At 41.2% G+C, this 144,179-nt stretch overlaps 1 protein-coding gene across 5 annotated transcripts; it reads left to right on the top strand.

Annotated features, from left to right (window-relative positions):
* Positions 1-70,889: 70,889 nt before the first annotated feature.
* On the top strand, positions 70,890-138,646 carry ELL2 (elongation factor for RNA polymerase II 2). 5 transcript variants are annotated; one of them, XM_075067082.1, is made up of 13 exons: positions 70,890-71,167; positions 84,222-84,269; positions 95,640-95,761; positions 98,555-98,718; positions 107,954-108,213; positions 114,029-114,153; positions 114,304-114,397; positions 116,994-117,564; positions 122,248-122,314; positions 129,511-129,682; positions 131,158-131,202; positions 131,357-131,435; positions 138,464-138,646. In XM_075067082.1, the coding sequence occupies exons 1-13, from the start codon at positions 71,036-71,038 to the stop codon at positions 138,586-138,588; spliced, it is 2,004 nt and encodes a 667-aa protein (XP_074923183.1). In that variant the 5' UTR covers positions 70,890-71,035; the 3' UTR covers positions 138,589-138,646. The 5 variants fall into 5 exon arrangements, with proteins under 5 accessions (XP_074923183.1, XP_032654567.1, XP_032654568.1 ...); XM_032798676.2 differs by lacking the exon at positions 138,464-138,646 and adding an exon at positions 133,703-134,932; XM_032798677.2 differs by lacking the exon at positions 138,464-138,646 and having other exon boundaries at positions 131,357-134,932.
* The last annotated feature ends 5,533 nt before the right edge of the window (positions 138,647-144,179 follow it).

Below are 144,179 nucleotides of genomic sequence, written 5' to 3'. Positions count from 1 at the left end.
TAAAGTGAAAGGCCTTAGTTTATAAGAGTAATGTGTGTACTGCAGGTCTGAGCATAGAATTTTAAAGAGAGATTTATGGAAACACAACACAGAGAGTTTATAAAACATCCCTTCAAGGGAGAGACACTGCTCCTCTCTGCCCTGCAGCCTTCTTATAGGGATCATCCTGGTCCTAATAGGCTGCTATCAAACCTCTATTTGACTGGTTCCCAGTAAGCCCTTCCATGATTGGCTGGGGCTCTGTGCAGCCTCTCTGGATTGCTCTAACTCCTTCCATGCCAGAGTAGGGCAGCTGCCCACTACATAGATATACCAGTTCGGATACAGCTGAGAGAGAGCCTTTGCACCCAGTCCTTAGACAACCACTGTGGCAGGTAGTAGCAGCATCACAGGCAGCTAAAGATCCCAGCACACAACCTTTCAAAACAAGTTCTCACAGTGACAGGCAAGTGACAGAGCTTGCAGGAAGCAAAACAGGCTGCCACTGAATTGGCTAGATCAGTTAAACAGCTGTTGTGGGTACTCAGTTTTTGTGGTTTAGCTGATTCATGTCTGGGTCAACATGTATGGCTTAAAGCTGTTCTGAGTTACATCTTCGTAAATCAGGAGTAACTGCAGTGAAATCCATAGAACTGGGGGAGTGGGGGTGAGAGGTGAGAAACAGGTGCATCAAACACACAGAAATATACAAACCTTTTAAGATACTTTACCACAATGGAGAATCCTAATCATATTTTTTTTATTTTGCAGCACTGTTTGATATTTTAAACCTAAATAAAAACATTTGGATACTAAAAATAAATGTAAATATAATAAATGGGCAACTTAACATGAACAGTTATTTTTAGTTATCCATGGATGTCACTCCATCCACCCATCTTTCTGAAATCTGATTCTATCATCTTTCATTATGGTCTCTTTCCTCTCACTGTGAGAGAGAGCAGTTCCTTTGAACTACATGGGAAAAGAAGGCTTAAAACTAAGAAATAGCTGAAATGATTGGAGTTCCCCTTCAGCCAATCAAAAGTCTGGAGTTAAACTTTTAAAAACAAATGTTTTGGGAAACTAAATGGGTAGCATTTGCAGGCACAGTCCCCACACTGTCATGAGCCTTCCTCATAATGGCCAATATTTGTATTAGAGCCTGAAAGTCCCCAGCTGAGTTCCAGACTGCATTGTGTTGTACACACACGTAGTAAGAGACAGTCCTTATCTCAAAGAGGACACTGAAAGGGAATATTATCCTTATTTTACAGATGGGCAATGGAGGCACAGAGAGATTAAACTACTTGCCAAAAATCACACAGGAAGTCTGTGGAAGATCTAGAACCTGCATACGGATCACCTGCATCCCAGAACAGTGCCTTAACTGTAAGAGCAGCTTTCCTCCCTTAGCCTGCAACAGAATCTCTTATGGGCTAGTGTGGCTCCCACTGAAGTCAATGGAAAGAGTCTTTCGGTTGACTAAAATTGGAGCTGGAGATGTCCCATAGGGTGGGCCCATGCACCTAAGCCAAGTTCAGGCTAGCTGATCCCACAGCAGGGTCATGGCCTTTAGAAGTACTGTTAACTCTAAATATTTGTTTTTAGTAAACATATAATTTAAATGGGGAAAAGCAACACACACACACAAAATACACCTTCTCTGCAGGCAGTCTTCCTTGTATTTGAAATAAGTATTCAGTTTCAGAAGTGGTCTATGAGCTCAATCCAACCTTCACTTTAAATCAATGGGTGTCTTTCCAGTGATTTCAGTTGAAGTTGGATAGAGCTCAAAGGGAGACAAAAAAGGAACATCTTGTATTCAAACAGCTTAAAAAGGAAGACAAAATAAGATAAAAGTGTTTCTTGGTTCATCTATATCATCTTTGAAATAGAACAGAACTGTGCAGTCTAACAGAGAAAGAATCAGTTAATGAAAGTTTTTAACTTTTATTCAAGTACGCTTGAGGCACCCATCTCAAAGTTCTCTCTGTCCCTGCCCTCAAGCCATATGCACAATCTGGTTCAACTGGGTTAAAATGGTCCTAGCACCAGTTCAGTTGAAGTGGTGGGAGGGCAGGTTATTCTATGATTGTCTACTACAAGATTTCTTGTAGTTTTTCTCTGAAGCAATTGCTACTGGACTTGACAGACCATTGTTCTGACCTAGTATGTCAACTCTTACATGCCTTTGTAAATGCTGAGCAGACATACTCAGCAAAATTCAATTTATGTACTTAATTATCAGATCTCAGTGTCTTGATTAAAACAGTTGCCCTGTAACTGAGACATAACTCTTACCAGTGCTGTGGGTATTTAGGTTACGTGCCCCCTGCCCCCAGCATGGTAGCTGATAAACTGCAAATTGGCTGTTATCTGTAAAACAGGTGCCTAGAATTGGACTTCTCCTTAGCATTCAGCATCAGCCTCACATTCACAACTTATTATGGAAAATAGACATGTGCAGAGGAGATAAGAGGAAGAATGGGCTGAAAAGAGCACATTACTCTTGGGGGGATTCTGTGCCAAAAAAATTAAAATTCTGCATACTTTATTTGTCAGAATAATGCCATATAATCACACCAGTTTCAATTGTTTTGGTAATTTATTTAAACTACAGTAGAGGAAAAAAGTCACTAACTATTCAGCATTTCCTACACACAGGAAAGTTAAGTTACAAACACTTGGTAACTAATACCCTGCATTTCAGTTATAACCCAGGATTTTCATTTAAATTATGTTATAGAACACCAAACAGCACACACACAAAAAAATAGAATGTCATTTTAAATTGCTCAGACTTTCAGACATGAAAGTCATATAGTTTTTCTTATCATTGTCCTGGACCTGGCTGGGTCTTTGGAAAGTGCTTGTTCCGACATTTTATTAACTGCTTGGTAAATGTTTTATTTGCCCCAAAGTCTTTTTTTAATGGGTGAGTAAAATAAATTGTGAACTGTAATCTACCCCATTGTGCCTCTTTGGCACGATGTGAGAAAGCACATAGATCTTCCTAGCTGAGGATTCCCTTGCTGTCATTTATAAGGCTCCTTTGCATGACTCTGACAATGTAGGAGCCTTAAAACGTTCTGTACTTATACAGGTCTTATGCTCCTGGGAGAATTGACTGAGAATGGGAACAGTTAACTAACGATAGGAACATTAACAATGTTACTGTGTAGGCAGGCTGCTACATTTCTGCTTCAGAGAATGAGATCAGTTAACTAATAGGCAGACTGCTACATTTCTGCCTCTAGCCTGCCTTGTGCATAATAAAAAGCCCTAGCCTTCCATGCCAGCGAGCTGCAATAGCAAGCAAGAGGGATGGAATGTCTCTCTCTCTCTCGCTTGTTGGGACGCACGAACACGTGCCCAGCCCTGTCCCTCACCGCCCCCCCCAATAGTGATCAGGCATGCACACCCAGTCCACCTCCCCCTGTCTCTGAGGCTGCTGCAGGCAGGCTTAACTGAGCTGGGGAAGAAGGAGGAGGAGAATGACATGGCCAGTAGCTCCTAGTTATGATAACCAGTTTCTGGACATCCACTGGACTCATTCATTAAGTAGAAGTGCAGTGCTAAATTAGAACCACCAGTCTATATCGCCAATCCCTACCTCTAACCAGCAGTTCCCAAACTATGGGTAGCGCGCTCCATCAGCATATGGGGACATGGCAATCCCAAGTGTTGGAGAAGAGGAAGCCATTTTAGAAAATCTCCCTGGGTGGAGGATGTCACTTTGCAGAGCAAAATGGCATCCTCCACGCAGCATAAACTTGCATGCATCATACATGCAAGGTCACGCTGTGTGGAGGATGCAGTTTTAAAATGTAATCCTCCATGCTGTCTGAAAATAGTCATGCAGGGAAAAAGGTTGAGAACCTCTGCTTTAAATTAGTTTAAGCTTCACCACACTGTCAGAGGTAAGCATGGCATATTGGGTGAGATGTCATCACTATATACATAGAATCATAGAATATCAGGTTGGAAGGGACCTCAGGAGATCATCTATTCCAACCCCCTGCTCAAAGCAGGACCAATCCCCAATTAAATCACCGCAGCCAGGACTTTGTCAAGTCAGGCCTTAAAAACCTCTAAGGAAGGAAATTCACCACCCTCCTCGTGAAAATGTTTTTCCTAATATCCAACCTAAACCACCCTCACTGCTACTTGAGACCATTACTTCTTGTTCTGGCATCTGTTACCACTGAGAACAGTCTAGAGCCATCTTCTTTGGAACTCCCTTTCAGATAGTTGAAAGCAGGTATTAAATCCCCCCTCATTCATCTCTTCTGCAGACTAAATAATCCCAGTTCCCTCAGCCTCTCCTCATAAATCACGTGCTCCAGCCCCCTGATCATTTTTGTTGCCCTGAGCTGGACTCTTTCCAGTTTTTCCACATCCTTCTTGTAGTGTGGGGCCTAAAACTGGACACAGTACTCCAGATGGGGCCTCACCAGTGCCAAATAGAGGGGAATGATCATGTCCTTCAATCTGCTGGCAATGCTCCCTACTTATACAGCCCAAAATGCAGTTAGCCTTCTTGGCAACAAGGGCACACTGTTGACTCATATCCAGCTTCTCGTCCACTATAACCCCTAGATCCTTTTCTGCAGAACTGCTGCCTAGCCACTCAGTCCCTAGTCTGTAGCAGTGCATTGGATTCTTCTGTCCTAAGTGCAGGACTGTGCACTTGTCCTTGTTGAACCATGTCAGATTTCTTTTGGCTCAGTCCTCTAATTTGTCTAGGTCCCTCTGTATCCTATCCCTACCCTCGGCATATCTACCACTCCTCCCAGTTTAGTGTCATCTGCAAGATACTATTCCCCAGGGGTGCTGGAACCAATTTGTATAGTAAGGGTGCTGAGAATCATTGAACCAAACTGTAAACTCTGTTTATAATGGAATCCACTTGAAACCAAGTGGCAACACCCCTAGTTCCAGCACCTGTGCTACTCCCTCCAAGTTTTTGTCAGGTTAACTCGGCTACAGTTCTTGTTCTTTTAATTAGCAGATTTGTGTAGAAGAAAAGGGGAATGATAGGACAATGGAATGTTCTTTAACCTTTAAAAAACTGACTTGTTCCAAGGGGATCAGCTAAATTTCCACGGTTTCCCTAGCCACAAGGAGGTACTGTGGTAAGAAGGAGGGAGGGTGTAGCCATTGGGAGGAGGAACTAGTTTGGGTATGGGGGGACCTCTTCAAACTACTGGAGTCTGGGCATGAGGTGGTTGGCTAGGGAGGTGAGAGACAATTCATCTAAAGAGGGGAGGGAAAAAGTGAAAGCAGCAATGGAAGGCAGGCCTTGGATATGGGAGTGAGCAGCCTCAAGGTATCTAGAATGTTGGTGTAAGTATTATTAATATACAGTTTATCTTAGATGAGTGTACTTGTCCTTAAGGTCCTACAAGTTATGGGTTGCTTTCTTAGATCGGCATATAGCTGCATATCATATGTAAATGACACCTGAGTTGATGCCTCAGAAGTCAAAGCATCAGGTTTGGAATCTGCTATCTCTTTCGAGCTAGAGCTTCAAATTACAACTAGATAAATAATGGGAAAAAATTTCCATAAAGATTTGCATGTTTGAATAAATTTGCTTTCCCTGTTTTCACATCCAATTTGTGTATGCTTTCTAAGAAAGTACATAGGTTTTTTTACTAGTATGTCTATTTGTGGAAAGTAAATTTTAAGCTCACACATTTGATTACTTGCACAAAGCAAGCCTGCATAGTAAACCTGATTATAAGAGTTACGTCCAGCCAATCAGGCTGTAAACAAATACTGTAAGTAATAAGTGATACAGCTGGAATTTTAAGTAGCAAACTATAGCATGAATGGCTTTTTTTAAAAGTGTGGTGTTTTGAGTACTACATAAATCCAAGAAAATTGCAATCTGTTTGTGGACATTCCACAGATAAAAAGAGGCAGAATTTATCAAGTATGTTAACCATAGATTGTTTGCTCAGCTCTACATCTAGTCCTGCCAGAACTGACCCCACCCTTCATCTTTCATTGGTAGATACCAGGTATCATGCAGTTTTTTTCTATTGAGGTCATTTGAAATAGATCTTAAAAATTAAGTTGGCACAGTTATTAAAGGTCCCATGGCACTTTTCGTAGGAATAGGAGTTTGATCTACAGTCCTTGCCCAGATTCTCTTCTTTGGCCCCAACAGTGTTAAATATATCAGTGCCACACTCTACCCCACCTGTAGCTGAATTTCAGTGATGTCAGATATAGTTGATAAAGTACTCCGGGGAAAATTCTCACCTGAGTAGAGCCCAGTACAAAGTCCATGCATAACATAAGTCCTGTTTTAAACACTCTGCAAGGGGAGAAATTCACTTTTGGTTTGAATGGTGCTATTTAAGACCTCAACCTTGCAATTCACTGTGCCCATGCACACCACTGCACCTACATGGAACCCCTCAGAAGTCAATAAGCTGACACAGAATGAATTGCTGGATCAGGGCATAAACTATTATGTTAGGTCAATATGACTGCCAGGCTTGATACAGGTCATTACTGCAGAAAGAAATCTGCGGGTCATGGTGGATCACAAGCTAACAGAGTCAACAGTTAAACACTATTGCAAAAAAAGCAAACATCGTTCTGGGATGTATTAGCAGGAGTGTTGTAAGCAAGACACAAGAAGTAATTCTTCCACTCTACTCCACACTGATTAGGCTCAACTGGAGTATTGTATCCAGTTCTGGGTGCCACATTTCAGGCCAGATGTGGACAAATTGGAGAAAGTCCAGAGAAGAGCAGGAGTGGCTCTAGCTTTTTTGCTGCCCCAAGCACGGCAGTCAGGCAGCCTTCGGTGGCTTGCCTGTGGGGGGTCCCCGGTCCCGTGGATTCGGCAACTTGCCTGCGGGAGGTCCGCTGGTCTTGCGGCTTCTGCGTACCCACCACCAAATTGTTGCCAAATCCATGGGACCAGCTGACCTCCTGCAGGTGCGCCGCCGAAGACTGCCTGACTGCTGCCCTCGCAGGGACCAGCAGGGCGCCCCCCCTCCCCCCACAGCTTGCTACCCCAGGCATGAGCTTGGAGCGCTGATGCCTGGAGCCGCCGGTGGAGAAGAGCAACGAAAATGATTAAAGGTCTAGAAAACATGACCTATGAGGGAAGATTGAAAAAATTGGGTTTGTTTAGCTTGGAGAAGAGAAGAGTGAGAGAAGGCATGATTACAGTTTTAAAGTACATAAAAGGTTATATACATAAAAGGAGGAGGAGAAAAATTCTTCTCAACCTCTGAGGACAGGACAAGAAGCCATGAGCTTAAAATGCAGCAGGGATGGTTTAGGTTAGATGTTAGGAAAAACTTTCTAACTGTCAGGGTGGTTAAGCACTGGAATAAATTGTCCAGGGAGGCTGTGAAATCTCCATCATTGGATTTTTTTTAAGATCAGGTTAGACAAACACCTGTCAGGGATGGTCTAGATAATACTTAGTCCTGCCATGAATGCAGGGACTGGACTAGATGACCTCTCTCAGGAATGGCAAACGGTGGCCACTGGGAGCTGCAAGCAGCCTTGCAAATGTAAACAAACTCTCTGGTGGTCCTCCAGCAGATTATCTTGACTGGCTGCATGCGGCCTGTGGGCCACAGGTTGCCCACCACTGCTTTAGAGTGGTGGGCAACCTAATAATAATCTAATAATAATCACCAAAGAAAAGTAACCCTTGTGTCAAAGGCTATATTAATTTTTGATCCAATGTGTTTTCAGCAAAGAACCCATTCATGAGGACACTGGAAATATTTTCAGTTAGTTATGGTTGGTTCTATGCACTTAAACTAAATCTTCCTTGTTTCCTGTTCTTTCTATATTATTGGTGTTTTGGAGCTCTCTGGTCATAATCCAAAACCCAGTCTTCATAGTTTTGAATCAGAAAGCACTGGAATTTCCTGCCTCACTCAAATGTGGTTGATCTTTAGCCAGTACAGTAGCATTTAGTAATAGCAATACATATTAGCTAATACAATAAAGAGGCTACTTATTTGGGCTACAGCTACCATGCAGGAGTAGGTGACAGTGGTGATATCCCTCTCTAAAGGGAATTGCTAGAGGTCTAAGTTGATAGCCCTTGTTACCCTTCTACTTAGGAAAAGGGGAAAGCACAAAACTTCAAGGCAGAGATGGGCCCAAGTGTGAATTTTAGATCCAGATCCAGATCCAGTTCTGGACCCTGAACACTCCAGAATTTGGGGAGGTTTAGATATGAGCTCTGGTTTGACTCATATAACAGCAAGGGCCCCGTCTGTGAAATTATTGTCACAGCTGTCCCCTTGCAAAGTTCAGGGGTGGTCATATCAGGAGATTTGAGTCCAGTCCAGCTCTTAAAAGAAAAAGAACAAATTAGAAACCACTTGTATCTCAGAAGAGCATGTATATTCAGAAACAACTAAGTGATAAGGAAAAATTGGGACAACAGCCAAGCCAGCCAGAGCTTCATGCAAGGCTGTGGGAGGGCCACAGCAACTAGCAACGACAAGGCAAGAGCTAAGAGTTAGTCTGCTGAAGCCCAGGAAAAGCCATTGTGTCCTAAAGCTGTAGCATAGGTGGATGTGAGCAGGTCAGTTTACACTGACCCTGCATCTTAATGCTTGCACCTCAGTTTTCCCTTTTGGTAGCATAAAGTAAACATACTGCATAATTAATATTTCCCCTTTTTTATGATGTTTGGAACATAACTTAAAGGTATTCAGTTCTACACCAGGCTCCCCAGTACTCCTCAGTCCTTACCGATTGCTTTATGTCAGGGTGTCACAATCCTTTTGGCCCTTGCACAGGGCTCCACGGCTACCCCTAATGGCAGGGCATTAGACACTGTCTCTTTCTCAGTTCCACTTGCAGGCTCAATCACCAATTCTCTCAGGCCAGTATACTTTCTGCTTAGAATGTCAAGCTCTTCTCATGGACCTCACTCCAGTTCCTTCTTGGGCTCCTGCTTCAGCTCCATCTGGACAAGGAGCTTTGCTGGTCCCGCTGCCAAACTTTGGTCTCCTTTGACTGAGCAACAGTTCCTTTTATAGGAAGCATTAACCCCATGCTGCTGTCATATGAACCAGGCATGGAGCACAACTTGGACCTTAGCTCCTTTAGAAGCCCAGTTCACTCTGAGACAGTGGGATATCTGAAGATCTTTGGGCCATGAGGGGAATTACTGTACCAGAACAGACAAATGCGTCACCCGCTCAATATTGTGTCTTTGACTGTGGCCAAAGCTGAATGCTCCGGAGCAAGAACTGAAGCTTCCTACTCATTAATATGAATGTGTGTCAATGTACCATGTGAGAAGCTTCTGCCTGACTCAAGATGTTGATTAGTTTATCTTCTAAAGCACAAAGATCCTGTTCCGTTATTTCTGCCACAACTTTCTAAATGATACATTAGCTAATAAAATCATGTGAATTCAGATGAGTCACCTATTTCATGGAAAAGACTAATATGATATAAACACTTTTCTCCAAGGAATTCTATTAATAAACAATGATTATACGTACAAAGCTTCCTCCTAACAAGGCCATAACCAAGGTGTGACAAGTGGGACAGCTTCTGTGCAAAGCCCCAGAGGTGGAAAACATGATGAGAAAGAAGCAGTAGGGGGCAAAAATATGCTTGCTTGTCCAGGCGCTAAAATGCCTAGTTACAGCTCTGCCTCCTGACACTGGACAATTTAAAAAGAAGAGAGGAAACATCAGATATTATGAAATAGTACATTCTATGGAGCCTTCTTCAAATGAAGAATGGCAGAATACCAAAATCTTTGGACCATGCACTTATATTTTTTCACAGAGACTACAGCCAAATACAGAACTCAGGTTATGCAGAATTGGGTTACTGTCATGGGGTTCATTCACTGTTGGGTGCCTCCTGGTGGCCACCTCTAGGGATTAGCTCCATTCAGGTCTGATGCTCCCTCTTTCCAATGGATTGTTCACACTGTGTCCCTCCTTATGCCATTTGCTCCCAGACCCTGTTGCTATTTCCCCCTTTTTTCTCTATCTTCTGGTCCCTTCCTCTGGGTTTACCTGCCCAAACTCCTTTCTCACAGGGAGTAACTGTAGATTACTCCTTTTTTTAGCTTTTTGCCAGACTCTGTAGCCCCCAAACACACATCCCTTTTCCCAGGGAGTGACTGTAGACTGCTTTCCTGCAGCCCTTCTTGGTTTCGTGGTGAAGCAAACTGACTTCCTGAGTGTCTGACCACCATGCACTGTACTTTGTGTTGTCCATTGTTGTCTGTGTATGTGTTCTCTCTGTGATAGCCTGTACAGAAAGGCTCAATTGAACTGCCCAAGAAGACCACAGATTTGGTTCAGTAGCGAAGGCGCTCGGCCAGGTTTAATGTTACGAAGCACAATCCTAGTTTCCTATATGTGCTACTGGCATATCCATTACAGGCATATCCATTATGATGGACTCAGATCAGGAGCATGACTCTTCGCTCCCCCATCACCCAGACAAAGACACCCCCTCTGTGACCCCTCTTTCTATACACTATTACAAACAAGTTACATATTGCCCCACTGACATGGTTAGTTACCTCCCTTTACTTTGTACCCATTCGTTCAATCAAAGCATCTCTATCCATCACTCTATTATTCTGATCTTTTCTTTAGGAAGGGTCAGTGTATCCCTGTATCATATTTGGGGAGTATGTTTATACCAAAACTTGGTATCAAGGTGTTCTGGTACCACACTTCTGGAATGTATTTTCATGAATATCTTAGTGCCAAGGAGTGTTTGTGTTTTTGCAATGTCACCCTTGTTCTTACCAAGTTCAGTGAACTTGTAAGTAGGCATGTTTTGTAACAGGGCCTGACTCTTATTTAATTCACAATGCCCTATTAGAATTCTAACTAGCACCACTTCAATCTTTCTTGCAGGGTCTCGGATTATGTTTACAACATCAACTGTTGGTAATATTTCTTGGAATTGTTTCTCCTTTGTTTTGTTTGCCCACAGTTCTTGCTATTCCTTTCTTAGCTCATTTTTGATTAGGTGTTAAAATCCCAGTTTGCTTAAGGAGAGTCCTATGTTAGCCTCTGCATGATTAATAGCACTTTTGCTTGTTTGCCAATTTGTTGCCTGCTACCCCTACGTGTGCCAGGATCCATGCTATTCCTATGGTTATATCCAATTGTATCAATTCAGTTGTTAGCAGTAATATTTCATTAGGAATATTGTTTCTGCTGTCAGACTTACCATTGTAAATTCCTTGCAGCCCTAATAAGGAGTCAAACAGAGTGGCCACGGCAACTGGCGGCACATCGAAAGCCCAATTTAGCACTAGCCTAATCCTTGTTAGCCCAGCCATAAATATAGATACAAAGTTAGTTAGCCTTATGGCTTTCCTGAGTCTGAGCAATATGTGGCAATTGTCTCCCCACTTCTCACAAATATAATGATTTATGATTTCTTGTAGATTTATCAGTCTTCTCCTTTTTTTCATAACTTCATGTCTATCTCAGGAGGATGGTTTCCAGTGATAGAGTATTTTCCTATAGCTATAGATTTTGGTCTCTTTCAATCCTTTCTTTTCATTAAGATCCTTTACTTCTATACCCTACTTACAGGTGGAATTCTGATTTTTTTTTTCTTGTCCTACCTGGCTTCCTCATAATTCCCAGCAATCATTATATATTAGCTTTGTGTTATCCTCTTTGCTATTTCCTAGTACTTCGTCCCAAAAGAACATAAGAAGATCCATACTAGGTCCGACCAAAGGTCCATCTAGCTCAATAACCTGTCTTCCAACGGTGGCCAATGTCAGGTGCCCCACGTAAGGGTAAGCCTAGGAGCTGTATTCTAAAAATGATTGGTCTTTCACTGACTGCTATCTGTAGTACACACAGAGACATACGAATGAAGGCACCACATGTGATACACAATGTCTGTGCTTGGATATAGTCTAATTTTCTCAGATTTGTGTTCACTGCTCAAAGGCCTGGCATCCATATTCAATAACTGGTTGAATTAATACTCTGTCTAGCATTGCCATCACTTTCTTATCCATTCCCCAGGATGTTCCAGGGATAGTTTTAAGTACAAAGATGGAATTAACATATTTATCTTTAATATTTTCTATATGGTTCCTCCAAGTAAGCTTAGAATCCGAAATGTTACAGAGGCATTGTCGAGGATTATCTGGCCTTCTGACTACTACCCCATGCTACTCATCCATGTGGGCACAAATGATACTGCGAGGTGTGACGCTGGGCAGATCAAGAGTGACTACAGGGCTCTGGGAGTATGGGTGAGGAAGTTTGGAGCACAAGTGGTATTCTCTTCGATTCTTCCTGTCAAAGGTAGGGGCCCGGGCAGAGACAGATGTATCATGGAGGTGAATACCTGGCTGCGAAGATGTGTTTGCCAGTAAGGGCTTTGGCTCATCACCCAGGGATGGTATTCGAGAGGACTGCTAGGCAGAAGATGGCGTTCACTCTTCGAGGAGGGAAAGACCTATTTGCACACATGAGTGCGAGCTAGAAACTGTAGCTGATGAGGGGGCTTTAAACAGGTTTGGACAGGGGACAGGTAGCATAAGCCCACAGGTAAGGTGGAACAGGGAAGACCTGGAGATGGAGTCAGAAACAAGAGGGCGTCGGCTTAATGGCAGAGAAGAAAGGAGGGTTGGCAAAACTAGGATCGACCAGATCAAATCAGTATCTTGATGCCTATGATAAAATACGCGAAAGTATGGGTTAATAAAGAGAAGAACATGGAATGGTAATAAATAAATACACATGATATTGTTGCATGCAACTGAAACGTTTGGTGGAATAATTACACATGATTGGAATGTTGGGTTGTGGATGGGTATAGTTTGCTCAGAAGAAAGAAACGGGAAAAAGGGAGGAGGGGTTGCCTTCTATTTAAAAATGTACAACTTGGACTGAGGTGGAGATGGACATAGGAGATGGGAGTGTGAAGTGCTCTGGGTTAGGATAAAAGGGGTAAAAAACCAAGGGGATATCGTGCTAGGAGTCTACACAGGCCAACCTACCAGTTGGACAGAGTGATATGAGGCTTTTTTATAAACAACAACAAAATCTCTCAGAGCAGGCAAAATTGGTGTGATGGCGGACCTTCAACGATACCCAATATAATGCTGGGGCAAACAACACCCGCGCCGGCACAGACTATCCAATAAGTTCCTGGGATGCATATGCAGACAACTTTTGTATTTCAGAAGTTGACAAAGCTACTCGGGGGGAGTTGTTGAGACTGGCTTTATCCACAAATAGGGAGGACCTCCATAGAATGAAAGTAGAAGAACTTGGGTGAAAGCTGACATGAATCATCAGAAGTTCACCATCTAAGCGAAGCGGTAGAAGGAGTACAGCAAAATGGAGACCATGGGATCGGAAGGCGGATTTTGTAAGCTCAGAGAGCCTGATAGTAAGGTCTCCCAGGGAATCAAGACTGGGGGAAAAAACAACTGATGAGAGTCGCAGGTTTCTTCAAGAACACATTTAAGCGACCAAAAAGCAAGGTATGCAGATGGGTAGAAAGCCATAGAAAATCGTGGCAAAAGACCAGCTTGGACTTAACCAACGAGACTTGCAATGACTACAACAACTAAACAAGGAGTCATATAAAATGAAACTAGCGTCAGATTACAAAGGATGAAAGTAAACAACACACAGGATGCAGGGGCAAGTTAGAAAGCAAAGCCACAAAAGAAACTCAAACTAGCTATGGGTAAAAGGAAGCGCAAAAGAATCTTTAGTCAATACATATATAGAAGAGAAAGGAAACAAGGACAGGGTTAGAGCCCACTGCACAGTGAGAGGGAGAAACATACAGGAAAACTTGAAATGGCAGAGATGCTCCAATGACTTCTTTGTTCGGTCTCACTGATAAGCTGAACGAATGCTACATAGTGAAATCTTATGGAAGGGGGTACGGTTAGAGATAAATAAAAAAGAGGCAGTTAAAACACACACTTAGAAGTAGATCCTGCAAGTCACCAGGGCGGGATGAAATGCAGATCCTAGAATATCCAGAAGAGTAATAAGAGAGCGTATCTGACTCTAGCTATTATCTGAAAGTTCATGGGAGACGGGAGAGATTCCAGTAAGACTGGAAAAAGGACAAATATAGTGCCATCTATAAAAAGAAATTAAAAAAACACCCAGGAAACACAGACCAGTTTTACTTCTGTGCCATAGGGAAGATAATGGAAGCAAGTTAAATTAAGGAATCATCTCGCAAACCTTGAAGGTGGTAGGTGATAGGGAATAGGCCAGGCTTGGATTTGTAAGAACAAATCGTGTCAAGACCCAATCTGTAGCTCTTTGATGTGGATAACAAGCTTGTGGAGTAAGGGAGAAGTGGTGGATGTGTATTACCTGACTTTGTAAGCATTTGATTACAGTCCGCATGATATTCTTATCGATAAACTAGGCAAATACAATTTAGGATGGGGCTATCTATAAGGTGGGTGCATAACTGCTGGATAACCGTACTCAGTGAGTAGTTATTAATGGTCCCAATCCAGCTGGACAAGATAACAAGTGGGCGTGTCCGCAGGGTCTGTTTTTGGGACGACTCTGATTCAATCTCTTCATCAACGACTTAGGATGCTGGGCATAGAAAGTACACTTATTAAGTTTGCAGACGATACAAACTGAAGGGATTGCGAACTGCTTTGGAGACAGGCGTCCAAATTCAAAATGCATCTGACCAAATTGGAGAAATGATCTGAGGTAACCGCTTGAAGTTCAATAAAGAACAAATGCAAGTGCCTCCACTTAGGAAGGAACCAATCACTTTTCACACATACACGAATGGAAGAGACTTGTCTAGGAAGGGAGTATGGCAGAAAAAAAGATCTGGTGCAGGGTCTGTGCCACAAGCTAAATATGAGCAACAGTTGTGATACTGTTGCAAAAAAGCAAACGTGTATCTGGGCGTGCATTAACAGGTGTGTTGTAAACAAGACACGAGAAGTCATTCTTTCTGCTCTACTCTGGCGCTGGTTAGGCTCAACTGGAGTATCCCTGTCCAGTTCTGGGCACCGCATTTCAAGAAGATGTGGAGAAATTGGAGTGGGTCAGAGAAGAGCAACAAGAATGATTAAAGGTCTTGAGAACATGACTTATGAAGGAAGCTGAAAGAATGGGTTATTTAGTTTGGAAAAGAAAGACTGAGAGGCGGACATGATAGCAGTTTTCGTATCGTAAAAGGGTTCATCAGAGGAGGGAGAAAACTTGTACTTAGCCCTAATGAATAGAACAAGAAGCAATGGGCTTAAACTGCAGCAAGGGAGATTTAGGTTGGACATTAGGAAAAAGTTCCTAACTGTCAGGGTAGTTAAACACTGGAATAAATTGCCTAGCGAGGTTGTGAAATCTCCATCTCTGGAGATATTTAAAAGTAGGTTAGATAAATGTGTATCAGGGCTGGTCTAGACAGTATTTGGTCCTGCCATGAAGGCAGGGGACTGGACTCGATGACCTCTCGAGGTCCCTTCCAGTCCTAGAGTCTATGAATCTATGTTATCAAATAGCACAAAAGAATTTGTGATTTATTTTCACTATATTTATCAGCCCTTTTCTGTTCTCCGTTTCCTGGCTTTATACAAATTTAGCCTGCCCCTGCCCAGCTGAACTTTATCATGAATTAGCCTTTCAGGCCCTGGCTCTCCCCCAGGTGCAGCCTAAAAATCTGATGTGCCTTATACGGGGTGAACACCCCATCACACCTACCATTTTCAGGAGCTGAGATTAACTGGCATGGGGGAAAAAGAGAAAATGCTGGTATCTGTTATTATGGTTACTGCATAGATGAATGGAATGCTGTCCCACCAGTGTAAGTAGTTTGCTCTGGAGGAAGATTTTCTTGTGATACAGCTAGGGATTAACTTGAGTGAGCATTACTATTGAAATCTAGCTCTGACTAGAAGCATTACTTCCATATAGTTGTTTGGAAGATAGTTGATTATCTGTGATCATTAAGAAGAGGTGAACCTTGGGAAGTGCTAATAACTTCTAAATGTCCATATTTATTTCCGTGGTGCAGCCAGGTGGGTCCCAAGATATTAGAGAGACAAGGTGAGTGAGGTATTAACTTGTATTGTACCAACTTCTGTTGGTGAGAGACAAGCTTTCGAGCTGCACAGAGCTCTTCTTCACAGCTGATAAAGGTGCTCAGAGAAGAAGAGCTCTGTGTGAGCTCAAAAGCTTGTCATCTTCACCAACAGAAGTTGGTTCAATAAAAGATATTACCTCACCCACCTTGTGTGTCTCATGTTTATTTCACTCAGTAGAAAGCAGCCCCAAGTCAAGTGTAGTTTTATCTTGCTGGAGAGGAGTTAAATCAAACTGCCAGTTTCAGCCTTGGCAAACGTGTGTGGGGAGTTGCAAAATTATCTGAAAATGCATTTGTGACACTTCTCAGGGGTAGCCAGGGTTGTGAGGCAACTCACTACTACTTGCCTTTACCGGGACGGATCCTGGTCTATATCTGCTAGGGGTCAGCTCCCTGATAACCCTGGCCACAGGCAGCACAAGTACTCCCCTCACAGCAGGGGTAGCTCTAGCTTTTTTGTCACCCCAAGCACAGCAGGCAGGATGCCTTCGGCGGCTTGCCTGCAAGAGGTCCACTGGTCCCGCGGCTTCAGCGTAAACGCTGCCGAGTTGCCGCTGAATCCGCAGGACTGGCGGACCACCCGCAGGCAAGCTGCTGAAGGCTGCCTGACTGCTGCCCTTGCAGGGACCAGCAGGGTGCCCCCCATGGCTTGCTGTCCCAGGCACACGCTTGGAGTGCTAGTGCCTGGAGCTGCCGCTGCCTCACAGGCCCTGAGGGCTCTGCTGTCCCTCTGCAGGCAAGTGATAGGCTCATACCAACTTCCAAGTGTACCTCTGGAGAGCCCAGGCCCCACTCCACTGAACACTTTCACAGAACTCTGATTCTCTACTCCTCAAGGAATAATACACACCAGCTTACCAGTTTTACATTAAGGTTACCACTCTGCTTAACACACAGCATTTAGATATAGTGAAAACAGGACTGTGTTTATTATCAAAGAGCAGAGATTCAAATGATAGTAAGAATATTGGAAATAAATGGTTACATGTAAAACAAAATCAGAACATGTTTGCTAGAGCCTAAACTTAACTCACAGGACACTCCTGCAGGGTATCTTACCCAAGTCCTTTTCCCAGCATTTTCAGCCATGTTGTCTGTGACCATCCCACTCCCCGCTTCTGTAAAATCAAAGCCACTGGCAACTTGTCCTCTCAGTTTGAAGGGGTTTGAACCTCAGGGTTCATCTGCACCCAAATATATGCCCAACCACACCTTTGATGTTCACCTGAAAATAGTGCTTCCCTACCTTTACTCCCACTGTTTACCTCTTCCTGTTAATTTCCTTCTGAAGTCTCTGCAAGTTCTTCATTAGCATTTAACTCAATACGCTAATAGACTTCTAGTGTAAGATACTTCTCTCCCTGGTGGATCATTGTATATCTTCCACCTCCTGTTTGGAGAAGTTTGTCGTTGGATACGCTGCCTTTGAGTGATCTAGCTTTAACTACAAAGGCTAGAGAACATAATTTTCAGCATATATACATAACTCCTTCCATATTTCCATACATACATCTCTCAGTGATTATGATGACCAGTGTGGCACAGGCTTTCAGTAGAGAACATACATGGCCCCTTTTGGTGAACCCAGAGGATCCCTGTACTCCTATGCTCTCTGACAGTTGGCCTCAAGAAGTCCTTTGTTACATTTTCCATACACAGAGACTTTCTGTTTGAATTACATCTTTATTGGGGAAATTATTTATTCATATTTTTACAGTCTTTGGATGGAAAATGGCTAACCGTGATCTAGAACAAACATGTGACTTTGGGACTCTCATAAAGGAAATGTATAGTATGTCATTAAAATTGCATTGAAATTAAGGATAATTCATTACACTTCGTGAACAAAATCTAAACTGATAGTTGCATTTCAGGGGGGAGAAAAAGAAACAAGCCATTACATTACTTTTATATTAATTTTCATTTTCAATTAACTTTAGATTTAGATGAAAGGAAATATAGATGATAAACTGCAATCCTTCAAATTGTGGCATTATCGAAGAATTCTGAAAATATCATGGATAGATGGCATATCTAACAAAAAAGTACTGGAGATTATTAGAACTCAGCAAATGCTAGGCAGAAATCTAATTAAAAGAGAGATTTGATTTGCAGAGCACATTTTAAAAGGTTCGGCGGGAGACGCAGGTTTACGGGCACTGGAAGGGAAAATTGATGGCAGAAGAACATTAGGCAGAAAAACAAGATCTTAGATGGATGATGTGGTATCCTGGTTGTTCAAAAGAACTGTTCATTCACAAAGAGATTACCAGAGGATTGTACAGAATGGGCTACCCTGGTTGCAAACCTCCAGTAACACTGATGAAGAAAAGGAAACAATGAGACAAAGAACAAAAGTAAAGTTTACATGAGTGCACAGTTATTGTCCCCTGTGATCATGCAGCAGCAGCGCTGTCTTACAATGGAAGTAGGCTTTGTCGACATAGCACTCTCCTCCCGCCACAGCTGCCAAAAGAATGGAGATGACTCTTGATTAACTTTCATCACAACAGCTGACAGGGAGAAGAGGGGAGAGAGCTAACGCCTCTCCAGCAGCCAAGAAAGAAGAGGTGTGGCTCACTGTAAGAGATGTGATTAGATGGGCATAGCTAGGACATGGGCTCCATCCTGTTTTTGACAGACTCAAAGGTGGCAGCCCTACTAGAACTAGACCAAGAAGCAGATGCTAATAGTAGGAATAGAAGAGAGTACTTGGCATATGGGGCCAAATTCATCGCTGCATTCTTCCAGTTTTAAGACAGAGTAACCCCATCAGTGTCAATAAACTGCTGCTCCAGGAGTATAAACAGTGGTGAATCAGGCCCATGCTATTTTATTTGGGTGGGGGGAGGTTTTAGATGACTTGAGAACATAATTGAAAATCTCACTGTGGAATATTCAACTTTACAAAGGAAGATATTGGGGATGTAAAAAAATGGCTTGAGCCAAGAGAAGCATGTTATCCCCAAGTAAATCATACTTCCTTCATCCTCGTGAGCTGAACTCCAGGAGAGACTGAAGCAATAAAAATAAAATGAATTAAACAGCAGCAGGATTGATCTCAACTGGTTTGACAGCTAACAAAATAATTGCATGGCCAATTTTTTTTGAAATGTGTACAGGAGATAAGATTCCGCAGACCAAAACAGAATGGACTAGATTATACCCATGGGACTGCATTACTTTCCTCCCTACCCACCTTGCTTTTCTTCAGCAAGTGTGTTTTAATTTCTTAGAGCACAAAGTCACTTATGCTCACGTTGGATGCTCTTTAATGAGCCAGAGGGAATGGATAAAGTTACCCACTTCTTTAACATGTCCCAAGAAGGAGTTCATTCTTCCTCTTTATTCTTGCTCTGTTCCCCCAGGCAAATGAAGCTGTTCCTTAAATGAGCATCCAAACACACCCTTCATTGATAGCATCCTGCTTCTTGCCTCACCTTAGCCCAGCCTACCATTCTGCCATCTCCAGTTCTCCTTGCTTATTCCTCCTGACATCTCAACCTGATCTACCTTTCCCTGCTAGTCCTGGACTAAGAGTGGAGATGGAAACCATGAGGATGGAGTTTGGGTAAGACACTTTCCCATAGTCCCAATTTTCCCCACTACCAGGCATTCAGAGCCCCTTCCTCTTCTCTAGCATAGGATCCCCCAGAACCTCTTCTCAAATCCTAACAACATAGTCAGTTCCGAAAGTGGAATTAGCCAGTATTAAGGGTTAATCTAGATTTTCCAGTACTCTAAAATCAACAGTATTCCCAGGTCAACATACTGTTCTTTTGTTAGTGTATAACACTAATGTTGTTCTTGTATATTTCATTATAAAACTGTCACTAAGTGTTACTTATAAAAGATATTTATTGTAAGCTCTTTGGACCATATTTTCATACGTGTTTGTACAATATCTACTACAACAGAGCTCCAATCTTGATTGGGGTCGCTGAATGCTGCTGTAACAGAAACATTAAATAATTCTGTGAGGAGACTCATTGCGACAGGAAAAGAACATTTCGCAACCCTGAGTGTGAAGTATGAATATTTCATTTCTCTTTGAACAGTGAATGGCAGTCCTGGAGTTGGTTCTGGAATCACTTGAATAAGATTTAATTTATTACAGCTGTGTATTTTCTTTTGGATCCTTATGTCTTGCTACATTTGCATGCCAGCTAACAGTCAGACAAAATCCCATTTGTAAATCTCTGCTAGGCATGTGTGATGCTAATAAGTTGCAGACTTTTTTTAATAGCAAAAGTTCGATGCATGTAAGTCACGTCTCACCCAGTTTGGTATTCCAAAATAAATAAATTTGAAAATTCACTGACAAAAACCTTTAAGTCACTGTTAAGATTGCCTGATGATATCTCATGCCTTGCCAGAACATTAACTTCAGCAGAAATCAAACTCCTGAAAACCAGAAAATACAGAGTTAAGATGTACACCTACACAACCTTAACTCTGCTCCCCCGGAAGTGGCAATAGCCACCTGGGATTTATCCACATGCGCTCTAGCTGCCTTCGACTGTATTAGGTATCACCATATTGAATGGTGGAAGGATTAGTTGGAGCAACTAGGCAGAGCTGTGAATGTGAGATGAGGATCCCCTCGCCCTGCTCCCCATGTGCGATAAAAGGAGAAGTGCATGTGTACCCTGAGGGATCCAGTATGCCCCATTTCAGTACTGAGTTATGTAGGTTGTCAGTAGCAGGGCATAGGGGTCTTCTTCCCATGAGTATTGTCAGCTGTGAGGTGGGTTAGGAGAGCAGTCTGTGGGCTTGATGGATTTGTGAAAGTATAGTGTTAAATGGTATCCTGTGAGAAAGGGTGAAGGGATTGTAAAAATGAGGTGAATGGGGTTGTAACATTTAGCAGATATGGCCTTGCTATGGAGTGGGCTGAGTGTCTGAGTGTACATCAGATGCAGATAGATCCTGTTCATTCAGTACAAAGGCAGAGTGTGATTGTTTTATGGGCATACTGAGGCATCACTCACAGAGAGCAGAGTTAAAATTTCATAGGCATATAGTTTTACTCTGTATTTCCTGTGTTTTCAGAAATTAGCAGTACCGTAACTCTTCATTTCCTCACTTTCAGAAATCTGAGTTCTGCTGAACTTCTTGTTCTGGAAGGGCACAAGATACCTTAAATCCCCCTTTAAAATAATTTCAGTGAATTTCCTTGATGTTTTCTAAAAAAGAAAGAAGGAGAAATGTTGTTGGTAGGAGTTAATAGTTGTTCAAGCAGTTGTGATTAGCATGTAAGTGTGCAATTGAAACACTACTATGGCTAGTAATTATAACAGTACCCATTTCTTAAACAGTGATTTTTCTCCATAGATCTCAAAGCTCTTTAGTAAGGAGGAAAACATCATTATCTCCAATGTACAGATGGAGAAACTGAGTCACACGGAAGTGAAGCAACTTTGCCAGGGCCATCCAGTAGGCCAGTGGAAATCTGGGAACAGAGCCCAAGATGTGAATCCCAGTCCACTGTTTTCTCTGCATACAAATCACATAGTAACCAAGTGCCCCTCCCATATTTTGTTCTCATTAAAAAGGGATAAGCGTTGTACTTTGAAATGTTTGCAGTGTGTGATGAGAGGCCCGGTGAGAGATCTCAGACTATGGGCTATGTCCCAAAAACTTGACAGTTTTATGAGATGCTGATTACAATAACTTCAAGCACTTGAGAGAAGAGTCGTGTGTATCTCTCCTTCTCCACTCCCCTGCAACCTATCGCCCTATCATCACCACTTCCAGCTCACCTTCCTTTTCCAGTGCCACTACGCCAGTAGCACTTTAGAAGCCAGGTCTGCACAAGAAAATGTTGGTAAAATTTGTGAACTTTAAGAAAAGATGGGGGGAGGCTTTATCCTGAGAACCTCTTGCTCAAATGACCTCAGGTTTGGATCACTAACCATACCCTTTGCCTCTATGAGGCATGCCAAATTTCAAGGCAATCTGAATAACTATACAGATTTTATAGCACTTAAAATAGTCATCCTTTAAACAGAAAGGCATTCTTAACCTTAACAATAGCAGGCTGGTGCCCTGCTGTAATATACTAATATGCAGGTCTGGCCAAGTAAGAAGTTCTGTTTTGAAATGCTATTTAGTGAATGCAATGGACAGTTTAAACACTTTTTTTTAAAAGAAAATATAATTGTGACAGGACTGTAATGCTAACACTAAATGCTAACTCGCATCACAGTCTTACTAGGCATGCTCTAGCCAGCTGGGCTCTGTCAAGGCTGATTCCCCCCTCTGGCACTTTGAGTGTAGAAGGTGGGGGCCTGCAAGGATTTTAAAAATTAATACTGGCCACTCCAGGCTGGCATTAAACTCCCGTCACAGCTTCTCTCAGACCTTGGATGGGTAGATGCTGCCACCACCCAAATGCGCAAAAAAAACCAAAATCTTTTGAGAACCTAGGAAGGAGCACTCGGGAATTCCTTCCTGTGGGGTACCCTCAAGCTCCTTCACCCCCACTCCAGGGAAGAGCTGAGAAAGAAAACAAAGCTAATTAAACAACATGTGCACAAACCTCATAGGACACCCAAACCCAATCCTGTTTTTTAAAAAAGGTAAATTTTATTAAAAACAAAAAGAAAGAAAATACTTCTGAAAACTTAGGCTATTGCTAGATTTAAAAAGAGCCAATATAATAATTAAGCATCAAGAATGGTTTTCTTGAGGTCCAGCATAATGGTTACAAGTAAAAGCAAAACACAAGCATTTGGGGGTTAGTACAGAGAAGTCCACAAGCCATAAAGAAATACAAGAGATAAACCCAATCGCATCTTCCTAGACATTTCCTGATCTAGTTACATATCTAGGATTTTAAACCATAGTTTCTAGGTATGTCTGATGATTTTTCATACCTGGCTTAAAGCTTCTGACAGCATTGCTGCTCTGTGTCTTCTCTCTGGGAGAACAACCATACACGGACAAAAGAGGAGTTTTGTTTCAATTTTAAAAAGTTCTAGCCTTCCCATTGGTTCTTTTGGCCAGGTGCCCACTCACTTTCTTTTACCTATGCATGCAGTCAGACTTTTTAATGCTTTACATGTAAAGCAAGGAGAGAACAGCTACCAAGAGGGATTTTGTAGCTGGCTCAGTATCCATAAAAGGGAGCTACCCCCCTCTTCCTTTATCTCAGGCTCCAATAGAGGAATAGGTAACAATAACTTTTGTGGCACTACGGAATAGTAACTGGTAGAGATGTATTGTGTTGGTGAATGGAATTTGCTTTCTAACGGATATTCAATATAAAAGAAAAAACTTACTCTGAACATTATTTTTTCGAAATGTCCAACTGGGGAACAGGAGTTTCTTTGTGGGGCAATGTCCTGAAATTTGATGCCAGTTGAGAGGCAAGGGCTCACATTGACACACTCTATGTGTGACAGCTGCCAAATTGGCCAGCACACCAGGGCCCAGAGCAAGAACTGCTATGGCTTGAGCCAAAGCTCTTGAGCTGGGCCTCTAATGGACTCATATATTCTGCAGATGAGGCACAGAGAGAACCTGTCATAAACGTTTGCCTGTCGGTTACATCTGCACAGAGCGAATCTGGGACTTGAGTGTTGAAACTGGATGAGGAACTTGCATATGAGACTTTTGAAGCCAGGAGTCTAAAAACTGACAATTCTTGCAGTTGCTGTAATGGTCTGTGACAGGGGTTGGCAACCTAAGGCACCCCTGCCAAACACGGCATGCAGGCCAATTTTGAGTGCACGCTGCTGCCTGCCGCGGTCCCAACCCCCAACCCCACTCAGCCCTCCCCGCCCACCACTCTCCTCTGTGGGGGCAGGAGGCAGAGACTTGGTCCTGTGGCAGCCAAGCTTCCCTCCTCCCCCACTTCTTCCCCTTGCGTGCTGCTTTCCTGCCCTTCCTCCTCTCCTTCTCTGCGCCGATCAGCTGATAGCCCTTGCGAAGGGGAAGGGGAAGAGTGGCAGCGTGCTCGCTACTCCATAGAGGAGGCAGAGAGGAGGTAGGAATGGGACCTTCGGGAAGGGGGTGGAACAGGGCATATCCCTTCCAGCTCCCTGCCCTGACCCCTGAACCTCCACACACACACCCAGCCTTCTGCCCTGCACCCCCTCACACACCCCAGCCCTCTGCCCTGACCCGTGAACCCCACACACACACCCAGCCTTCTCCCCTGCACCCCCACACACCCCCAGCCCTCTTCCCTGACCCTTGAACCGCCCCCACACACATCCAGCCTTCTGCCCTGCACCCCCCATGGCCCCAGTCTTCTGCCCTGACCCCTGAACCCCCCCACACCCAGCCTTCTCCCCTGCACCCCCACAGTCCTCATCCTCTGCCCTGACCCCTGAACCCCCCCATACACCCAGTCTTCTGCCCTGAAACCCCCACACACACCCCCAGCCCTCTGCCCTGACCCCTGAAATCCACCCCCCTCCAGGTCTTGGGTCTCGGCTGCCGGCCCCTTGCCAGCCGGTGTCCCAGCCGCAGGCCCCGCTCAGCCTGCTGCCAGCCTAGATGAACAGAACCCCAGGCTGGCAGTGAGCTGAGAAGGCTGGTGGCGTAAGATCAGCATTTTAATTTAATTTTAAATGAAGCTTCTTAAACATTTTGAAAACCTTGTTTACATACAACAATAGTTTAGTTATATATTATAGACTTATAGAAAGAGACCTTCTAAAAATGTTAAAATGTATTACTGGCATGCAAAACCTTAAATTAGAGTGAATAAATGAAGACTCGGCACACCACTTCTGAAAGGTTGCTGACCCCTGGTCTGGGAGATGGCCAGTTGGGGTTACTGATATTTATTGTTTATCTTATTATAAAAAAAGACTCAAAACCATCTAGATATACACATACTGTTTTAGCTTCTCGTTGTGCCTTGTCTTCAATTAGGCCACAATCCTGCAATTGGCTCTTTGTGGAGGTCTATCCAGGTACAATGAGTTGCAGGATTAAGGCTATAGATTTTAAGCTCTTCAAGGGGAAAAAATCTTTCTTTATTTTTGCACAGAATTTAGCGCAACCATTCCTGATTAGGACTTCTGGGTACTACTGCAATAATGACTGGTGGATTTAAATACTTTTCTCATGCTTTTTTTTTTTGCTCACATAGAAGGATGTTTTTGTATATCCTGTTTCTTGTTGCTGTTCTTGAACAAAGGATTATCACTTTCTTGTTTCCCAAGGCCATTTGTTTATTGATTAGAAACAAATAAGCATAAAGAGCTCTTAGCATTTCATAATAACCTCGTCTTTCTTCACTTCAGATATGCACCTTTTTTGGGGGAAACACCTCCTTTTTAAACTGCATGGTTTAGATGTAGTGGGAAAACACACACTGTAGTTTTATTCTTTTAATGGTTAACAACATCGTGTTTCCAATCTGTCTGTATGCCACTTGTTGGTATCATATCTGAGTACATTCTTGGCTCCCTAATTCCTACATAAATGCAAAGGACCTAATTCTCTGCAGCTTTGTACCTTCTGTGGTCATTTACACCTCTGCAGAATGAGTTTAAAACACCCCCATTTTGACTTAGTAGCATTTGCTCTCCCTTTTGCGTAGTGTAAATGATGTCAGAGGTGCAATGCAGTAGAGCATCAGGCTCGTAACTAATTATTTTTGAATAAGGAAAGAATAAGGCAGGAACCCTTGGGATCTGGGGGTCTATAATGTTTCTGCACATGAAAGTTTTATTCCAAAGTAACAGGGGATGTGAATCTAAAGCAAAGTAGCTATTCAAGAATAAATCCACATGAGGAGAAAATTATTCCAGAATAAGAATACCTTCTTACAGTGCCAAAGTGGATTAAGCTAATTTGGGAACAGGCACCCTTATTACAGAACAAAAGTGTCTGGAATAACTCTCATACAGACAAGCCCGAAAACAGAGGAAGGATGTGAGATTCACTATGGGCCCATCATGGTGCCTCATCCCATTTGATCCCAATGGGACCTGAGGGAAGGTGGAGGACAGGCAGTAGCTGGAAGTCATGTAAGTGCTTCCCAGCTGTCCATGGATGAAGGATATATGTAGAGAAGGGAAAATGTGTGTGGATCCATTCCAATATAGTCTCAGTACACCATGTTTTCATAGCAAATTGAGCACAGACTGAATAGGGTACTGAAAAGTTAATTTTACCTCTGACATTTAAGGCAGACATAAACCAGAAAATAATATTTGGATACAGCAGTGGTTAGACAGGAATATCAAGCCTGCTTTCTCTTTCTGTGTCAAAGTCCAGAGCCCTTATTTCAATTTGACTTGAGCAAACACCTCTTCCTTTTAGCCTATTTAAAATTTATATAGTTTAACTTCTGTTCATCCAGAGCTGCTGATCCCACAGGGAAACAACACAGCGCTCAGAGCAAGTTGTGTTCATGGGAATTGTTTACATTCCTTCCCAACTAGAGACAAGAGGATCTGTTTGTAACATTGACCGCTCCCCTAGCCTGTTTAGCAGCAATTAGGCATCCAGAGATAATTGTTTAAATGGAAGCTTCCCAATGGTAGAATCTTAGACAAAAAGCTCTCTCTCACTGACAGAAGTTTGGTCCAGTGAATATATTACCTCACCCACCTTGTGTCTCTGATATCCTGGGACCCATGTGGCTACTACTACACTGCAGAGATAAAAAGCTGTCATTAAAAGAGAGCCTTTTTTTAGCATAGCTGATGATCCCAAATAAGACCATCATGTCCCAAGTCTCCACAGTTTCAGTTCAAAAATTGATGGGGGATGGAATTCCCTGAAATTATGTCATGATTACCTTGGGAATAGATTGTTAAACTTCTTAGCTTGTTGGGTCAAAGAATGGTTCTTTCTGCAGTCTTTTATGGTGACTACATTTTAAGAGATCCAAACAACACTGCATGGAAACAGAACAGCCAGAATTTGTTTTGACATATGTCAATATACTGTAGTGGGCTAAATTTTTCCCATAGGGGTCATCTTCACTTACAAAATTACAGGGCTGTGGAGTCATGTCAATTAATACATCATTGACCATGACTTTGCAAGTAATTTTCAACATAATTTCAGCTGGCCTTGGGTAAACCCTGCAGAAGAGAATTCGTTACCTGTTGATCCAATAAAGGCCTGTAATCTATTTTTATAGTTACCAGCAAAGACAGAGATAATCCAACCCCAAGAGTTGACTGCAGCTTTGTCTTTACTAGAAAGTTAACTTAGTGTGATCCATGAGTTTTTTGTTAACACGCTTCACATTCAGACATCAAGTCTCCATAATTATGCCATAGTAGTGCCACACCACAAGGCAGCCACCACATTGTGAAGTACAGGGAAAACCACAAGTTAGCTTCCTTCACTTTTTGCTCTCCTGAGATGTTTGCAGTGAAAACATGCAGCTACTCACAACAATCAATAGATGATGGTCTGCCAAGCCTTACCCACAAGCACTCATGGCATGCAAACCTGGGCCTATCTTGCCATTTGCCTGTGATCTGTCCCCTAACCAGATACCACCTGCTTTCAGTATGGCTCTGTTCAGTCCCACACTGCTTCCAGTGCTACAGAAGGGCAGTGAATGCCCATCAAAAAGACCAGATATCAATATGTATCCACCTTGCTGGAGGCTGATACCAAAGACTTGGTCAAACTTTGGACTGAAGTGAGCCTAACCCATAGCTCTGGGACCCAGAAGAGGAATGTCCAGCAGTATGACAGCATAACTTGGAAACTGCAGCCAGCCCAATCATGAGATTAGTTGGACTGGACAACAGTGAGGGGGGAAAATGAAGAGATTCAAGGCAAGGACAACAAGGACCAAGGACAACAGTTCCAAGTCTGATGCTGCCCCAGTGAGATGAGATGAATCATGTGCTAAGCAGAGCCCCTAGCACACATCCTCATTTCAACCTGGATTCAACTGTGGATCTGGGATGGGTGCAGATTTGGAGTTCGGATGTCTGCAAGGACACAGAACTTGCCACCTCAGCTGTGAGCAGTCAGCCCGGAGAAAACATCAGCCGCAAATTGCAGGATCTCTCCAGTGACCTGAGCCCCAGTGAGCACAGTGAAGTGGAAAAGTCCCTCATGGAAGAACTGGCAGAGAAGATGGGGTGTGACAGCACATGCACAGAACTCCACTGCTGTTCTGCAGTGTGGTCATGCTCTATCAAGTTAGGCTAATGGGAAATGCTTAACTCGTGATTCCCTAACTCAAGTTAGACTGCGCTGAAGAAAAAGCCTCCAAAATCAAGGCTTCAGGGACTCTTATTATTGAAATGTTAGCACTGCTACTGTGTGGTGTTAATACTCAGAGCATGCTAAGGTAAGAAACAATGAACTAGAGCTACTGACTGCTTTTTTTTTAAAAAAAAATGTGTTTGTCCTTACCCTCAACCAACTACTTTGTGACAAAATGTGTTAACCTGCATCTACACTTGGGAAGAAATAAGGGTTTGCTAATCTTGACTTAACCTCAACCTCTTTTCTTAATCTAGGTAAACTTTACAAGGGGACTCGAGGATCAGTCATGACCAGCTAACACATTTTTAAACATGATAATCTTAATTTATATCAGGGGCTAAATGGTGATAAAAATGTTTGTTTTATTTAACATGTTTTTTAATTATCTTTTACTTTCACAAAGTAAACAAATGCTTTGCTAACTAGCTTTTGCACAAGCTACTTCCCTGTTCTTATAAACGTCTCCAATCTTTGTGCTCATGTGATATATCATCTGAACATTTCCACTGTTACAGTTTCACACTTTGATCTGGCAAGTCAGACCATGAATTATCAGCACTGCCACATTTTCAATTTGTCCTCCCAGACAAACTCATTGCATCACAATATCATCCAATTTACATCATCATTGCATCCTGCCATCTTGCATCAAAGTGCCACAATGTACCATCCCTTGATGTTGTGAAGGCTCCATTAAAAAAAAAAAGTGGGGGGTGTGAGGGCTTCTGGTATTCTGCAGGCTTCTGCTGGAGCACTCAAGACTAATCAATTAGAATCAGGATAGTCCCAATTTGAGAGAGGATGGGTGGCAACTACTTGCAATCCAAATGACCACTCGTTAAGCAGCAACAGAGCAGGAAAGCCAAATAACAGCATAGCTTCAGGGCAAAGCATAAAAATGGTGGGAGTTTTTGGGTTGTTAGTGTTTTGGTTTTTGCCACAGCTCAGCTTTGATAGGAAGGGTCGGGGAGGAGTGAGACTGGATGGCTCAGAGCAGAGATTCTCAAACTGTGATCTGTAGATGATTAGTAATCCACAGAATTCTATGCTCACATATTTGATTTGATACACAAAAAAGGGTCAAGACAGTGAGCCTTTGACTTTGGAAACAATTTTTGTAAAAATAATGCTAGGTAGTCAAAGCAGTTAATTACAAAGATTAGCCCTTAGGAATAATCTTAGCTAGGAGTGTGCTTTTCATTTCCCTTCATTCACTACTGAGAATATTCTCTCAGCAGGTATGTTATTCTCACAGAATGCCTTCAGCACTTTAGCCAGAGATGCAAATTAGGGAAAGGACAGTCTCATTTACAGCCAGGACTTTCAAAAAAGCCATCCTATTTGGATGTCTAAGGGCTGATTTACACACTGTTTTTGTACTGAAATAACTGTTAGTTAATAGTGTGATTTCCCTCTCCCACCTGCCCTCTGAAATAATTATTGTGACAGATGTGGGAAGCTTCTGCAAGATCCTTGAAAGACTTTATAGTATTATATTTATGTATTACTGTGAGCCAGGATTGTATGTAACTTCTTTACAGGGGAGATGTGAAAAATTCTCCAATCCCATACAGTGTCTTTGGGATCCATTGTTTTAAACGCATAGTTTATATATCATTATATTCTACCCCATGTAGGAAGGCTACCACAGTTCCTCCAAAAACTAAAAATGGTGGATAGTGGTGAAGGAAAATCAACCAGGTTGTAGCCCAACCAAAGAAGTAACCATCTCCTGGGGAGGCTCACATATACTAGTTCAAACTAGATTCTCCAGAGACCAACAGAACAAGAAAGTACTTTTGGGTGAACAACCTGAGTTTCAACTGACTCAGGACTGCCTTTCTGGTCCAGCAGACAGACCAGACCTTCTGGTCCATCCTTGCAGAAGGGTTGGAAGGACTTGGCCTAATAGGACCCCATAAGACTGATGGGTGACCTCCGGTAATGTTAGCACACATATAGGAACTTCTATGGGTTTTAATGTTTCCTCTGTATTGCTTTCATCTTAAGATAAATGTGCTTGCATATAAAAAGCAAGTGTGGTAACTTTTAGCTGCTGGCAATTACAGTTGTCCATAGCCTTTGAAAAGAAATCAAAGCACAAGTGCTTTCCTGTGTAGGCAGTCTGGCTTGCTAGGGATATCACAGTGTAAGCTGGGAACTGTGCAGCCTGGAAAAAAAACCAGTAAAAAAGAGAGAGATGACAGTAGCCTAGAATGGATGCTAGTAGCCTAGAATGGATGCCTTTGGTGGACCATACAGGGGCAATACAGGTGCAGTTGCCCTGATCTGTGACAGTTATATGGTTACAACCCCTAGTATGGACACAGTAGTACTGGTTTAAAGGGGCCTTAAACATATACAGCTTATTCTCCTTCTCATACTATAAGCATATTTGTACTGGTATAATTGCATCCACACTAGGCAGGTTTACTACTTTAACTACACTGCTATAGTGAAGGATGTACAATTTTCTAGTGAAGACAAGGCCAAGAAGTCTCTTAAACTCCTTTGAAAACACTAGCCTAACTGAAGAGTTGAAAAGTTTTTATCCGTGTTTCCTGAATTATTGCCTTAATTTCCTGACAATCTGGTAATTTCTTATCACTGTTTTAAGCAATAAAGAGTATTTGTCAAACACATCAGTCTCCTTGCATTCATTTCTCAAGCACACCCCAGACTTTTCAACTGCACAGGGCAAAATTTTGCAGTATTATGAATGATTTTGTCTCACACATTAAGATATTACATGTATATGTTAAACATAAATTCACTGGTTTCTTCAATTTAGTTACCACAGAGTCATTATTCTGTTTAGTTTAATATCAGTGCACCAGGGCCACTGTTTATTCCATGTTTCACCAGTGTAACTGAGATCAGAATCTGGACCTTAAAACTGAACCACTATGTTATGATTTTATTTGCTTCACAATATTTTTGCAAGCTCAAACCACACAGTTACAGGAAATTAAACTTAAATGGCACAACAGAACACCAGCACTTTCTATGAGTCTGTCAAATTAGGAAGGCATCTTAAAATTGCATGAGCTAATTTCCTCCTTAGATTGACACACAGCATTATTGGCATCAAGCAACCATGTCAAGATGTCTTGCACAGCTTCTGAAACACCAATAGGAAAATTAGTATACGTAGCAAGAGCAGTACGTGGAAGATGATTTTATTTGCTTTGGCTGAACACCCTCTCTGCTCTCTGGGGACACTGACGTGCACTCATGCATTTGTTTTAGCTGTTTCGCATAATAAGGCTTTCTCTAACAATAGGAATGAGATATTTTGCATGAACAGCTGAACCACAAAGTATGTTGTTGGCTTTTTTTAATGTTGAGGGCCAGTAGACAAGCCCATTCTGGATAGTTAGCTGTTTATTGGTGACCTGAAAGGCGGGAAAATTAAATTTGAGCCCTTCCTTGCTTTTAAAGGGGATCTTTTCACAATAAAAGTTGGTTGGTTTTTTTCCAGATTTACCTTAGAAATATTGGTTCTTTTGATTAAAAAAATGATCACAGCTGCCGCTTCAGATAAGAGCAGAGAAATCTCTCATTCCATGGGTCCTCTAGCAGAGTAAGACTTTGGAGTAAACCAGCAAAGACAACCCAATTCCTGTTATTCCAACTGTTTCTCAGGTATCTGCATTAAAAAGACATTTTTAAAGAGAATTTTTTCAGAGCTGAGGGCTGGCCTCCCCTTACGCAGATGCAGTTTGCATCATCAAAAACTACACCCTCATTTGTATCTACAACCAGGTATTTAGAGGTGCAAGTATCCATATTTGTACCCATAACTGAATTAAAGGTGTTACAATGTGGTTACAAATTTTGCAGGTGCAAAAGAGAAGCTTCCTCATTCTTGAAAAGTTGGACAAAGGGTCAATAACAATCACTTCCCATCTCAAAGTCAGGTTCCATTCCTTGATATGTATAATATCATAAACCTATCAGTTCCCTGGTCATCTACACAGTCTTCCACGAAAAACAGGGCAGATAAGAGCTGGATTTTTGATATAAGAAATCAAGCAAGGAAAGTGCTAAAACTAACAAATACTTTCAGACCTTCTGTGAAGTGATGAGTCATCCCTGAACTAGAGCCTGATTAAGCCACATGCAGTGATGAGTCGTTCCTGTGCTAGGACCAACTCCTGGATTGTGGATTGACTGGTGACATTCAGAGCACGTATACAGCCTCATAGGAGAAACAGCAGCTCAGTCTGCCCATCATCACTTCATGGCTTGGAACTCTGCCCTGCCTGATAGTGGTGAAACTAAGGCTTTGTCTACACTTACAGTTTTGCAGCGCTGGCAGTTACAGCTGTGGTCGTACAGCTGTGTACGGCCAGCGCTGCAGTGTGTCCACACTGACAGCGACCAGCGCTGCAGTGTGTCGCACACTGTGCACCAGTTGCAGCGTGTTTGTGAGTGGTGCATTGTGGGCAGCTATCCCACAGAGACTCGTCCATTTTGTCGCTGTGGGAAGGGGAGGAATGGGTGCGGGTCTTTCCGCTTCCTTTCCACGACCGCTCCTCCCTGTCTGGAGCTTCCGACCGGAGCGCGGCAAGCCCCGCTCTCCGTTGCGAGCTCCGGCCTTTAAATAGCCCCCTGAGCCCTGGGCAGTGAGGGGGTATTTAAAAGTCCTGGGGCTCCAGCTGCCTCTGCACCCCGGTCTTCAAATAGCCTCCGAGCCCGCTCCCTCTTGCATTCCCCAGCGCTCCCGCGGCTATTTAAAAGGTCCCGGAGTAGAAGGGTTTGGGGCTACTTAAAGGGTGGGTTCCAGCTGCCTCTGCTGCGACCCCATGACCTGCCACACCAGTCCAGCCCCCCCTGCCTGCAGCCAGCTCTGCACCCCGTGCCCACAGCCATCTGCCAAACACCCTGTCCCTGTCTCCAGCCACCCCTGCACACACCCCTGCAGCCCTGCCAAAGCCAGCCAGCCCCCACAACTGCTGCCCGCACAGCTCTGCACACTCTGCCCAGCCGCACCCTGCCCTGTTTCAGTCAACCCTGCTGCACCCCACTGCCTGAAGCAGCCCGCCCACACCCTTTCTCCAACCAGCCCCAATCCTGCCCTGCCTGCAGCCAGACCCTACCTCCAGTCAGCCCTGCCTGCCTTCAGCCAGCCCATGTCCACTGCTGCCCTGCAGTTTCCAGGCATTAACCCTGCAGGAGCAGCTGGAACCAACACATGTGCACACCCCGGATGAGCGGGGACCCACACATGTGAAACAGCAGTCATTAATAACCAATAACAGCATATATGATGCAATGTATATAATTTTATTATTCATATAGTTATGGAAAGTAAAATATACATGAAAAATGAGAGGCTTTTTTTTCCACTTTTTTTAAGTCATCCCTGCCGATCTGTGCTTCTTTGGTAGTCAATCCTTCTCTTGGCAGTCCTTCTCCTTTATCTTGGCAGCCTGTTCCTTTTTCATGTTCCTATCCCTCCAGTTTGCACTTTTTATTTGTGGAATACAGATTCATAACTGCTTTCACCATCTCTTCTTAGTCTCCTTGGTTTTTTTCTTAAGCTTTGCAGTCTTTCAGAAGTCTGCACTGATGGAGCAGTATTCAAGGTCACTTTAAAAAAAACACAGAGAGATAAACTGTAATACAGAGCCTGCATTGTTTTAAGAGTTTTGTAGCATCATTTACACATTCTGAGCATAGCACAGAGAGGCCGCAGCTGCAGATAGAGATGGCGAGTTTCCCACACGCGGCTCACAGTGTGAAGGGGGGCTCCTCGTGCTCACCTGGGAAGGGTGGGGGTGGGGTTGCTTCACTGTGGAAGCCATGGGTTTCTGTGACTTGTGGAAAGCAAAGAGCAGCTACGGGAAGAATCACTAACCCTACACCCACATCTGCCACAGCAGCTACTCTCAGAGCCATCTTGCACAGCAGCTCACCTGGAAGGGGTGTGGGGGTGGGGTTGCTTCACTTGCGAAGCATGGGTTCTGTGGCTTGTGAAGCAAAGGCAGCTACTTATAATGGGATTCCACATCTAGGCATGCTTGCAGGCAGCCATAGCCCCCCTGCTCCCAAAACATTTGCATCCTTATAATAAAAGCTTCTTACCAGGAACAGGCTCCTCTGCTGGTTCCTCACTACCAAGTCCCAGCAGCTGCGACTGGCTAGCTTCTTCCTGGCTGGAAAATAGCTCCTGCCTGCATGACTCCTGGGAGTCTCCAAACACCTCAGTAGCCTCCCTCTCGGGTTCCTCTACAACTTCCCCCTCCTCTCCAGGCTCTGAGCCCAGGGCAGTGGAGTGCGAAGCGATGACCAGAGAGGCTGAAAAGGAATGCTGGGATAAGTCCTAATACCCTGGAGGCCAATAAAAACGCTGGTGAGTGTCCACACCTGATGACCAGCGCTGCATCACCAGCGCTGATCTGGCTACACCGGAAGCAGACCCAGGTGTACAGCCAGCGCTGCAAACAGGGAGTTGCAGCGCTGGCTGAGCTTTTAAGTGTAGACACCTGCTAAGTTGCAGCCCTGTAACCCCCTCGCCAGCGCTGCAACTTGCAAGTGTAGCCAAGCCCAAAGTTGTCTTAGCCTGCTCCAGTTCTCCAGCTCTAGCTGGCCCTGCCTCCAGCCCTGCCGCCAACCCTGCCCTCACGCCAACCTAGCTTCTTGCCCTATGCTTGTCTTGTTCCAGCCCAGCTCTTAACCCCTGATTCCTGTCTCAGTATCCAACAGTTTGGCCAGAGTCACTTGTCAGACTCAGTGGCCAAGATGGATCGCCTATGCCCGCAGGTGCCCCCTACAGTTGAAATGAAATCTATAAGCACTCCCCCAATTGAAATGGAAGACCTAGTTCAAGGTCTTCAGAACCAAGTGGCCTCATTACAATGGGAAAATGCCTTCCTGCACTTGCAGATCCCACCAGTACAGGGCCTCCCACACCATTAGCCATGATGGCACAAGATCTAGGCCCGAAGATCTCACTACCAGAAAGATTAGATGGGAACCATCAGAAGTTTTGGAAGTTTTTCAGTCAATGGTGCCTGCAATTTCTGTTGCACTGGGCAATGTACCTGAATGAACAAACCAAGGTAGGGATTATTAACAGTTTATTGATGGGCGAAGCATTGAATTGGGCTCTGCCACTCATGGTGTGGGCAGACCCAATTCTCCACAGCTCTGATTAATTAATTTATCTCTTTGTTCATGTATGATGACCCAAACTATGCCTGTTCTACCGAAGTTGCCCTGAAGTTACTCAATCAAGGCCCTGGACCTAGTCAGCCTACTCCACCCATGTCCAACACCTAGTTGCTGACACTGTTGAAACGATGTGGTGCAGATTTACCATTTTTTCCTAGGCCACAGTGAATAAAAATGAACTGGCCTAGGTTAATCCCCCACACATTGAATTTCACCCTTGCATAGAGTTGTGTATTCAGATTGACAGCTGACCATTTGAACATTGTCAGGAAAGTCTAACCCTGCCCTATTCCTGCTCTCCATCCCCAGCAATTGCTAGAGCTGAACCCATGCAGATAGACATAACACATGGGCACCTCAAATTGAGAGAAGGAATATCATCATCTGAATAGCTGTTGCCTGTACTGTGGGAAACAAGATGGCTTTGCCACCAGGTGCCCTCTCAAGTCCTGTTTTATGGCTAGTCTGGGAAGACAGGCAGGTTTATCCACATTAGGGGATGTGACCAGATAGCATAATCAGGTTCTCCAGGCAGACCCCCTCTGCTACCTATGTGTATCCTAACCACAGTGGCAAAGGCCAATTGCACCTTCATATCAATCTCTCGCATTGGGCCCTACGTACACCCAAAGCAAGCTGCACCCAGCCTGCAGTGATAGACTCCAGAGCCTCTAGTTATTTCATGAACACCGGATTTGCTCAAGCAACCACTTGCCAGGGCAAAGGAAGCTCACTCCCAAGCTGGTGGAGGCAATTGATGGGAGGTTGCTGTTCTCAGGCCCAGTTGTCTGCGACTGCACCCTGCCATGTTGTAATTCAAGACCACCAGGAAACCCTGCAATTTAACCTGATTGACTCACCCCACTTCCATGCTTGGTAACCCTGGCTCTCCTTCTAGGATCCAGGCAGTTCCTGGAGAGCATGAGAAGTGCAGTTCAAGTCTAATTCTTGTCAGCACCAGTGTCTATTCCAAGGTGGGCAAACAATTTGGCCTGAGTGCTACATTGGGTTTCTGAAATTGTATGGAGGGCCGGTTAAGGGAGGTTGTGCCTTTCCAAACAGCCAGGTGTGCCCCGTCCCTCCACTCCCATCTGACTCCCCCTGCTTCTCGCCCCATCCAGCCCCCCTGTCCCCTGATGGCCCTCCTGGGACTCCTACCCTATCCACCCCTCCCTGTTCCCTGACTGCCCCCTGCCGCCCCATCCAACCTCTCCTCTCCTTTCTGACTGCCCCCCCCCGGGACCCTGGCCTCCATTCAATCCCCCCCTCCGTTTCCCACTCTCTGACCACCCCGACCCCATCCACACCCCCGCCCCCTGACCACCACCCTGAACTCCCCTACCCTCTATCCAACACCCCCCCCGCTCCCTGCCCCTTACTGAGCTGCCTGGAGTACTGGTGGCTGGCGGCACTTCAGCTGCACTGCCCAAAGCACCAGGACAGGCATCCATGCTGCCCGCACAGCACAGAGCACCGGTTCAAGCTGTGGCTCTGCAGCTGTGCTGTTTGGTGAAAGCTCACAGCCCAGTCGCCCAGAGCATTGCGCTGGCGGCGCAGTGAGCTGAGGCTGTGGGGGAGGAGGAACAGCAACAGAGGGGCCGAGGGCTAGCCTTCCAGGCCAGGAGCTCAGCAGCCAGGCAGGAGGGTCTCGCAGGCTGGATATGGCCCGCAGGCTGTAGTTTGCCAACATCTGGTCTAGTCCAACCTGGTATCAAGGACACTAGATGGAATCTGGGCAAGACCACCATTTTCTGCACAGGGCAGGTTCTGTGTGAGCATAATTCACCAATTACCGTGAAATACAAGGACTTTGCAGATGTATTCAGTATAAGAAATACCAATGCCCTGCCTGCACACAGGACTTATGACTGCCTCATAGATCTCCAGTCAGGGACTAAAACCCATTCAGCCAAGCATACCCTTTGTCAGAACCTGAACTTGTGGCCCTACAGGAATACCTTTATGAAAATCTAGCAAAGAATTGTAAACATCCTTCTAGATCAATGTGGCACTTATATCCTGGTCTGCATCCAACAGGGCAGTCAATGAAACAAACAGCCTTTTTTACTCAGTATGGACATCTCATGTTTTATGGTATCTGTAATGCCTCCAGTACTTGTATCCCATTTTTGGACAGAATTATTCAAACTCCTTGAAGTACCTTCTATCCCAGTTATAGCTTCCACCCCCAATTCCAGCCATCCATATCACCAATCTCCCACGTCCCCACGGTCTTTAATTTGTTTCAACACATTTATCACATCCAAGAGGAATTAAAATCACCCTTAAACTTGGCCAAGGAGGACTACAAACAATATGCTGACCTCCATCAACAGAAGTCTTCTTCCATATCAGTCAGACACAAGATATGGCTCTCAACTGAGCCCTTAGATTCCTTTCCGCCCTTAAGGAAACTAGATCACCATTAGCTTGGTCCATTCTGGAACAGCCAACAGATCAATCTGGTAGCCTTCAAGCTCCAGTTACCCCATACCATGAAGATACATCCAGTATTCCATGTTTCCTTGTTAAAGAAATATGTGGATAATACACAAACATCCCCCCATCATGGTTCAGGGGCAGGAAGAATACCTGGCAATTTCCTGCAGTATCTTTGAAAACCTTATTGAACTAAGTTTAAATATATTTGGATTCCACTGCATTAAATGCAAAGGTTGTGAGTCTGGATGATCAAGGGACTATACTGAACAATTTGGCAGATAAGAATGGTCTTTTGTGACCATACATGTGAAGATTTCCTGGGAGAAGAATGCAAATTCTCTACTCCCAGTTATGCAAAAACCCAACCTTTTGAAGCTACACCTGAGGAGTGGGTCTTTGTCTGTTGATTACCTGTTCCAGGAGTCCCAAGATCACATGATCAAGCTGTATAAAGAAAAGACTACCCCATTCATAGGGGTGTGAGTTCTCAGGTAAGGCTGTTATGAACTTGTAAGCACAGAAACATTCTTCTGTGTGATTGGAAGGACTGACTCCTATTAGAACCCTTTTTGAAGGTGGGGGTGATCTCTGGTAACTTATTAGTGTGTGTAGGTTCTTTTATGGTTTTAATATGTTTTTTTTCCTGTAATGCTTTCACCTTAAGAATCAGTGTGCTTGCTTAGAAAGTACTTGTGTGGTAATTTATACCTATGGGCAATTACTTTGCTCATAGTCTTCAAAGAGAAAGCAAAGCACAGATGCTGGCTGGTTTAGGCAGTCTGGCTTGCTGGGGATCACACTGTAAGCAGGCTGGAAAAGCCCCACTCATGAGGGGGAGAGAGATGCATGTCCACCCAAGAGAGCTGATGGCTGAAAAGCCAGGAGCCTAGAGTGGGTGCCCTTGGTGGACCACAGTGGGAGAATACATGTGCAGTTGCTCTGAACTATGACACTATGGTCTCCCACGTTGATGAGGAGAAGCAACAAACAAAACTAGCATGAGGTTCAGCAGCAGCATATCTGAATTCAAATATTTCAGTTTTCAGGCATTCAGGTTTTTGATTAAAAATCAAAATTTTCCATGAAAAAAACAGTTTTGACTGAAAATTTTGACCAGTCCTAATCTGAAGGCACAATTTGTCCCAAGACATTTAGTTCTGGATGCAGATCCCTACTAAAGCCTAAGGTAAAAGGGACATGTTGCATCACTTCGGAATATACCCTTCAGATGGTGATTAGAGCAGCACCAAGAGTCCTTGATGGATCAATCTGTAGCCTTCCTCAGCCAATGGGAGGGTCACTGTGAAACTTCTGAAGGTTGTGAGGAGCAAGTAGAGAAAGATGCTGACCCCACGTGAGTAGTTAGTTCACGAATTACCATGGTTGTTTGTTTTTTTAAATGTCAGAGAAGAAGAAATAGTGCTCAGTGCAGGATTTCCCTCAAACTACTAGACAGTGGGGGTCTCAGCATGCTTTCGCTATTTTTATTTTAATGTTTCCTCTCTTTCCCGTTTAGCTCCATTTCAAATAACGGCAAGGTCTATGTTCAAGCCACTTGATAGCGTTCCCCCCCACCAAAAAAAAACAACCAAAAAGCGGTTGCAGATGGGTTTTTTGGATTTTTATAATGCGGCACTTGTAAAGAAGCCATCTAGACTGAGATTAGAACTAAGAGGAAGGTACATAAAGAATAGCAAACTTCCTTGCTTCTTGGGTACCTCTACACCCAGGGGCGGCTCTAGACATTTCGCCATCCCAAGCACTGCGGCATGCCGCGGGGGGTGCTCTGCTGGCTCCGCCGGACCCTCTGCGGCATGCCGCCAAAGGCGGCCTGCCTGCTGCCCTCCTGGTGACCAGCAGAGCACCCCCCACGGCATGCCGCCCCAAGCACACACTTGGTGTGCTGGGGCCTGGAGCCGCTCCTGTCTACACCTTCTGGAAGGGAGATTGGGGAGTGGACATGAGATGGGACTGGTGCTAAGCACTTCCAGTTTCAGAAACTGTAGCTTGGCTCAGTTCAAGTTCTAAAAATGGGCAAAGATTCATGAGGAGTCTTTTTTTTTCTTAACCAAACCAGTTTACCAGTTGCCTATTGATGACAACCCAATTAGGCCTGGCACGAAAAGTAAAAAAAAACAACAGAGAAAAGGGTGGTAAGAGTTTAGTTTTATTACAGAATAACCACTATGCAACACATGACAGTGTATATATGAAAGAGTGTATGGAAAAAATGTAGTATACCTTTAAGGAACAGGCTGCGCCTAGACCTGGGAATAATTAAGGAGACCCTGCAGCATGCTGGGAGCTGAGTCACATGAAGAGATAGCAGGCTAGCAGAGAGAGAGGGAATAGAAACTGTAGTGGGTGTGACAGTTGCTTTTTTAGGCACCAGGAACCAAGGCCAACCTGACCCAGACATTTGGGTGTGAACAGTAATTTGGGAGCCCTGAATGTGCAGCCTGATGACTGGGCTGTTTTGTTATAATGATGAGCTGTCCTGAACCCTTAGCATGTCCTCTTGTTAATATCTGGTTAATTATGTGTTGACTTCTCCTTGTCTTGGGTTGTTAAAGTTAATCTAGTGCTGCTCCACTTAAGGAAATGAATGTGGAGTACACCTGCAATACTACACCAGGCTGCAAAGGAGATATGCAAGGGCTACCTACACCTTTACAGGAAGCAATTAAACTGTACATGAAAGCTTGATTTTAATTCCAGTAGGATTACTACTGTTACTAGAATGCACTTGTTCCAGTAAACCTGTCTCAGCTGAGCACTTACTGAAGTATTGTTTTAAATCAATCCTGGCTGTAGAATAGTAAGAAGCAACTAATATTGTAAATGATAATTAAATGCCTAATCTTCCCAATGTGTGTATAATATATAATTTTACCCACAATAGCATTCAAATACCCATAAATGAACCATAATGTGATGATAAATGAACTGAAAGCTTATCCTAATTGCTTGCACAATGCTAGCTGTATAATCAAAGAACACAAAAACACCTACATGGACAATAATTACTTTTAACTACTGCAAGTCCAGTTAAAAAGATTTAAAATCCCATTAATCCCATCACAGGTCTTTCCACTTTCTGAATAACTCCGCTATTCACTGTAACTATCCCTCAGACTTAGCACAGCCTACTTGCACAGTGAGGGCCAACATTTTGCCTCTAAAATGTCCTGGACTGCACTAAATGCCAGTGCACCTATGGCAATACGGGTGGTGGCTTGAGCTACCTGCGTGAGTACTATGTAGGGCATTGGTGGACACTATGCTGGCAGCTAGCCCAAGCTGCTGCCTGTGCCACTGTGGCCACATTGCTATTTTTAGTCACTAGCTCAAGCAGAGCTAGTGCATGTATGTCCACCCATACTGGGAATTAGACCTCCCAGCTGCTGTGTAGACATATCCTAAAGCTTTAAGCTCCGTGCTAATTGGAGCCCTCCCTCCTGTCTTCAAAGTATTAGAATGTTGTCCTCATAATAGCACTCCAAGTCAATGGTGTCTTGAACCCTGATCCTGCAAAACGTTTAAGCACATATGTGTAGTCAATGACATAGTCACTGACGTCAACGAGATTGCTGCTCACCTGCTTTAAATGATGTATGTGTTTAAATACTTAGCTGGATTGGGGCGCTGGTGTGACTATTGCCTGACATCTTAAAAGTAAAGCCAGAGGAAATGCAGTGTTTTGATCACCCCTGAGTCTGAAGTGCAATCACAGACCAGTCAGTGGCATCCCCTCCAATCTGCTATCGTTATCATTTATTCATTTATTTAGATTTATAACTCAAAACCAAGAAAAGTTGCTTATTCTAGTGTAGGCTCTAAGTACCCTTGACAACTAGTTAAATAAACAAGCTAACAATAAAGCCAGCGGCATCCTCCAGCATATACAGCAGTAACAGGTTAGTCCTTGTAGAAGAGGAAAGTGAGGAAAATACTCCCTCCTCCCTAAATAACAAAATGGAACTTCAGGCCTTAAAAAAAAAGACTAGAAAAGCACCACACCATACTGGGCAATCCAGGCCTTGAAATGCTATAGAAATTATTAGAAACAGTTGATCACTTCTTTCATGTATTCTGCTATAATGGAAGAAATGGAACTACAGTGTCCAAATAACCTAAAAGCTTTATGACAGCTGCACTAAACTGTTTCCATCAAAGCATACAATCCTCTAAAGCCGTGGTTCCCAAACTCGTTTTGCCACTTGTGCAGTGAAAGCCCCTGGTGGACCGAGCTGGTTTGTTTACCTGCCACGTCCGCAGATTCGGCTGATCGCGGCTCCCAGTGGCTGCGCTTTGCTGCTCCAGGCCAATGGGAGCTGCTGGAAGCAGCAGCCAGTACATCCCTGGGCCCGTGCTGCTTCCAGCAGCTCCCAATGGCCTGGAGCAGCAAACCACAGCCACTGGGAGCCAAGATCGGCCAAACCTGCGGACGCAGCAGGTAAACAAACCAGCCCGGCCCACCAGGGACTTTCCCTGCACAAGCGGCAGAACAAGTTTGGGAACCACTGCTCTAAGGGAATCTTGGAATGCAGAAACTTAGGATCTGATTCTTGGTTACTTTTTTCTTGTTCCTGGAGCAGGAATGGGGGCAAAGGTGGCTTCAAGCCACATTTGTACTCGCCTGTATTCTGAGGCTGTGTACCCTTGATGGCCCAATGTCAGTTAGAGGAATCTCTAATTTACAACCTACGTCCATGGCTCTCTAAGGACTCTCTGAGGCAAATCTTTCCAGCCACATCCCCAACATGTCTCCAATCTCTCCCCTATGCTGGGGGCTCTCCACATATGGAGTATTCCCAGGGGGCTATTTCTGCCCACTGCTACACTGGCTACATAATACAAAAGGTCGTTAATATAGTTGAGAGTTAGGCTTCTTGTCTGGAAACTACTATTCTGTCTTCCCCCAGGAACAGCACTCTCTTAGAACTACATAGAACAGACTATTTTAAAGTAATATCTCCTTCAAGTCTGTCAATTAAAGTAGCTATTGGTAACATGTGACATAAAGGTCTTACCGGAGCACCTTCCTCCCCATTTTTGAAGTGTTCATTTAGTTGGAGCGATTATTTTAGGCCAACTGCACGCTCAAGCAGACATCAGTTAGCCCTTAGCTAGATGGGAAAGTTTTACTAGTTATAATAGTAAAATTATACCAGCATCTCTCTAGCTCTCTCTCTCACACATACATACCCCTACCCTGTGGGAACACTTATTCCATTATGAGGGCTTTGATCTTGTTTAGATTAAACTCCTCCCCAGGTAACATAAACTAAACTGAAAAAAGGTAATTTTACATCAGAATACAAATGTCTGCATGGAGAATTATCCCAGTATAACTGTAGCACTTAAACTGACACCTTAGGCTACACTGGAAAAGCATTCCCATGTTGACAAGGCCTTACACTCTGTTCTGATTTTCAAACTTTTCTTCACAACCATGATGTCTAGAAGTTTTTGTTTGCTTGTTTTTATGCCTTTTGTAGGTTTATTGTGTGAATCTACATAGTTGTGAAAACAGGAATAACACTGCACAATAGTCCATATAAACTGGGACTTTCACTTTTGAATCAATCCAACTCATATGTTAAATTACCATATGATGATGGAATAATACCTACGCGAATTATATTTGTCTACTGACTCAGCTCATACAATGATCTTTGCAGTAGCCAAATGAGTAGGTGCAGAGCCAGAGCCTAAACCCTGTAATATTCTCACATTATTTTTCCAAATTAATTTTAGAATTACAGAAAACACCGTACAATTGGGCATGTAATCTTTCATACCATATAAAGGTATTTTAATCCACTCACATTTCTGAGAGAGAGAATTTAGCACCTAGATATTTCAGCAATCGGCACTCTAAATACCATAGATACTGTAATAGATAGATAGATCTTAGTTGGATACCAAACTATTGGTCCTCTTTGTTGCAAATTCTTGGCCTAGTAATAAAGAGTGGCCAAGTAGCACCAGTATGTTGTGTTATTTCAGCTGGGAAAGCAGCAGTGTGAACTAATACTGGACACCTAACTCAAAACAAGTTAAATCACTTTATTCTATCAGCAGGGAGCCTGTTTTCTGCTCATTTAGGTGTGGTGTGCTGTTACACTGTATAGCAAGCATAACAGTGCAACATGTCCAAAAAAATGAAGACTTGCATTGAATAGTCTATTTTCAGATCAGAAAGCAGTTGTGAACTCATCTAGCAACTCTCTGCAGTTGAAGTAATGTGAGGAAATGATACAAAGTGGGCATGAAGTGAAAGCAAGCACTAGGTGGTTCCATCGCCATAGACTCTGAATCACTGCACACACAAAAAATTGGAATGCTTGATTGTTTATGCTCTTGAGCATACATAATTGTAATGCAGTTTTCATTCTGTAACTGTCTCACCTGAGCTGTTCCTGTATTCTGTCAAACAAGTGTTTGTAGGGATGGGGCAGGATGTGTTGCTCCCAAACAAAACAGAAGTTCCTAAATACCAAAAGCATCTTGAGACTGGAATAAGGAAACAACTAAGATCAAGTTTCTCTGCTGTAGCTGACATCTGCTCAGTACAGCAGGGAGGAATGGTCATAAGGGAGCCACTTACAACTGCCCAGTTCTTTGCACTGCTCTGCCCCACCTTGGCTGCACTAATATAGGGCCTACTCTAACTTAAGCAAGTTGGCAGTAGTTCCAAAGGACCATTCACCAGCTGGAGATAGCTAGAGGGCCAAGCACTTTAGTTACACGCATTTCTGCCTTCAGCACCCTCTGCAGAGAATGATACAAGAGGTGGCTATACCAATTGCTGGGGGACTTCCCCATAGTAGAAGAGATACAGGTGATTTCCCCAGTGTTAGTGCCACCTGACCACAGGCATTGTGCAAAGGGTGCTAGTGAGGAAAGCTCCCCCATGCACTCACAAAAAGGCCATGCACAGTCTAGTCCAAAGTTGGCATTTATACATTTAAAGGTCCCTGCCACAAAAATAAAAAAATTCACGGAGATAAAAATTTCCCTCAGACTTGCCAAATATTATTTTTAAAGATATAAAAATAGAAATAATTTACTTCAGGTTATATTCAGAGATGATTAGTTGCAATAAAATGTGCTATGGTCTAATCATTCATCAGCCTACAATACAGCCGCTATTTATCCCTTGTGTATACTCTGAGGTAAAGTGAAAGAGTACTTTTGAAGTGTTCATTTAGTTGTAGAAGCAGCTACATATACTGTGATCCAATACATCATAAACAGCTGGAATAAATCACAGTATGCTTCAAGAGTATGATATGCAAAAGCTGCTGAAAGCAATATTAGCCTTTAAAAAAGCCAATAAAAACATAGGCATAGCAAGGAAGCTGTGCAAATTACTATTTTATACACCTTTCTAAGGAACTTAAATCACACTTAGCATGAGAGATAAATAATCAAAATCTTCCAAGTGACTAGCACAATGGAAATATTTACAAAAGTCTTACATTAAGTGCTGACAATCCCAGAAGTCAGAAAATTCAAACCTGAATCTGAAATTCCATCTTTAGCCTTGCGTATAGTTACTGCAGCATGTGATATGTAAAATTACCCATTGCTTAGAGACCACTGCAATCTCTAGGCAAAATAAAATAAGTCAATCTTAACTTCTAATTTCCTGGCTTTTGCTGATTGAAATTAATCCAGTAATGTTATTTTAACACGCTTAGTTTATATAATTTTTCTTTTAATTTTTTCTTTAATTTTGAAGAGCCCTCATCAACAAAGCTTGCTAAAGAGTAAGTTCACTCTGCTATGCTGGAGTTAGCCCTGAAAAATGACTCTGATGCTGTACAACTAACTTTTGTATAACCCACTTAAAATTCCCCCTAAATCACTTTTAATCTTAAAAATCCTTATTATGCATTTTCTCCATACACTTTCCTAAATACAATAACGGGCTTTTTAGAAAGACATTTACTAATACAGGACCCAGTGATGCAAACTCTTGCTATAAATTCAGTGGAAAACTATTCTTTCAGAATATTTCACACAATTAAGGATTGTCAAGACTGGGTTTGTAGTTCAGATGGGACTAGTCCACATTTTACAGACTGATGGCCTACAAAGTCACTTATAAATTACAGGTGTGTAACTATAGCTGTAATGGTACAAGCCCTAATGTAGTTACAGCTATCCTGGTAGAAAGGTGACTATATTACGGACTTCTGTCATCATAGCTACATCAGTCTGAGGTATGAAAAGGTGTGATTTGTGACCAATATAGCAGTACTGGCAAAAGTCCATAGTGTAGACTTAGTTAAACAGGCAAAACTGGACTTTTACCAATATTGTTGTTTTGCTTGAGTGGGTGGTATAAGCTATACTGGCGAAAGCACACTTTTGCAGGTATAAGACGCATACACATTAGGAGCACTTTGTCAGTATATAATATGCTGATACAACAGACAGTATTCATGGACCTTGTCTTTACTGCAAAACCAAAAAGTGGGATAACTAAGTGGACTAGGGGAGTTTGAGGGAGTTTGACAGAGGGAGGCCTACGATCGTTAGGAAGACCCGTAACACCTGTGCCAGCACTGCTTCTGTCTCCTCCACCTGCTCCTGTAGCCAGACAGAGCACCTGAACATGGATGCTTCTACCCAGATCCTGGTGTGGTTTTGCAGGGACTGTAACTTGCAATTCCCACTTACTGATATCCAGGCTGAGGGGACCATCCAATGTGAAAGGTACCTGCTGGTGGAATCTCTCAGACAGCAGGTGGGAGAGCTACAGGAGGAGGTGGCTAGTTTGAGGAGCATCCGAATCCACGAGCAATTCCTGGACAGTGTCCATGTGGAGACAACTGAGATAGCTGTCCCAGTACACAGAGAGGATAGGAGAGAGAAAGAGGTTCAGGCAAAACTAGAGGCAAGATCAAATCAGTATCTTAGAGCTAATATATAAATGTGAAAGTGGGTAATAATCCAGGCAGGAAGAAACTGGATTGTAATAAAAGATAGCAACTCATGAACATTGTTGGCATTCACCAAAATTGGTGGGTAATGCCATGATTGGATGTTGTTGTGGATGGGTACAGCTTGCTAGAAGGATAGACCAGGGAAAAGGGAGGCGTGTGCCTTTATAATTAATAATGTACACACTGAATTGAGGGGGAGATGAAACATAGGAGACAGAAGTGTTGATGATCTCTGTTATACAAAAGGGTAAAAAACAAGGGTGATGTCATGCCGAGATCTACTACAAGCCACCTAACAGGTGATAGGTTTTTTAAACAACTAACAAAATCACCCAAGCCTAATATTTGGTGGTGGATGGGACTCAACTATCCAGATAGTATGGCGGGAAAATAACACAGCCAGGGTACAGAACTACAATAAAGTTCTTGACTGCATTGCAGACAACTTTTATTCCAAAGGTTGAAAAAAGCTACTGAGGGAAGCTTTCAAATTTCGATTAAACAAATGGGAGGAAACTCCTTGAGAATTGTGAAAGTGGAAGGCAGCTTGGGTGAAAGTGATCATAATGATAGAGTTCACAATTCATAGGAAGGGTAGAAGGGAGTACAGGATAATAGAGACAATGGATTTCAGGAACGTGATTTGGTAAGCTCGAGAGTTGATAGGTAAGGTCTCATGGAATCAAGACTGAGGGGACAACTAACTGGGAAGTTGGCAGTCTTTCAAAAGGACACTATTAGGTCCAAATGCAAAGCTATTTCCGCTGGGTAGGAAGAGTGAAAGTGGCAAAAGACCACTTGGCTTAATCATGAAGACTTGCCAGTGATTCTAAAAAATACAAAGGGACGTCATATAAAAATGGAAACAGGACAAATGACAAAGGAATAATAAGGCGATGAAACAAGCACAGGAGTGCAGGGGCCAGAGGATTAGAATGCTAAAGGCTCAAAATGAGCTCCAACTAGCACCAGGGGAGATAGAAGGAAGCCGCAAAGGGAAGATTGGTTGATTCAATATCGAGTTAGAAGCAAGAGGAAGGAGCCACAGGACAGGGTGAGCGCATCTGCCGCGAGTGAGGAGAAAAAGTAAACAGAAACTTGGAAAGGCAGAGATGCTCATACTTCTTTGGTTTGTTCTTTCACCGAGAAATCTGAAGAATGCCTACATAGTGAAGCTAATGGGAAAGGGTAGATTGGAAGATAAAATAAAAGAGAACAAGTTACAAATAACTTAGAAAAGTTAGATGCCTGCAAGTCACCAGGGCCTGATAAAATGCATCCTAGAATACTCAGAGTTAATAGAGGAGTATTAGCCCTAGCTATTATCTTTGGGAACACATGCATGAGACAGAGAGATCCAGAAGACTGCAACAACAAATATAAGCCATCTATAAAAAGGGAATATAAAACAACCCCAGGAAACTACCGACAGTTAGTTTAACTCTTTGTGCCAGGAAGATAATGGAGCAATAATTAAGGAATCATCCTCAAACACTTTGAAGTTGGTCTAAGTGATAGGAATAGTCAGCACGGATTTGTAAAGAACAATTAACGTCAAATACACAATCTGATAGCTTTATTGTGATAGGAAATGAGTCTGGATAAGGGAGAACGGTTGTTGTATACCTAAGTTTAGTCGAGCATTTGATACCGTCTCTACATGATATTCTTATCAATAAACTAGGCAAGATACAACTAGATGCTACTAATGGTTGGGTGCATAACAGGCTGGATAATCCGTACGTCAGTGAGTAGTTATTAATGGTCCAATCCTGCTGGAAGGTATAAACAAGTGGGGTTCTGGGGGTCTGTTTGGACTAGCTCTGTCATATCTTCATCAACGACTTAGAATATGACATTAGGAAAAAAAAAAAAAAAAAGTTTTAATGCTTATTTAAAAAAAAAATTTTTTTGGGCCCCAGAGAAAAATTCCAGAACTGGGAGGGATTGCAACTGCTTGGAGGATAGGTCAAATTAAAATGATCTGGAACAACTTGAGAAAGGTCTGAGTAAACAGGAATGAAGTTTAATAAAGAACAAATCAAAAAGGCTCCACTTAGGAGTAACAATCAGTGTTCGCACCTACTATAGACCATAGACTCATAGGTCAAAAGGGACCCAATATGATCATCTATCTGACTCCTGCACAAAGCAGGCACAAAACCCTACCCATTCACTCTATAACAAACCCTACCTATGTCCAAGTTATTGAAGTCTTCAATTGTTTGTTGAACCTCAGCTGCAGAGATCCACCAGCAAGTGACCTATGCCCCACGCTGCAGAGGAAGGTGAAAAAACTCCAGGGTCCCTGCCAATCTGCCCTGAGAAATTACCTTCCTGACCCAATATGGCGATAGCTAAACCCTGAGCATGTGGGCAAGACTCACAGCCAGCACTCAGGAAAGAGTTCTCTGCAGTAACTCAGATCCCATCCCATCCAACAGTCCCCCTTACCATTGGCAGACTTATCTGCTGATAATCAAAGATCAATTGCAAAATTAAACTATCCTATGGATAGAGAATGCAAACAGACGGTCTAGGAAGGAGTATGGCAAAAGGGATCTAGGGTTTATAGTGATCACAAGCAAGTATGAGTCAATAGTGTGATGCTGTTGCAAAAAAAGCAAACATGATTTTGAGATGCATTAACAAGTGTGTTTTGAGGAGACATGAGAATCATCTTCCACTCTACTCTGCGCTGGTTTAGCCTCAGCTGCGAATATTGTGTCCAGTTCTGGGCACCGCATTTCAAGAAAGATGTGGAGAAATTGGAGAGGGTCCAGAGAAGAGCAACAAGAATGAATAAAGGTCTAGAGAACATGATCTACGAAGGAAGGCTGAAAGAATTGGGTTTGTTTAGTTTGGAAAAGAGAAGACTGAGAGGGGACATGATAGTGGTTTTCAGGTATCTAACAGGGTGTCATCAGGAGGAAGGAGAAAACTTGTTCACCTTAGCCTCTAAGAATAGAACAAGAAGCAATGGGCTTAAACTGCAGCAAGGGAGGTTTAGGTTGGACATTAGGAAAAAGTTCCTAACTATCAGGGTGGTTAAATGCTGAAATAAACTGCCTAGGGAGGTTGTGGAATCTCCATCTCTGGAGATATTTAAGAGAAGGTTAGATAAATGTGTATCAGGGCTGGTCTAGACAGTATTTGGTCCTGCCATGAGGCCAGGGGACTGGATTCAATGACCTCTCAAAGTCCCTTCCAGCCCTAGAATCTATGAATCTATGAATGTGCATTAGCTACCGTGCTGTAAAATCCTAATGCAGACAAGACATTGTAGTTGTTACCATAAAGTGGGTAGGCAAGATCAACACTATATCCCTGACTGTGGTTGACCTTGCCTAGTTATCTCACAGTAAACCCCACTCCCCAACCACTCTGAGGCAGGATCAAATATACCTAGACCATCCCTCACAGATGTTTGTCTAACCTGTTCTTAAAAGTCTTCAATGATGAGGATTCTGTAACTTCCTTGGTATAACCTATTCCAGGACTTAATTATCCTTATAGTTAGAAAGATTTTCCTAATATCCAACCTAACTCTCCCTTTCTGCAAATTAAGCTCAATACTTCTTGTCCTACTTTCAGTAAACATGGAGGACAATTGATTATCTTCCTTTTTATAAAAGCCCTTAACATACTTGAAGATGATTATCAGGTCCATTCCCCTCACCAACTCCCAACCTTCTTTTCTCAAGACTAAACATACCCAATTTTCTTAACTTTTTCTCATTGGTCAGATTTTCTAAAATTTTAACATTTTTGTTGCTCTCCTCTGAATGCTCTCCAATTTGTCCACATCTTTCTTAAAGCATGACACCCAGACCTGGACACAGTACTCCAGCTGAGGTCCCACCATTGTCGAATAGAGGAAAAATCCTTCTGGTGCCTTACATACCACACTCCAATTGATAAACCCCGGAATGCCATTTGCCTTTTTCACAACTGCATCACACTGTTGACTCATATTCAATTTATGACCCCACATAACATCCAGATCCTTTTCTGCAGTACTGCTGTCTAGCCAGTTATTCCCCATTTTATATGAGTGTATTTGATTTTTTCTTTTCTAAATATAGTACTTAGCACTTGCCTTACTGAATTTTATCTTATTCATTTCAGACTAATTTGCTGGTATATCAAGATCATTTTGAACTCTAATCCTCTCCTCTGAAGTGATTGCAACCCCTCCCAGGTTGGTGTCATCCGCAAATTTTGTAAGTATATTCTCTACTCTATCATCCAAGTCACTAAAGAAAATATTATAGTACCAAACCCAGGTCAAACCCCAATGGGACTCCATTTAGATAAATCCAGCCAGTTTCACAGTGAATCTTACATAATTACTCAACTGTATGTTTTTTGACCAGTTGTGGACCCACCCTATAGTACTTTCATCTAGAACACATTTCCCTAGTTTGCTTATGGGAAAGTCATGTGGGACTGTCAAAAACCTTCCCCCTCCTAGCCCACCTCCACAAAGTCAGTAACGCTATCACACAAGGAAATCAGTTTTTTTTGGCATGATTTGTTCTTGACAAATCCATGTTGGCTATTATTTATGACCTTATTTCCCTTTAGATGCTTACAAATGATTTTTACAGCTGGCTAGCTAATGCACATTAGTTATTCTTGTAGCAAAAACAAACCTTTTTTGCACTGAAGACAAAACCACACTAAATTGTGCAGATCTGTTATCCTAAAATAGTTAACAATGTTGACATTAAAATGATCATCACTTGGCAGCTGCATTAACAGCTTATTGAGTTGAATGGGACAGTGCACAGTTCTCTGGATTATGGTTTCAGGCTCACTGCAGACTCTGGGTATATCTACACTTAAACCTATAGAGTGGCACAGCTGCAGCCCCACAGCTGCACCACTGTAGCACTTCAGTGTAGACACTGCCTACACAGATATGAGACATTCTTCCACTGGTGTTCATAATCCATCTCCCCAAAAGGAGGTAGCTAAGTCAATGGAAGAATTCTTCCATCAAACTAGCACTGTCTACACGGGGGGTAAGTATGGCATAGTATGTCTCTCAGAGATCTAGATTTTTCATACCCCTGAGGCCTGGTATACACTAGGAAATTAGGTCAGTATAATTGTGTCACTCAGGGGTGTGAAAAATGCACTACGCAATTAAACTGACATAACCCCCAGTGTAGACAGCTCTGTGTCGATGGGAAAATTCCTAGCTACCACGTCTCGGGAGGTGGATTACCTATGCCAATGAGAAAAGCCCTCCCATCAGTGTTGGTAGTGTCTTCACTGAAGCACTACTGTGACACTGCTGCAGCATTCTACAGCCATGTCTACACTATCACTTACATCAGTAAAACTTATGTCACTCAGGGATGTGAAAAAACACTCCTCAAACAACATAAGTTATGCTATGTTGGCAGGAGAGTTTCACATTGTGGACCCACCCTATAGTGGGTGCTGCTCATTGGAAGTGGTTTAATTATATTGGGAAAGCTCTCTCCAACCAGCATAAAGGGGTTACCTGAGAGATTTTACAGCGGTGCAGCTGCATTGGTACAGCTGTGCCACTGTAAGCTCTCTAGTATAGACATATCCTAAGCATAGACAAAGTCTGAGAGACATAGCTATGCCTGTGTAAGTTCCCAGTGTAGATCAGTCTTCACACAGATGTCTCTGCACGTGATTCACATTGTTGAAGTTTTCTTTGCAACCATAAGAGCTAGACACTTATTTCTTCTATAAAATGAAATCTGAGACTCTAGGGAACAAGATCATAGCTTCAAAGTTGTGCTGGTATGGCCTATGGGCACATACTGGTTGTTTCTTAGTCCTGGCCCTAACAGGCCCTAATACACTGTTAGATCTGAGCCTTCGTGTCCACATGCAAAAGTTTCTGCAATGGTGCATGGGACATCATACCAGTGTTCCATCTGCTATGACTATCTTCTCTTCCTTCGGTATTGACTTCTGCCACAGTGTCTACCAGAAATGAACCAATTATAATGACTTGGCTCAGGAGTAGTTGGGGAAAGTTTCTGCATATATAATTTTAAAACATATATTCATACATTTACTATGTCTAGCAAATGCACTTGCTTGCAGCTACTCTCATCACCGCTGCATGCTGCATTAGGTCATTGAACCATTGCAGTGTGGCTTTGCTATAGACTGAAAACACTGTCATTGCAGCTGCAACAATGCCCTTGGCCCTCCTAGCACTAACTCTATAAGTCCATCTGCTATCTTCTTCATCAAAACCAGTTTGGGTCTGCCTCATCCTTCACTTCACCTCCACACAAGTAGGGATTGTAAACAACATCCTCATTGACCATCCCACTCCTGCCCCGCCATCAGTCCTAATGATCCAATAATGACATTTTCAAAATGGCCTTGTCCTCCTCAGCCACTTCAAAAAAACTTTGGAAATCCAAATCTGATTGCACGAACTAAGCAAACTTTTCTGAGTTGTTCAAAAACACCAGTGCAAGATAATCATATAGAAATGACATAAAGCCTCAAAAGTTGAATACAAAATTATAAATTGGATATTTAAACATGGCTGTCCTGTCACAAACCTATTGTGGATTGTTGCATCTATCCCACATCTTCCACCACAGAATGTCTATGATTTGCAGTGTAGTTATAGCTGTGCTGGTCCCAGAATACTAGAGAGACAAGGTGTTTGAAGTAATATCTTTTATTGACCAATCTCTGTTGGTGAAAGAGGGACAAGCTTGCAAGCTTACTCAGAGACCTTCTTCAGGTTTTTATGTTATAAAAGTTACTAATAAAACTGTGTTATACGTTATCTTTGCTACTCTGCTCATTTGGAAGTAGGGCTTGCCCTAAATTGTAAGGTAAAAAGTAGGGGTGTGATAGGCAGGGCCTTTGTCAGGGCTCACACTCAGGCAGCTTCAGAAACTTCCACCCCCATCTTCTCCTCTGTCACTTACCCTTCTCTGAGGGGAGGGGCCACCTCCTCTCACTTTCTCACAGGGAGAGGCTATCTCCTCTCCACTGAAAAATTACAGTGCATTCACCCTGAACGTACCCTTCATCATATATACCCATACAGAGCTGAGTCCCTTTACCATATTTACATTCTGATTGTGTACTCACTAATTCAGCCATTTCAGATCTAATAGAACTGAAATAAATACCATTAAATTCTTGCTCTCTCAAGGTTCTCTCTAAAGCACTATTTTTAGGAGCTGTTAAATGATGTCTAGGAAGGAAACCTTTATTGCTGAGGAGATTATTCTGGGGCTGGAAGCAATAGGGGAGAGAGAGGAATGCTTCCAGAAAGAAAGACCTTTCTTTATGTAAAAAACAGCCATTCTGTATTGACTCTGAACATCCTACCTCCTCTTAAGAATGAGCTGGAGGAAGAAGCGGGATGTGTTACCTGTCTGCTTGAACTGACTGGATGGTTGACCAGCTTGTCCTAATTTATTAAAAGAATGGGAGGAGGGGAGAACCTGAGTTTTGATGGTCTGTCCCTCACAGGGCACTTTACATTGACAAATTAGGCCACAAGTGCCCAAAGGAGCTACAGCAAGCTAGAGGAGGAATCCGCTAAGAGTATGGCTTTGTTTGCAAGGATTCCTTTAGAACAGAGTCTAGCAGCATTTATGTCCCCTAAATGTCAGGTGTCCTTGAAAGGTGGAGATACCAATTTTATCTTGTCACTGAAATCTTTGGTCCAGGCAGAGCTAGGGGCCCTCCTGGTAACATCAAGGAGCTAATTAGATTTGCTTCCAACTTAATGAAATCCTGAGCAAAGTCATTAAGGGTTTAGATGGCAATAATTGACTTAGAAAGAAGCTAGTGAGATTCCATAGGGAACTACTTTATCTGACTATAGATGTGAGATTCATTCTATGGATGCTCTGGAAATGTAAAATTCATAAATGGTGGCTCCCAACTGAGAATCTGCAATCTTGACATTTCTGTACAAGACCTTTTCTGTATTATGGTCCTGCACATCCCTAAGGGATACACTGGAGTCTAATGGGCCCACAGAGGATTTGTGGGAGGGTGCTGAAGAAGAAGGAGCTAACAGACAGAACCCCTTGTTTGATTGCATTAACATTCTTAGCTAGTCACTTGGGCTACCCACCAATTAGCTACTTTTGTTGCCCTCTTGTTTGGTTATTGCAGTGACCATGACCAGTACTATAAGGCCTAGAGACGTATAAAGCAACTGTCCACCAATTAGCTGCTTTTCCTTAATGAAAACCAACATACACTTTTCTTTCTTGGAATTTTTTAAGAATAAAGGAAACATTTATAATAATTTTTTTAATTTGGCTAAATTTACAAAGAACTAGTGATATAATTAAGTAGATCAGCTCTTGCTGAGAGACTCTAGAGGGCTGTGCCTCTAAGGCTCAGAACCACTTCTCCATACCCTAATTTCAACCATAACAAGGCAATAGCCACTTTAAGCTGTGTGAAGCCTGAAGTGTCACATGAAAATCTAGGTCCACTCCTGAAGATCCATCCTCTTCCCGTGTAGTAAAGCTCACTCATGAGCCATGTTGCCATAAGCTCACTCTTCAAAGGCTGCATAGTCCCTCATGCTCACTCTCAGGTGGGAAAAGTTAAAGGAGAGGAGTTTTTACATCTAATAAACCCCAGTGTAGATTTCTAAGTTCACTGGATTTCTAGCAATGAGACTACTCCCATAAATAAGTAATACTCATGTAAGAAAAGGTTTGCAGGATCAGTTCGAAATTCAGTATTGTAATATAGTATAACATAAGTTCCAGACTGTTGTTCTCTTCAAGATTGTCTCAGTACTATAGCTCTTTACATGAACATTTTTCACAGATAAGTGAATTCCATAATAAATCATATGTTTGTACTTATACAGCTCCTTTCGTTACAGGATCTCAAAGCACCTTACAAAGGTGGGTAAGTAAGCCTCATTTCCATTTGTAGATGCAAAAATGAAGTGCAAAGAAGTTATGTCTCTTGCCCATGGTCAGTGGCAGAAGCATAAATAAGATACAGGTCTCTCTACTCAATCACATTATTAATTTATGTATTATTACTGTAGAGACTAGGAGCCCTAGTCATGGGCCAGGAATCCATTGTGCTAGGCACTGTGCAAACTCTGATTCCATAGTCTACATTTCTATACCCTCTCCCTCATTCACCACCGTACAGTAACCTCATCCCTGATCCCAATGTTTTCTGCATTGTTCTAAGGTAAAATCCTGGCCCCGTTAAAGTCAGTGACAAAATCCCATTGATTTCAGTGGAGTCAGAATTTCACCCTTAGTACATTATGATATTACTATTCCTCATAAGACATAATTTTCTTTATAAAGGAATGGGTGGGTTTTTATTTGTTTTCTTTTCCTTTTCTTTGATTGATAGTTGTTAGGTTATTTTTTAATTACACAGTAAAATATATTTATCTGTCTAATACAAAGGCTCTCGTTAGGTACCTGATTTTTCCACCAAAAGTTACAAGTCTTCGTTTCAAATGTATAGCACAGATCTAAAGCCTGAAAACTAATGTGGCACGTTCCTAGTCATACTAGACTGTTGTGGATGAATGAATGAGCCTCATAGAGCAAATGTAAACCAAAACCAAATGAACGTAAATAAGCTGTTTTCACCAGTTCCAGCCTAAATCTAAATTTAAATGTCCCTTCAACAAAATAAAAAGCTTATAACTGAAGAAAAGAGAGACATTTTATTATATAATATGGGTCAGCAAAATCAGATATCTTTAAAAATGCATGTGGAAAACAAGGAAGGGCCTTTTATAAGCTGGCAATTACTTTATTGCAGAGTGGGATGCACAGTTCTAACAGTCAGAAGTTATAACAACAGTGGTGGTATTCTGACAGAGCCTTAGGAGTGAGTGGTGACTACAACTATTTCTAGCAAATAGGATAAACAAACACTTTATAACAGCAAACAGGGCTATTTTGTAAAGAAAACACACTGGGGCTTGTTCCTATTTAAGGAACAGTATCTAAATCTGTGGGACAATAAGAATGGTTCAGGAAAAGAGAAGAAACCCAAATGTCTGCTACATGTTAAATTACATATAAATTATAGGCTGGAGACTCAAAGAAATTATAGTGAGGAACAATATATTCCTCTAATTGGTTAAATGATTCTCCAGTATAACATAGGTTTATAAAACATGTACTGCAAAAAGACTGAAATTCTATTTATGGGAAAATTATAATAAGAATGCAAAAAATCTGATTGTATTTTAACAAGGAACCGGTTTAACAAATAAACTCTACTACTGAGAAAGTATATCAAGGCTGACATGCTACTAATCATGCAAGAGTGAAGTGGAATACATTATTTTTTTAAATAACCTTTATAGTCATGATTTTTAAGTATTTATACAAATAATAAATTTAAAACAATGAAATTATATACCAAATAATATGAAACAAGGCCAAGATCAAGAAAAACATGTAACACAGCAAAGATGCCCTAAATACACAGAATACACAAAATTGCAGATAATCTTCTCTGACTCACTCAGTTTAAAAAAAAGAAAAAAGTCCTTCTATTTCTAGTTAGCGTCTTATACTGCATCCTCACTGTCATGTTTTCCCAGAACTGGGAAACACAACAAATATAACCACTTCCTTCCTCCTCATTCAGAACACCATGTAGAAAGTTAAGCAATAATCATCACTATTGTCTTCTAATATGATTCTACTTGTACAGTACTCTTTATGTAAAGTCAACAAGTTTAATTATATATATTTCAGTCATATATAGGATACTAAGAATAATTAAGAATGTATATTCTTATTTTAAAGGTGAACTGAAAAGTAAAAGTTTAGCTCTGTGCTCTTAGCTGCTCCTTTTTGATGTAGAAAGATCGCATCCAATTTTTGTATTTCTTTTTATTTGTGTTTATTTATTTTAAGTTTCTCTGCTTGTTTTTAATATAGAAAATATTGGGTCCTCATATGCCAGATCCAAAGACAACTAAAAAAGAAGATGCTCAATTTCTTCAGTTGATCTTAATCATACCAGTGAGAGTTTTCCAACATAGACAAAGCCTGAGAGGTTAGGATACGTTCAGTCTTAGGCCAGGTCTACACGACGAGATAAAATCGATTTTAGATACGCAATTTCAGCTACGAGAATAGCGTAGCTGAAATCGAATATCTAAAATCGATTTACTCACCCATCTTCACCGCGCGGGATCGATGTCCGCGGCTCGCCATGTCGAATCCAGAAATCCGTTCATCTTGGTGGAGTTCCGGAATCGATCTAAGCGCGTTCAGGGATCGATATATCCCGTCTAGATCAGACGCGATATATCGATCCCCGAGCAATTGATTGTAATGCGCCGATACGGCGCGTAGTCTAGACGTGGCCTTATGCTATCTATGAAATAGCACCTCTGCACTTTTATACACATTGGAGAGGGACAACTACAACTCAGATTGCAGCTTCTTGAGACATCACTGTTCATCACTGCCTCCAAAAATCTTCCTGAGATCCTCCAGCAGAGAGTAGGAAGTGAGAAACTAACATTTCTACTATTTAAAAAGGAAAAGCAGAAACTAAGTTTGACCAGTCTTTACACATCATACAGAAGTATGAAAGGACAAAAAAAATTTGCTTTGCAGTTCACTTTTAATAACAACATAGACTCATACACCAGAAATCCCCTAGTTAAAAGCTAAAATAACATATAAATTCAGAGCCTCACCTTTAAACCACTTCTGCAATTCCCAGTGCTGGGCCAGCTGTGTGCCAGACAACTCCTTCAATGTAAATTAAAAGTAGTGTGAAGGGCAATGTAATTTATGCTGACTGTAAATCCCCCCAGTGCGCCAATATAGCAACTGGGGATCAGCAAGATGTAGGGAAATCTTGGCCATATCTCTATTTCCCAGTCACAACCTCTGTATCAGCCATAGGTATGATGAAGGCACTCTCACACCATCTGTATACCATTAATGTATATCCCACACTTGAGTTATATTCCCATGAACAACTGTACCAGCTTTAAGGTCACTTTGCATTTGGCATGTGATGACCCAGGCCATCATCTTCAGCCATGAGGAAAATATACCTGAACCAAGCCATAAAGCAGACTTATTTTTAAACATTTCATCTCCCTTTCATTCATCTGCCTTGAAGACTGTTTTAACAAGTGAAAAAAATCATTTCATCATCACTGCCAAGGTACATAAAAGACACATTTTGATATATAGAGAGAAATGTTAATAGCTTGCCTGCTCATCTTTGTGGCTAGATTAATTAAATCTAATTCTGAAGACAAGAAGCAAATATTTATTAATGTTTATGTTTTAGAAACATATGCCTTAAGTTTGCCTTTGTTAAAATAGGGCCCCCAATCCTGCAGGCACTTATGCATGTACTTAACTTTTAGCACATAAGTAGTCCTAGTGTTTATAGAATCATGGCCTAAAATGTTAATAGGCAAAAACAAAAAGCTAAATACACTATAAAAAGATCTTTCTTTGAACTAGCCTTCGGTTGTGTTCAGCACTTTCAACCAAAGCTTTAAGTATAGTTATTTCAGTTTATCATTGACTTGATTATATTTTCATTCCTCCCTGTTAAAAAATTACCCTTTCTTTTAATCCACTCTCCCTAGTTTAAATCTTTAAAGCAATACCTTAGTCACAGTTTCCCAGCTAATTTAATCCACGAGCTACAAGAATGTATTCCTACTGACCAAAAAATATTGCTAATTATGATTAGACATCTTGGTTCCTAGAAGTCAAATTGTCATGTCATGATTACATTGTATTTACTTGACTCCAAAAGTTGTAATGATTATTTTGCAGATAAATTATTGATTGGTTTTTCCCACTTCTTAATTCCGAACCTTGGTTACCTTAGCAACTTTCCCATATCCACTGGGATTTAAAATGTTTCTGAGCTATAGGACATCTGCTGAAAAAAAGAAGACACAACATGCTGTGCAAGGTTGGACTTTTCACATATATCATGTCCATAGGTAATGTTGCTATTTTAAGACACGGCATTTAATAAATTGATTGCTATCTACAAAGGTCTAATTTCAATGACGACTGTTTTTTAAGCAACAAAAAGCAAAGGATTGTATTTAATGGTAGAGCAAATTGTATGAATAAAGAACAGTTTCATTTCATTTCATGTGCCATTTACCCTTTCTTCTACAATTTTGTTGAATCTCCTGAAAAAAAAACCCACCCAAGTGATGGCTATTTTACTTACATAATCACAAAATAATTTCCAGCTATTGTTCTTTTCATCAACCTTTTAAAAAATAGGATCCCTGTCTGTTTTGATATATACCTTCTGGGAATAAGCACTATACTCACATGCTAAACTACAAATTAAATTTTAGGGGACCAGCCTAACACTGCATAAGATTAAATAAAACAATTCTACATTCTAAATAGTGCACTGTTCTTTTAATATGCCTCCTACTAGACTACATGTTCTCAGAGTTCTTTGCACTATTGTTGTACACATCTGAGGCTGTTGGTCCCAGGACATGAGAGTGACAAGATGGGCTAGTGATATATTTTATTGGAGCAACTGCTGTTGGTGAAAAAGACAAGTGAAAGAGAGCTCTGTGGAGCTCAAAAGCTTGTCTCTTTCACTAACAGAAGTTGGTCCAATAAAAGATATTAGCACACCCACCATCTCTCTCTTGGAGTTCTTGGAATTTAACGATATTACCTCTAATTTCACAAAGTCAATGACCAGTAGAGACACTAAATTACAAAATCCCAAATATATGCAAGCCCAAATCCAGCACTCTAGAGGGTATGTTGAATTGGATAGATGAGTCCTACCTTGCATTATGCAGGTCTACAAGGAAACTCTGTGCAGATTGTATTGCTTGTTACAGCAGTGAACAACTGTACAGGCCTGTATGAATGGTGTTTGCAGAGCTGATTGCTTGTAAAACAAATACAGATTACACAGTATCTAATTCTGCATAGCTAGTATTCAAGCTGATATTTCAATAAATTCACAAAATCATAGAACTGGAAGGGACCTTGAGAAGTATCTAGTCCAGTCCCCAGCACTCATGGCAGGACTAAGTATCTAGACCATTCCTGACAGGTGTTTGTCTAACCTGCTCTTAAAAATCTCCAATGATGGAGATCCCACAACCTCCCTAGGCAATTTATTCCTTGCTTAACCACCCAGAAAGTTAGGAATTTTTTCCTAATGTCCAACCTAAACCTCCCTTGCTGCAATTTAAGCCCATTGCTTCTTGTCGTATCCTCAGAGGTTAAGAAAAACAATTTTTCTTCCTCCTCCTTGTAACAACCTTTTACATACTTGAAAGCTGTTATCATGTCCCCTCTCAGTCTTCTCTTTTCCAGACTAAACAAACCCAATTTTTTCAGTCTTCTCTCACAGGTCATGTTTTCTAGACCTTTAATCATTTTTGTTGCTCTTCTCTGGACTCTCTCCAATTTGTCCACATCTTTCCTGAAATGTTGTGCCCAGAACTGGACACAATACTCCAGTTGAGGCCTAATCAGCGTGGAGTAGAGCAGAAGAATTACTTCTCAGGTCTTGCTTACAACATTCCTGCTAATGCATCCCAGAATGATGTTGGGGTTTTTTGCAACAGCGTTACACTGTTGACTCATATTTAGCTTGTGGTCCACTATGACCCCCACTTCCCTTTCCGCAGTACTCCTTTCTAGGCAGTTATTTCCCATTTTGTATGTGTGCAACTGATTGTTCCTTCCTAAGTACAGTACTTTGCATTTGTCCTTATTGAATTTCATCCTATTTACTTCAGACCATTTCTCCGATTTGTCCAAATCATTTTGAATTTTAATCCTATACTCCAAAGCACTTGCAAACCCCCCTCCTCTGGACCTCTCCTCCAGCTTGGTATCGGCCACAAACTTTATAAGTGTATTCTGTATGCCATTATCTAAATCATTGATGAAGATATTGAACAGAACCGGATCCAGAACTGATCCCAATGGGACCTCACTCGTTTATGTCCTTCCAGCATAACTGTGAATCACTGATAACTACTGTCTGGGAATGGTTTTCCAACCGGTTTTGCACCCACCTTCTAGTAGCTCCATCTAGGTTGCATTTAACTAGTTTATTTATGAGAAGGTCATGCGAGACAGTATCAAAAGCTTTACTAAAGTCAAGATATACCATGTCTACTGCTTTCTCCCATCCACAAGGCTTGTTACCCTGTCAAAGAAAGCTATCAGGTTGGTTTTACATGATTTGTTTTTGACAAATCCATGCTGACTGCCACTTATCACCTTATTATCTTCTAGATGTTTGCAAATTGATTGCTTAATTATTTGCTCCATTATCTTTCCGGGTACAGAAACTAAGCTGACTGGTCTGTAATTCCCTGGGTTGCCCTTATTTCCCTTTTTATAGATGGGCACTATATTTGCCCTTTTCCAGTCTTTGGAATCTCTTCTATCTTCCATGACTTCTCAGAGATAATCGCTAGTGACTCAGTATCTCCTCAGTCAGCTCCTTGAGTATTCTAGGATGAATTTCATCAGGCCGTGGTGATTTGAAGAAATCTAATTTGTCCAAGTAATTTTTAACTTGTTCTTTCCCTATTTTAGCCAATTGTATTGATACCTTATGAATGCAATATAAAAAGTGTACAAAAAGTTCAATTAATATTATTACAGTAATCTGGAGAAATTCTAAGTAGACATTTCCAAAAGTAGATGCTGTGAATAACTTTTTTTTACAAACTACCTTACTACTGAAAGATTATTGATAAGATCAAATTTTTCATATGTACATTTAAAACAGTCAGTGATTCAGGCGCTCTTATTTCAGAGACCTGTACCTGTGGAGGCATGTTTTTAATGTTCAGATGAGAAAATGAATTATTAAGTTGACAGACCACAAAATGTGCCCACATCATTTGCCACTCCACCAGCATCATGAATTACACCTGAAGCATCTGTTTACACCTAATCTACAGGTTTTCACAGTGTACTAAATAGTGCACAAATGATAAAAGGGGGTGCTTTCTGGTAATACTCAGTTGTTCCTCCCACCCATACACGGACTATTTCATAGCTTTCTCCCAACACAGACTATCTTAAATTTAAAACAAACAAACAAACCCTTTACTGGTTAGACTAGGGGCAGCCATCTGGACCTCAGGGATTTTGTTCATCCAAGTGCATCTGAGATTTGGCATTCTATGGATTTTTAATTTAAAGTGATTGAATGACAATTACATTAAAAAATGAATGTAGACAAAATCCATGTGAGAAATGGATTGTGGCAAATCTTGCAGGGGACAAAAGGTAGTGCTTAAAATGATTGTGCCCCTATTCCCCCTATCCCAGGTGACTATGCCTATGATTATGCACAGTAGTAAGTACTTGCAAGATTGGGCCCTGTTTCTGATTACAGTGACAAATCTGTAGAACATTTTTTTTAAATGACAAGAGGTCCAGCTAACTAACCAGGGGCTGATCCTGCTAGAATTAAAGTCTGTGGGAGTTTTGCCATTGACCCCAAAGGGAGGGGGATTGGGCCAAAGGCTTTTCATTGTAAAAGCTCTTTTGTAGTTAATGTCTCCTATGTTGTGATCCCATCAATCTCTTGGGAGCCCCTGATGTTGCACTCTCTTGCACCAATGGAACGTTAGCAATGTTCTCCTGATAAGAACTCTCCCTCTCAGAACTAAAATACTTTAGGGGACCCCTTACCACAAACAAAAGGGGTTTCTAAAGCAGGAGTCTATCTCCTTTGTCCCATTCTGTACACTAAACAAAGTAATCCTGATTTGTAGCCATGTGGCAATGACACTGCAGCAACTATAGCCTATTTCTTACCGACAGTAAAGTAAATCAAATACTGTAGGATAGTGAAAACTAAAAGTGCCTTGTGATTGTTGTTACTGCATGTTCATTATCTTTTTTTTAAATGAACTAAAATGTTTAAAACTTTTTGCTCACATTAGTATTGAATAAAATAAAGGAAAGTTTGCAAGAGAAATTTCCTTTTTTTTTTTTAATTTGCAATATATATAATCATGCATCTCTGATCACATCTGTTTTTTCCACATTCCCTCCCTTGTCCCTTCTACATATGCACTATTTGTCATGCAGGCATAGGCACTAGAGGAATGCCTCAGTGACCAAACTGCTGACCCTTTTACTGAAAAGCTCCTTGCCCCACAGCATGCAGCTCTCCCTGGGCAAAACTGGCAACAGATGGGAGAAGGTACAGGAATGTCTCCTAACTCTTTCCCCTCCCTTCAACCATACTTCCCCTGCCCCACTCCAAAACAAAGCCTGAAATATCCAAAGAGATTTCCCTGTACTTATAAAAAACAGCCTTTAGAAAGAAAGTTAAATATAGCTTCTTTTTTTTTAACTGGAAGTGGATTTCTTAACTCTGCTGACTATATGATACCATCTCATGAAAAAAGTAATCAGTTACTAGAAAGGGAATGGAGACTGTACAAATTTTAGGGCTCATCTACCTATAGAAGTTGCACTTTATACTTCTATGTGTCCACGCCAATGCTGCGCCAATTTAACTAAATCAGTTTAAGATCACACCTGGTTTTCAACTGGTACAACTTTGCATCCATCTACGAAGCGGCTGAGAGGTGTAATTCTCAGCTGGGGTAGATGTATGCACACTAGCTCTGCTCAAGCTAGTGCCTCACAATAGTGTGGCTGCAGTTGCATAGGTGGCAATTTGGGTAGCTGCCTGAGTGTGTACCCAGGGGACTGGGTGGGATTGTACATGGGCAACTAGCCCAAACTGCCACCTGTGCTGTCGCAGTCACATTGCTATTTTAGGCACCACCTCAAGCAGAGTTAGTGTGTGTATATCTCCCCTGTTGGGAATTACACCTCCCAGAGACTGTACAGACATAACCTTTGTGTGCAGACTAGGCCTTTAAATTCTTTCTCTTAAAAAAAAATCTTACTCAAAATAAATACAACCTAGAAAGAAAAAAGAGAGTGGAAGGGTAGAGATCAAATACAACACATAAAAAACATAGCCCAGGCCATATGGCACTAATCTTGCAGCCTATAAACCATAAGCTCATCCTGCAATCAGATCCACAAACAAGAACCTTGACTCCCATGCAGCGTCCTATTAGCTCTGCCCACACTAGGGAATTTTTTGCAAAAATTCCCCATCATTGCTAATACCTGTTCAGTTAAAACAGTGATAGCATTAGCTATACTGAATGGAAAAGGCTGCCAATGACATTTTAAGCACTGTGTTTTAATGAAATGAATTGCTCTGAGCAGGGTTAGAGACAAATTTATTTGAGCATAAGCTTTCGTGGGCTGATGAGGTGGGTTTTAGTCCACGAAAGCTTATGCCCAAATAAATTTGTTAGTCTATAAGGTGCCACAAGTACTCCTCATTTTTGCTGATACAGACTAACACAGTTACCATCCTGAAACCTATTCTCCAATAGCTATTCTGGTCTATTTCCCTGTGCAAACAGCCCTAAGAAGACCTGGATCTATGGTAGAAAGTAGACAAGACCATTTACTTCAGTGGAACTTTGTGCAGGATACTCTGGTGTGGAGGATAGGGGAAGGGATAGCTCAGTGGTTTGAGCAATGGCCTACTAAACCCAGGGCTGTGAACCCCCTCCTTGAGGGGGTCATTTAGGGATCTAGGGCAAAAATCTGTCTGGGGATTGGTCCTGCTTTGAGCAGGGGGTTGGACTAGCTGACCTCCTGAGGTCCCTTCCAACCCTGATATTCTGTGATTGATCCATTTGCAGGACCAGGCCCTTAGGTCTCACTTTGTAAAACAAAAAACTTTGATACGGTCATCAGCTGTCCCCATCACCATGAGACACACTCTGTTTGTGAGCTCTCAGGACCTGATCCAAAGTCCACTGAAATCAATGAGAGCTCACTGACTTTAAATGGGGCCTGGATCAGGCCCCAAATGAACGAACAAATGATCTGAAACTTTACATTTTTGCTCAGGATTATTTAATTTCCTCAGATGGGGAAATTAACAAACAACCCAAAAACAGATTATATAGGGAACATGCTTTCCTTTTGCAATTGCTAAAAATGTTTGTTTTCATCAGAACAAAGATCACTGACTATCTAATCAAATCTCATTTTCTGCTCTATAGCACACACACAAGGCTTTTTTTTTTTTTGCTTTCCTTGGAGGAGGGGGTTGGACAGAACATGTCTGTCTTATTGCCAGGGCTCCTGCAGTGAGCTGTTTGAGAGAGTCCTAGAGGGAAAAGCAGCAGAAAAGTCTCAAAGTCATTAACTGAGTAAATAGTTCCAAAATGTTGAGAAAATGATTATGCAAGCCACAGAAAAATGGAAAGAGGAGGAGGGGGAAAATACACTCAGTGCAAGGCTAAGTAAAGTTTAGAGTAAAGGAACAGATGATTTAGAGGGGGGAATTCCCTGGCTTCTCCCAGGTAGGAAAAACCCCATTGGCAATGTGTTTTCCCTCTCTATCTCTTTATCTGTGGTCTCTATTATCATTACATAAATATATTATGACACAGTTCATGACTTCAAGACCTATATATGGAGTTGTTTATAGTAGTGGTTCTCAACCGGGGGTCCAGGGCCCTCTTGGGGGCCACAGGTAAATTTCAGTGGGCCTGCCAAGCATGGTCAGCATTAGACTCATTAGGGCCCTGGGCAGAAAGACAAAGTCCCACAACGCAGGACTGCAAGGAATACTGCAGGGCCCCGAGCCCTACCATCTGAGGCTGACGTTGAAGCCTCAGCAACTTAGCTTTGTGGTGCCCCCTGTGGCATGGGGACCCAGGCAATTACCCTGCTTGTGGCCCCCTAATGCCAGGCCTGGCTTCTATAAGCAGAAAAACCAGTTGTTGTGGCACAGGTGGTCCGTGGAGTTTTTATAGCATGTTGGGGGATGGGGACGGGGAGGCTCAGAAAGAAAAAGGCTGAGAACCCCTGGTTTATAAGACACCACTGGCTATGTCTACTACCTATATCCTATTTGTCCCTGCATTTTTACTAAGTGACACAGTCCTGCTAAGATTTACACTCTTTATAGGGAATCAGTCCTGCAAAGATATGTGTATCGACAGACTTGATTTCAATGGGGCATTGCACGGAGGCATACCAACAAAAAGGTCTTTGGAGGATTGAGAGGAAGCCTTACAAGATAAACACTTACACGCAGAGAATTACACATTATACATTCAAGAGGTTATTTATTTTCACATATGTATTGTGTTACTTCTATTTGTGTGTGTGTGTGTGTGTATAAGCGTGTGTTATTATTCTAAAGTTTATTTTTACTAATTTGACCCAGGAGTGAGGTCTATCATTGGCAAGAGAAGCCAAAAGAAGTATATACTGAGGAAGAATTTTGAGTAGGGAGATTATATGACATGGAGGATCAGAAAGGACGGTCCAGAAATAGGGAGCAGCTTAGAAGAAAGTGCAGCCACTTGTGGAAGAAGGGAACAAAGGGGGTGCAGAAGAAAGCAGAATTAGTAGTGTGCAGTGTCTGAGCAGGACAGTAGTAAAAGTTAAGTTATGCAGGGCTTTGATGAAGAGGACAAAGAGTTGAATTTGATGCGGAAGGAGATTCTGAGCTAACAAAAGGACACTAAGGGCCATCTACTCTAGGACGAAAGACATATTTTAAAACGTTAGCTAACACATTTTTACTAACACGTTTTTAAAACCATAGTGCAGACAGAGTAAGTTGTATTTTATCACCTAGGTTCCTTGTGATTGGCTCTTCCTTGATTTGGGTGACTTGGGTCACCTAATCAAGAAGTACAGATCTATAACTCTGTCTCCTTTTTTACAGGAGGAATTAAATAGATGACATTTAAATTATAAACACTGGGCATCTGTGTTAATGGTTTCCAGGCTCACTGCAAACTTAAGAGACATCTGTGCGTCAGGTCAAGCCTACATTAGAAAAGTTATATTGGCCATAACTATTTCAGTTAGAGGTGTGATTTTCTTACAAAAAAGTTATACCAGCGTAAACCCTAGTGTAGACATAGTTATCAGTTGCCTTCTATGGAAATAGTTTATTTTGCTTTCACTGTGGGGAGGATGACATTTCAACTAAAACAGTGTAAAGCAGCCTGAGTACTTACCCAGGGGATCAGGTGGGTTTCTGCTCGGGTGGCTAGCATAGTTAGCAGAGATAGCACTTATCTGTCTACCTGGGTAGGGAAGCACCCTGCCAGCTGCTGTGCAAACATAACCATAGCATAGACAAGCCTCAGTTGGCCTCAAAAAATGTGAACCAAGTGTTTCTCCAAAACCATAGGAGCTAGAGACTGACCTCTTTAAAAATACAAAAATTGACACCTGGCCAGTAATGCCACAATCCACTAGATACTACCCATGCTACTACCTGGTGAAGTAAAGAAACAGATTGAGAAAGCCAGAGAGGTACCTAGAAGTCACCTACTACAAGACAGGCCCAACAAAGAAAGTAACAACACCACTAGTTGTCACCTACAGCCCCCAACTAAAACCTCTCCAGCACATCATCAAGGATCTACACCCTATCCTGAAGGACAATCCCTGACTCTCACAGACCTTGGGAGACAGGCCAGTCCTCGCTTACAGACAGCCCCTCAATCTGAAGCAAATACACACCACACAACAAAAACACTAACCCAGGACCCAAACCCTGCAACAAACCCCGATGCTAACTATATTCACATATCTATTCAAGGGACACCATCGTAGGACCTAACCACATCAGCCACACCACCAGGAGCTTGTTCGCCTGCACATCTACCAATGTGATATATGCCATCATGTGCCAGCAATGCCCCTTTGCCATGTACTTTGGCCAAACCAGACAGTCTCTACGCCAAAGAATAAATGGACACAAATCTGACAGCAGGAATTACAACATTCAAAAACCAGTAGGAGAACACTACGATCTCCCTGATCACTCAATAACAAACTTAAAAGTGGCAGTTCTTAAACAAAAAACCTTCAAAAACAGACTTCAACAAGAAACTGCAGAATTGAAATGAATTTGTAAACTGTACACCATCAAATTAGGCCTGAATAGAGACAGGGAATGGACGGGTCACTACAGAAACTAAATCAGTTTGTTAGTCTCTAAGGTGCCACAAGTACTCCTCCTTGTTTTTACAAAAACTAATTTCCCCTTGCTAAATACTCACACTTTCTTGTCAACTGTTTCAAATGGGCCACCTTGTTTACATTGGCCTCATTAACTCTACAGAAGTGATTTCCACTCCTTTTTGTCAACTGTTGGGAATTGCCTACTTCCAACTTAAATTTAATTGGCTCATTAGCGCTGATCCCCCACTTGATAAGGCAACTTCCATCTTTTCATATTCTGTGTATTTGTACCTCCCTACTGTATGTTCCACTTCATGCATCTGATGAAGTGAGTTTTAGCCCACAAAAGCTTATGCCCAAATACATTTGTTAGTCTCTAAAGTACCACAAGGACTCCTCTTTGTTTTTTCATGTAAAGAAAGACAGCATCTGCCTCAAAGAACTCACAATCTAAGGTTACATCTACACGTAAAACACAACAGCAGCACAGCTGCACATTTGTGACACTGTAGCACTTCAGCATAGACACATAGACTCCCATCACTGTAATAAATCCACCTCCCCGAGAGGCAGTAGATAGGCTGATGGAAGAATTCTCCCATCAACCTAGTGAGGTCTACACTGGGGGTTAATAGGGTTTTAACTGTGTAGCTCAGGAGGTGTGGATTTTTCACACCTCTGAGCTACATAGTTGTACTAACCTAATTTCCTAATGTTGACAAGGGCTCAACATTTAGGTCAATGTAACTACATTAGTCAGGGGTGTGAAAAATCCACACTTCTGAATGAGATAGCTACCTCAATCTAAGCCCTAATGTAGATACTCAATTAACTCAAGTTAAATGACAGAAGTCTACAGAAACCTAAGAGGATGATAAAGTGATGGAGGCAGGAGAAGACAAATTAGGTGGTGAAGACCACAAAACCAATTATGTGGGTTGGGGTCTCGGGAGGAAGACATGGATTTTGTGATGTTGTAGAGGAAGCAGCAGCAAAGAGGTGCAGCAGCATGGATGTGTGAGGCCAAGGAGATTTACATTTCTCTATCACCATTTCAGCCACACATGAACAAACTACACCATCTTGGTTGGGTGGGAGAAGGTGGTGGGCTAATTGTATTCACAAATATGATTCAACACCGCAGCAGACAGCACAGGAGAGGGGAAGAAGGAGCATGAAAAGAGAGAGGGGCCAGAGAATCAGATCGCATGTCAGAGAGAGCCGGGGGCTTGCAAGAGTTTTGATGGGGAATCACAACATACACCGAGAGAGTTTGGGCAACGAAGAACGGCGCTGCTCCCCTATCTGCCTCCTGTTGCGGCAGCTCCGCAAACACTAGAGGAACAAGGGGTTTGTTTGGTCAGTCAGCAGTGGCGGCTGGAGCGCCCCCCTTTTCCCCGGCCTGAGCGCCGGGAGATTCCCGCTTGTCGGCGCAGCCAGACAGCCCCCCGCTGGGTCAAACGCGGGGAAAGTGACTCCAGACGAGCGCACTGATGGGGCAGGGCTGCTGTGGGATGCGTGCGGAACGTGCGACCGGATCCGTGACTAACACCCCTCACCCCGCACGGACACAGCCCCGGGGACAACGGGGGAGGCCCAGGTGTGCGCCTCTGTCCCCCGTGCTCCCTGCTCCGTGCCCCACCCCGGGGGCTCAGGGAAGGGGCGCAGAGCGCCCGCGGGGGGAGGACAGTAACAGGTCACGTGAGAGGCTCAATCTCGGTCGCTGGGAACGTCAATAATGACATCAAACATGATTAAATAAGTCGCCGCTGACGTCAGCACCTCGCACCTCCCCCGGCGCGGAGCTTGGCTCGTGCTGGCCCCCCGGGCCGCTGGCTCGGCCGGCCGGCCAGGGCGCCTCCGCTCGTGCAGTGGGCGTGTCCCGCTAGGGCTCCGTGCGGCGCGATAGGCGGAGTGGGCGGGCCGTTGGGCGTGTCCCCGCCGTAGCGGGCGGGGCATTGTGCTGAGTGGGCGGGGCGGGGCGGCGGCTGCGCGCTGGCGGGGGTGGCTGGTACGTCAGCAGCAGGATGGCTGTAGCTGCGGCGGCAGCGGCGGCAGGCTGCGCAGCCCCGGCGGTGGCAGCAGCGGGGCGGGGGGCAGTGTAAGATGGCGGCGCTGCGGGAGGGGGGCAGGTACGGCGTGTCCTGCGGCAGGGTCACCCAGGACAACATCACGGTGCTGCACGTCAAGCTGACCGAGACCGCCTTCCGGGCTCTGGAGAGCTACCAGGGCAACAAGGTGAGGGGCGCCCCGCGCTCCTAGTGCTTCCTTCCATCCCTGGCGGGGATCAACCGGGGGAGGGAGACAGCGAGGGCTCGTCCTGCCCTTTGTGCCCGGCGCTCGCCCTGTCCGCTCCCTCGAGAGGCGCTGCGTGAAGTGGCAACTGGTGAGGAGTAAACGTCTCTGAGGGGCTGCCAGGCAGCGAAGGGTTCCGGCTGGGCTCCCCTCCCTGCTCCCCTTGAAGCCTCCACCGATGGGGACTTGCTTCAGTGAGACCAGTCCCTCTTCCCCCGTCGCCTGCTGCCGAGCCAGTGCCCGTGGCGCGGGAACAACCCAGCCCTTTCCCTCCTGTTGGTGCCAGCTGGTGTCCCTGGAGTCAGCGGTGACCGGAGTCAGCAGCTCCCAGATGGGGCAGATTTCGCTGAGCTGTCATGTCTGTGTTTGGCTCTCCCAGTCTCCTCCTCCTCCCCCCTTCAGACCTGACTCCTAGGGAAAGCGGGAGGTGGCTGACTGTGGGTCTGAAGTGACAATGCCATCCGTGACAGTTTTATTACACATCTTTATAATACTGCTAAGAAAACTTTATTTTATGGCATCTCTCCCCCATCCCTCCTTCCCTGGGCCTCCCTGCAGCCAGGCGGCCTTGAGAGATTGATATGCCCCATGTCTTCAGTGACAATGGCTGCTGCTGCCTCCAGGGGCTGTTGTTCAACACAGGAGAGTTAAAGTTGCAATAGATCTGCTGCTAGTTGGGGTGACCTGTCTTTTGGGGAGTGAGGGTCTTGTCGTTTTGGTCTCCTTGTCCTTAAATCTCTTTCTAGAGGGGGAAATTGATTTTAGGTGTGTCTTGGTGTAGTTAAACCGATTAAAAATTCCAGATGGGAGGTTTTGTAAAGTTTTGGGCAGCATTTTACATCTTGTAGCTTTAAAAAAAACACCCCAAAACAAACAAACCCCTTCTTTAGAGACTTTGTGCAGTAGGGCAATGGTGCCCATAATCTTTTTTCCTGACTGTAGTTTTCCAGTTGAAACTTGAGACCTCAAGTTGCATTTAATGGAAGTTAAAAGTGGCTACGTGCTACAGTATGTCCCTGGGAGGAGGAGGAGGAGGATTAAGCTCTAATTAGAATGTGTCCTTTCATTGGATTTCAAGCTAAATATCTGTCTTTTCCCCTATCCCTTCACTTAATTAAGGTTAAAAGAGAATTGGTGGGGCTTCTGTGTAGTTTATTTTGTAGTGTGTGATGCAGGACCTGGGGAGGAGAAAGTACTGATTGAACCTTTCTTTTCTGAATATGCTTTCTTAAGTGCCAGCAGGCCTTCATCCAAAAAACCTATTTCACTCATTGAATCAGCTTCTAGAAACACTTCTTAAATATATATATATAAAGAGTAAAGTGGTCACACTAAAAGGAGAGATGAAGCTGGGTGGTGACTTGGCTGTAAGTAACAGGTTCTTGATTGACACCAGATGCTCTCCCAACCTGGCTACTCTTTTCCTTTACAGCCTTCTTCACAGTAAAGGCTGACTCAGACCTGGATTTCCCAGAACTGACCCCCAAATTGAGCCTTTCCCTATGACTAATAGCTGCTTCTCCTTTCTCCATAATAAACAGCTTACTCTAAAAGAGTGTTGGAGTGTGCCATGCTCTGTCTCCTCTGATGTGCTGGCATCTTATGTTTGTTTTAACATGTTTGGGAGCTTGCTTTCATCTTACACTCTTACCATTTAGCAATGTCTAGCCAGCTTGGGTTCCTGTGCTTCATAATTATACCACAGCTTGTCCTTTTTGCCTGTAATACTGGCTTACTGTTGCCAAATCCAGAGCAAGAATCAAACTTTGAATTGCCACTTGCCCTCTATGTGATTGGGGAATTGCGGATATTACTATGGCATGAATAGTTGGGGTTTCTTTTCGTCTGGTGGGGGACTTAATTCCTGCAACTCTATGTGTAAACATTGCTTCCTTGGGTTTTATGCATTATTCACAGCCCCAGAATGAATTCTGTCTGGGCAGGGTTAAAATGGTCACTCATGCTCTGTAAACTTTTAAAGGGACAGCTATCCTTGCAAACCAGTGTCTTAAGAATGCTTCCAGGTCTTAAATGAAGAACTTTAGAAATACTTATAATGCTCCATCTAGTGTCCCTTGGTTAAGTAAGTTGCAGCATTCTTCCTTCTAACTGCTGACTAAATTATTTGTTACCTGTATAAACTGTTTCTGAGTTTGGAAAGTCACAGCAGTATGTGGGAGGGCTGTAAAATCTATTGGCAATGTCATTAAAGGGTTTAAAGCAAACTTGCACAATGCACATGTGCACTTAAATGACTAAAGTTTTTGTTGATATTTGAAGTTGCAACCATATTCCAAGTTGTTAAAATCATAAAGACAATTAAAGTAATAATTCAAGGTGTGTTGCTTGTGGTAGTGAAAGAAGGAAACATTCTTACTGGTCCATATCTCAGGTGAAATGTGTACTTCTCAGATCAAGTTTGACTATAAGGAAAATATTTCAAATGTGGTTTTTAGATAATTGTATAACTTCTAAACAAGTTGCTTTTTAGAATTAAATTTGAATATAAAAGATTAATTTTCATGTGTGTAAACTATACATATGGTGTATAATGTTGTAATCTGAAATTAACACTTGCATGTTAGAACAGATGACATTTTGGACACTGCTGACTACTGTAAAACTACTTTTCTCACTGCAAGTAAATGCTTCTTGAATGAGGTTTAATTGTTTGGGACTTATAAAACAATTATGTTAAATCATAACCTTATTTTTAAGTGATAATCAGTTTCTCAATTCTTGTGGTCTCTCAAGAAATATACCTAGAAAAATATTTTTATCATTTTTCATTATTCTGCAGTTTAAAGGAAAATTGAAATATTAACAAAACAATGAAAAATTTGAAGAAAAATTAAATGTCTTCATAAGTACATGTTGCTGTTTTATTGTCTTCATAACTGAGTGAGATTCTCTCTATGGAAACTGACTCTCTAGCTACAGTTTAGTAGAGCAGGAATTGAAAATAAGAGAGGGTGGGATCTGTCACCATTTGAACAGATGGCAAGTTAAAGAACTATAAAGCTGTAACATAATAATTTGTTTGCGTAAACAAATTTCAGGTTGGTTTAGTCAATGAAATTTCTAGTTTAAAAAAACTGACCAGTTTAAAGGATTAAATCAATTTAAATAATTTTATAACAACCCTGACATTTTTCTACCCAAGCAGTCATCTACATCAGACTGTCAGTGACTGCTTACTGATTATTGAATTATATTTGAGATGCCCTTCAGTATTTTAGCAATTGATTAGAATATCTTTTTATATCACTACATTTTCTGGGTGGAGAAAAAAGGAGCCACTTTTCATAATCAACATCTAAATGGTCCCAATTATGTCTTACAATTCACACATCATTGAGATGGCTGGGGAATGAAGAGTTGTCACTCCTGCAGCTGCTATTTTTTTAGCTGGTAATACCTGTCTGTTAGCCTAGATAGGTATCAGAACACTAGCTTAGTTTAGGAATGCACTGTTTGCAATAGGAAACTTTTTTATTGAAAATTTAGAATTTGTATTGCATAGAATTGAGGAATGCTGTAAAATTCTATTCCCTTCACCTGTACTGTCATTTCTCTGCCCTCCCTAATGTTACCAATTCTTGTTTTGAAGGGTTTCTGTGTAATACACAAGCAACATTTCAGAGGAGACATTAGTCAAAATTGCAGAGTTGTGAGGAGAAGTCAGGGTCAAGTCCTAGTGAACCCGTCACTGTAGTGTCTAGATACCATGTTAGTATGCTGCAAAGCAGTATTGCACTTGTGTTTAATACTCAAATAGTTTACATAAAAAAGTGACTAAAAAGCACCCCACCTTGTCATAGCTATTAAACTAAAAATTTGCCTCGTTGCACATAAATTGAATTCTTAATATTTTGGTTTTAAAAAAAACAAAAGTAGTCATATCTGCAACAAAACTGTTAACTGAATCTCTTCAGCATGGTTCATGTTGCAGGAAATCTTGATTCTTTACCTGTATGAAAATGTAGGAGATGGGGCCAGCAGTAATCTATGCCGGAAAGGTCCTAGAGCAGTGTTTCCCAAACTTGGGATGCGGCTTGTTTAGAGAGAGCCCCTGCCGGGCCAGGCCGGTTTGTTTACCTGCTGCATCTGCAGATCCCGCTGATTGCGGCTCCCACTGGCTGCGGTTCGCTGCTCCAGGCCAATGGGAGCCACTAGAAGTGGCGCGGGCCAAGGGACATACTGGCCGCCACTTCCAGCGGCTCCCGTTGACCTGGAGCAGTGAACCGCGGCCAGTGGGAGCAGCAATCAGCCGAACCTGCGGACACGGCAGGTAGACAAACCGGCCCGGCCCACCAGGGGCTTTCCCTAAACAAGCGGCGTCCCAAGTTTGGGAAATGCTGTCCTAGAGCATATAGAGTGCCCTTTTTAACATTTTTATAAGGCCAAGTATATACACACTTTCTGGATAAAATCTTGCACTGTTGTACTACCGCATTTGGTAGCAATGGTGGGAGCACTAGAGTACACAGACTCAGGTAACTGCTAGCATTCTTACTGCTGTGTGTGGGGTTAGGCAACGTGATAGTGAAAATGGCTGAGCCCTGTTCACACTAGTATACCATTCAAAGGTAGAGCTGAATGGAATATGAGTTTGCTTTCCCATGCAAAAATAGAGTGAATGCTGCAGATTATTCTGGGTGCCTTTTTAATGGAAAATCCTTCCATTTTCAAAATCTGAAATGTAGTTATAGAATGGCAATGGCAATTGCTACGGGTCCTTACCAATGAGAGAATAGAGCTGAGAGCATGGATTCCAAAAATATACTACCTTTAGATTGGTTTTACTCAAAAACTAAGTAGTCATTCAAGTTTCTCAGTTGCAGAGGCAGTATAGCTAATAACATGAGTCCAGTATATAATCTTATATTATTTACACTTCGAGCTTACAGAACTCAAGCAGCTAATCATTTAAAAAAAAAATTCTAGGCAGTGTTTTTGCCCATGTGAGCTTTTGATTTCACTTGATTGGACAAATCACTTGAAAATGTACACTAAGGAGTAATCCTAGTTGTCAGGAACATAGACCAAAATTCCTATAGGTTGATTTGATTGATATGGTCCATGCTTCCTCAACTAGGTTCAACTGGCTTTCTGCTCTTTAGTCTTCTCCAGTTAGACCATTTTCTTTTTAAAGACCTGTCAACATACAGAAGGTTTCATTATGTATCAAAATCTCCAATGTGCTTTTGTTCTCTCTGTTGAGCCAACTTGGTAGAAAACTGGTGGTACATAATTAACCTTATTCAGGGAGTGGGAGATACCTGTGCATGGGGCATGTGAACAGACAAGGTCTCTGCCCAGAGGATCTCTTGAAAAACTAAACAGTAAACCTAGATGAGGACAAGTTTGGTAGTGGTTTTGTTTTCCTCACAAAACTAGACATTGGGTAATTGAGTGGAGCAGTTCCACTACAGTTGTTTTGTGACATTCTGCTACACAGGCTTGTATTCATTCTTTACCTCAAATGTATGTTTAGCTGGAAACTACTTTTTTCCCTGGGGTAAAATGTGACTGCAGCAATGTTTGAAAGACAGACAAAAGCTGCATTGTATTGCCATTTGATTTAACTTTTACATTAAGGTGGTGATGCTCTGAATAAAGTCCCTCATAGCAGTATAGGAATGAACAATCCTGCTAGAGGGGTTCTCCCTGTGGTCACAAGCAGTGAGTTATACTCAGACTGCACTTAATACCTCAGTATTTTATTTTCCTTGGTGATCTTTCTGTCTGTCTTGTTGCTATTGGTCACTTACGTTTAGTGCAAAGAATGTATTGCTTCTTTGTTTGACCACACAAACTACTGGATCATTTTACTTGGCAAGGGTGCTGCAAAGCAATAAAGCCTGAACCCTGCTTAGGCTTCCACTTAGCAGCTGCAAGTCCACTAATTTAAGATTTGAACTTTGGGTCCTTCATGATCGGAAAGTCCTGGTGTCATATCAGAATTTGAGATTAAGGCTGGGTAAATTACTGCAGTGCAGAACTCTTTTGATGGTTGGGATTGAGGAAAGTAAGCTTGCATTCTGAATGGTTCTATCCTTTTATTTAGATAACATGTTATGGTCTCGCTTATTTTGGATTGCTCTGCGATTAGAAACTTGAAGTTCTTATGTGGCATTTTCTCGTTTGAAATAGATAACCTAGTGTCTCAGCCAGCATTCCTTTGCTGTATTGAAAACTGACTTATATTTCAAAATCTGTGAGCTCGTCTAAGAGCATATGGCTATTGTGTTAGCCTGCATAGTCACTACGTTAGTATCTGACTCAATGTTTTGTAAGGAACCTTGATATATAACTTTTTACTTAGAATATTAAACTAAATTTTACTCCAGAAAATGAAACTATGAATTGTTTCCTCTAAATTTTCTTTGTACTGAGCAGGCTGTTAACTCCACTGAGCACTACATTTTTGTCCCTGGGCAAGTGTTAGCTTGTATTTGTCACCCCTCCCACACAGAAGGTAGGGGTGTGTGTGTGTATGTGTGTGGATGAGAGGTATGGTGTGGAGGGGGAGAAGATGGGGAGGGGGGTTGCCCCAGGGTGACTCCTCTCTGGTATAACACATTAGTTTCTGTCCCTGCCCATTTGCAGCCTTAGAAATTTGGCCAGGAGTCAGTTTAGGGGGTGATGTCAGACACGCACACCCTCCGGCCAGGTTCTCCACTGCCTCTCAGTGGCAGCAGCAACTGCCACAACGCTGGAAATCAACTGCTGGGCAAGGGGGTGGGGTGCAGGATTTGGCCCATTCAGACCAGAGCCACTGCTGACCTGGATTGGCAGCGGAGAGCCCAGGCAGCCCTCTCCCCTAAACTTCTGTGCATGGGGCATCGCAGACCTTCTGCCTTCTCCCATCTGTGCAAGCATATCTGTGAGACCTCTGTCCTCCTGAAGTGCTTTCACTCCTCTCCTCTGCAGCGAGGAGGTAGGGCCTCATGCACCCTGTGAAGGGGAGGGAGGGCGAGAAGCAGGTTCTTAAAGGGCCACACCACGTTCCTGCCAGGGCCACCCAGGCATAAGCAGCACTGGAAAAGATTGCCACATAGCCATGCAGTTTGCAGGGAACATTAGTACAGACCAACGTTAGGAACTCTTACTATGTAGGACAAGTTACATGTAAACTGTTCAGAGTACAGTGGATTGTTTGAATACTTGATATGGACCCATAAATATATGCTGACACAATATATTCATTCAAAAGTGCACCTGAAGAACACATTAAAATAGGCCATGTTTTGAGTTCTGCAGGCTTCAGTGAATGGGAAATTTCAACAAAATGCCACCAATTTGAGGTTGATCTTGACTAGCTACATGAATGTAAGAACTACCTGTATCTAGTTGTCATAGTATACTTTCCTCAATCTGAACCTTAGAGTCCAAAAATGAGGTACTAGCATGAAATCCTCTAAGCTTAATTACCAGCTTAGATCTGATACGCTGCCACCAATCAGGATTCTGAGTACCTGATAAATTCTGGTCTCCCCAAAACCTTCCCTGGGGACCCCCAAGATCCAGACCCCCTGGATCTTAATACAAGGAAAACAAACTCTTTCGCTCACCAGTATCTCTCCTAGGCTTTCCCTCCCTGGGTTACACCCTGGAAGATACTGTGATCCAAACTCCTTGAATCTTAAAACAGAGGCTTCCACCTTTACCCCTCGTCTCTCCCATCACCTAGAGGCAATACAGATTCAAGCTCCGTGAATCTAAAACCAAGAGGAAATTTATCTTTCCCTTCTCCCCACCAATTCCCTGGTGAGTACAGACTCAATTCCCTTGACTCAATTCCCTTGAGAGCCTCAACTGGGGAAAAAATCAAACAGGTCTTAAAAAGCAAAACTTTTAATAAAAAGAAAGAAAAAAAAGTAAAGTTATCTCTGTAATCTAGATGGTAAATATTACAGGGTCTTTCAGCTTATAGACAATAGAAAAAAAGCCTTTCTCCAGCAGAAATACAATTTAAAATACTTTCAGCCAAATACACATTAAACTCTACCAGCCAGATACATAGTTGCAAATACAGAAATAATCAAAAGACTATAACCGCCTTTTTACTCAATACTCACTATTTTGAATATATAAGACCGTAGCAGGGAGATTGGCAAGAAACCTGGTTGCACCTCTAGTCCCCTTCCAGGACTCAGAGAGAACAAAGCAAAGCCCGAAAACCACAAACAAAGGCTTCCCTCCATCAGGATTTGAAAGTGTCTTGTTTTCTGATTGGTCCTCTGGTCAGGTGTTGTTTGTTAACCCTTTCCAGGTGAAAGAGACATTAACCCTTAGCTATCTGTTTATGACACTAGTCTTTGAGGATTTTATAGCAAGATAGCTAATTTCAGTTAACTATCCTGTTGTAAAAGGACCTGTTCTTTTGCAGTGAAGCTATGGCCAAAGACAAAACAGTCTAATTGTAACATACACAAGTAGGTTGAGTTAATGACTAGACTTCCCCAGAGTCTTTAATTTGATCTGTAACTTATGTGAAAACTACAAATTGCTTATCTTCACTAGGATTTTAACTGGAATTAAGAATACACTTCTTCCTAGTAAAGACAAAGTCGCAGACATCTTTGCATCAATTACATTCTGGTCATGGTTTTTGAGGGTTGTTTAAATAAGGTGGCTTGGAGTATCTCAAGTGTTCACAAGACACCTAGCCCCATATCACTGGACAACGAACTTCCCAAGTTCCTTTGATACTGTTTAACTCGGTGTGGAGGCAAGATCCTTGACCTTGGAAACTTCACATAGTTCTGAATGAAATCTTAAAGTTAACTTTTATGTCAGCAAAACATTGCTTGGTGCATATGTTTAGCTACAAGGATGGAAATACGGCTAAGCAAAACTGGAACATGGTATAAGCAGAATTTCTATTAGCGTCATTCAAATTTTCTCTTGGTTTCATTCAGTTTTTTTTTCTTGTTGCTTGTTTCAAAGTGGTCAAAAAAGTTAGGTGAACCAACTGAATTGTCTTCTGTATTAGGAAACTGGTAAATTTTAATTGTTTACCCTTGGTAGCTCTTTTTTGGCTTCCACAGTGAAATGTCAGGCCTATCAGACTAAGAGTATGTCTTCATTGCACAGTTAATCCAGACTTTTACTTGGGTTTTAGCCTGGTCCCCTATACAATCCACACACAAAAACCTCTAGCAGGTTTGGAAGTGCATTAAGCTCAGGCTAGTTTGTGGCTGGGGTATAAATAGAACATGAGCTCTAGTCTAACTCAAGCTGGAATTTGCCGACTTTGAAGTTTGGATGCAGACTGTATCACTGCTGATATTCCTCCAATGCCCTTCCCATAATTCCTCCCAAAAGACAGACAAGTTTTCCAGCAATTAACTTGGAGAAAGAGCCCTATAGTGTCATCACAGAGAACCGTGGGATATGCCCCCAGAGTCACAGGTGAGTGCAGAAAAGTAAGGCCATGGTAAAACATATAGGGTTTAGCTTCGCCAAAGCAACCACATAGCAAACCTAGATGTTCAGATACCAGTGCCAATCACTAGGGTTAACTGTGTTGTGAAGACATACCCTTAATTTGATTACTTGACTAAATTTACTACTTTAAAAAGAAATACTGTGTCTGAGAAGTTAGTTTAAACTGCAAATGGTGGACTGTTTCATTTTGTTGGGGAACAAAGAACACACTGCTATTAGGAGCAGCATAAGTTCCATCAACATGAAGGATTTTTTGGACAATGCTTTGGCTGTAGCAGTGTTGCTAGCATTCACAAATTCAGAGTAATGTGAGAGTTCCTGCAGCAGGAACTCTCACAATAATATGAAGAGCTCCTGCTTTCCCACAGTCTTTAGCCCTGTGCTTGTGGAAGCTTTCATCTTCCCTCCTGCAGCCGCTACTATCCAGTCTTTTCCTCTGTTCCTATCCTATCACTCCAAACCCCACTCTGCCTCTATTCCTCTGTTTCTATTCTGCCCTTCCCTCCCACCAACTCCTGTCTGTCACCCCTCATTCTCTGCACTTCTCAGCCTCTTTCCCCTCTCCTTCCCCCCACAACTTGAGTCAGGAAGCATGGAGGGGAAAGTTGTGTCTCAGTTCTTATGGCTAGCAGCCACTGAGGCAACAAGAGGAGCAATTTCAGGAGAAGTTGTGCTCAGTCCCTTGCAGTCTGGGTTGGGGCACGTCTCAGTTGTTTTGTAGTGATGACAGATGAGTGGTCTGGCCAATATATTGGAGCTGTGTAGAGATGCGATATGATCTTTGTGGATGGAATCTTCAGAAAACTTAGTTACCAGCCTCTAACAAACTTCTACTGAGCATATGTGAACTGCAGTTTTCACAGACTTGACAATCTGTCCAAAATTTGGCCAAGTTACAATGATAGCAAAAGGTACATACCTGACACCATGGTGACCCCTCCTACCAAATTTCAAATTCCTGCTACAAGACATGGAGCCCTACAGGTTTCCAGTGAAATGGTTAAAAGGTGGTGTTGGGTTTTTTTTTAATATAATATAGGTAAAGAATCTTTTGTTACCCTATCCCTGTACTTGGAAACATCTGAAATATTTTGACTGAAATTTCCCAAATTCTGTCTGAAACATACCTGGCATGGAATATTTCAGCTGAATGACTAAAGTTTTTGGCAAATTTGTAAGCAACTAGAAACAAGGCCTTATAGAAAGTGTTGAATAGCCATAACTACAGGCAATGGTACCAGGTCTACCTATAAGTATTTACTGACTGTATTATATTATGTATTGTTTGGAAGAAATAAATAACTTTAGATGGAAAATGTATGCAATTTTCAATCTGATAATATCTCCTTGGAGGGGGAAGAAGGGGAAGGAAGTTGAATCAGACCAGGAAATATGATTTTTATTTTTAAAAAACTCATGATTTGCAGGGTTCTGATTCAAGCTTTTTAATTTTTTGGTGTTGGCATTATTATGTAGAATGTTGAGCATTAGTTGGCATGCCTTACTGCATTTTTTAGCACAAAAGCTACACTTTAACATCGTTGTCTAATTTAAAATTAAAACTTAAATTTCAGTTACTTTAAAAATTACATGGGACTTCTCAACACAGATTTGAGTATATTTTTTGCCACTCTGTGTGTGTGAGACTGGCTATCTTTGTAGTATTTCTATAGCGAAGAGCTTATTTACTCTAGTTTATTGTGTTTGAAGCAATCCCAGAGTCTCCATTCATGTAGTGTTACGATGCCTAAAGTGTTTTAGGTTCTCTGTTATAGCTTTTTCTGATTAAAATGAACCATTCTGTGTAGGCAGTTAAAACAGGGTGCCATTGAGCATCTTTTTAAAATATTGAAAATATTCTGAATCAGAGTTAATGATTACATGTATTACCATAACACACGCCTCTTTGTTCTTTAGCAGGCATCCAGAGCTATTATAAGACAAAATTATGTTGCCTTAGTTGTCTTTCTGTGAAATTTTGCTGCTGCTCAACTATATTCAAGCACCTCCTCTCAATTTTTTAAGTTTATATTCTGATCTAAGGAAACCAAGAAACTATAGACTTTTTATGATGCAATATGTAAATGTAAACTTATGGAACACTTGAATGGGCCTTAACACAGTTTTTAAAATGAGTTATTTTTGGCTGTTACTTTTAACTTTCACTTAATTATTGGAATTAAAAAGTCGTGGAGAGAAACTTCAAACAAGTGGGTATGGAGTGCTTACCTGGGCAACTCCCATTTGGTGCAAGGGGTGCAGGTGGGAATGTGGGTGTGTGTGTGCAGGAGCTCCCATTTGGTGCTCAGGGTGGGGATGTGGGGGGTGCAAGAGTCAGAGCAAGGGGTGTGGGAGGGCTGGGTATGTGTGGAGGGTGCAGGAATCAGGGATGGGGTTATGAGGGGGATGCGGGGGCTGGGGTGCAAGGGGGTGCAGCGGTCAGGGCAGAGGGCTGGGGGGGGGGTGGCTGGGATCAGGGGGGTGCCCCCTGCCCTGAGCGGCTCACAGCAAGGGGCTGGAGGGATACGCCCTGCTCCTACCTCCCTTCCCCGCGTCCTTACAGGTCTGAGTAGCGAAGACTCTGGGGCTGCTCTTCTCTCCCTCCCTGCCACTGATGGCCCTTGTGAGGGAGGGGAAGAGGTGGGGCTTGACACAGCATGTTGAGGGAAGAGACGGGGGAGGGGGAAGCTTGGCTGCCTGCAGAGCCTGCTGTACAGCAGCAGCCAGCAGGACCAAGCTTGCTTCTGCCCCCGCCAGAGAGAGCGGGGGGCGGAGAAGAGTGGACTGGGTTGGGCAGCCTTTTTAATGGCACGTTGCTGCCTGCCAGGGTCCGGCTCAGCCCGCTGCTGGCGTTTGGCAGCAGACTGAGCCGGACCCCGGCAGGCATCAGCGTGCCATTAAAAATCGGCTCGCATGCCGTCTTTGGCACGTGTGCCATAGGTTGCCGACCCCTGAACTATAAATTGTTTTTAAACCATGTAACCTCTGTCTGTGCAGTTCAATGAACAACTTAACATACAGAAGAATGTTAGGTTACATCTGACAAAGCAAATAGGTCTTAAGGGAAAGTTGGATCTATGCTGAAAATCTTGAAAAATGATTTAATGCATGTTAAACCTTTGCTTGGTTTCTAAATGGTATTATGGCATATATAACTATTTACAGATTATGGAAGCACTTTTTTACATCTTCATCAAACTTGTATAAATTTAGAAATACATTAGGTTTGGAGTACTAAACAAACTTGGTACAATATACAAGTATTTCTCTTACCTAAAGGTTCAGGTTTTCATTTTATTGATTACTCTTTTGTTTTCATTTAGGGATTGAAGTTCAAGGTCAAATGTATTTACATTTCTTCAGATTATAAAACATTTATAAAAATGTAGCTTTTAGCTTATCTTTGTCTCTTGTTACTAAAAGGTATACAGCTTTGCAAATGTCTGTTTATATTATTTTGTAATAGCAAACCCTGTTGGTTGGAATTGTGAAGTTGATTACAAGATTAATGAGTTTTTCACTTTCTTTAATTTTTTTATAGAATTGTATTCCTTCTCGACCCTCAATCCAATTTCAAGGACTCCAAGGGGTAAGTTGTTGTTTTAGTTTAATTTTAATTTTAACTTGGCAGATAATGCTGTAAATAAAGCTTAGTTCTTACTTGCACATCTGCCTTTTTTCTTCTAGAAGTGTTCATAATTAAGAAACAACTAATGCAATAAGTAACAACTAATGTGTGTATATCACAAATAGTTCAGAAAAGATTACCTCCTCAGTAAACTCCTTTTCCTTTAAATAGATTTAGATATTTGGCATGTGTTTTCCCTTAAACCCTAAACATGAAGGAGAGGAGTTATCTTTTATTATAAATCAGCAGTTTAAATAGAATAATAGTGGAATCAGAACAAATCACAAATATAGTCCACTTGAGAACAGTGTGGGCAGTTCTTAAACTATTGTTTCTGAGCTATCAGTGATATGAGCTCTTCTTGGAAGTCTGTAAAATGAAACGTTTTTGGAGCCAGCTAATGAAGGATTGAGCTGAGGATGGGAGTGGAAATGGGGTCTATGAAAGGATTCTTCTCTTATGAAGTGGTCCATTTAAATGAAACCAAGTGAGACTTAATTCAGGAGACAGACTTGAGTACAGGTTATGATTTCCAGAAATACTATCATGCAGTGAAAGCATTTTAGATGATTTTCTTAAGGTGGACAGTAACCAGCCTCTATGGAAATAGATTGTTTTATAAACAGACCGACACACACAATGGAAAACATTTCATAAATTTGTAGTTTACAACAGGCGCAGAGCTTTTTTTTGGACTTCATGCCAATATAGTTAACGACTTGTTAGTGCTTAAATTCTAAACTTAATTGCCTGTTCTCTCCCTCAGCCCCTCTTCCATTGTCTGTTTCCATTTGTGCAGAAGCTAATGTGACAGGTGTTTACTTGTTTTTATGCACTACTGAGATTGTTCTTAATTGCTGCAATTTGAAGCAGTAGGAAGGTTTATGAAGTTACTAAACTGGTGATACATTTAACGCTAACACCTAAAATCTGTATGGAGTGTTGTGGCCATGTTGGTCCCAGGATATTAGAGAGAGAAAGAGAGTATCCTTTATTGGACCAACTTCTGTTGGTGGAAGAGAAGCTTTTGAGCTTACACAAAGCTCTTCTTAAAATCTGGGTATTTATCACAGTATGTCAGATACTGAATTTTTTATATAGGTGAAGTTCTTAACATGTAATCTGTGACTGATTCTAAGACAATTTTCCTACTTTACTGCCTAAACAGTTTTAATGCCAGAAGACATTAATGTATATTTTAGTTTTTCATTAATCAAAGACAGTGTTTTGGAGGCCTCTTCCCTTTCCCCTTAAGAGACCTTTGCAGTACACTGGAGGAAAAATGTGTGTTCTGTGTACTGAATGCTAATAAAATTCCAGAGTCATGTTAAATACATGTAGTACTTATTAGTATAGCACCATTAATGCATTTTCTTCCACATGCAACAGAACAATAAAATACACTTAGAGAAAGGTAAAATGTTTACATAACTGTTCTAGTCCTTCAAGGTATCCTTATTTTTTTAAATGAACGTAATTTGTGCTAGTATTTTCTATTCATGAGGATACACTTACATTGTGAGGCATTACTAATAAAGCATCAATTTTGTTTTAAGGATATTCTGGTAGTTATTTCAAAATGTATTTTCAGCAAAGTGTTTTTGAAAACTTCCCAATCCTCTACACCTTTTTGTTTTTTTAGAAGGGAGTTAGCAGTGTTGTTCAGAATCTTTCAGCATTTGTTTTTGTCAAATTCCATTTTAAGTCAGCAAAAGCACTGATTGGTTTGCAGTTGCTAGACTTCTAAAGTTGAACTGACACTTAAGTAAATATAAAAAATATTAAATATCCAAAGATCACTAATCTGTAATGAAGATGTAAACATTCTTAACAAATATTAACACTGTAGTTCAAAATGAACTCATCTGTCACTTAATTGTTCTGTGACTGAATTCCATACTTGGGATTTTCTTTCCATTGGCTTGGTTGATGCCAGAGCTAACATCTAAAACAGAATAAAGAATGCAGCTGTTAAAATACCTCAGCTGTTTGTTCTGGGAGAAATTTGCACAAGATCCTGGGCTTCTGAAGAAAAAAGTACTTCAGGTGATCATTATAAATGTATTTGTAATAAGTTCTTATGTGTGTTTTGTTATTGACTTAGGATCTGAAAGTTTCCTATGTTTGCTCTAGCAAGCATTAAAAAGATGTTGCATGGAGATACCCTTATGAAAGGGGTGGTATTTTAGTTTAGTATTACTGTTCATACAATAACAGAATAGAAATTGTAAAAATGGTCTTAGTTGTAGGTATCTACCCCTCTCCCCCCAAAACTAAATGCTTTAGACCAGAGTGTGGCAAAACTGCAGCTTGTGAGCCACCTGCTTCTCTTCTACAGTTAAACTGCAGCTCGCAGAGTCTCTCATTCCCCACACCTATTCTCTGCCTACCAGACAGTTTGGGGCGGGGAGGAGCTCAGGGTTGTATCCCTGCAGGGATGGGGGTGCTGGGGCTCAGTGCTTTAGCACCTCTCAAGCTCTGATGCCTCCCCTTCCCTGCTTCCCCCCCCCCCCCCCTCCCTTCCCTGCATCCCTCCATCCCTGCCCTCTTCTTCCCGATCATTTATGCCCCCGAAACTCCTTCCCCCTCCATGGGACAGAAGCCCTGAGCTCTGGCGCACTCTTCCTGCAGGCCTAAAGCCCCTAGCCCTACTAGCCCATCAAGTAAATGGAGAATGGGGGAGATGTGGGGGGCTCCAGGAAATACTTAAAAAGAAGTTAAGCTCTGATGAATCCGATACTGTGAAAATGAGATATAAGGTACACGTGCAAGCTTTTCTTTCTATCAGGAAATTGCATCGTTCTGTATTCAGATGTTGTGCTGTATGGTCCTCGTGTGCTTGCGATCTCCTTTAATTCCACAGAATACATACTGCATTTACTGTTCATAAGTCACAGTTGAATAGTTTTAGATTGAAGTGTTAACCCTATGTTAATTTCATGGATGGCAATGAACTCTTCAAATTGTAAGACATGCAAGTATGAAGAAGAAAACTGAAGTTTTAAACTAGAATAGGAGAGATTTTTGCATTCAGTGTTAAAGGTGGCAAACCCTTGTCTTATCTGCAATGCATCACTCACTCACTACAAAGCGAACAATTTGAAATGTCACTATGAAATGTATCACAGTAACTTTTTTCATCTAAATGCCCTCCGAATCAGAATTAGGTGTAATTTTTATGCGGCTAGCTTGTTTTTCCTTAAACAGTCAACAGACTCTGTTGTTGGCATTCGGTAAGGAAGCTGACACAACGACCTGAGCTAGTTTTGTTATGTCGTTGGATATCACTCATGCAAAATGTCCATATTGTGATGAAGAATTTAAGAATATTGTAGAAGTGGTTGCAATTTTACATCCAAGTAACACAAAACTTCAATGACTAATAAAGCAAATTCCAATTTCATGCCACACTATAAAGAGGCATGTCTCCTAGATCAGTGCTGATATTGCAAGCAAGATGCAAAACAATCTAAAGAATTCTCTATCAGCCTAACTGTCGAACAATCCACAGATATACAAGATGAACCACAACTAGCGATATATGTACACTGTTTCCACAGATGTAATTGTGACAGGAAAAATGTTGGATTTGGTGTTGCTAAAAGAAACTGCTCACGGTGTTGACATAAAGAACGCTTTTGACAAAGCAGTGACAAATGTCGATGTACCACAGGATAAACTTGTCCATTTTGCAGTGGATGGAGCACCTTCAATGGCGGGGGGAAAAGTAGACCTTATCGGACTCTCGAAAAGTGATCCCAAATTTCCTGAGTTTATCCCTATTAATTGCATCATCCATTGTGAATATCTCAGACAGATATTTCAAGTATGAAAATGTTATGAAAATGGTCCTAACAGTTGTCAATTTCATCTGCTCAAATGGGGGGGAAAAAATTCATCAAAGAGCTGAGTCTTGAAGACCAACCTAACCATGTCTCTTTCTACTGTACTGTGAGGTGGTTATCAATCAGCAATGTGTTAAATAGGTTTGTGGAACTGTTGGAGGCTATCAGTTCTTTCCTTGAAGAAAAGGAATGGGGGAAGTCCTGCCCACCAATGGGGATGAGACATGGATGCAGGATCAAATTTAAGGGAGAGAGCCATTGTAACTGATTATTTTCCTCAGATTACTTCCAGTTTAATTATAAACTGACTTGTCCACATTCTGGCCAGTGAAGGGAACCTTTCAGCTTGCTAGAAAGCTTATATATTTCCTTGATTATAAAGTTCATACAGTCACCTAGATGCCATGGCAATGAGTGCCCTCTAAGTACTTGTAATAGTAATAAGTGGGATATTATAAGGATGGTCATTTAGAAAACAGTTTACTTTTGAGATAACATAACATGACTGCCATGCTAATATCTTACCATAATAGGCTGTACAACAACTAGCTAATTTTACATAAATGTAAAATACAGCATACTTTATAGACACATCACACAAATTTAGGAGCAGTCTGGAATATGATAAACGTTACATAACCTTTGTCTAGCTGATAGAGACAGCTAGAGACAGATCTAATGGCTGGAATATGAAGCTAGACAAATTTGGACTAGAAATAAGGTACGCATTTTTAACAGTGAGGGTAATTAACCATTGCAATAATTTACCAAGCTCTGTGATGTGTTCTTAATCACTGGCAATTTTTAAACCAAGATGAATGTTAGAAATGATATGCTCTCGTTCTCTAATGAATTCCTGTTCGAAGTCCTATGTATGAGGGTCACAATGGTCCCTTCTGTCCTTAATCTAGGAACCAAAAAGAATAAGACCCACTCATTATATCACCTGCTTTCTTTCCTAGTTTCAAAAGGGTGCCCTAACACTAGAATCTGAGGGGATATACTTCTCTTTTCTGTGCAGCCATAGTCCCCACCAAAATGTCAGCTCAACAGCAGAACTTGATTGCACTGAGGGAGTCTAGAGCCCACAGTAATTGGAGAAAGTACAGCAACTTCTAGTCACTCTCCTAATACAAAACAGCAATCCATTATATTAAAAGATGGCAAATTCAGAGCTGATAATGGAAAATACTTTTTCATACATAACACAAAATTAGTCTGTAAATCTGATTGCCATAAAATATCATTGATGCTGAGAGTTCAGGAAAATTTGAAAAAGCATTGATCAGTAAATGGATAAGAATTTCTAGAGCTGCTATAGTAAATGTTAACTTGTGTATATACAAGTGTTTTGTCACGGATATAAACATTCATACATCTGGGTATGACCGACTCCTTATTAGTAAAAATTAGGAGAGAACTTTCCTTGGAGGCAGGTTTTTTCCGAACTACTTAATGCATGGTTTCTTGCACCTTCCTCTGGAGCAGCTGGTACTGATCACTGTCAAACAGGATACTGGATTAGATGGACCACTGGTCTGATCTAGTACAGCAATTCTTATATACAGAGAAAGCAGCCACAATGCACAAATGAAACAAAAACTATGTGGAAAGAAGTTGAGAGTTACTGTCCCAAGTTACAAAGACTAGCTGTACGCATAACTTGAGGGTTCAGAGTAAAAATTTCTTAAGAAATATCAGTAATCCCTCATCTCTTATGCCATTGTTGATCTAGGCTTCTAAGAAGTTATACTGCTTTTGATCTCTTGTGATAGTGAGTACTGCTAACTATTGTCGTCATTCTCCTTGTTACGGTATTGTTCAGTAAGATGACTAAAAGGAGGGTCTGCTCATTATCCACTATACCCTCCCATTTTGTCTACATTTTAAAACACTCCTACCTTTCCAAGGTAAGTCTAACTCTCGCAGCCCTGCATTGTGCTAAGGGATCACACACTTTCTGTAGGATGATCTTATGGCATACACCAGGGGCTCCTTGCATTCCTCTGTTCCACCACACAAGCTCCTTGTGTGCCACCCTCCCATCCCTCTCTATTTCTAAAAGGACTTAAGTCATGCAGAAAAAATAGATTTGCTTCTTTAAACCAGGGAACTCACTCCTCCAATTCAACACTTCCTGTAGATGAGAGTAAATAGGGGATTCATTTAATTGGTGTGGTGAATCTCCATACAAATGCAGACTGAATCTTATCGTCCTATCTCCTCTGCCTTGCCTAAATTGCACGCTTTAGGAGTGGGTGGTGCTAGAAACAGTTTACTGTCACTGCTACCTAATTAAGTGTTGACTTCTCCATTTTTATGTTCACAGTTACATTTCACTTCCTATATAGATCCCATCACCTCCAGAAAAATACAAACGCTTTCATATCCGGTAAACTATAAAGATCCAAATTCAGCACTAATTAATGTGTAATACCCTGGAGCTGGCCACCTCTGCATATTCTTCTGTTAATCCAAGTAATACAAAATTTTTGGTCTAAAATAGTTGCTATTCTAGTAATCCCTGAATGTTTAGACACACCTTCTTTAATCAGCCCAAGATTCTTTTATCTTCCACAGTTACTCCACTGGTTAACTAGATGTTCGTTGAGGGATTTAGCTAAACAGAAAGACAAAGGGAAGGGAGACTCAGAGCAATGGGGAAAGAGCGGGTGAAAAAAGAGAAGGAAAGCAGGAGAGGTGTGGAATGAGGCTAGGGTAAAGAGGCTGGGGGCTTATCTACACTTAAAGCTGCTGTGGCATGTCAGTGAAGATACTACCTAGATAATCCACCTCCCTAAGAGACTCTGTCTGCACTGAGAGCTAGGTTAGTATAACTGCATCACTCAGGAGTGTAGATTTTCCACTTACCTGAGCAACATAGGTTATACCAGTATAAGTTACTAATGTGGACCAAGCCTGAGACAGGGTTCGAGGGAGTTGAAGCAAACAGCCAATCGGCACAGAGCAGAAAAAGTCCCATCAAAATTTTAGAAAATGTGTCCATTGGACCCAGCTGAAGGTGCCTCTGCAGCTGCTATGCTTCAGTCTCTGTTTGGCTCTTCCATGTAGTCTTTCCAAAACATCATATAGCTAAGGGGAGGGGATGCACTAAATGGGAGTAAAATGGGGGTGTCCCTTATATAGTTCAGTCCCAAAATAGGGTAGGCCCAATTTTACCTCTTCTCTCATACCCCAGTGCAGCAGTACCTGCTTAAGCTGCTTCTGTATTTACATGAATTGTCTAGGAAAATTTCCTGGCTTTCCAACATTTGGTGGTGTTGGGCACAGTTCAGCTGATAATGTAAGTTACAGGAGAGGAACTGAGAGAAACACTTAGACTGGGTCTTGTCAGTGGGCTTGGATTCAGCGTGGAAGAGAAGCGGAGTTACTTGTCTGAAGGGGGCGGCAGTGGCAGCAGTTGGAAACACAAAGGCTGAATTTCCTGCTCCAAGTGTTAGAAATTGTACAAGGAGAGCAAAGGGTCATTAGAGATCTCCTCTGGCACTTTGATGGAGGCACAATCTCTGTGAGGAGTAGCAGTTGCACATTACATTGTACACTGAACACTATGGTAACTGAAGGAATTTTCCATGCTTTGGAATACCTGTTTATTGAAAACAATAGGAAGGAAGATACATCCCACTTATAAATTTGTGAGGATGAGAGGAGATGATGCAGGAGGAAAAAATAAAGGCTCTGATCTCCCACACTAGTATTTATTTGCTGGGAAAGTGTCAGATTAAATAACTCTCCCTTGAAGAGACCCACCTATTTAAAGTATGAACTGGAGAAGTGGGACCAGTAGTGGAGAGGTAGACAGTTAATTTCACTGTGCCCATATCTACATTAGGGGGAAAAGGGTGTTTAAAAACATGTTAGCTAATTTGTATATAAATACTAATTTTCCTAGTCTAGACAAGACCTTGGTGATTGTGTGGAATATACATCCAGAGACTTTGCAGAGCTTTCTAATATTTTATTGCCCTTTAGGGGGACTGGGAACTAGTAAGGACAAAGTAGACCTAATGAAGTACTGAGACAAGGATTTCATTGTTTTCAGAAGGAGGTAAAGAGAATATATTTTGCTGGTTGTACCACCTTGGATCTATGCTTTCTGGCATATGGAGATACAGTACTTGCTGATTTGGAAATCTGTGGGAATGAGATGTAAGGGGAATATGACAACATTATTTTAAAATGCATTGCATACTAACTACATGGATGCATTTTATTGTAAAAAAGATTAATCAGAGATGGGTATATACAGTAGCCTTTCAATAGAATTTAAAACCAAAAAAACATATTGCTTCCTGATAGCCAGGAATAGAAAATGCAAGCTATTCCTGCTAACAGCAGTGTTGACTGAAGAATTCTTAAATTATGTCTCTCTGACCTTCTGCTAAGTGTACATCAAATAGGAAAAACAAACATTAAAAATGTCCAAAAGTTTATCTTGAGTTGAAACATTGCACTTTCATTCTGATTTCCCAGAAGTCCTTGACTTGTGCGTGGAAGTTCTCTGAGGATTATTTAATTTTAGTTTAAAGAAAGCACGACTAATAAAAAAGGTGTAGTAAAGTTTGTTTTATCTGAGAGTACAAAGGCAGCGAAGATTTTTGAAGTTATAAAAAGATAAATATAACATTTGGAGTACCAGATACTGGATAGGAGAGTCAGAAGGGAATTGGAAGTGAGGAAGGTGAGGTGGTACCCTCTAAAGAGCCTGGCGGTATGACAAAAAAGAGGCAGCTGGAAATGCTTCTTAGAGAGATGGAAGTCAACTGTATGTTTAAGGGCGGAATAGAAGGAGCCAGAGTGACGTTTCAGAGTCAAGTGACGCCTGAGCTCATCCAAAGGGTTGTCTTGGGCAACTGCTCTGCCTAATGGTGTCCCATTAGGCTTTATTCTCTCTCAGCTTTTTCAATGGCTACATGAAGCCATTGGGAGAGCTAGTGAGACAACATGGATTGAAGTGTGAGCACTACATGGATAACACCCAATTCTGTATAGGCTCTACATCTGAAAATACTACTTCCAAGCTTTTCTTGCTAAGATCATCATGTGGATGAAGAGAAGCTGGCTCACAGTTAATGTGGATGAGACTGAAGTAATGCTAGTGAGATGAAAGAAGCAACCTAATGAACAACTCCTGCATAACTGTCCTTTCTAGTAAATGCATCAATCTTCAAACTGTACTAGAAGAAATGGATACATATGTCATCTTGGTGTTGTCTTCTGTACTATCCACAGTAACTATTTTGGAATATTAAGTGTGTAAATGCTTTTACTATGTAATGTAATGCTTCCACCAGGCATTTTTTTAAGACTGTCAATTAAAATTAAGATGTATACACTTTCAAAGTAAACTTGAAGCATATGTGACTGCAGTCCTCTGCTTTGATCTATTTAATTGGTATTGGGGAAATCCTCTCGAAGTATAATTTTAAATGGAAGGAAGATACCCATCAATGGAATGTTTGGAGAAAGCCAAAACAGTCTGCAAAGTACCTGGAGGCTTACTCTTTAGTGGGTCAAAATCTCACAGAATTTCATACAGAATTATCAGTCATGCAAGGGACACATACATGAAAATTAGCTGCATTTTTAAATATTTTCAGGTACCATGCCTGCATCTGAACTCTGCCAATTCTTATGGGTTTACAATCAGTCTTTAAAATGTGAAAAAGATCATACAAATGTGAAATCATGAAACTGACTTGATACAATGCTGTCAGATACACACAGTAAACTTGGGGAAATTATTTTTATTTCAGTTATAGTAATTAGTGAACAATAGTAGGCTGAAAAAAATTCTGCATAGTAATATTTTTAGTGTTCTATAGTAACCTTGCAGACTCTTAAGATAAATCTGTGATACAGAATCAAAAATGGCCTCTACAATAGGTCTTTTTATGGCTGATGTTTTATTATTAATCTCCCAATTGGGAAGATTAACTGTTATAACAGGTTCAGACACATAATCCAAGATTTGTATTTGCTAATTAAACTACTTCACTTAAATCCTTTCTCTTTACTATATAGTGTTTTATTGAATGGGACAAGTACACGTTTTGAGTTTAAATAACTGAGTAGTGTGCAGGTTTAGTCTCTATCTTTCTTTCTGAAGGCCAGCAGTTGTCCCAAGCTGCCTGATGCGCTTTGTCCAACATTGATGATCAAACCATAAATGGCAGTGACTTTTTTCCTAGGCTTTCATTTCAAGGAAGAAAATCACACATTATACTAGTTGTTTAAGTTAACACCAATCATGTCTATTGGCCAATTTTATAAGCAAAATAAAAGGTATGTACCAGAGGAGGATTCCAAAAAGAGCATTGTGTATGTTGCTTTTAAATAAACATTTTCCTTCAAAAAAGGTTATTTAATGTGTTGAACCTTCAAAGAGATTCCACAAGAATCTCTTAAATGAGAACAGGCGTACTTGTGGCACCGTAGGGACTACCAAATTTATTTGAGCATAAGCTTTCGTGGGCTACAACCCACTTCTTCGAATACATAGACTTAAATAAGAGTTTGTCTAACTGCAAAATAAATTTAACTTAAAATATATAGGACTCAAAAACATCTGCTTTATTTTTGCTTTTGGAGAACAGCATGTTAGAGCATGCATTGCATGGTTTTGCTATTCTATTGAGCATGAGAAACTGATACTTTTTAAATCTACAGAATACAGAACATGTTGTGTACTATGCACAAAGCTTAGGATGAGTGTATTGAACCAGGAAAGTAAGTTTTATCATCTGACTTCCGATTTCTTGTACAAAAAGCTATGTGTATTTTGTATTTTTTACAAGCAACTTGATTTAAAATAGATAAAAGTATTTGTCTGAGAGGCATTTAGTCCAGGAGAGTTTAAACAAATCTATATAACCAAGCTATTTTTAACAGTCTTATTGTTGGTTAATATTCTTGTTTTGTCTCCTCTCATCCTTGGTTTGTGCCTTCATTTTTATTCTAGAAATCTAGTCCTGTCTAAATTCCACTAAGATTAACTGTAATTTAAAAGCCAGGAAACAAGGTACTGTAGGTTCTACTTATGTTGTTCTGTGTTTGCTTGGTTGGCCAAACAGTAAGGCTTTTGCTTATTCAGTAATGCACCTAATCAAAGCTTAACTTTCAGTACACTAATAGTTCTATTGGAGTCAGTTGGGCTCTACACATGACTAAAGTTAAACAAGTGCTTAAGTGCCATGCTGAGTTAGGGCTGTTTATTGTAGACCTGAGCAGGGTTCAACTTGTATAACTACAGGTATAGTCTTGTATCCTGATAAGATTATTTTTGAGAGGAAAGTGTGCCAGCATTAACTCCTTTATTATATGCTTCATAATTTGAGTGGCAGTCATATCACAAATATTAAGTACACTTTATCACTGCACTTGGATTTAAAGTAAAAAGAAAAAAATACTATACAAATCACATTGATGGGCCCATGTAAAACTTCAGTTTATATTTATCTTTTAGCTTGTCAAAATTCCCAAAGCTGATCTCCCAAATGAAGTGCATAACTTTAACTTCTACTTGTCAAATGTTGGCAAAGATAATCCTCAGGGAAGCTTTGATTGTGTCCAGCAAACTGTCTCAAGGTAAGCAATACTTAAATTTGTCCTGAAAGAAAATACTACGTTCATTGTGTGGTCTAGAACAGAAACAGTGAGAGGTTGTAAAACAACTTTTTTTTTTTTCAAACTGCAGTAAAATATAACATCTAGTTAAAATATAGTCTCTTAAACTATAAATACCTGCTTTTACATATCACTGTTTTTGTTTTGCTTTCCAAAAACTAACCTCTGAATACTTTCTCACTTCACTAGTGCTATATTTGAAAACTAGGCGGTACTGTCAATGCTTGGTTCAGATCTGTGCTACTACAGTTTAAATATGGCTATACCTGGCAGCGTTCTAGCATGGTTTCTCTGACCGTGATGGATAAGGATTTTAAGAACTACTACGCTAGTCAAAAATCTTATATACGATTGTATGACTACCCTGTTCCAGGATCTGGTTGCAACACAACAATTCCTTGACACTGTACAGTTGGGTTTGCAACAAGGCTTATATTGTTCACTTGCATTTATGCAGGCAAGACTGCTGTACCATGCTGGAGTAGAAACTTACAAGTGGGCCAAGGAAAACGGTGTTTCTGGTACTGTAGATGAATCCTGTCTTATAGACCAACTCCCTGGCTAATTTACAGTGTTAGAACATGTATCGCAGACAGACAGCTATGAATACCGATCAAGGAAATTGAGCTAAAACTGCAAATAAAAATCCATGCTTATACATGGGCATAGATGAATGACATAGTTCTACTCTCAGTCTAGCCAGTGCTAAGTCTGAAGTTTTTAAACCTGTGTGGAGAAACTACTAGAGTCAAAATACCAGTTCTTTTATGGTTTTAGAACAGTAGTGCAGAAACTTCTTGTTGGAATTTCACACAATGTTTAATTTGTTCAGTTTTGAGAAGATCCTGTGAATTATGATGGAAAATGCAACCGACACTTTTTAAAATAAAAATTTCCTGAAGTTTCATCACTGGAAATTGAGAAGCTTAAACTTAAAACTGCAGTGGTTTGGGGTTGCCAAATGGTCAACCCAGGCTGCAGAATTACCCAACAGGCCCTTTTCTTCTCTGGTCCCTTATCTCCTTTACTTCTCTCTCCCACTCCAGTAGGCCACCCAAAATTAATAACCATTAATGGCATTTTGTATGTGATTATGTCTTAAACAAAAATAAGTAGGGCACATTAACATTTTATTTATCAAGAGTCTCAAGAAATTCATTAACATGAACAGTTTGTTAAAATGCCAAAGGATAAACTGAATCTTACTTGAAAAAAAATGCTGTCTCCAGCCTTCAATTGGGCACAGTATTCAAGGAGTCAAGCATGGGGTGCAATTTGCCTTGGGTAATGGAATGGAAGGGACATTACCTTGGCTTTTCAGTATCCTAGTGCATTCTTTGTGATGTAACAAACTAAAGAACTTGGAAGTTACACAGTATTGTAAAATACAACTTAATTTTGTCCGTAGTAGAAATGGCACCCTGCTCCAGGGGGGCACTCTTATAGCTGTGAAATCTTAAATGTATTCTGGGATACAGCTGAGCTTGACCTAGCTGGCATGACTTCAGGGGAGTTAAAAATAAAATGGTAAGTGGAGGAGAAATGATGTGCTGAATGTTCCTTACCCATTCTGTTTGGAACATTAAACAGAGAATTGTAGAGTTGTTTTCAAAAATGCTGCAGGTCAGCTAGAGTCACTGTCCTTTGTGGGATCAGAGCTACTCAGATACCACTATAACTGGCGTGCTTTTAACTAGGCATTTATGCTGTACTTGTCACAAAGTGTTAAAAACATAGTCATTGGTTTGAATTTGAATAGTCTTCCCTGCCCAGTATAGAACAGGAACTTTTATATTAAAACTCTTTGAGGAACAACTGTCTCTATAAATACAGGTATAGTATTTATACTATAAGTACAGGTATAGCACAGTTTTAATCCAGGTATGTAGGCTTCATTGTTAGTGTGCACACACTAAACTTCACATCTAGTCAGTGTTTTTAATACACAGGTTACAAGGTACTACACCTGCCCTTGAGTTTTTGTGGTTTTTATTATCATACTTCACTGTTTTTCAAATGTTTGTCCCTTGTTACACGTAAGACTCACACAAACAAATTTGGGAACAATGAAAACAGACTCTCTGGTGTGCAGTCAGGTGCACAAAGTAAGCAAGTTAAGAAACAGAATTGTTTAACTGAAGGGTTAGAGAAATCTTAGGCTACAAGTAATGGTAAAATTGACACTTAGAATTAGGTTGATGGTTTTCCTTTAAAGGTTGGAGAGAGTTAATGAGAACTGCATGAATGATTAAGGCCCTGTTACGACAGACAAAAAATCTCACTTTTTCACTTATGTTAACTCAGTTAAGTGAGTTTAGCATAATTTGAAAAGTTGTCTGAATGTTTAAGACACCGGCTAAGGCATGCTTTATGTAGCGTTTTGATACCATATAACTCTTTTGGTTAGAGGGGTGACTTTTTTTATTGAAATAGTTATACTGTTTTACAACCTCTAATACGAGTACAAGGTTGTCTTAATCCAGCATCATTGTGTCCACTTAGGGGGTGGGGTGAGGGTGTTCTACCATTTAACTGTACTTGTATAGTTAGTGGTATAATGTCAATGCAGAGATGCCATAAAACACATTTGAAGCTGTGTTAGATGACAGCTAGCTGTGGGATTGAAAAATGCACCCTTTTTGTCCATTAGGATTTGCCATAAATGCCTCTAATTTTTATTCTGTATTAATACATTTTAAGTTCAGAATAAAGTACTTATTCTTTTGAAACTATTTTCTTTCAATACTTTCATAGTTCTGGAATCTCGCAGCTCAATTGTCTGGGATTTATACAGGATAAAATTACAGTATGTGCAACAAACGACTCGTATCAGATGACAAGAGAACGCATGACCCAGGCAGAAGAAGAATCTCGCAACCGCAGTACAAAGGTCATAAAACCTGGTGGGCCATTTGTAGGTATGGTTGTATCTAACTTTTTAATGTAATAGGCAGTTAGAAGGTAGTAATTCTGACCATCTTCAAGATCAGAACTTTAGTCTACTGACACTGCTTACATCTCAATTTTTTGGTAGTACAGCCTCACCTCATCTATTCACACAGCCCCATTCACCTCTTCTCCTTTTTCTCCTTGTTCCCTAGCACATGCTGCCTGGATTTCCATTCTTTCCCAGAACTCTGTACATCCATTTCCTCAGTTCACTGCTTCCTGTGCTCCTTGATTATTTTCTTCCCTTCTTAGACACTTAATATTCTCATTGTTTGTTTGTAACTGCTATTACAAGTTATTTAAATATTACATGTGTTCATGGATTGACCTACAGTGTTTCAATTTATAAAGCTATCAATATTGCCTTAACCTGCAGTCTGGAAAAGTGACACAGTGGAGTTTTGGTATACAAGATCATAAACCTAGGAGCTACAGAAAAGTGAATTCTGTATGCAGTGTGATCAATGTATCTTGATTTTAAAAATCCATATAGTCTGCTCTTATTTTATAGAGATCCATGACAATACAAACCATTCCATGCATGGTTATGAGGCAGAGTCTACAGCAGGTTTGAAATAGTACCAAGATCACAGAAACTAGAGATGGATAGCTGGAAGAGACCTCAAAAGGTCATCTTGTCTATCCCCTCCCCCTGTCCCCATGTTGAGGCAGGGTCAAATAAATCTTTCTTAAAAACCTCCAATGATGGGGATTCCACATCCTCTCTTGGTAACCTATTCCAGTACTTAGCTATACGTTATAGTTAGAGAACTTTTCCTAATATCTGACCTAAATCTCCTTTGCTGCAGACTAAGGTATTACTTCTCCCTTTTATCTTCATTGGATAAAAAGAATAATTGATCAGCATCCTCTTTTCAACAGCCCTTCGCTATCTGAAGACTGTTATCAGGTCCCTCCCTCAGTCTTTTCTGAAGGCTAAACATGTCCAGTTTTTTTAACCTTTTCTTATGGGTCAGTTTTTCTAAATCTTGAATCACGTTTGTTGCTCTTCTGAGTCTCTCCAGGTTGTCCACATCTTTCCTAAAGTGTGTCACACGAAACAGGACACACTACTCCTGGCTAGAGCAGGATAGTTACTTCCTGTGTCTTACATGTGACAATCTTGTTAATGCACCCCAGAATTCTAGCCTTTTTGTAACTGAATCACACTATTTGCTCTTATTCAGTCTGTGATCCACTGTAACCTCCAAATCCTTTTCTGCAGTACTAGGATCTAGCCAACTCTTACCCTTTTATATTTGTGCATTTTATTTTTCCTTTGTAAGTGAAGTACTTTGCACTTCTCTTTATTGAATTTCATCTTGTTGATTTCAGACCAATTCTCCAATTGTCAGGGTCCTTTTGAATTCTAGTCTTGTCCTCCAAGATGGGTTGCAACTCCTTCCAGCTTGGTGACATCAGCAAATTTTATAAGCATACTTTCCGTTCCATTATCAAATTCATTAATTAAAATGTTGAATAGTACTGGAGCTAGGACAGACACCTGCAGGATCCCACTAGAAGATTCATCACCCCAGTTTGACGTAAACCATTTATAATTATTCAAGTGTTTTTTCAATCAGTTGTATACCCATTTTATAGTAGTTTCATCTAGACTACATTTCCCTAATTTGCTTATGAAAATGTCATGTGAGACTGTTGAAAGTCTTACTAAAATCGGGATCATGTGTACTGCTTCCCCCCCCCATCCACTAGATCAGTAACGCTATCAAAGAAGGAAATTGCATTGTTTGGCATGACTTGCTCTTAACAAATCCATGTTGACCATTGCTTACGACTTTATTATCCTTTAGGTGCTTAAAATTATTGTTTAATAAGGTAAGCCTGAAGTCCCTGCTCCCTTATTCGTATTAGTGATCCAGTCAACTGTAGTGACCCTCTGTAATAACAATATCTGGATGTGAATTTTGCCATATGGGAATGTAGAATTCCCTTAACACGTATAGTGCAAATGACCTCAGTAGACGCACTCACCATGCTGTGCTCCAGCTTACACACACTTCTTCCTCCTCCTTCATCTAGCAGTGACCTCTGAAAATCTGGAGAGCAAGATATTTAAATCTTACAACAGTACTTCACTGCCTGCAATTAACATTCAAGTCCAGTTATACTGCAGTGCTGAGTTGGCCTACAGCAAGCCATCTTAAATAGGTACCTACCTGGCCTGTGGAAATGCAAAACTGCATATATGCTGTCTGTGAACTGTAGACTCCAGGAAGGCATATTTGCTCATACTGGAACTATATCTGCTGCTGCTCTCCGTACAAAATTCCTTCTTCCTGTAGATTGCCTCCAAAGAACAGCCTTTTTGTTGCTTTACCGACTGAGATGTCAGTGGTTTTTTACTATTGTATTCCGTTTTCAACATTCTGGTGGGATATTCGCCTATTTACTTAAAATTGTGTTCTCTTGAACACACCATTCACTTTGGCTACATAAGCCTTATAAATCATGTCGTCAAGCTTTTGGATGAGAATGTGCTTACCACAAAGAAATCAAAAAGTAGGTTCTGTAGTCCTATGTCAGTCTCTCAGGATGTATATCCCCACTCCACTGAATTTTCAACCTCACCTAGCTATTCACTTCTTGAAGAAGGTGAGACAGGGATGGTTCTAATTCTTTGTAAGACAGGCCAGAAGTTTAGTATGGGTATGGAAGTATCTTAATACACTACACATTTAAGACTGAGTTGCAGTGAGGAATTTAACTGACCACAATTGCATGAAACTAATCTCACATGACTCACTATTTAACACTGTTGTGCTAAAAATGCAAAGATTTATCTGTTCATGTAGTTATGGTTATTTTTGAAACCAGAAGTGCAAGATCTAAAGGATCAATGTGATTCTAGGCATAGTTAAAAATGGTTGTTAGTCTATACTGCAAAATGGACATTTTTTTTTTACTATTCCAGGAGATGACAGCCAACATAGCTGATTTCATACCATAAATGGAGTTGGTTTGTATGAAGTTGTTTTTGATGTCAAAGAAAGTATTTAAGAACCTGTTTTCTGGATTCCAGAGTGTCTAACCTGTGTTAAGGAAGAGGCCAGAGCCTCAGAAGTCCTTAACACTTTCAGGTTTCTATTTTCCTATGTAAGAACAGTCATACTAGGCCAGACCACTGGTCTCTCTAGCCCAGTATCCTGTCTTCTAACAGTGGCTGGTGCCTCATGTTTGAGAGGGAAGGAACAGAACAGGACAGTTATTGAGTGATCCATCCCATCATCCACTCACAGTTTGTCAGTCAAGGTTTGGGGATATCCAGAGCATGAAGTTGTGTCTCTGACCATATTGGCTGATATAGCCATTGATGTTCATAGCCATGAACATTTCTAATTCTTCTTTAATCTAGGGTGTGTGTTTTTTTGTTTGTTTGTTTTTGCTTCACAATGTCCCGTGGTAATGAGTTCCACAGGTTGACTGTGTGTGAAGAAATACTTCATTATGTTTGAATCTACTGCTTATTAATTGCATTGGGTGACCCCCTTCTTCATGTGTTGTCTGATAATTCTGTTCTTCACTATAGTTTCAACCAGATTTCTGGTACTGAAGTTGAGCTTACCGGCCTCTACTTGCCAGGATCACCTCTCTAGCCTTTTTTAAAAAATCAGCTTTACATTAGCCGTCCTCCAGTTATTTGGTATAGAGGCTTATTTAAGCGATAAGTTACAGAACCTAGTTAGTAGTGCTACAATTTCATACGAGTTCCTTCCGAACTCTTGAGTGAATACCATCAGATCCTGGTGACTTCTTATTGTAAAATTTATCAATTTACTCTATTGACACCTCACTCTTGGACAGTTCCTTAGATTTGTTTACCATAAAAATAATGGGTCTCTATCACATCCTCTGCAGTGAAGACTGATGCAGATAGTTCATTTAGGTTCTCAACAATGGTCTTGTCTTCCTTGAGTGCTCCAGTGGCCCCATTGATTGTTTGGCAGACTTCCTGCTTCTGAAGTACTTACAAAAACTAACAATACATTTTTATCATCTTTTGCTAGTTACTCTTCAAATTCTTTTTTGGCCTGCCTAATTATTGACTTGCCAGAGTTTGTGCCATTCTGCTTTTCTTGGTAGAATTTGACTTCCGATTTTCAAAAGATTTCCACCCCCCAACCATTTCCTTTACTTTGTTTAGCCATGGTGGCCTTTTTTGGTCCTCTTACTTTTGTTGTTTGTTTTTTGTTTTAATTTGGATATACATTTAGTTTGAGTCTCTGGTCTGATGTGTTTAAATAGCTTCCGTGCAGCTTGCAGGTATTTCACTTTTGTGACTGTTCCTTCTAATTTCTATTCAGCTAGCTTCCTCATTACTATTCCCCTTTTGGAAGATAAAAGCTGCTGTGGTGGTTTTCTTTGGTTTCTTCCTCCCTACAAGAATGTTAAATTTTAATTACATTATGGTTGATAATACTGATCAGTTCAGGTATGTTCGCCTCTTGGACCTAGTCCTGTGCTCTGCTTGGAACTAACTCAATAATTGCTTCTCCCCTCTTGGGTTCCAAGATTAGCTCCTCCAAGAAGCAGTCATTAATGGTGTCTAGAAATTTTATCTCTGCATCCCATCCTGAGGTGATGTACTCCCAAGTAATATGGGGATAGTTGAAATCCCCCATTATTATTGGGGTTTCTGGTTTTGTAGGCTGTCAAATTTCCCTGAGCATTGCACAGTTACAGTGAGTCACCATCCTGGTCAAATAGTTGATAGTACATTCCTGATATACGCTTATTAGTCAAGCATGGAATTTCTATCCATAGAGATTCTATGAACGTTTTGCTTCATTTAAGATTTTCTATATATTCGACTGTATGCTTTCTTTCATATATAGTGTCATTCCCAAACCGGTGCAACCTGCTCTCATTCCTGTATATTTGAACTCTGGTATTACTGTGTCCCATTGATGATCATCATTCCACCAAGTTTCTATGATGCCTATTGTTAGGATCAAGATCCTAATTTAATAACAGGCACTCAAGTTCACCCCCTTTGATATTTAGACTCACATTTTTATATAATCACTTATAATGTTTGTCAATATTTAGTTGTCTGCCTGTGTGTAATTGAATGGGACTTTTTTGTACATACCTTATCAACTTCTATCCTCTCCTCTTTCCTAGGATATATAGTACCCCTTTAATAAATCCTCCCCTAAGAGTTGTCCATCTGAATCACATGCACCTTATGCCTGTTGGCTTTCTGCCAGCCCTTAGTTTAGAAACTCCTCTACAATCTTTTAAATTTTACATGCCAGAAATCTGGTTCCATTTTGGTTCAGGTAGAGCACATCCTTCCTGAATAGGCTCCTCCTTTCCTAGAAGGTTCCCCAGTTCTTAATAAATTTAAAACCCTCCTTTCAATACCATATCTCATCCACACATTGAGACCCTGCAGTTGTGCATGTCTAACTGGCCCTGCGTGTGGAACTGAAACCATTTCAGAGAACGCTATCAAGGAGGTCCTGGACTTTACTCTCTCACACAGCAGCCTAAATTTGGCCTTCAGGACCTCTTTTACCTTTCCTTATGTCAGTGGCACCTATGTGTATCATGATCACTTGCTCCTCCCCAGCACTGCACAAACAGCTATCTAGATATGTCTGAAGGTTCACAACCCAGCAGGCAATTCACCACTCTGTTTTCACAATCATAAACCCAACTGTCTATATTTGTGATAATCGTATCCACCTTTACTATTACCTGTCTCATTCTAATAACTGGAGTCCCCTCCCCCAAAAGGCTATCTTCAGTGAGAGAAGATACCATAACATCTGGAAGGAGGGTTCCAACCACGAGAGAGTTTCCCTCAGCTCCAGCTCGATGTTCTTTTTCCCTGAGATTTTCATTTTCCTCAACAGCACAGAAGCTGTCAGACTGGTGGTGGGACCACTCTACAGTATCCCTGAAAGTCTCTATGTACTAAACTTATAAGGAATTGGGTTTGGAGGAATGCTCAGCTTTTAGCAAGTCTCAACTTTACTCCTTGATGGGAGCCAAAATAGTAAACCTGTTACAGTAAAGTTCTTCTTCGAGTGCTTGCTCATATCCATTCCAAGTAGGTGTGCGTGCGCCGCGTGCACGTTCGTCGGAAGAATTTTCCCCTAGCAACGCCCAGTGGGTTGGCAGGCGCCCCCTGGTGTGGCGTCGTTGCGGCACCGCATACATACCCCTGCCGACCCGCCTGCTCCTCAGTTCCTTTTTACCACCCGTGTCAGTCGTTGGAATGGTGGAGTGCGGCTTAGCTGACCTCCTCTTCCCTAGCTCTTCACCCTTTTTTTGTCAGGAGGCGATCAGGTTATGGGAATTCTGTATAGCCCACTCCATGGATCTGGTGGCTTCCTTCCTCCCAGGGGTCCAGAACACGTAAGCGGACCACCTCAGCAGGTCATTTCTAGCCCACGAGTGGTCACTTCGACCGGACGTAGCTCATTCTCTCTTCCAGAAGTGGGGCTTTCCCCACATCGACCTCTTCGCCTCCCGCAGCAACCGGAAGTGTCCCAAGTTCTGCTCCTTTCGCGGTCTCGCCCCGGGCTCGATCTCGGACGCCTTCCTCGTGTCTTGGTCGACCCACCTGCTGTATGCCTTCCCACCCTTCCCGTTAGTGCACAAGGTCCCGGTGAAGCTTCGCAGGGACAGGGCTCGAGTGATTTTGATCGCCCCAGCGTGGCCTCGTTAGCACCACGTTGCCGGACCTCTCGGTAGCCACCCCCGTTCCCCTGCCTCTCCATCAGGACCTGATATCCCAGGACCACAGCAGACTTCTCCATCCTGACCTGCAATCCCTCCACCTGACGGCGTGGTTCCTGAGTGGTTGAGTCACTCGGAGCTGCGCTGCTCCACCCCAGTGCAGCAAGTCCTCCTGGGTAGCAGGAAACCATCCACTAGAGCTACCTACATGGCCAAGTGGAAGAGGTTCTCCGGCTGGTGTCAGGCGCACCACGTGACACCTGCACAGGCTCCCATCCATGTAATATTAGAATACCTCTGGTCCCTCAAGCAGTAGGGCCTCACACTCTCATACTTGCGCGTACACCTGGCTGCCATTTCGACATTCCATCCCGGAGAAGGAGCTTCCTCTGTTTTCTCTCACCCGATGGTCTCCAGGTTCCTCAAAGGGCTGGAGCACCTTTTTCCCCCAGGTTCGCTGCCCTGCCCCATCCTGGGACCTCAATTTAGTTCTGTCGAGACTAATGGGACCTCCATTCGAACCCTTGGCAACCTGCTCTCTCCTGTACTTATCGTGGAAGGTGGCGTTCCTTGTAGCCATTACATCGGCTAGGAGAGTTTCGGAGCTTCGCGCTCTCATGGTGGACCCACCTTACACGATATTCCACAAGGACAAGGTGCAGCTGCGCCCGCATCCAGCCTTTCCTCCCAAGGTGGTTTCATCCTTTCACCTCAACCAAGACATATTCCTCCCGGTCTTTTTTCCTAAAACTCACGCATCCCGCAGAGAGCAGCAATTACACTCGCTGGACGTACGTAGAGCACTAGCATTCTACATTGACCGCACCAGACCTTTCCGTAAGACGCCGCAACTTTTTGTTGCCATGGCAGACAGGATGAAAGGTCAACCCGTCTTGTCTCAGAGAATATTGTCCTGGGTCACGGCGTGCATTCGAGCGTGCCATGATTTAGCTCACGCCTCTCCAGGCCGAGTGACTGCACATTCCACCAGGGCTCAGGCCTCATCGATTGCCTTTCTAGCTCATGTGCTGATCCGTGAGATATGCCGTGCAGCTATGTGGTCTTCGGTGCACACCTTCTCTGCCCATTACGCCTTGGTACAGCAATCCAGGGAAGACACAGCTCTGGGCTTGGCTGTTTTGCGTTCAGCAGTGCCCAACTCCGACCCCACCGCCTAGGTAAGGCTTGGGATTCACCTACTTGGAATGGATATGAGCAAACACTCGAAGAAGAAAAGATGGTTACTCACCTTTGTAACTGTTGTTCTTTGAGATGTGTTGCTCATATCCATTCCACACCTGCCCTCCTTCCCCACTGTCGGAGTAGCCGGCAAGAAGGAACTGAGGAGCGGGCGGGTCGGCAGGGGTATATATGCTGTGCCGCAACGGCGCCACGCCAGGGGGCACCTGCCGACCCATCGGGTGTTGCTAGGGGAAAATTCTTCCGACGAATGTGCATGCGGTGCGTGCACACCTACTTGGAATGGATATGAGCAACACATCTCGAAGAACAACAGTTACAAAGGTGAGTAACTGTCTTTTCTTAGCATCAATAAATCTGAGTCCTGACTACAGTGGTAAATATTTAAGTGCTAAAAAAAAGAATGCCTGGCCACTTTGTTTTGATTCTGGTGGCGAAGAGCTGTTACTACTAACCATTTATCTTTATGGAAAAATAGCTTTTTGATTCAATAAGCTGTCAAACATGTTTAATTCACTATCTTTGGAGGGTACCTTTACCAGCATGCAGTATCACTTGAATTTATTGGGGAACAACGTTTTCTAGACATGTAAAACTTTTCATTAGAAAGAGCATTCTTGAAACTTCTGTGGATTTGATCCTTGAAACAAAGGTGTTGCATTTGATGGGCTCTTTCTAGTGAGAAATGTCAAGTCAGTTACATAGATTGTTTGGGTAATGGAGGTAAAATAGTTTTTATTTTTGAAATTGTGTGGCACCAGTGATTAGCTCTGATACTCCATTAATCAATTCAGTACTTGGTGTTGAATGTAAGCTTTTTTGTTGTTTTATTTTTCCCCCCAATAAATTTCACAACCACATGGCTTGTATATTCACTTCCAAATTATGGTGCTGTTAATATGTAGGTTTGGGTTCCTTAGGCACCAATGGAGAACGTGTTACTCACAGGAAGTACTTACTTTCATCCGAGTTTTGTCCTAAGTTAAAACATAAAATATCCCATTAGTTTGATGTTGAACTTTTCTCAGCCTGTAAATTACTTAAGAAAATATTGAAGGCATGCATCTGTATAAACAAAGCAACATATCTTGCCCTCCTAGCAATATAATTTACATTTGGATAATTTCATATCGAACTTTTTGAGTTCTTAAAATGATGCATTTTATGATACCCTCTTTGGACTAAACAGTGCTTGTAAATATAATGCTCTGAGTTAAACTTTGGGAAAAATCAGATGTTCGTAAATCATACAAAAGCTATTAATTTTTCCCTCTTTTTAAATTCTGGACTTAGGTAAAAGAGTACAGATTCGGAAAGCACCACAAAGTATTCCAGATGCAGTGCCTGAGAGGAAAAGGTCAACACCCATCAATCCTGCAAATACAATACGAAAGACCCACGTAAACAACAGTGTTTCTCAGCGACCATATAGAGACAGGGTGATTCACTTACTGGCACTGAAGACCTACAAGAAACCAGAGCTACTTGCTCGCTTGCAGAGAGATGGCGTTAATCAAAAAGACAAGAACTCCCTTGCAGCTATCCTTCAGCAGGTGAGAACATCTGGACAGGATGTCTTTCCTGCTCTTTCTGCTCCTTTTCCTGGTTGTTTCTTAATACAGTTCAGGACGTTACTGCCATATTTCATCTAGAAAAGTGAGGGTTCACTTTGGTGAATGGCGGACACATTCAGTTGATACTGGCTCTTTGATAGACTTCTTGAAAAGCTGCCCTGTTTTGTAAGTACTTAAAAGAAACTGGAAGTTTAATGAGTTTATAGGGGAAGTTTGTACTATTGAAGACTTCTAAAGCTCTTCATGAGTGTTAAGGAACAATTGCTGGGTATATTTTTAGCTATCTTGTTCTTACTGCAGTTTTTTTCCCCAGGAGGCTTACTCTTGTTACTCCAAGCTGCTTAATTGGTGAACATAGTTTCTCTTAACTGTTTAGACTAATTCACTAAGGAACTTATGTTTCCATTGACAAATTTACTAGCCCTTTTTATAAAGAGGAAAGCTGTTTTGGGGGTGGTGATTATGCAGATTTTTTTTCTCATTTAAACAAGTGTAGTGACCTATAAGTTGGTGCCTAACCACATTGAGTTCTATTACAAAATATTTAACTAGCTATCCTGGAATTGAAACTCTTATTTAAATGTTGCAGTAAACGAAAATATTGGTGTTCTATCACAGAAAATTTAAATTGTTCTTTCTTCCCTAAAAAGATGAATGATATTTTAGAAAACTTCATATCTTTTTGCAAAAGAAAATATATCTGTAACATTACATGTACTGCACACTTTCATGTATGTATATGCATGCAAAGATGGCCGTGGAATTGAAGAAATGAAATCCCTTTTTACACTGCACTGTTCACACATTGCCTAAGCTGTGCACTGGTAGCTTTTGATGTCTGAGCCCTTTGAGTGAATTACAGTTCTGTCTGGAGCCATCCATTATTCCTTCACTTCTTTAGCCTCTATTAAGAACATGAAAATGGTCATACTGGGTCAGGTCAATGGCCAATCTAACCCGTATCCTGTCTTCTGACAGTGGCCAGTGCCAGATGTTTCAGAGGGAATGAACAGAACAGGGCAATTTATCAAGTGATCCATTCCCTGTTATCCACTCCGAACTTCTGTCAGTCAGAGGTTTAAGAACGCCCAGAGCATGGGGTTGCATCCCTGACCATCTTGGCTCATAGCTATTGATGGATATATCCTTCATCTTTTTTTTTTTTTTTTTAATCCAGTTATACTTTTGCCCTTCACAAGATCCCATGACAACAAATTTCACAGATTGTGCATTATGTGAAGGAGTACTTTCTCTTGTTTGTTTTTGAACCTACCGTCTATTAATTTCATTGGGTGACCCTGGTTCTTGTGGTGTTTACCTCTTCACATAACACCTACTTTCTTCACACCATTCATGTTTGTATAGACCTCTATCTTATTCCCTCTTAGTCATCTCTTTTTTTAAACTGAATAGTCCCTGGCTTTATAATATCTCCTCAGATGGAAGCTGTTCAATACCCCTAATGATTTTTGTTGCCCTTCTCTCTACCTGTTCCAATCCTAATAAATCTTTTTTGAACTGGGGCCAGCAGAACTGCATGCAGTATTCAAGGTGTGGGTAACCATGGTTTAATATAGTAGCTTTATGATATTTTCTTATTATCTATCCCTTTCCTAATGGTTCCTAACCTTCTGTTAGCTTTTTAGACCAGTGCGGCGCATTCAGCAGATATTGTCAGAGAATTATCTCTTACTCCAAGATCTATCTTGAGTGGTAACAGCTAATTTTAGACACCAGCTAATTTAGACCGCATCATTTTGTTCAGTTAGTTTGGATTATGTTTTCCAATGTGTATTCCTTTGTATTTATCAGCATTGAATTTTGTCTCCTGTTTTGCTGCATAATCACCCAATCTTGTGAGATCCCTTCGCAGTGAGCTTTGGACTTCACTGTGTTGAGTAATTCTGTATCATCGGCAAACTTTGCCACCTCACGGTTTACCTTTTTCCAGATCATTTGGAATTTTGTTGAACAGCATTCGTCCCAGTACAGATCCTTGAGGGGACCTGTTGTTTTTCTCTCTCCACTGTGAAAACTGACCATCTATTCCTTTGGTTCCTATCTTTCAACCGATGACTGATCCATGAGGACCTTCCCTCTTATCCCATGGCTGCTTACTTTGCTAAAGAGCCTTTGATGTGGGAACTTGTCAAAGGCTTTCTGAAAGTCCAGATACCACTATATCTGCTGGGTAATCCTTGTCCATATATTGGTTGATGCCCTTCAAGAATTCTAATCAATTGGAGAGGCATGTTGTATCTTCCCCAACGTATTGTGTTCATCTTTTGTTATCTCCATGAACGTAAGTTTTTTGTTTTTGTAGTGGAGTTTTAATTCTTTTGGAGAGGGTAATGGATTTTTATCCTTCACCAAAATTATCCTTAAGCTTGCGATCTGTAATTTTAGGCATTCTCTTGGACTCCTGGACTCAAAGGGGTGAGTTCTCATTTCATGTCCCATTATAAACAGTTGTGAAAAAAATCCTTGCCAGGATACCTTTTTAATACTCTGCTTTGCCTATCCCCACATTGGCTATCAGGAGGCTGTAAATTTACTCTCACTTCATTTTATTCTTAAAAATAAAAAAAATAAAAATTGGTATGGCTTAATCCACCACTTACAGAATTCTTTTCGTACATATTTACTGTAACTTCATCTCCATAATGGTTAATTCATTGACTTTTAAACCAGGAATAAGTGTCTTGTATCCATTTGTGAATTGAGCAATAATAAATATTCTTAAATCAATTTTTCAGACATAAGATTAAATTTATGTAAATTTTAAGTGTATGTAGACTGAAGTATTTTTATGCAACTGTTAAAGTGTGTTAGCAATTGTCATTTTCTGTAGCTTACTGTAATAGTTCTAAAAGATTAGGATGACAGATTTTGAAGCTTCAGCCATGGTGTAGCTGCGTAGCAAAGGAATTGGACCTGGATGAAACATGGACACCTTTCTAACCTGAATCAAAGAAAGGGATTGCTAATAAACTTTGTACATCTGCCAGAACAATAAATTAAAAGTTTGAATAGTGCTTTTGTTAAAATGTTCCAGGTCAGATGTCAGTTAATTGTATAGTTTAGTCATAAGCTGTACTTGTATCTTTTTTACTATGACACTGCAGTCCCCTTGTACAACCTACTGATGCTAGTATAAAATTCTAAAGGCCAGGCCTGTATAAGTGCACAGTGGGGGAAGGGTAGAAGGGTTCTATGATTTTTCTCCAATCCATATGCCTCCATGACTGCAGTATGGAATATCTGTCTCAATGCCTGCTACCTCCCCAGCGCATACACCTTTCAGAAAAGTGTGCCGTGCAAAGTGCTTGAATTACTACTTGGCCTTCAGAAACCAGCAGGGATGGTTGCTGGTTCAATATAATGCTAACTCATCTTATTTTTATACTACAGAGTTTTTATTTTTAGTTCAGTAATGTTGTAATTTCATCAGTGAAATTCTAATAGACCTTTTATTAGAAAGTGTTATACCATAACTCAGGGTGGGCAAACTACAGCCCACAAGCTGCACCCCATGGCTTGGCCCCGCTGCGGCCAGGGCGCAGGTTTGGGAGCCGCACTACGCGGCTCCTGGAAGCTGTGGCATGGCTCTGCTCTGGCTTCTACGTGTTCCAATGGGAGCTGCGGGGGGCAGTGCCTGCGAATGGGGCAGCGTGCAGAGCCGCCTGACTGCACCTCCACGTAGAAGCCAGAGGAGGGACATGCCACTGCTCCCGGGAGCCGCTTTAGATGGGAGCCGCTTTAGGTAAGTGCCGCTCAGAGCCTGCCCCAGCCCTGATCCACCTCCTGCTCTCCAAACCCCTTGATCCCAGCCCGGAGCACCCTCCTGCACCCAAACCTATCATCCCTGGTCCCACCCCAGAGCCTGCACCCCCAGACAGAATTTGCAGCCCTGCCTCAGCCCTGATCCCCCTCCGAAACCCTTGTCCCTGCCCAGAGCACTCTCCTAAAACCCCAAACTCCTCATCCCCAGGGCCCGCACCCCCTCCTGCACCTCAACCCCAATATTGTGAGCATTCATGGCCCACCATGCAATTTCTATTCACTTATGTAGCCCTTGGGCCAAAAAGTTTGCCCACCCCTGCCATAAATGGATTGAGTACGAAATGTACTCGCTTTTTGCTAGGGGCCGAAACAGAGCCTAAACCTAGTTACTGTTTGTACGTATAAGAAAGCATTCTTTACTGAAAGTACTACAGTTACCTTGCTGTTCCTAACAAATGGGTCTACTCTTTGGTTTTGGTAACTTTTAGTGATCCACCATATTGTCTGAAACAAAAGTCTTTACAGGCAAAATATAGGCATATATAAGTCCTAGTATTTGTTTTTTGAAATACAGTATCACAACCAGCTATGACAGAATACATAAAACACTTTAAATATGAGGCATGTAACAATACAAAACATACCTAATAAATGTACTTGATCCACTAGCACACATTCAGATACCCTCTTTCTTTGAGACTTAGTCCAAATTGTTTTTGGGGGGGGGGGGGGGAGGCAAATCTGTATAAATCACAATGATTATGTCCATATGTTTTCAATGTACAAGGCTCTTTAATATCTTGACTAGTAGTAACAGGCAAAAGGCCGGTTTCTGAACTTCAGAGGTCTGTTACAGATAGTACAGTTTGAAGGTCTAAAATGGGATTTGAAGGGGAAAAGTTGCCAAATTAATGCTTTGATGTGGCAGGCATCAGTGAGCATGGATGTTTACCAACATGACTTTTTTCAAATACACAAGGAAAGGAAGGGGGACCTATCAGATTCTGTGTCTCAAGCAAAGGACTAATAGGATGTATATGCTAATAAACAACAAGGCATTAACTAGTATGGAATTATGAGTACAACATTTTTTCTTGGCATTCATGGATATCTGTTTTGCATGTACGCTTGTGGCTTATCATAGATTTAGGTGTGGAACAGGGCATGTACATCCTTTCTCAGTTACATTTGTACAAAATTTTACTTGTACCCTTATTGTATGACTAAAATATATTGATGTACATGGCTGAAATTGTTTTATATCTTCATTAAACCAAAACTTTTTAGGTAGACTTTAATGAGGGACTTTTTTTTTTTTAAACTTACAACAGTTTTGTCCCTCTTTCATTAAAGGGAAAATTTTAATGCTGGGTTAAGTGTTGTAGTATCTTGACACTCTCTGATGGAATGCTACAACTTCATGTGGTTTCTAGGAAGTGTGTATGTACTATACTCCATGACCCAGTCTCCGGGAAACAAGAATGGCTACCTATTTTTGTCATAATCATTTGGCTAGATAAAACTGCTCTTACTGGCACTGCAGTGTGACTTACCACTATTCTTAGAGCAGTGCCAATTTTCTTCTTTTTTTTTTTTTTTGTGATCAGCAGCAGAACTGTTGGCTGCTATTCCATTATAAATACAGGAAAAATAGACACTGGAATTATAATGTTCAAACTTGAATGCCTAAAGTTAGAGTTCTGCATTTGTATTTAGTCATATAAATATGAATAGGTCTGACTAATGCACATTGACCTTCAGATCTTTTGAAAAATCAGGCCATTCTTTTAGAAGTACCTAAATTCACACAGCCAAGATTGAACATTTTTGTGTGCCAAAATTTTCACTGTGTGAAAGGTCTGTTCTTTATTGCCTTTAAAGCCGAAGGCTAGTAAATACAGAATAAATTTTTCAAAGTTATATTTTCAACCTATGTTTAAACTGTCCAATCTACTCTAGTATTATAACTTGTAGATAGCTTTAATATTTGTATTTTTAAATATATTTGTAGGTAGCCAACTTGAATCCCAAGGACAACTCTTACACTCTGAAGGATTATGTATTTAAAGAGATCCAAAAAGATTGGCCTGGATACAATGAGATAGACAAACAGTCACTGGAGTTAGTACTTTCTAGGTAAGTTTAATCTTTTTCTTTAACGGTAGCAATAAAAAACTACATTGAGAAGTAACAGATTTTCTTTCTTCCCAAATAATGTAAGATCTATTAGAGCATCTTTTTTTCTTGATTTTTCCTTGTAACCTGGAATATGGGTGATCTTTACAGAAAACTAAATTCATCTCAGAATGCCACCAGCACCAGTCATTTGGAATCTCCTCTAAGTTCTTTTAAAGATGCTGCATCTGCTTCTCCTTCCCAGGTATTTAATTTGTGATTTTCTTTACATTGTAATATAATGCAGTCAGACTTAATACATACGAGTTTTTATTGGTGTGAAAGCTTTAATAATGTAATGAGAAGGCACCAGTACCCCTTCTAATGTATGAAGAAGGTGAAGCAACTATTTCTATATAATTGGATGGTGGCATAGAATATAACTTAAAAAAGTAGTTGCACCATAGAAGACTGTGAAATTGATGTGTGGGTTTTTTTAAAAATTCTTGTCATATAGTTCCTAAGAACCTCTAAACTTAATAACCCTGTACAGTTAACATTGTGGTTTGTTCCTGAAAAATGCTAAATTAAGCAAAATGTTAAGCGAATCCAATTTCCCCATAAGAATTAATGTAAATGGGGGGGGGGTTAGGTTCCAGGGAAATTTATTTTCACCAGACAAAAACTATAGATCTAATCTAGTTTTAATCAATTTAATACTGTACACAGTAATGATTGTGAAGGTTGGTTGAGGTGGTGGAGGATGGAAGAGGATGGGATATTTCCCAGGGAATGCCTTTCTGCTAAATGATGAACTAGCAGTCGGCTGAGCCCTCAAGGGTTAACACATTGTTGTTAATGTAGCCTCACACTCTACAAAGCAGCACAAATGGAGGGAGGGGAGACAGCATGGCAGACAGAGACACATACCCTGTGTGTGTGAAAGAGAGAGATGTGCATTGCTCCTTTAAGCTGAACTGCCAGCTGTTGCACAGGGAACTTAGGGGAGCTGATGGGGGGGCTGCTGGTCCACCTTGGTTCCAAGCCTCCACCAGCTAGCTCCAACAGGCTGCTCTTCCGGCAAGGCTGCCAAACAACATTATAAGGGAGTATTGTGAAACTTTAAACTAGCATGTTCCCTAATTGATCAGCAACGAAACAGTGGTAACTGGGATGACTTTAAGTGAGGAGTTACTGTATTTAGAGATCAGATAGCATTGTAATAAACCAGACTTCTATGTAGATGGCTCATAAAATGTTTTGTGAACATAGATTCTCAAACTGCCTATTGCTATGGTATCTGAACTCGTAAGTGACCATACAAAATGTAACTATAACATGCTGGCAAAAGTTGTGTCCTTACTCATGGTTGAACTTGTCTTCAGAGGCTTAACTTTTTAGGTGTCAGTCACTTTCTGGTTGTTAAATACTTAAACAAACAATATACCTCATATATTGCCAAACAGTTTATCTTGGTGTGTCTTGGTACTTCAGATGAAGGCAAGGTATTTGTATTACTTGACTCTCGTACCCCATTGCATGCTGTGGGTGTTCGGTCCTTCTGTACTGTCATATTTTGATATTTCTGGCATGCAGGCATTTTTATGCTGCAGCCTTTTAACCTTAGTTTAAATGCAGTATCTACCCTGGAGAGGATAGAACTAAGGTGTTTTAGGGCTGCAATATTCTGTTTCTGGAAAATATATATTTTATTTCTGCTGTGGGTGTTATTGAGATATCAGTTATGATTAAGTGTAGTCCACTGGTTAAAGGATGGAATGGAGTTAGACGATCTGGGTTCTAGATTCAGCCTGGGTGCAGGTGTCAGACACCTTGGATAAATCACTGATTTCTCTGTGCTTCCCTTGTTCAGCTATAAAACTGAGATAATACCCACTTTAATAACGCACTGGGAGGCTTTCAATGAAAAGCACTATTTAAGATAAAGTTTCAGTGATTGCAGTGAAAATATAAAATAGCACTATAGCAAAGGCAGTAGAAGAGCATTCTAAAAATGATTGGGAGGTGCTTTCATTTGCTGTTTCAGGACAGGTGAAACTAAGTACTGAACATCCTGTACTGAGGCCATTAACATATTTGGGACAGGAAATAAAAATACGTACCCGTTTCTTGCCAACTTTGGCTACTGTTTCTCATGGTAACAGTGAAATAGTATAAATTGTGTGGTTCTGTCTTCTCATCTGCTCCAACACACACATATTGAATCTGGAAGTAATTCAGCTGCTGTGGTACAGAGCTGTGCCTGGCACTTCTGGTCAGAGGCTCTGCTTTGTACTGAAACATAAGCAATATATGCTTGTTAAGCAGTCTGACACGAGTCAGATAGTAGTATTTCAAAAGATCTCCAGTATTCTCTGATGATAATTTAGACCCCAGGCTCCCTATAGCAGAAACTGGATTTTTCCTTGCCACTTCTAGAGCTTTAGGATTTCTGATAAGCACACTGTTCAACATTGGTTGGAACTGCTTGAATAAAACAGATGCTATATGGAGACAGCAACTGTTTACTTACTGAATGTATCTGCACTGCACAAATATCTAGAGTACTGACTAACCTGCCATGTTCCAGCGTGGACTGTGATACTTCCCCAGACAATGTCTTATGTGGTTCCAAAGGCTTGGTCACAGATCTGAAGGGGATCTTCTCAGGATGACCATTTTTTTTTTTTTTAGGCTATCTAGATTTATTTAAGCATGCTACAGAGCACATGTAGCTGTAATGATCATCATCTTATCTGAAGATAAACTAACAAGCATAAGAGACTAGGTTTTAATCAGTTTATTTTAGATGTACTTTAGAATTGGACTAAATGGAAACTAATGGTCTTTTTTTATTGCAGAAACGGCTGTTGGATTCAGATTTTATTGATCCTTTAATGAATAAAAAACCAAGAATATCTCACCTTACCAACAGAGTTCAACCAACATTAAATGGTCACTTGACAGCTTCCAGTGAGAGAGCTGCTGCTGCACCACCACCTCCCCCTGCAGTCGCTGCCACCCCAGCTCCTCCAACGCTTCCTTCAACTTGCCTTCCTGTTTCAAATCCTCCTCAGCCTGTAAACTCTAACTCCAATTCCCCTAGCACTCCTGAAGGTAGGGGGACTCAAGACATGCCTGTTGATAGTTTTAGTCAGAATGGCAGCAGCATCTTTGAGGACCAGCAAGAAAAATATACCTCTAGGACTTCTTTGGAAATGCCAGCACCCACTGCAGTTGAGTTAGCGTGTCCAAAGTCAACAGATGAGATACATTCAGTGTTGCACAAAAAATCGAAAAAGAAGTCAAAAAAACATAAGGAGAAGGACCAAATCAAAAAACATAACATGGAGAGTATTGAAGAAAAGGAGAAAGACCTTAAGAAAGAAGAAATTGTCAAGCTGAAAAATTCCAGTTTGGATTCAAGTGAAGGTATTTAAAGTGCTGCTTTTTTTAATTACTTTATGGATAAGTGAGACTGATCTGGTGGGTAAAACAATGGACCAGAAGTAAGACCTCAGTTCCACTGCTAACTGCCACTGACTTACTAAGCTTTGAACAAGTTACTTAACCTCTCTCGGCTGCCTCCTTCCATAGCTGTAAAATGGGAATAATGATATGTTAAGGCAGGAAACTATAGCAATTTTCACCTGAACCAAAGTTCAAATTATTACCTTACCAAAGTTTAAGGCTATATCAAAACAAAGGGGAGGAATGACACATACGCAAGTACAGTTACATTGACACTCCAGACAAAATGTTCTTCAATTTTATTTTTGGTCAGATTGACTTCAGCTTTTGAATAAACAGGAATAATTCATATTTTTAAAAAAATTATAAACAATTCATTGTTGGAAGGGATTGTTGGATAATCAAAAAGACAGAACAAAAAAGAATACTGCTTTGGTTTTTTTTATAAACTACAAGGTGTTCACATACCACTTTGAGTGCAGGGCAATTTAATTATTAACTGTGTTAGGTCAAATCAATTTATCAATGGGCATCAGTACTGTTGATGTTTACTGCATTCTTCAGAAAATTGACTGTGACTTCATGGCTGTGGAAGAAAAGCAAACTGAAATTTGATCGACCATACAGTAAACATTGTTATTGAGAACATTGTACTGTGTGATTCATTTCACAGTGGCTGGGAGACCAACCCACAGAAAATTAATGAATTTTGCAAATTAACAAGTAAAAGTACACACTAAGGGCAAGAGATAATGTTGCATACAGTTAACTGCAATTTATTTTTAATTATAGTACAGTAGCAATTACCCCAGAGTATTCCAGATCTCTGAGAGTTGGGAAGAGACTATCAGTTTTCTCTTTACAAAAAACCTTGCAGTTTACTCAGATGGTACTAAAGTCTTGATTTGGAAACTTCTCTTTCATCTTTCCTGCTCCAGAAATGATTCTTACAACTACTTTAAAGTAGTAGTGGAGGAGATATAAAAATCTTTAAATCCTTCTTGCAAAACCAAATAAAAGCTTACCTAATACATTTTATTTCCTAGTGCTTTAAAAAAAAAAAGTTGTGCAATGTAGCTGTTAATTCAAAATCCAGAAGATATGAGTTGGAGCTACATAGTGTTAATTGACATTTATTAAACAAATATCAAGTGTGAGTAAGAACAATTCCTTTAATCTTGCATTTCACATTTTAAATATTTTGTTAAATCAGAAGCCAGATTCAGCCCTCACCTAGTCTAAAAGTATTGTTTCATCTCTGGAAATAGAGCTGACTGTATGGATTGGACTCTGTTTGAAGGCTCTTGTAGACTGAAAATCCTTGTGCTCAGTACATCAGTATATGATAGCATTCAGGATGCTGTAGGTCAATTACAGAATTCTAAATGCCTAGTAAAATTTTATTTTATGCCTTAAATTGATATTTATATTGCTAGTGCACCCCACAACCTGCTGGATACATTCAGAGGAAGACCTAGTTATAAAATATTTTTATTTAAAGAAATACTTATTCCTTTTTAAAATTGAATTTTTGTTCATAGTACTGAAATTTGGATCACATAGGTTTTATTTGTATAATAAAATTAATTTATTTTGTATATCTCACTGAATTGATAGTTACTGTTAAACTTTACACTTCTACTCTTATCTGTAAAAACTCCGTGCTGATTAGGCCTCAGCTGGAGTATTGTGTCCAGTTCTGGGCGCAATATTTCAGGAAAGATGTGAATAAATTGTAGAAAGTCCAGAGAAGAGCAGCAAAAATGATTAAAGGTCTGGAAAACATGACCTATGAGGGAATATTGGAAAAAAATGGGTTTGTTTTGTCTGGAAAAGGCAAAACTGAGAGGGGACATAAGTTTTCAAGTACATAAAAGGTTGTTGCAAGGAGGAGGGAAGAAAAATTGCTGTCCTTAACTCTTAAGGATAGGACAAGAAGCAATGGGCTTAAATTGCAGTAAGGGGGTGGTTTAAGTTGGACATTAGGAAAAATTTTCCTCATCGTCAAGATGGTTAAGCATTGGAATAAGTTGCCTAGGGAGGTTATAGAATCTCCATCATTGAAGATTAAGAGCAGTTTAGACAAACAGTAGTTGGGGATGATCTACATAATGAGTGCAGGGACTGAACTGGATGACCTTTCGAGGTCTCTTCCAGTCCTATGATTCTATTCTTTCTATAAGTGGCATTCTTTGTACTATAATCATTTGGTATAAATATAATTGCTTTACTCAGATACTTCTGGGCTGAATCATATACTTACAGATCTCTAACTGTTGGAGCCTGCGTGAGTGCTTTGGTCAGAATATTTTGTGGTTCAAAATAACTCAATGTTCTGCACTACAAGGGTAACACTAACTTATCGTCTGTGGGGTGGAGTATTCAAAAACTTGTTAGCAAAACTAAATTTGTAATGTTGTGTTTTACCAGTAAGTTTTAAACACCCATCCCACGTATGAAAATATACTTATTGAATAACAACATAAAAATGGCCATACTGGGTCAGACCAATGGTCAGTCTAGCCCAGTGTCCTGTCTTCTGACAGTAGCAAGTGCTAGATGCTTCAAAGGGAATAAACAGAACAGGGCAATTTATCAAGTGGCCCATCTCATGTCGTGTTTACTCCCAGGTTCTAATAGTCAGAAGTTTAGGGATATCCAGAGCATGGTGTTGCTTGCGTCCCTTACCATCTTGGCTAACAGCCATTGATGGGCCTATCTTCTGTGAACTTATCTAATTCTTTTTTGAACCGAGTTATATTTTTGGCCTTCATTAGCCCGTTCGTTTATAAGCCAACCCCCAAAAATAGATAGGTAAAAGTAACAAAAACTGTATGACCCTTTCATAAGCCAATCCTATATTTCAGGGGTTGGAAAACTTTGGCTCCTGGGCCATCAGGGTAAGCCACTGGTGGGTTGGACGTTTTGTTTATCTGCAGCATCTGCAGAAATGGAGCCCCTTGGCTCTCTGTGGCTGTGGTTTGCCGTTCCCAACCAATGGGAACTGTGGGAAGTGGCACACCACTTCCCACAGCTCCCATTCGTTGAACAGCGAACTGCAGCCACAGGGAGCTGAGGGTCTCCATCCCTGCAGGGTCTCCATGTAAACAAAACTACAGTGTATTAGATCAGGGATCAACAACCTTTGGCACGTGGTCTGCTACTCCAGGCCAATGGGAGCAGTGGGAAGCGGCGTGGGCCAAGGGATGTGCTGGCCGCCTCTTCCTGCTGCCCCCATTGGCCTGAAGCGGCAAATTGCGACCAGTGAGAACTGTGATTGGCCGAACCTGTGGACGTGGCTGGTAAACAAACCGTCTCATCCCACCAGGGTGCTTACCTTGGTGGGCTGCGGGACAAAGGTTGCTGATCCCTGTATTAGATATTCAGTTCAGTGATTCCATAGTTTAAAATCATCAAATTTTGGTGTAGACCTATTTATAAGCTGATCTCCACTCTGTCATGTTTTTACCAAAAATATTCAGCTTATGAACGAGTATATATGGTACTTGCTTTTGTTTGTGTTAAACCTGCTGCCTGTTAATTTCATCCCATGACCCCTGGTTCTTGTGTTTTGTGAAGGGGTAAATAACACTTCCTTATTCACTTTCTCCACACCATTCATGCTTTTATAGACCCCTCTTACCTTTTAATTGTTTCTTTTCTAAACTGAACAGTCCGTGTCTTTTTAATCTCTCCTCGTATGGAAGCTGTTCCATGTCCCTAATTTTTGTTGTCCTTCCCTGTGCCTTTTCCAATTCTAATATATCATTTTTTACATGAAGTGAGCAGAACTGCATGCAGAATGTGTGGGGTGGGTCTACTATGGTTCTTTATAGTGGCATTATGATACTTGCTATCATCTATCTATCCCTTTCCTAATGGTTCCTTACATTGTTAGGAATGTGAGAAGAATTTTAAAACACAGGATCTTCCTAAAGTAGAGGAAATAGTCCCATTTGTATTGCTGCCAAACAGATGGATTATTTAGGGATTACATTACTTTCATAACACCTTCCTGAAGAGCAACATATTGTCTAGCTTTTTTTACTTGTAAAAACCAATGTTGCCATATTAATGAGGAAATCTTCTGTTCAAAATTAAAGCCTGAATGCTAATTAGATTTGCATAAAATGCTATAAGGACTTCTTTTGTATAGAAAGTGTTCAAATTAAATTATAAACTTGGCTTACCCATAGTTGAGGGAGGGTTGGGTAGGGAAGCTTGCACCAAGAAAAGCACTTTGGCTTTCCACCCTATTGTCCTTTAGTTTGGTCCTGTGAGAGTTGCATATTGATGTAAAAATTCTAGCTCCTATTGTGCGGCCACATCTGCCACCTCAGATTTTGAGTTGTTGTGCAGATGCCACAATTTATCTGGATAATACAAGGTTGACCTTGGGTTAAGATTGCATTATTTTGTTGTACAGATTCTACAGTAGCTAGTGTGCTTTAAACTCCTGGTATTGCCTATTGTAGAGTTGGTCATATGGCCCCTATTGTAAATATTCAGTTGTGCTCTTTACTCATGATTACATGGTGAGATAAAAATAGAACTCCTGGGAAGAAGTGTTCCAGACACTTCAAATTTGGATCACATTAGGTATATTAGAATCTTGTTATATGTCAACCTTTTATTTCCATATAGGTGTTAAAGAGACTTGCACTGACTCTGCAGATCCTTCATCAACAAGTGAACTACCAGACTACTTTGTGTAAGTAAAAGTATGCCTAAGATTGACATAATTCATGCAGTACATTAACAGGCAGTTCAAAAATCAACTGTGAAAGGTCTTACCTAATTAGAAAATGGAGTTACCAAAATGTAACTTTTTAAAGGACCCTGTCAATGCTGCTGGTTCTAAAAGTAGTGCCACACTATTTCGGCACAAGTGTGCATATTGAACCTTCTCTGAGCTTGTCCATTTAGTTCTTGAGCAAGAGCCATTAAATATCTCAGAATATTTTTTTTCTGAAGTGCTTTAAAAAGTGAAGTTCTTGAGCAGACAGGGTGTTGAAATAAAGTGGGTGATAGACTTGCTCCCAACTTAATGGTTAGATTGGCCAGCAGGGATTAGAATCTTTGGTTTTGAATATTTTCTTTACTATTATATTAAATACTTTTTATTGAACATATATAGTTAAATGACTCTCTTCATCAAAGAGTTTACAGCCGGGGTGGATTAAAAACTGAATTAATCATTTTTTTAAAATTTAAATATATTTTTTAAAATCTGCCATAAATTATATTTGAAATTTACAATCTATTAAGTCCTATGCTTACTGTGATTAAGGTTATTTTTTTCACAAGTATTTTTCCTAAAAGTCATGGACAGGTCGCAGGCAATAAACAAAAAATCATGGAAGCCTATGGCCTGTGTTTGACTTTTACTAAAAATACCCTGAGGAACGGGGTGGGCAGGAGGTTTAACAGTCAGAGTCTGCTGGAGGCTGACTGCTGGCCACTACTCCAACCCCAGCGCTCTTCCTGCAATGTTGACCCAGCTCTGGCTGAAGCTAAAGATGTCACGGAGGTCCTTTTGAAGTCACGGAATCCATGACAGAATCAGATCCTTAATTATGATCTATTACAATAACTTCAGTAGTATGAATTTAGTATTTCATTTACTATTTGTGATATATAATTATTCTCACAGGAAAATGACTGTCAAGTATCACTGCTTTCTCAGCTACATTTAAATCAATGTTTCCTACCTGCTAATTTAATTCATGATTTAAACTAGTCCACCCTGCATACGGCCAAAGACCTCAGTCCTATGAATGCTCGTGCACATGGGTAACCCTTTTCCCTTGGGCAGTATCATTGAAGTCAGTGAGGCAACTTTAAATGAGTCAAGTTACTTGTTTGCAGGACGGAGCCCTAAACAGATTACTGATGAATAGGGCCCTAGCAAATTCACGGCCATGAAAAACCTGTCACAAACTCTGAAATCTGGTCTCTTGTGTCCTTTTACCCATACCATACAGATTTTATTGGAGGGAGACCAGTGTTCCTCAAATTGGGGGTCCTGGCCCAAAAGAGTTGCAAGAAGGTCACAAGGTTATTTTAGGTGGGGGTTGGGATATTGCCACCCTTACTTCAGCGCTGCTATCAGAATTGGGCGGCTGGAGAGCAACAGCTTTGAAGACAGTACCCCACCAACAGCAGCACAAAAATAAGGATGGCAATACTATACAATGCCACACTTATTTCTGCACTGCTGCCTTCAGAGCTGGACGGCCAGAGAATGGCGGCTGCTGACCTAGGGCCCAGCTCTGCAGGCAGCAGGACAGAAGTAAGGGTGGCAATACCATACCATGCCATCCTTACTTCTGCGCTGTTGCTGGCAGCTGCTCTACCTTCAGAGCTGGGCTCCTGGCCAGCAGCTGCCGCTCTCCAGCTGCCCAGCTCTGAAGCCGCCAGCAACAGTGCAGAAGTAAGGGTAGCAGTACCATAACCTACACACACACACGCACCACCAATAATCTTGCAAACCCCCTCCCCCACCACCACCACACACACCTCTCCTTTTTGGGTCAGGACCCCAACAATTATTAAACTGTGATATTTCAGATTTAAATATCTGAAATCATGAAATATACAACTTTTTAAAAATCCTGTGACCGTGAAATAGACCAAAATGGACCGTGAATTTGGTAGGGCCCTACTAATGAAGCACTGACAGAAAAGATGAAAACATTTTTTTATTTAAACTTTTCCCTATAACATTTACTTTATTTGTACCCAGCTGTTAGCCCTTACCTTTAACAGTTTAATTATAATACGTATAAAATTGTCTACTAATTTTTTTTAACCCTACCTGCAATCAAATTATGGGTAAGCCTCACTTTGTGACATCTAAACTGACTCCATTTATTCCTAAAGACTTCCACAAGACACAATGTTCCTCCTCGCTCAGCATAGATGAAAATAGCAGGTGATTGAGGACCGCTGCTCCACTAGGCTAACATTCCCCTTAGGAGTTGTACTGTCTTTCACGTACTTAGGGGCTTTGTGTTGTAGAGTGGCTCAAGTTTGTCTGGTGTTGGGGCCAGGCAAGGAATTGGCCAGTCATCCCATACACCTTAACATGCTGCTTCCTGCTGAGTTTCCTCCTAATCTAAGGCCTAGCGTTTCATGTTTTTTCTGTGATAAAGAACAATTTGTCACTCTGTAAGTGGAGTGCATGGGGTTTTCTGCCCTGCTTTCAATATATCAGAGATTTGTTCTGAGCAAGATGTCTTCCTCACCACCTGTGTTTGTATTCTGATATTCCAGTGAAGTCATAGCCTGTTTAGGACTTCACAATTTCCACAACAGGTTGTGATGTAATAAATGCAGGACTGACATCCTTGCAAGATTAAGTAATGTGAGAAGATGGGCTGTGACCAAACAAATCCTGGCTTAAATATATACCTCTACCCCGATATAACGCTATCCTTGGGAGCCAAAAAATCTTACTGCATTATAGGGTGAAACCGTGTTATATCGAACTTGCTTTGATCCGCCAGAGTGCGCAGCCCCGCCTCCCCCGGAGCACTGCTTTGCCGCATTGTATCCAAATTCGTGTTATATTGGGTCCCGTTATATAGGGGTAGAGGTGTAGTTTTTGTATTGCTACAAATATGTAAGAAACTAAAACAGGACTGAGGGATTTCAGTGAATGTTTGAATACTTTCACCAACATAAAAGTTCCTTTGTACAGTATGTTAAAGTTGAACTTGTTAACCGTTTTGTCTCTTTAATGGTCTTTGTCACTATAACATTATATATAGTGTGTGTATACAGTTTATATACAACTGTAACCTTGCTGCATTTCAGTTAAATAATACAGCTTTGGCTAACGTGTTCAAAATATCTGTACAAAACACACATTAGCAATGATCATGAAATATGTGGTCAGCTATGTTTCTATATGAGCTACATATAACTAACTACAACTTTACGTTCCCTGCATCCTGCATGAACATTCTGGGTTTATCTGGCATGAAAAGAACACCAATTTCAATTAAATCATAGGAACACTTCTCTGTTTCTGTGATATACGGTTTTAGCCCTGTAGGAGCCTGAAGCCCTTGTTTGTTCTAAACTAAAGCAGCACCACCTTTAATAGGCAAATAGTTGGAAGTCAGCACTACTTTAGTGGAACGCAGTACTCAACGTATTTCTAAAGGGGGAGATTTGTGCCCTGGTGCATAGTTTATAGTTTCCAAACTTGCCTTGGACTTAGAGAAAGAAAAAAAGAAAAAAAAAACTCTTTAGAGAATATTATAATGCTATGTCACAGATGTCATCCACTCAGAAACTGTGTTAAGTTACCACAGGCTGAACTTGAAACTGCTGCAGAAAATAACCCTTTTACCATAAAACTGCTCACCGAAGAGCTGCAAAAATTAGGGGACCTTGATTGAAAATTTAAGGTTGAGCTTTCTGAAGAGTACACAGAGCCTTGGTTATGACTACATAGTGAGAAGTAAAAATGTATCAGCAAACGCATTTTTCCACTTGCATATGGCACCTAGAAACTAGAGTGGTGAGCATATTCAATTGAATAAATAGGTGAGAAAAACTGCTAATAAATCTTAATTTTAGCTCCTTAACTCATTCTATAGCAGATTATGTGAAATTTTTCAATGTGCCAAAAATGTAAGATTTAGCTGTGTAAGTCTTGTCTTGGCACTGCTAAATGTTGAACATTTTCTAGTATTTAAGAACTTGTCTCAGACTGAAACAACTATTGTAGCAGAGCCAATCTGTTGGCTAAATATGTATTCTTAGAACCTTTAAAAACCAATATTTACCAGAATTCCTTGGAACAGTTTTAAAAATTCTACATATAGCTTCAGCATTTGCTCAGTAGCTGTTTTTTTACTGTTTTTATTGGTGGCTTTACATTTTTCTTCAAAATGTAAAAATCAAATATCTTTCCCAGTTCCAGCTGTGCTACTAACAAAGCACTCTTCTGCTATTCTGTGAAGTTTTTTTTATACCAGAAACTACAAAAAAGTCAACATGGATTTTCTTAAATTCATTCCTCAACTTAAAGAATGAAAATAAATTTGGCCCTGCTTTCAGACTCCTTTCTCTCTTAATTCCTTGCCCCCTGGAGCAATTGATAATCCTGCCCCTCCAACAGAGCTAATATGGCAGAGCAAGACAAGTACCAAAATACCAACAGATGCATGTATGGGTCTAGGGTGAAGCTACAAAGCCACCACCCAAGTGTGGTGATGACAAAGCTAACTTACAACTTGACGTGTGTGTGCGGGGGGGGGATGTTTGCACAAAATAACATTGTTACAGCTGGGAAGAGAAAGAGATTCCACTTCATGTAGGAATGTTGCTGTTTTTCAAATTTGTTTCTGTTCTGATTCAGAATGTAAATTAGAAATTTCGTGCAAAAGGGGATGGAGCAGTCCACTTGCCAGACCCTGGAAGCCCTGTGGTCAAGGAACCAGAGCAGCAAGCTGGCAGGAAACCAGGCAGTGTCATCAGAAACCAGCCTGGTTTCCAAAATTGAATGATATACCCAAAGCAATTTGATTTTGACAAATTGGCAAATTCCATTAAAAACCTGTGTAGTTGGAACTTTTCTGACCAGCTGTAATTATTACATTAAGGCAATAACACATGCATGGAGTTAGCATGGAAATACTGTCCAGCTTAATGACACTCCTACACTGATCAGAGTTAAGACCCATGTGACTTCATTTTGGTTTTGCATAGAAAATAAAACATAACAGGTCTATACTCCACTCTAGTGTGTTCTCCTCTTCATGTGGGCTCCTTCTGCTTTACAGTAATGGTATTACTTTACTTGAGCACTCGATTCAGTGATTGCTGCAAAATAAGAGTTTTCTTCTATCTTATTTACCCATATGAAATATCTGCTTGTAAATCACCATAGCTGCAGTGAATCAGTCTCTATTGTGCCAATTAAATTCAATATAACCAAACAATAAATGTTTATCTTTAAATGGACTATACTAATGCTAGCTATATGTAGTGTAACATACTGCCTCTAGCAAAACAACCTAGGATTATACAAAAATAGGTCACAAAGGGAGATGAATAAACATGGATTGAAGTGTATTACTAAAGAGAACAAGCCTATTACATTTAAAGAAAGAGTAGTCTTTGGATTACAGTTGGTCTTGATTTTGTATATTGCCTATATTTCCTACAATATGAATTTTAATGTAGAAAGACACTATTGTTCTCATCTTATTCAAAATTACCATTTCATCAGCATTTCCTGAAAAGTTGAAGGGTACAAACTGTGTTTATTGGGCGTCTTCTATAAGAACATTAAGCAGCAGCTTTTAGAATAACCTTGTTAGTTGCATTTGAAAACTACTTCCTAAATCGCTCTTAATTTGAACCAGATTGTATCTGTAGTGGTTGAGAAAACAAATGTCTTTTCTGATTCAATCTTGAACAGGTCTCATAGATTCTGGAAGTACTGTTGGAGTTTTTGGGCTATGACCAGTTGTGTGATTCATGTTCTCCTGGCCTTTTGATATCTACAGAGACAAATCTATCAATCCCCTTCAGGAGAAACTTGCAGATGAATTGCTTAAAGAGAGGAATGAGTGAGATAAACTGGTGGCAAAGCAGTTCTGCTGATACTTTGGAGTCAGACTTTTTTGATCCCTGTCAGCCTGCTCGTTCTTTTTAGAGCCTGAGTGTAGAACAGACTACTTAAAAATCTGACAGCTGTCTCTAACCATTGATCACAAGATAAAGGTACCTCTGGGTCATGAAAGGAATAGATGGAGGTACTCCTGCTCCATTACTTTATCTGAGAACATCCAGAGAGTGTACTACTGGGCAGTGTCTCATCTGCCCTAAATGCTGCTGTTGTACCCTTCTGCTCAATATATGTAAGGCACTTGGGATTGTAGTGCCTCTGGCGACACGGACATAGTAGTTGATGGGCTTTCCCAGTGTCTGGTCAGAATAAAGGTTTGGATGAGGGCCAATTGACTGAGGCTAAAATCAGACATGACCAAAGCTGATGTTGTATTTGGGAAACCTGGAAAAAAGAGACAGATTATATCTACTCTCTTGATTGTTTGCCTACTTTTAATCACACGCAGAGGCCTTGCTAGGTCCTCAGCTACTTTGAGGGATCTGGTAGCATCAGTGGCCAGAAGCATTTTTTTGTGCCTGGCAAGGTTTTGATAGTCCCTTTCAGTTGCAGACCTCATCACAGCTTGTTTTATGTTGCCTATCATGTACCACAGATTCTTTAGATGAGTTTGACCCTTACTTAATACAGCACAATCATTAGGATAAAATATTAATTTAACTTTCTATTCAAGAGTGACACATCTGCCAAATCTTGAAATAAATTATTGTATCAATTCAAGTCCTCCCAAATGCCAGCAAAAAAACTGGTCTGCTAAAGCAGCATTCCCAGAAGGTAAACGCACTTTGCTCTAGCAGATCAATACAGGAAACAAATTCTGAAATTAAGGGGCCATCATAGGAAATGAGTTGCTAGCAGCTGCACTCTTATTTAAACAGAGGTATTGGTTCTGTTTAATTTGAATGCATGTTAACTATTCTGCATATGCACCTACAGTTGTAGATAGTCTAATGACTTCTGAATAAATACCATATAGAACAAAATACTTATACATGTATAGACTGCAATTTGCCACTGAAATATTGTAGGTTCTGTTAAAGACCAGTTGTAATACACTGACTCTAAAAACCACCTCAACCAAAGTGTACAGTTTAATATTTGTCTATCACAACAGGACAGAAGTATATTTTAAATTAGTCAAATCTTTGATTTACTGAGAAGTGAACTGCCTAGTAATATATGTTCCAGCTACCTGCAATGAACTGTAGCTGGAACATACATTTCATGGAAGATAAGTGTAACTTTGCTCTTTCCATTAGAAAATATATAGCTATTGTCTCATATGAGCAACGTCAGAGTTACAAGGATGACTTCAATGCAGAGTATGATGAATACAGAAGTTTGCATGCCAGGATGGAAAATGTCACTAGAAGATTTATGAAACTTGATGCTCAACGTAAGCTCCTTTCTCCAGGATCTAAGGAGTATCAGGTAAAGAGGAATAGAAGGCATTTTGTTAGCCAGGTTTACCTTTTTGCTTTGTTTTTACATCACTCTCTTCTTCCTCTCCCCAAATGTTTAAGCATATAGCAAATACTCCAAACTTTCTGAAAACTAATATATATGATAAAAATCAGACTTCACAGAAAATCCTTAGACGAATGTATAATTTGGTAGAGGAAAACACTTACTTTGGCAGAAGCATCTTTTGTCTCGGGTACTTATTTGGATCCCATCGCCAAATTGTCAGAGAGCCACACAATCTACTGTATTTATCCCCTCAACACTCCTGCAAGGTAGGGAGGTACTGTTATCCTCATTTTTACAAATGAGGATCTGAGGCATGGGAAGGCTTTGACTTGCCCCATTTCACAGGAAGTCTGTCGCAGAGCAGAGAAATGAACCCAGGTCTCCCAAGGTCTAGGCTAATCACTGAAACAAATTGCAGGGTGCCAGATCATCTAACAAACTATTGACCTGAAGTATGTTCATCCAGGATTGGGTAGTATGTGGCAGTGTAGGTTTCTGCAAGGTGAGAAGATTAGTGCTGTTTGTAGCTCACACTCTTGTGCAAGATCGGAATATATGAGTGGGAGGAAATAAATAAATTAATGAACAGTCTCTGGAGCAGCAACTCTAATTTTTTTCCCATAACCTGCGTCCCCAAGGGGGCATGTTATGGGCAGCAGATAGGCCAGGAAACTGTGTTCCTGAGCTGTATAGTCCTGTTGTGCAGAGGGATTTGTTCCTCTATAATCTTTACTTCAACCATAGCAGCCCCGCAGGACCAATACCTGTGCTGCTATTGTTACTGGCCTCAGTTTCTCTGACCTTGCTGAAAGAACAGCAGGCAACAGAGATTAATACTGTCTCAGGCAATATTAATGCCACAACTTTTCTTAGAGATTTTTCCAGGCTTTGGGAGGGTGGGAGAAGATCTCTCTCCTTAGAAGTAGGCAAGGCCTTATGTTAAGTAGCACGTGGCTGCACAGTATTTTACAGGGGGCATTGAGAAGGTGGCTATACAAGAGGATCTTCAAATATAGCCACTTCCCCTCCATGGCCTTATCGCAGCTTTGTCTGCAGACTTCCTCTTCTCCACAGCAGGAGAGTGACCAGAGAATAATGGTTTGTCTTTGCAAACATTTATTTCTTGACAAGCTGAGATGTGAATCTATTTGCTGCAGACTAACTATCCATGTGGACTAAAAGTGCATTAATGGACTGTTTATGGACATCAGCAGGACCTACACAGGCAGTTAATCCATGGCAGGCTTGTGCAGGGTAGATTGATACTCCTGCTTGCCATGAACTAAATGTTTGTGTAGACAAGACTTAAGTGTCTGTCTGTGTGGTAAAACTGAAAATCTTCATCCCACTCTTCTAACCCTTTTTAATATTCAGTTGCACTTTGCAACCGTGAAATGGTCTTCAAGTGGTCTTTATTTCAATTTTCTTACTCACAGGTAGTTCATGAGGAAGTCCTACAGGAATATCGGAAGATCAAACAGGTGTGTACAACTGAGAGGTGGGAAGTATGGATATGTTAAACACTTTCATAATCATTCTATGTGCAGAGTCTGGATGCCCTTTTTTAGTGATGGGCATTCAGATTAAAATATTGCAAAGATGTTTCTGCACCTTAACTAGTTTCTTTCTTTGCAGTCAAGTCCCAACTATCAAGAGGAAAAGTACAGATGTGAATATCTTCATAACAAACTGGCTCATATTAAAAGACTAATAGGTGAATTTGACCAACGACAAGCAGAGTCATGGCACTAGAGCTCTGCCTGGACCAGATGATGTGAATAAACTTAAGCTTATTTATTTAAAATTCCAAATGAGTTGCTCTAAGATTCTAAAAAAAATTAAACTTTTGCATTACAAAAGTTTCAGTATTAGCAGACTTGAGTTACTACTTTTGTTGTTGAGGTTGCTTCTCTGCATATTTGAAGCTGCTTTTTTTTTCTGGTCCCTTCTTTTCCTTAAGACTTATATTTGTCCATGGAAATCATTTTACCAGTAGAAACTGGGGACTCAATGTCTCCACTTTAAAGTTCAGCACACTTTAAAAAAAAAAAAAAAAAAAGTAACAAGTTGAAATGCTTTTGGATAAATATAAGCCTGTTTTCTGACCTTTCTTGTTAATGCAAACTCTTTGCCTTAAACGGTAGAAGGTTTAAAATTTGCACAAAATTTTTAAAGAAAGTGAAAACATTGTTTTGGAGGGTTAAAAAGAGGTGTTTGTATATATGAAAGCTATATACAGCCTCTTTGTTGACAACAGTAACTTACCCCTGCAACTTAAACCCCCATTGCAATGGTTGCCTTAAGGTGTTTGCCTGTGTGTGCTTAGTGTAGTTAAATTATTAGCTACACTGCTTCCCATTTTATTAAAACAACGGGAAGTATTCTGTGGCCTACCAGCGTCTGAAAGCGTGTGCTTGTACTGTATGTGTGCAAAGTTGTGTGGGTGTGAGCATGATGGGAGGGAGAAAAAAAAGCTGCTACTCGAAGTAGGCAAAACACTCAGGTTTAAACAACTGACGAGTGTTGCTGTAGGGTTTTTCCTATAAAATTGCTACTTCTGTTGTGGAAGATGAAAGTATTTCCATTTCAACAGTTTGTCAGCTTTCTTAATGTTGGGGAAAATTGATACTTTACAAAAATTAAACAGATCTATAGTTTTTGGGCAAAATTATAAAATTAAACATGTAGGTGACCTATTTATATACTGCTATAAAGTATTTTTTTTAAGAGAGATGCCAAGAAGCTATTGCCTACATGAAATGTATATTTAAAGAGTTTTCTCCTGGGTGCCAGGAATATAACACAGAACAGATATATTTAACTATAAAATACTGTGATCATCAAACAGCACAAACTTTCATTTAATGCAGTTTATTGGTTTAATTTGATTTAAACCATCACTTTATCATGTGGGAACATAAATTATTTGGTCAAAAAATTAAGCATTTTGAATTAATTTTTTGTTTACTTGTCTTACTGTATTTGTCTTTTCAAAGTGCTGCCAATTGAAAAGGGAAGCATTATGTTTACAAATCTGGTTTTGGAATGTTTGCCAAAATTTTGGTAGTATCTTTAATAAAGTTTATCTCCAGCATCAAAACAATTGTTGTGTATCACTGTAAACCAGAAAATGTTTTATAGCATTGCCAGAAAGTATACACTAAAATAACTGGAACACTGGAGTTCACCTCTAGTGTCAGTTCTTCTGATACATTTAACTAGAAAGATTCAGTAGCTTGGAAGACAAGTCCCTCTTAATCAGACCTTTGTTACAGTTACACTACAGATATGTACAGATTTCACTACTTTATTATAGAATTGAAGTCTCTAACACAATATGTTGAGATTTCAGATGCTTTTACCTGATAAATTGTAATTGGTACAATTACCATGTTAAATTTTGAATTACTGGAATGTTGAAAGTGTAAGAAAGAGGATGCAAAGGAAATTTCATGCCTCCCATTGAAATAAATGTGTCTTTTAGGGCTGAATTAGATCCCAGAAATGTTATGAAAGTAACGTGTAAACACAATGCCTTGTCATTTGACTTCAGTTTTGATATAACAACTTTAGATGTTGGTCCATCAGCAACGATGAAATCACAGTGGCTGTATTGTTCAAGCTGAACAAATAATGTATGGTTCTAAAAACGGGCTATTTCAGGTAATGTTCTTGTATCTGAAATGTAGCTGCAGGGCAAAGCTGCTAGACTACTCTATTACTCTAGAGCAGTGATAGTATGCGTAGTAATTATCTCAGTGCCTGCTTTGTTTGTAATACCATCACTAAATTATCCTACTGCAATTGAAGCATTCATATTGTCTTTTTGTACAAAAGAAGTCACCTGTGCTGGCACACATCTTCTGGTTTACAGGTATCTATTGCAGCTGGAGGTTAATCTTTCATAAAGGTCCAGCATTGCTTATCATTAGACCTGACAAACTACTGTAAAACCCTTAACTTAAATTTTGTTCTTTGCAGTTAGTGTTTCTCAAGCCTTGCAAAATATACCCAGTAGCCTATGTATGGCAGAATGCAACATATCTGCTGTTTCTCTGGAGTCTACATTCCTGTTGAACAAATGTCAGAGCCTGTTGAAGTAAAGCCTCTATTAGTGTTGCCGTTCCTGCAGAATTTGCCCACTTACTCTAACAGATTCAGCTTTTTGCAAATGGTGGCAAAACTTGGCTTGAGTTACGCTACTGTTAAGGCAACCCTATGTAGGTTTTAGAGAAATGATGAAGGGGAGCCAGTGTGTCTGGTTTTAGGGAACCCAGTGAGTCTTGCATTTAAATAAACTGTGATGAAACATTTGAAACACCATTTTGATAATTTTCTGTCAAAGGGAATGAATAGCTGCCTACCTTGGCAAAAGATTCATACACGAAGGGATTGTTTTTCAGTGTTACTAGGTTGTTAGTCTGATGGGAGGAATTGAGGGGAGGAGAGTTAGTACATTTTTAAAATTGTAGAGGTTAAGTGGTTGTTGTGAGACCATAACAGTTGAAATAAGTTCTCTCTCTTTTTTCTGGCTACTTTGAATTTTTTTAAATTTGGTGTTAATTTTTCTAGGTATCCAGTTGATTTTGCAAGTTTTACAATCACTTTCCCCTAAAAATATTTAACTAAGATGCTACGTAGAGCATATGCAGACACAAGTGTTGGAGGCACATTACTTAATGCGCTTTAAACAAAAACTGGATTGATTAAGCAGTTCAGATACTGCAACTTTTACTTTGAAATAATAGTAATACCACAGCCAGTCTCTTTCTGGCAATGTAAATGTGCATTCATTCCATATAGGCTTGCTGTTTGCCTTTGCTACTTGGAAGTCTCCTTACAGCTAATTGTTTTCATAAGTGTTATTAAATAATTTCTTCATGTGTACCTGATGGGAAGAGATGTGGGTAGCACTTTGGTAGCCTTTTCAGTTTTGGGGAAGTATATCATTGACGTTACTAAAGGAAGATAGGGAATGTCAGACAGCGCTGTGGTAATGTGAAGAAAACCAGGGCTGGAATCTCCCTTTCTGCCTTTTTTGAAGCGTTGTTTTAAAACAACTATTTTTCAGTAATTCCACACAGACTGTGTTAAGAGTCATAAAGTGAAATGCCCTGGGGTATTTTGTTAACCAATGAATACTTGAGCCATTGTTGCCCCTCTGTTCTACACCAATTTAAGTTCAATAAAATGTAAACTTTGCAATTCTGACACTTGTTTTTTCTTTGATTATTTACGTCTTTACAATGAAACAATCAAACATGCTCAGTTCTATCACCAGAATGATTTGCTCACTTTTATGGTGTAACCACATAGGCAGGCAGGAATGTTGGTTGTGTCTTACAGTTAATGGGTACGCTTCACAGGGCAATGCAGGAGATGGTATTCTGATGGCTCACTATGTTAGTGGCTGCACTGAGAGCGCACTCTAGCCGTGGAAGTACTTCAAATGCAGCTGTCAAGTCCCCTGCTCTCATTCTCTACTTTAGAGGAATTTTCCATTCCTCCCACTCTGGCACTTCATCCCCCTCTCCTTCTTTACATCCTTGGGAAAGAGTGGAGGAGGAGAGGAGAAATTCCCACCTTAAAATCTCCCCCCTCCCTTTTTCTCCTCTTCCTTCATTTCTGGTGGTGGTAGGAATTGGGGAGCAGGGGTGTGGTGTTTGAAACGGAGCCTCTTCTGTGGGGCTTGATAGTGCTGTTGTGTTGAAAAGGGAGTGGGGGCGGGCCCAAGCCTAAAAAGAAATAAAATATTGTTAATCCCTTGTTTTATTGTTACGACATTAAACAGTTAACTTGACACAAAATCACAGACTGAACTATCTCTAACTCCCAAGGTAACAGTCAGCACTAAAATCTTTTTTAACACAAACAGTTAAAGCATTTGATATGTAAAGAATTTGAACAATTGCCCTTATTCCTTTTCACATTAGCAGTAGAGCCTGTACAGGAGGCGCCCTGTGCTTAATAGTCCTTCTAGATGACACTAGACAGTACTTAATTAATTATTTTTTCATAGCTTCCAGGGCCAAAAAGGACCATTCTGATCATCTTTAGTCTGACCTGTATAGCACAGGCCGCAGAACTTCCCCAAAATAATTCCTAGAGCAGATCTTTTAGAAAAGCAGCTAATCTGGATTTTAAAATGGCCAGTGATAGAGAATCCACCACAACCCTTGGTAAACTGTTCCAGTGATTAATTACTCTTACCGTAAAAATGCGCATCTTGTTTCCAGTCTGAATTCGTCTAGCTTCACCTTCTAGCCATTGGCTCTTGTTATACCTTTCCCTGCTAGACTGAAGAGCCTGTTATCAAATATTTCTTCTAGGGCTGTTGATTAATCGCAGTTAACTCATGTGACTAACTCAAATTAATTGCGATTAAAAAATAATTGTGATTAATTGCACTGTTAAACAATAGAATACCAATTGAAATGTATTAAATATTTTGGATGTTTTTCTATATTTTCCAATATATTGATTTCTATTACAACACAGAATACAAGGAGTACAGTGCTCACTTTGTTGTTTTTATTGCAAATATTTGCACTATAAAAATGATAAACAGTATTTTTCAATTCACCTCATAAGTACTGTAGTGCAATCTCTTTATCATGAAAGTGTAACTTACAAATATAGAATTTTTTTGTTACGTAACTGCACTCAAAAACAAAACAATGTAAAACTTTAGAGCCTACAAGTCCACTCGGTCCTATTTCTTGTTCAGCTAATAGCTAAGAGAAACAAGTTTGTTTACAAAGAGAGACTGCTGCCCACTTTTATTTACAATGTCACCTGAAAGTGAGAACAGGTGTTTGCATGGTACTTTTGTAGCTGGCTTTGGAAGGTATTTATGTGCCAGGTATGCAAAACATTCATATGCCCTTTCATGCATCGGCCACCATTCCAGAGGACATGCTTTCATGCTGATGATGCTGTGACGGGTTGGATCACAGAAACCCCCTTAGGAACTGTCAAGTGATGTGCCAAGACTACTTCTGCCCCTGCTTTCCCTGCCAGCTCAGGACCCCAGCACCCTGTCTTGCTGAGCCAGACATGCCCGTCTGCTCCAACACAGACCTGGGGTCTGAATTACTTGACCCAAAGCTGCAGACTTAATTGAAAGCAGCTAACAGAAGTTCTTGTCTTTAACACTCAGATGTCCAACTCCCAGTGGGGTCTAAACCCAAATAAATTTGTTTTACCCTGTATAAAGCTTATACAAGGTAAACTCATAAATTGTTCGCCTTCTATAACACTGATATGCACAGCTGTGTCCCCCCCCCCCCCATATTAACACATACTCTAGGTTAATAAGTAAAAAGTGATTTTATTAAATACAGAAAGTAGGATTTAAGTGGTTTCAAGTAGTAAGAGACAGAACAAAGTGAATTACCAAGTAAAATAAAATAGAACATGCAAGTCTATAGCTAAGAAACTTAATACAAATAACACCTCACCAGTTCCAGTAAGCTTCCTTTTACAGACTAGTCTCCTGCTAGTCTGGGTCCAGCAATCACTCACACCCCCTGTAGTCAGTAGCATAGGTGGGGGGGAGCGGGGCAATGGCCACTCTCCCGCCGAGCACAAGCGGTGCCTTTTCAATTTCTTGGCGCCTTTTTAATTTTTACTTACCCGGCAGCACTTTTACTGACAGGGTGGTGCTCCGGGTCTTTGGCGGCATTTCAGCGGCAGGTCCTTTGGTGCTGCTGAACACATCTGAAGTGAGTGAAGGACCCGCTGCTGAAGACCCAGAGCGCTGCCCCATCAATAAATGCACCGCCGGGTGAGTAAAAGCACCACAGCGGGTGGCACCTTCTTTGGTGATTGCTCCCCTTGTTCGCTACACCTGGCTACACCACTGCCTGTGGTTACTGTCCTTTGTTCCAGTGTCTTTCAGGTATCTTTGGGGGTGGAGAGGTTCTTTAGCCAGTGGAAGACCAAAATGGAGGAGTCTCCTGACATTTAAATAGACTTTCTCTTGTGGGTGGAGACCCCCTCCTCTCTCCTATGCAAAGTCCAGCTCCAAGTGGAGTTTTGGAGTCACATGGGCAAGTCACATGTCCATGCATGACTCAGAACTACAGGTAGTAGCCATGGTTCACATGCTATCTTGAATGTCATCAAGTAGATTTCTTATGTGGACTGGAACATTCCAAGATCCATTGTTCCTTGAGTGCTTCTTGGTTGGGCACTTAACTTTGCAAATTCCTTTCTAAAGAAGCTGACCAAATGCCTTACAAAGCTTACTTAGGGTATGGCTACACTCACACTTTACAGCGCTGCAACTTTCGCACTCGGGGTGTGAAAAAACACCCCCCTGAGCGCTGCAAGATACAGCGCTGTAAAGCATCAATGTAATCAGGGCGGCTCCCAGCTCTGCACGCTACACCCATAAAGGATGTGGTTTACGTGCAGCACTGGGAGAGCTCTCTCCCAGCGCGGCCGCTCCGACCACACTCTCACTTCAAAGCGCTGCCGCGGCAGTGCTCTGAAATTCCAAGTGTAGCCATACCTTGGAAATCGAGCAAGTATACAACCAATATTCTTAACTTCAAGTACAAAAATGATATATATGCACAAATAGGATGAATAGTCATATTCCCATAAAGCATTATAGGGTACAGCGTCACAGATACGACTTAAAAAAAACTCAATTAAATGTGACTGGACTCCTTGGGGGAGAATTGTATGTCTCTTGTTCTGTTTTACCTGAATTCTGCCATATATTTCATGTTATAGCAATGTCGGATGATAACCCAGCACATGTTCATTTTAAGAACACTTTCACAGCAGTTTGGACATGCAAAGAAGGTACCAATGTGAGATTTCTAAAATATAGCTACAGCACTCGATCCAAGGTTTAAGAATCTGAAGTGCCATCCAAAATCTGAGAGGGATGAGGGTGTGGAGCATGCTTTCAGAAGTCTTAAAACAACACTCAGATGCGGAAACTACAGAACCCGAACCACCAAAAAAAACCAAACCACCTGCTGATGGCATCTGATGATGAAAATGAATGTGTCAATGGTCTGTTCTGCTTTGGATCATTATCCAGCAGAACCCACCATCGGCGTGGACACGTTCTCTGGAATAGTGGTTAAAGCATGAATGGACATATGAACCTTTAGCACATCTAGCATGTAAATATCTTGCGACGCTGGCTACAACAGTGCCATGAGAACACCTGTTCTCACTTTCAGGTGACATTGTAAACAAGAAGCCAGCAGCATTAGCTCCTGCAAATGTAAACAAATTTCTTTGTCTGAGCAATTGGCTGAAGTAGGACTGAGTGGACTTTGTTTTGTTTTTGAATGGAGTTATTTTTTGAACATACTGGTAATTCTACGTTTGTAACTTTCATGCTAAAGGGATTGCACTACAGTACTTGTATTAAGTGAATTGAAAATTGCTATTTTTGTTTTTTACAGTGCAAATATCAAAAATAAATATAAAGTGAGCAGTGTACACTTCATATTCTGTGTTGTAATTGAAATCAATATATTTGAAAATGTGGAAAACATCCAAAATATTTAAATAAATGGTATTCTATTATTAACAGCATGGTTAATCATGCAGTTAATTTTTTAATCACTTGACAGCCCTGATTTCTTCCCCATGGAGATACTTATAGATTGTCACCCCTTAAACTTTTAACTACATTTAATTCTCTCCTTTTGGGGAGAAAAGAGTTAGCTTAGGTGATGGTGAATAGAACAGTTTCCCCTTCTGTGAATTTTTGTAATTTCAAAGACCTTCACGTTCTGGATCAGAGCAACCTGAGACCTTTCAAAGTTTGTGAAGAACCAGAGCTGGCACTGCAGAATAGCCCACTGATTAGGACACTCACCTGGAGCATGGAAGACACAGCTTCATGTCTTTGCTCTGAATCAAGACATGGCAGGGATCTGAGACCTAGGTTCATTTGCTCCTAGGACCACCCGTTTTGTCCAGTAATTCCGTCCTGGACCTGAGAAGTCTTCCTGACAAAAAAGTTGTTTTTCTCTGTGAACGGGCCTTTTCTGACAAAAGTTTGGTTGAAAAATTCCTGACTAGCTCAAGTTCTGAGCGGCTGCTATTAAGTGTAATTCTGTTCTCTGTAAGGTATAATAAAACACACACAAGGGGGAGAGAAAAGAATAGCAGCAACAATAGGAAATACAACTTCTGCCTCTGAAGCATGCTCATTGTTGGCAAGTTACAGGCACAACTCACACTTGTCAACCATTCTGAGGCCTGGAAAACTTTTATTGTTGAGCTGTTTAAAGCTTTGCTTTTAGCTTGCTTTCCTGATTATAAACTCAGCTGTGTTGCAAAAGGAGTTGTCTTGGCCAGCTAGGTCAGATTCCTGCAAGGGTTGGTCTACATACAGCTGTTCTATGGATTTAAATTCATCTCTTTATAGAGAGAGCTTCTGCTTATGTTGATACTTATTTCCAGTACAGGAGTCCATTTTACACATGTGCATACCTTATGCCGGAATAACTGCATCTGTACTAGAGGGTGAACCGATATAGATAATCAATATAAAAAACAGTTTGTAGATGAGAAGGCAAAAAGAGAGAAGAGGAGAGAAAAATGTGAAGGAAAAAGATACATGAGGTAGGGAAGCCAGAGGAACGTAAGTCACATTTTAATGTTCAGAATTTAACAGTGGAGGTGATGTCACTTGGTGCTGTCTCGCTGGCTTGATCTGATTAACATACTTTTCAGGATCAGGACACTGAAATCTGAATACTGACATGGCGAATGCTCGGGTCCCAGGAGAGAGTGAGGGCAGACTCTGCACCCAGGCTGAAGGTCCCCACAACTACAATGGAATGCAAAGGAGGAAGGGGCTCAGGTGCCTGGGTCCAAGTAGGCAAGAGCTCCTGATTTCTACCAACTCTTAACTCCGATCCTTCCTGGTCCCTTTGGACAAGCTGCAGAGGAGCAGCTGTGACCCAGGTATCTTTGAGCAAAGGCAGCTGTGGGCTAGATGAAAATGCCTAGTAGGCTGGATCCAGCCCATATGTTAGACACCCCATCCTGGGTGAGAGAATAAAATGAGAACTTGAGATGAAGTGTGTCAATAAAACACCTTTTGTGGGCTGGCTTCAGTTGGAGAAGGCAGAGCTTGTAGAGTTGTGTGCTCTGAATCCAGGCACTATTGTATAGTGCCATCAGTTACTAACCAATTCAGATTAGGTGGCTGGTTAGTCAGGCTACTAAGAAAATAACAAACCTAATTAGCAAAGGGCCTAGCAATAGTAATCCCTTGTCTGGATAAGGAAAAAGGCAATTTAAAAAATATTAGCTAATCAATTAAGTAAGCACTATTTAAAACTATCTTCACTAAGTGCTGCCACCTTTAAAAATGTTAGCTGGCCATAATCAACTCTAAGGTTTTTTTGACGGTTTAAAAACACCATTTTTATTCATCTATACAAGGTCTGAAAGCAAAGTGTCAAAGGCTGGGAAATGAACTTTTACAGCAGAGACTTTCCAGTGTTTCCAATGTATGTTCCCCAGAAGCCCCTGCCCAGGTACCAGGCTCTCTGGGCAGCCAGCTCCCCAGGAGGCCTGTGAGCTGAGCAGCCCAGGCAACTTGATTCTGGGTAGTATATTTTGTTTCAGAAACTGCAGACCACTTCTGCTGCAGCATTTAGTTTCCTGGACAGCTCTAATCATTAGCCATATAAAAATGTCTAAACTGATTAATCCTGTTAAGTTCTTGCCTGCAGTAATACTTTGTGGCAATGAGCTCGACAGAGTACTTTTACATGGTGTAAAAAAGTATTGCCTTTTATTGATTTTTAAAATGGAATTATTCAATGGATGAGCTTTAATAATAGCTCAAAAGATGTGTGTATGTACCTTGAGAATGAGCCTCAGTTTCATGCTTTTACTACTGAAGAACAAATACGGTGATAACATTTTGCTGTAGGACTCTGGCCAAGTAGAAATGCTTGATAAATGCATTTAATAAGTCTTGAGTGCAGCTGCGTAGTTGGAGTGCTACTGTCATTTTTAAAGCATGTGAGATGCACCCCAGGGCTATACAGACAGTCATTTTTCATAAGGCTACTAGAAAATTAAATTTGATATGCCAGAAAAGGAAGTTGATTCCCTGTACGGTATCTGGAGTTCTTTCAGATGTGTCGTCTTTATGGAGTTAAAATCTGAGGCATGTGTGCTTGAGATTGGAATTTTTTGGCCAGCAACATTCATTGGGCCACACCTGTGCCTCTCAAACTCATCTACCTAAGGGCATAAAGGGGACAGAGACCGACCAACCCTCAGTTTCTTTGCTAATACAGACTCTAAATGGTGTTAGTCTGTAGTTATGAGGAAACCAGGGTAGGTTGTGGAATACATAGAGAACGGATCTGGAGGAGCTCCAGTTATTGTACAGGTAAGTAACTTCTCTTTCTTCTTTGAGTGCTTCTCTGTGTATTCCACCTCTGGTGACTTGCAAACAGCAGGTAAAAACCAGAGGTGGAGACTGACTGCAGCATAGCTCTGCCAAGTTGAGCATCGGATCAAGATGCTTCTGTAATGGAATGATGTTTAGTAAACGTATGTATGGTCCTCTACATAGCTTCCTTGCATATGTCAGCTGTGGATATGCTTCTAAAAGAAGTCACAGAAACTGGTTGTGCTCTCATGGAGTTGCTTTAATCTGCTCTTTGGGTTCTAAACTAGCACAGGTTAAAACACCGGGACCAACTTAGATAACCTTTGAATTAAAAGTGCCTGACCCTTAGATATTTCAGTAAAAGCAACAAAAACCCTAGGAGAAACTCGAAAGGACTTTGGTTTTTAAGTAAGTAAAAAGACAGGGTCTGAAGAACATATCAAGTGTGTAAAGTGGCCTCTCCCTAGAAGAAGGGAGTGTGGGAAGTTGGGGGTAGGGACTAGTAAATATAAGGATTAGTTCAAGTAAAAGTCTGAGACCAGCTTTGGAAGAAACTTAGGGTGTGGCCTAAATGTAAACTTATCTCTATGAAAGAGGGTGTTTGGTGGCGCTACCATAAGAACCTGCATTACAATCTCTCTGAAAGCTGAGGTTATCACTATGTCTTTATGGAGAGATGTAGCAAAGAACATGTAGTGGCTTAAATGGAGGGGACCTATTAATAATATTGAGATCCCAGGAGAGAGTGGGTGTTTGAATTGGTGGGGATACTTCAGAGAAGCCCATTGAGAAACTTGACCATTGATGAATAGGAAAAAACAATATGATCTTGAATCAGTGGATGATGAGCAGACATGGAAGTTAAATGGATGGGTAATGAATGTGTGGACAGTCCAGAACTCTTTAAAGATTGGTCAAAACTTGCAGTGGAAACCAAGTTGATAGGCAGGATGGTTGGTTGGCTGGTTCCCACCCTAGTGGTGTCCAAGATCCCTGGTTCCCTGAGGTCCACAGTTCCCCCAGAGCTTGTCCGCTGGGCTGCCCTCCTGGCTGGTTGGGCAGGTTGCTTGGCTCCTAGGTAACCTCACAACCCACCAGGCAGGGTCCAAGAGAGCTAGGGATCCCAGGCAGCCTGCCAGTTAAACCTCAGGTGTACGGGGGAGCCAGGCAGCTGGCCAACCAACCATCCTGCCTGCCTACTTCTACCTACCTGCTTGATTTCTGTCAGTACATTTGACAGAATCACTGTGTTCCCAGGGAATGTTTTGATTGTGTTAAATCAACATTTTGCAGCAAAACTGCTCTATCAGGAAAGTACAAGTTACATTAGCTAGGATAATAATATTTATAAAATGTAAAGACTCATGCTTTAGACCACAAACTATTAATGGTGAGTTAGGAATCAACTAACTTTGTGAGGAGTTTATTCCATTATGGGGCTTCTTGTACTTTCCTCTGAAGCATCTGGTATTGGCAATTGTACAGTGGCGTGTTCACCACACACTAGCCTGTACAGGGTTAATATGGCTCAGAAGGGGCTAAGTAACCTGATAGGCCATACCTGAAAGGAGAGTTAAGCTTGATAAGATGGAGCCCAGGTGGGCTGGTATAAAACTAGGCAGTTTGCAGCAGAAAAGGGCTGCAGCGTGGAGGCCTGCAGTCGCTCTTTGGGCTTAGAGAGGTAGAGGAGGAGACCCAGGAGGAGAGCAGAAGCCTGGAGATCCTGGCCCAGAAGGGTGATGGAGCAGAAGCCTGCTACCAACAGAACAGATAGCAGCCCAGGGAAATAGTAGCAAGGTTTGGGATGGAGCAGATCTTGACTGCTAATAATAAAGTCATACAAGAAGATCTGGATGACCTTGTAAGCTGGAGTAATAGTAATAGGATGAAATTTAATAGTGAAAATTGCCAGGTCATGCATTTAGGGATTAATAACAAGAATTTTTGTTATAAACTGGGGACATATCACTTGGAAGTAACAGAGCAGGAGAAGGACCTCGGATAATTGATCACAGGATGACTATGAGCTGCCAATGTGATACGGCTGTGAAAAAAGCTAAT

The sequence above is a fragment of the Chelonoidis abingdonii genome, chromosome 6 (genome assembly GCF_003597395.2).
Source record: "Chelonoidis abingdonii isolate Lonesome George chromosome 6, CheloAbing_2.0, whole genome shotgun sequence".
Taxonomy (NCBI): domain Eukaryota; kingdom Metazoa; phylum Chordata; order Testudines; family Testudinidae; genus Chelonoidis; species Chelonoidis abingdonii.
The sequence above is the reverse complement of the archived record's forward strand: the minus strand, read 5'-3'. Positions and strand labels throughout refer to the sequence as shown.

Bases quoted from the DNA above. Each gene is read 5' to 3' on its own strand.
- ELL2 (XM_075067082.1), top strand. From the start codon at position 71,036: ATGGCGGCGCTGCGGGAGGGGGGCAGGTACGGCGTGTCCTGCGGCAGG. The intron at 95,762-98,554 runs GTAAGCAATACT...ATACTTTCATAG, and splicing joins GTCCAGCAAACTGTCTCAAG to TTCTGGAATCTCGCAGCTCA. The intron at 117,565-122,247 runs GTATTTAAAGTG...ATTTCCATATAG, and splicing joins CAGTTTGGATTCAAGTGAAG to GTGTTAAAGAGACTTGCACT.